The 104,193-nt window shown below is 34.1% G+C and overlaps 5 protein-coding genes across 5 annotated transcripts; 3 read left to right on the top strand and 2 right to left on the bottom strand.

Moving 5' to 3' along the window:
* Positions 1-257: 257 nt before the first annotated feature.
* LOC144852725 (BRISC and BRCA1-A complex member 2-like) lies at positions 258-12,706 on the top strand. Its single transcript, XM_078710684.1, has 11 exons — positions 258-451; positions 7,824-7,903; positions 8,078-8,175; positions 9,065-9,259; positions 10,047-10,121; positions 10,398-10,498; positions 10,955-11,054; positions 11,190-11,260; positions 11,429-11,511; positions 12,040-12,193; positions 12,494-12,706. Exons 1-11 carry the CDS (start codon positions 327-329, stop codon positions 12,573-12,575), a joined length of 1,164 nt encoding a protein of 387 aa, XP_078566810.1. The 5' UTR covers positions 258-326; the 3' UTR covers positions 12,576-12,706.
* A 10,564-nt stretch (positions 12,707-23,270) lies between these two features.
* LOC144851972 (GDP-D-glucose phosphorylase 1-like) lies at positions 23,271-38,972 on the bottom strand. Its single transcript, XM_078709650.1, has 11 exons — positions 38,906-38,972; positions 37,370-37,453; positions 36,857-36,973; positions 36,414-36,521; positions 29,412-29,573; positions 28,730-28,788; positions 28,060-28,162; positions 26,844-26,944; positions 25,821-25,960; positions 25,385-25,450; positions 23,271-24,608 (listed from the first exon to the last, which is right to left on the bottom strand). Exons 2-11 carry the CDS (start codon positions 37,448-37,450, stop codon positions 24,490-24,492), a joined length of 1,056 nt encoding a protein of 351 aa, XP_078565776.1. The 5' UTR covers positions 37,451-37,453; positions 38,906-38,972; the 3' UTR covers positions 23,271-24,489.
* Positions 38,973-39,474: 502 nt separating this feature from the next.
* On the top strand, positions 39,475-47,503 carry LOC144852736 (fibroblast growth factor 7-like). Its single transcript, XM_078710699.1, has 4 exons — positions 39,475-39,492; positions 44,184-44,342; positions 45,303-45,409; positions 46,293-47,503. Exons 2-4 carry the CDS (start codon positions 44,240-44,242, stop codon positions 46,524-46,526), a joined length of 444 nt encoding a protein of 147 aa, XP_078566825.1. The 5' UTR covers positions 39,475-39,492; positions 44,184-44,239; the 3' UTR covers positions 46,527-47,503.
* A 1,359-nt stretch (positions 47,504-48,862) lies between these two features.
* LOC144852954 (uncharacterized) lies at positions 48,863-53,366 on the bottom strand. The gene is made up of 4 exons (XM_078711009.1): positions 53,295-53,366; positions 51,283-51,700; positions 49,643-50,659; positions 48,863-49,332 (listed from the first exon to the last, which is right to left on the bottom strand). The coding sequence occupies exons 1-4, from the start codon at positions 53,364-53,366 to the stop codon at positions 48,863-48,865; spliced, it is 1,977 nt and encodes a 658-aa protein (XP_078567135.1).
* An 18,979-nt stretch (positions 53,367-72,345) lies between these two features.
* Positions 72,346-78,819, top strand: LOC144852955 (uncharacterized). Its single transcript, XM_078711010.1, has 3 exons — positions 72,346-73,794; positions 75,513-76,059; positions 76,216-78,819. The coding sequence occupies exons 1-3, from the start codon at positions 72,346-72,348 to the stop codon at positions 78,195-78,197; spliced, it is 3,978 nt and encodes a 1,325-aa protein (XP_078567136.1). The 3' UTR covers positions 78,198-78,819.
* The last annotated feature ends 25,374 nt before the right edge of the window (positions 78,820-104,193 follow it).

Below are 104,193 nucleotides of genomic sequence, written 5' to 3' on the forward strand. Positions count from 1 at the left end.
CACAAAGAAACCGTTTCGGTGCTGTTTTAGTATGGTACGCCTTTAATGCATTCTGCATAAATAGTGGCATATCTAAGAAATGGTAATATTTACTAATATAAATTTATTAAATGCACACATTAGTCATATTATTTTTATTTTGTTTATCGAATTCGACATATTTTTTCGCGTGGGTACTGTAAATCGGTTATTTTGTAACTAAACTCTGATCAGGGTACCAAAAACGTCCTTCATCCATAGTCTACTAGATGACGGAGAGTAGGAAGAAGGTGTTGCCGCCAAACCTACTATCTAGCTACATGTCTGTAGGCCTAACATAAATCAAGATGTCGACAGATGTCTCAGCACGACTTAATCCCAATTTTCTCCGATACATAGAGGCTATTTTAACAAATGGACACCACCTTGGTGTGATAGGAGGTCCCGTCCGATTTGGAGAACCTTCATCTGGGTAAGATAAGGTTAGCCCCCCTATCTATATAGGCTAGCCTAGGCCTAGGCTAGGCTATTTTTAGGGCCTAGGCCTAATAATAATTAGGCCTAGCTAGGCCTACTAGCCTGTAGGCCTAAGCCTAATGATAAAAAGTATAAAGAAGACGCTCACTCCAGACCATGTGCTCACTCAATATAATTTAATTATCGGCTTATCCGTATACACAGTAGCCTAGGCCTAGGCTAATTAAGCTAGCTAGCCTTAGCCCCTAGGCCTCACTTTGGCCTAGGGCCTAGGCCTAGCTAGTTGTTGTTCAGAGAGCTAGGTCGAGTAGTAGTAGTAGTAGAGAGCCACCTACTAGTACTACCTAGCTAGGGCCTAGTCTGGATCTAGTCTAGTCTTCTTACCCTTATTATGCCCAGTTTTAGGTGCGAAACTGCAGTAGTCGAGGTCTCTAGGCCTAGCCAGCCTATCAAGCAGGTTGCTTAGATAGAGGTACAGTAAGACTAGGCCTATAATAAATATATGTTATTAACGGTCATGCTAATTTTTTGCCAGGTAGGGCCTGGTATCGCTAGGTAGGGGCCGTATCGCTAGGTAGGGTTTTGATTATGATATAAAATTATGTCAAGTACATGTTATTAGATGCTTTAGTTGTAAATTTAACATATATAAATTGTTTTCTACAGAAAAACGTTAAAATCAGTTAAAATGTTATTAATTCAGTATCACAATAACATTAAATATTATGTTACAGTAGCATGTACTTGATAACATTTTATATCATAAAAACATACCAGGTAAAGATTAGCATGACCCGAATGTTATATAATTAGAACTGTTAATATCTATTTATGCAGACTCTCCTAACTTAACTAGGAGGCTAGGCCTAGTTATTGTTAATATTATTTGTTTCGGAGTCTCAAAACAAACGTAGGCCCCAACTTTAATAAACTGAATTGACTGGTCGACAAACACATAATAAATTAAACGCATCACCACAATAGTTGTTTGGTGTCGCCGAAGCTTCCATTTATTTGTATTGGCTACACCCAGCACGAAGCTCAATTGCCGACTGCCCCGCACAACAACCTGTGCAATGTTTTTATATAGCTAATTTGCATAAAGGTGTAACAAAGAACAATACAGTATGCTCTATTGCACACTGATGTTTTCACCTTCTGAACATTCTCCCCTTCATTGAGGTAACCCCTCAATCTTTTTCATATTATTTTTAATTTTATCTTAATAACTTAATACAATTACTTCTTCAAATACTTAATACAATACTACATACATAAATAACACCACAATACAATGCCCAATTCATCGTCATTGTTTTTTTTTTGTTTTTGTTTTTTTGTTTTTTTTACAATAATTCTTATTTCTCATTAATCTACAATAACATTTCCAATTAATTTTATATACAATTTATTTAATGGCATCTTTTTATTATTTCAATTTAATTTAACATTTAGTTATTTAATTTCTATGGAATTGCGCTTTAACATTTAAACATAACATGCAACATACTATTTTGATAACATACTCCGATATAACAAGCTTAATTAACTTGGTAGCATTTCTAAATGACAAATCTTTGTAATATTTCTTAAGAATGTACCATTTTCAGTTTTAATTTTAACAACCCGAACATGTTTGTCCGATCCGGGATAAACTTCAAGCACTCTACCTAACGGCCATTGTCCTCTTACATTAAATCGATCTTTTACAATGACAATATCATTAACTTTAAAGTCATGTTTACAGTATTTCCATTTTTTCCTTTGATTCAATGTAGGTAGCCATTCTTTTACCCATCTATTCCAAAAATGTTTCATAAGTTCTTGTACTCTACGCCATCGCTTTCTAAGATTAAATTTACTATTGTCTATTACCTCTTCACAAGCAAATCTCCCACCCATTTGACCATGTAAGAAGTGATTTGGCGTCAAAGAAACAGCGTCGTTTACTGAGGCTGTTTGGTACGTCAAAGGTCTAGAATTAAGTATACCTTCTGCGCCAACGATAGCGGTAATTAACTCCTCATCCGAAATATCAGCCTTGCTTAATATTGCATACATTGCTTTTTTTGCGGATTTAATTAAGCTTTCATGTGCGCCTCCAAAATGCGGAGTTAAAGGTGGATTGAAACGCCATTCAATTCTTTCACGAGTCATTTGGCTATTAATTTTACTTGTATCCAACAATTTTATTACTTCACGTAATTCCCTTTCTCCCCCAACAAAATTAGTTCCGTTATCTGACAGTACAATTTTTGGCTGACCCCTTCTACTACAAAATCTATAAAACGCATTTAAAAATGTATCGGTGTCCAACCCAAAAGCCATTTCCAAATGTACGGCACGTGTAGCTAAACACGTAAAAAGACATAAGTATCGTTTAGTCTGTGCTTTTCCCCTACCCTGTTTTGTTAAAAACGGACCACCGTAATCCACCGCTACATTTTCAAACGCTCTTAAGCTGCCAATTTTAGTCCTAATTACCGGCAATGGTGCCATAATCTGGCTTGCAGTTTTTGCCTTTTTACGTTTACATACTAGACATCTATTTTCGCAATCTCTAATTTCCTCTCTACCTGCTATAACCCAATATTTTTCGGATAGTTTTGTTAGTGTATGATTTACACCTGCTACGTGGTTTCCCTGCATATGATATTTATCAACAATTAATCTAGTGATTACATGTTTTCTAGGTAAAATCACGGGATACCTAACATCATAAGGAAGAGACTCATTTAATTCAAGTCTACCTGTCGCTCTAATAACGCCCTCTTCGTCAATTTTTGGACTTAGAGAACTTATACTACTGTTGTGATGAACCGATTCGTTTTTATTTAATTGTTTAATTTCAGGTTTAAATGCATCATTTTGTGCTTGTTTAATTAGTGCCCACTCTGCCTTAAAAACTTCAGTGACACTTAAACATCCCTTCATTCTATCCCCCTTCTTAGTCATAGAATTTGTAATAAACCTAGTAACGTATGCAAGGACATTAACTAGTTTATGCCATTTAGAATATCTAGTAGGATTTAATCTCCAATCACTGTCATGAATTGTCGGCAATGTCATAAAACATGCTACACTTTTTCGATGTTCAGTGTTTTCTACTGTTTCTATCTTATTCTCTGGCCATCTATTTTCAGTTAACTTTAAAAACTCTGGCCCTTCCCACCATACTCTATTGTTACTTAAACTAGCTGCAGAACACCCCCTAGAAGCAATATCTGCCGGGTTTACTTGTGTTGGTATATATCTCCACTGATCTGGATTAGTTGCGCCCTGAATTTCGCCTATCCGATTGGCTACGAACGACTTAAAGTTTCTACTTCGTCCTCTAACCCACCATAGAACATTCATGCTATCCGACCAAAATGTTACTTTTCTTAGGTCAATATCTAATACCCTTGCTACAGATTTTACCAACTTAAGTCCTAAAATAGCACCCAATAGCTCTAGTCTCGGTATACTTATAGCTTTTAAAGGTGATACTTTAGTTTTTGATGCTACAAACCTAACGATTTTTTTATCGCTGTCTACAGTGGTTAAATAAATTACAGCAGCATAAGCCTCAACAGAAGCGTCACAAAATACATGCAAGTTAAGTTCTCCATTTCCACTTGGCCATAAACACCTATCAATTTTAATCTGGTTCAGATACTGTAAGTTTAAAATCCATTCTCGAATTTTCAACCCCAACTCCCCTTCAATAGGCTCATCCCATGTCATACCCGTTTCCCAAATTCGTTGCATGAGGACTTTTGCCAATATTATAACTGGTGATACAAACCCAAGGGGATCGAATACTGATGAGAGCTTACTTAACACATTACGCTTAGTTAAGGATTCCACTGTATGTTTCTCGGGAACTTCAAAGTGAAATTTATCTACCTCAGCATTCCAGTTCAAACCTAGTGTTTTTGTTGACGGTAGTTTATTTAATGCCATATCTACTGATTTGGCTCTTTGTTCTATGGGAATACATTCCAAAACCCTCTTTGAATTTGATATCCATTTTCTGGGCACCATACCCGCTTGATTCCAAAGTTTAACTAACTGCTTGTACAATTCCACCCCTGTCTTTTCATCCTTAACAGAATCTAACGAATCATCCATATAAGTAGAATTTAACACAGCGTCGGCCGCTAATGGGAACTTAACTTGATTCATTCGAGCATTTTGCTTAGCTACGGTTAAAGCAATAAATGGAGAGGCATTAATTCCAAAAACCACCCTTTGGTATTCGTAAACCGTGGGCTCTATAGATACATCTAAATCCCTCCAAAGAAACCTATGCATCGGCTTATCCTCCGCATACAATTCTATCTGTAGATACATTTCCGATATATCACACATTACAGCTATTCTATTCAGTCTAAACCGCATCAAAACATCAAATATATCTTTTAGAATCTTTGGCCCAGGGCTTATTGCGTCATTTAAACTAAAACCCTTGAATTTAGCTGCAGCATCGTATACTATACGAACTTTGGTAGTTTCCCTGTCCATTTTTACGACAGGAAAATGTGGTAAAAACCATTGTTGTGTAGGTGTTTGCTCATTATAGTCTACGGTCCTTATATATCCTTTGTCTAGATGTGCGTCAATAACTTTCTTGTATGCCTGCCCTAGCTCATGGTTATTTAAAAGTTTCTTCTCTACATTTTCGAGTCTCTGTTTTGCAGACCTAAAATTATTTAAAGGCAATTGACATTTATTCTCGTTCCAGGGAATTCTAACTTTATACCTAGTATTCTCAATGTTTTTGGTCATAGACTCGTTCACTATATTATTAACCCTATGTTCTTCTTTAGTGTACAAGGGCACATTTTGGATTCCAACTATTTCCATTTCCCAAAACTTCCTTAATATACTATTGGTGTTCTCATTACAACCATGAAAAGAATGATATGTATGAACATGAAACGAAGTATTCTTATTGTGCCTATGTGCTTTAGTTGTTAACCCTACGCATGTCCAACCTAATGGTGTAAGTCTAGCAATGGGCTCCCCCGGTCTTCCCCATCTTTCTTCTAATACTCTATGAAAGTCTACGTTATCAGTCCCTATCAACATATCAACATGATTTCTATTTCTGTCAACTTCTGGAAATTCAATATCTTTTAAATGTTCCCAATCCTTTCCAATTCTATTCCAGGGTTTTGGCTTTAAATTACCAGTCACATTATCAGTCATCAATGCATTAAGTTTATATTTAATACCTTTATTATTTATTGGCGATATTTCAAACTTAACATTTTGTGTACTAAACGTTGTCGTTTTCCCATTTAAGGTTCCCACCGTTACCTCTTCAATAGGGCCACTTAGTCCCAGTTCATTACATACCTCACTATTTATGTATGTTTGGGAACTCCCATCATCTAATAAAACATTTATCTGTAACTGTTTTTTACCATTTTTTGCCACTACTGGCACCATTCTAAGAGACACATTGTTGTCTTGAATCATATAATTATCCTCTAATTTTGATCTAACTTTTGGATTATCTGTGCTACCAGCACTCTCATCTACCTTATCTTTACCAAATAAAGATCCACCTTTATTGGAGTTATCCCTATTACTGCTACTTGACCCACCTTCCCTGGGGTTATCCCTATCATTGCTTTCAAATACTGTATACATACTTTTAGTTTTGTGTAGCAATCTATTATGGTCACTTTTACAACCTTCTATATTGCATACCATTTGTCTATTACAATCTTTTGCCATATGATTTCCCAGGCATTTAAAACATAACCTACACCTTTTTGCCAGTTCCCAACGTTCCTTAACTAGGAGACCCTTAAATTTCTGACACTTCCATAACCTATGTGCCTCATTACAACAAGCACAGCTTTTAACAGTTTCATCATAACTAACGTTAGACTTAGATTGTGCCTCCGGGGCATTACAATGATACGTTTTGTGCCTGCCGCCTTGGACACCCCTAGAATTTTCATATTCAAGATGTCTACCAAACATGGTGCTTGCTATTTTTGTCTGCTGTTCTACAAATTTAAGGAGATCATTAAACGTTGGCTCGTTCTTTTCTAATATCTCATGCGCCTTATTCACCCATTTAATTTGCAATGGTTTGGGAAGTAATGATTGGACCTTTAAAATATTAGAGGTACTGTTAAGATCACATGTATACCCAATCTGATTTAACGTCAACTCGCATTGTTTCATATCCCCGACTAAACGCCACAAACTATCCGTGTCGCCTACACGTATTTGTTTCCTTCCCGTAAGTTTATTCATAAGGGAATTCAATACCAAATGCGATTGACCAAATTGAGTTTTTAATATCTCTAAGGCCTGATCATACCCCTTGTCCCCCAACAATGTACAAGCTTCAATAGATGCCCTAGCTTCGCCAGTGCAAAACTGTACGAGATACTGTAACTTAGTTGCATTATCACTAAGTTTGGATGCTATATTAGTTTCAAAATTAGAAATGAAATACCAATACTCTCCAGAATCACCCCCAAACTCTGGTATTGTAGATTTAGGCAATTCAAACGATAATTTAAGTTCACTAATAGCATTAATACTAGATTTGTCAAAGTTAATTTTAGTGTCCATATTACCCTTAACATCTAAGCGGTCTGGTTTCTTGTCCACGGTTTCGGCATTTTCATTCTTCGTCAGTTCCAACTTCCGTCGGGCACTCTTCACTACTTGCAACAACTCCACCTGACAATCCTCCATCCATTTTTCGGCGTCCGCAAATTCTTCGTCACTTTCTATTAATGCTACAAATGCTTCATGAATGTCCTCCAGTTCTGCCACCTGTGTCTCGGATTTCTTAAGCAGCTTTGTTATTTCTTCAATGTCTAGATTGTCATCTTCTTGCGTCAGCACCTTAATGATATTTAATGTTCTCGTCAAATGACCTTTTTTGTTTCTGCGACTAAGTTTTACTGCAGCCTTCCTTTCCTCCATTACGATGCGTTTTCAAACAGTCTCCGGGTATAACACAAATTCCAATAACCAAATTCCACTTGTTTTGTTTTATAAACCTCGCTCTGCTACCATATTTGTTTCGGAGTCTCAAAACAAACGTAGGCCCCAACTTTAATAAACTGAATTGACTGGTCGACAAACACATAATAAATTAAACGCATCACCACAATAGTTGTTTGGTGTCGCCGAAGCTTCCATTTATTTGTATTGGCTACACCCAGCACGAAGCTCAATTGCCGACTGCCCCGCACAACAACCTGTGCAATGTTTTTATATAGCTAATTTGCATAAAGGTGTAACAAAGAACAATACAGTATGCTCTATTGCACACTGATGTTTTCACCTTCTGAACATTATTTATAAACTGTTTTAATTAATATTAAATTAAATATATCTTTTTTTAGGTGTATATCGAGCAGGCAGAGAGAAAATAATTGTGATCGATTCAAAATTTACATTCCATATGCTGGAACAAATATTTCATGTAAGGCAAATTATTCGTTTAATATTAATGTTATCCAGGAAATTAAAAAGTTCTGGGTTAAAAACAATGCTCATTTACCAAGAAAATTGTTAAAAAGCTGTAAACTAATGATTGCTATTCAAAATGTCCGTCCAAGTCTTTGTAATTTTATTCTATAAACTCATTTTTTTACAGGGCAAATTATCTTCAATAGTCAAGATGTTTCTGAACCACCCGATTTTATTTTTGGACAAGAGGATGAGGGATTTGAACCAGAGCTAGAAGATATTAAGGTACCATACAGTTCTGTCAGATACATGTTCCCTGATTGATTTTTTCATGTTCATTTGTATGTTCAGAAATGTCAAATTCAGTATCTGAAGTTAAAAAAAATGGAAGGTGGTGGTGGTTTTACAGTAATTATGTACGTGAGGGCGTGTGGCGCAGCGTGTTGGACGTTCGACTACTGATCGTGAGATCGAGGTTCGAATCCAACTCTCACCGCATTGCTTGTATCATTAGGCAAGATACTTTACTTACGTTTGCCTCTCTCCACCCAGGTGTATAAAATGGGTACCCGGTTAGATCAAGACACAACTTTGCGGTGATTACTAGCTGCATTCCGGGAGTATGTTTCCTAGCGTGTTTGATCCAAAAAAATGACTGGGGTAATAATGTTCAGCGCATTGAGAGCTTGCTTATATGCGCTATATAAGAATGAACTATTATTATTATTATTAATTATACCAGGTGAGGTAAATGAATGCAGGGTGTGATGTGACAAGCAGTAATGTGTGGTGGTTATGTAATCCTCTTTCCGTTTCAAAGATGGTCGTATAATTGATATAATATTATAAATTCATTTTTGTGTGAGCTTTTTTGTTAAATTTTAATACAGAAAAAAACAACACATATACATCAAATGTCAGTTTTCCAAATGTGGGAAAATGGGATCACGATTTTAGGCCAGAAGACGAGTCTACCATACAGAAATCTCCCAGCCAAAACAGGAGTGTTGGCATGTATGTTATATTATTCTTGTAGGAATGTGTTCATGTCGGGTCTATCTAGCTTTTCAGCATAGAAAAAAATTTGGCACGGTTAAACATGCTAATACTAGTTACATTTTTCTGAACAAGTTACAAGTTTTATTAATTGCAATTTTAAAATTGTTCTCCCCAGAGTCTTGTGAACTGGAATGCAGCCGATGAAAATTCTCTGTTGTATGTTCTGCGAGAAATGATATGTTTGTATCGAGAGCATCAAGAAACATTAATAGTGGAAGTGAATGAGAGATTTATGTTTGAATACACCTCATTAGTGGATACCAAAATATACGCTGACTTTGAGGTACATCGTGGTAGGAAATTACCAGGGGTGAGTAATGATAATAATAATAATACGAATTTGTAATGCGCCAATTCCAGCAGTAAGTGATCAAAGGCGTGATGTATGAGAGAGTTCAATTTGAAGGAAAAAGATGAGTTTTCAAGACAGATTTAAAGGCGATAGTAGAAGAACATGATCTAATAGAGGCGGGTAGGTCATTCCATAAGCGAGAGGCTATCTGTATATAATTCTTTACGTCAAACCATTCACGAATACTTACATCGCAGGATAGATACCGATTCTATGTGGGACAAGCTATGCGGTCTGTGTAAATTGGCCTTAAAGGCCCATTTTTACTAGGGCTATAACGATCGACGATAAATATGCATTTTTCATACTTGATGAAACAAAGGAAATTTTAAAAGTTTTCATCCTAGAACTATAGGATAACCATCTATGCTGTCTTTGATGAAAATGATATTTCCACGTCCAATTAAATGACGCCATGATTAGTAAGAGTAATAATATCGTGACAATACAACGATTTATTGTTTGATTGGATTAAAAAAACATCATTTTTATCAAAGACAGCATTAATGATTATCTTATAGTTCTAGAACAAAAACTTTTCTAATTTCTTGGTTTTATGCAATAAAAATGTATGTTTATCTGTCGATCGTTATCGTTCTAGTGTAAATGGGCCTTTAGACTGCAATTAAAATGTAGCTTTAGCTTGGAACAACATTGATAATAATACAAATTGAATGGCCAATAATCATGTGTGAGTCCACTTTTGGTTTAAGCCAAAATTTTTAATGCCTTCTTTCCATTTTAGGCTAGAGATGTACCTGTAAATTTTTTGATACGACTACCAATAAATTTTCAAGATTTACCCGAGTTTATTATGAAGGTAAGTATTATCTTACTTAACTTAATTAAACAGAGTAAATGCATTGTTTAATGATTGCTTGCCTAGCCTGAAGTTTTTTTTTTTTTCTGTCTTATCCTATACCGACCCTAAAGTTTATCTTAAGGCATTTCAACCAGCAACCACATTAAAAGATATGGGTAACAAAGAATTCAATTGCCTCCCACCTTTACCAATTTTCAGCTTTCTAATATTTGTATTGTTTTGGGAGATGTTTTTCCATAAAATATTTTTTAATAATGTTGAATGTGTTTAAAGGAAAATGCTGGTGAGGATACTGCTATACTGCTAGTCAGTTACCAAAACAAAGAAGCAACCAAGATATTTCCACAACTTTACCTATCACCAAGAATTGAAGAGTGAGTACTTTTCCAATAAAAAAAAATAATATGACAATGATATAAACTGTTCGAGTTGGAACATGATGATATTGCTTTTCATGTTGGGGACCCCTTTGGAAACAAGCCTCTGGGCTTAAAGGGCCATCCCCTGCTTTCCATGCTTATTTTCTAGTTTAGTCTTGTATTATTATATTTAATGTTTTCTCTTTTTATTTCATTTACATTATACTGTTTTATAAATTTGTACTGTTTTTGGAAAGCAATAAATATTACTTACTTACTTACTTATGATGTCATAATATCATTTATGATGTCATAATATCACTTATGATGTCATAATATATCATTTATGATGCCATATTATCATTTATGATGCCATAGCTCATCAATCAAAGGGCCATTTTTTATTATGAATGATGGAATGACTTCTTAAAATAATTATTATTAAACATTCAACTTTGAAATCTTTTATAGTGCTCTCGGTGGATCATCCTCATTACGGATTCCTTCATTTCCAGCAGGTTCCTGCTTGCTAGACTACGTCCCACATGTTTGTGAATTACTACAGAATATGGTAATTATTTCTCAATATGCTAAATGCCATATCTTGTATGTTGAGTATTGTTCAGGATAAATACATTTTTCGTCAATGTTAATAATGTTTGTATAAAAAGTATTTTAAACAATTTATTTTGTTTGTTCTTCATAGGTGGATCAAATAAGTAAAGGATATCAACGACGAAAAGAATATATTGCGGCCTTCTTAAGTCATTTTGGAAAGTAAGTTTTGCCATCTAATAAAGAATATATTTCAACAAGACGACAATCAATCTATCGAGTGTTGTCTTAAAGAATTTGTTTTTTTTTGCCAGCAGGACCAGCAGGTTTCAAAAACCCAATCGATGGCAAGAACTTAAAACGGTTTTCATTTCTAATTTTATTTTTCAGAGCTGTTCTTGAATATGACATGATCACATTCCACAGAATATCATTTTTATTTGAACATTTTGACTTCTTTTGTACAGTACACAGTAAGTTACAAAATGATAGTTTGCATGTTGAATACGTATATGTATGTTTGCAGTAAAACAATCAATTTTATAAGCAATATAAATTGTATTTCAGGAGTGAAAATTAGAAAAACACCACATATTTCTATATAATCTCTATATAAATTATGCTTAATACTGAGATAGGCGGACCCAATGCAAAAACTTTGGATCTTTCACAATACCAAGATTTGATAACATTACAGCAGAACACTGGTTCCATGTTTGTCTCTTAGCACGACAAAATGAAGGCAATCTTTCAATACAAATTCACTTTGTAGTCACTTCCAAATTAACATTTAAATATTAAATAAATAACACTACTTGTGTACAATAGTATTTAAACCTATATAGCTCCGAGAGTGCATACCTCCACCTACTGTAAAATTCTCTAACATGAAAATTCTGTCCTATCTTTTAACACTAGCAGGTCTGAAAATAATACTAAAGTGATCCAGAATTGGGCCGATGTACTACTTACCCTTTTTTGTATATATTTGTTTTCTTTAGTTCATTTGCCGACATATTTTCCCAAGGATCAGCCAATATTTCACTTTCAATCAATCTATCATTTTGATGCATATAACAAGCCATACACATCCATAGTCAACGATTATCCATACAGCCCTCGATGGACTGGCAACGAAATGGCGCAAAGAGCCGAGTAAGTTATACTATGTTTATCGTGCTAATTTATTATTTATATATGGGATTTGTATTTGTACCTGATCTCCTGGGAGCATATACAAGTAACCACCTTATATGCACGTTAAAGCTTGGTTCCCACTATGACGCAATGCCAAGCTGCAACTCATGCGAATTGACAAAGCAATGGATTCTTCAAACTGTCAAGTGCTCGACCCCAGCTTACGTCCTTGTATACATTTTTTACATATACAGTATATATCTGTTTATTTCATTTCTGATAAGGTACTAGCGTTTTTACATGTATTTATATTTTCAGGATGTTTCTGACGGGTCACATACAAGAGTTTAAAACAGCATCAGTACGAAATGGTAAAAGGAATATTGACCCGCTAAGTTGAATCTGGGGTGAAACAAACGATCAATCTACCGTTCATCAAATTAATTAAATATTCTAGTTGTATATATCTTATATATATCTTTCGTTATTTTGTACAACAGTATCTGTAAAAACAATTTAGTTTATCCTACTGGTCAGTGTATACCAGATGACCAAGTCATTTATGTCATGCATTCCTGGCATGTCAACATGATGTTCACTTCAATCGAAGCGTTCATATACAGTACATGTGGACGAGTATTGATCGACAGCACATGTGAAATGAATGTATTCTAAATTCCATTTTTATTATTTATTTGTTTATTACAGTATAAAGAACACAATAATACAGAGGCTATTGTATATAATATACTATAAATAAAAATTGAAATAAAACAAAAGGATTGAAAGGATTGGAAGAATTTTTATTTTTGAAAAATATATTTTAATTCATCTTCTATACATAATATTCTGAATATTTACATTAGGTCAAATATATACAGTTATACAATTATAATTTTAAAAAAAACCCTAAAAAAAAACCCTAAATAAATGAAATATGTCTTAAGCTATAAATGAAAAATCTAGGAATAAAAAGGCAAATTTATATTTTACAACTTGCATATACAAATTTAAAACTAATTCGTCACAAACAAATAACATGCGGCATATTTCATAATTATACTATTTCTTACGCAAGCTGGTGTTAAGCTTTGATTAGTTTCTTTTAACCAAATCTTATCACCTTTTGTCAATGATGATGATATTGCATAGGCATAACATCAGATAGAGGACAGTAATTATATTCAAGCCTGAAAAGAAAAGAATGATGAGGAATCTGTGTGGACAATGGATTTACAGTCTGTTCCATTATGTCCTTGGACAAATGCTAGTATCACCATGTACTATATAAAACAAAATTACAAGTTCACCATTTCACCCTCTATGACCTAAACAAGAAAGAGGGATATTGCTATGTGTGGGAAGAACATGAAGAGGATTTAAGTAGTGATGTGTTTGCATCAATGCAATATACTCACTTTAACCAAGTAATGGCAGATCAGATTCAAACTATCATTCAGCACTGAAATGGGAAGTCCTATCCACAAAGAATTAAAATCCCAAATCAGCTCTTTGGATGGATGGGTACAACTGTATAGTGGTCCTAAACCCATAACTCTGTACAATGACTTACAGTCCATGAAAAATGTATTGCTGCATCTAAACGACCTAACCAAGAAAGAGGGATTGCTATGTGTGGGAAGACATGAAGGGGATTTAAGTAGCGATGTGTTTGCATCAATGAAATATACTCACTTTAACAAAGTAACCAAGGGGAAAACCCACTGATTAAAGAGATAATTATCTGAAGCGACGGTTGTGGATACCAAAAACTGTCGCTAACGCATCTGCAGTTGGCAATGCCAAAAAAGATAAAAATTACACAAAAATATCTTGTTGCAGGACAAATGGAAGTTGACAGCATGCATGCAACTATTGAGAGGAAAATTGTAAGACAAGTTTTACTTCTAATTTTGATCCCTAAGATGGTCTTATATTAATTGTTGATTATTGTTTATTGAAATATTGTTTGTTATATATTGTTTGTAATGACCATCTTAAATAAATGTTTATTGAAACTGAAACTGAAACGTTTTTACCCCACAGGATTAAATTGTAATGGAGAATTCTCGAAAAAGACCAACACCATACTAGGTTATTCAAGTAAATCATGCAGAGCTTAGAAAACACCAATGGCCAGATCAGATTCAAATTATCTTTCAACACCGAAACACAATGGGAAGTCCTACCACAAAGAATTAAAATCCCAAATCAGCTCCATGGATGGGTTCAACAGTATAGTGGTCCTAAACCCATAACTCTGCACAAGTACAATGTATTGTTACACTATACATACAACTATGTTCATAGTTTACCCCATGTGGAAGTGTGAATATTTCACTATTATTTGGGGGTGTGGCAGGGGTGTGGGGGAAGGATTTGGGGAGGGGTGTTGTATAATTTGTAGTTTTTGATTATATTGTGTACCATGTTGTTTAATGTAAAACAACCTATTATGCACACTACATTCACAATATTTTTGCCTAAGTCAGTTTAATAATTGTGTTACATAATAGTTATGTTGGGTCACTTCCATTGATATTTTGTAGAAAAAATAATGAAAAAATATTTGTTTTTAAAGAATTTGTGATGTTTTTTGTCTTTTTCCCAAAACTACAAAAAAATGACTTGTGCATTTTTGTTATTGAGGGTTTTAATGAAATAAAACCATACCAACCACAAAGATCAAACGTGTGCGCTCTTTCATTTATGGTACAAATAATGCCATGAGTGACATTATTTGTACCATTCCATGAATATTTAATATTCATTATTTGTTTTATAATAACACCTAAAATAAAATCCTCTCATTTAGGACAACGGGCTTGGTGTGTTCTGGCGCAACACGGTTGCTTGGGGAGATTGGCTTAGATTACTCCGTCCCACTTTCAGACTGGTTTAAGCAAGAGGAAATGCTGTCTCCTGATGCAAGATTTTTCCGCCCAGGACCACCTGGCGATCTGTCTGCATCTGAGGGGCAGCCGGGAAGAGGCTGTGCAGATCTACTACCAGAACTGCCTGATCATCCTGCACAACTTTTTGTCAATAGTGCTGATGGCTGTGTTTTTCCCCTTACCTATTTCGGCTTCACACTTGCGGCAGAAAACTTCAACACAGAGCAGAAGGAAGGAGGCGTGTCGGCACATATACACACAGATTATTGCTGCCTGCTAATAGAATCTGACACGCCTTAATTCACTCCAGCAGGTCAAAGAGTGGGCACGTCACATTTTGTGTACTCGACCACAGAGATAGTTGGAGGGATCGTAGGCCAGGAGGCCAAGCTAGTCTTGACCCGGAAGAACAGCTGGGATTTCTTTCTAATGTCCTTAGCATCTATTCCAAATCATGAGGTCCAACACGTAGCTCAAGAGAAGTCTTTTCTTTCAGAAATTGAACCAGAAATTGAACCAGAGACCAATCCTACATTTGAATCAGAAACGGATGTATTTCGCAGAAACCCCAGACAGACCAGACGTAGGCCTAAATGATTTTATACTAATGATAGTCATGTGTATTTTTGTTCAACAGATCCTGACCGTAGATCCGACGGTAAACCGGCTGCAGCACCGGCGGAAAAGAAAGGGCATCCGTGTGAAGTCTGTAAGGGGGTATTCAAGACGGCTGAGAAGCTGCACAGCCACTTGAAATGATAGGTTCAAGAGACGAGAGCCTGAACCCCAGGCCCTGCAGGGTGATGTGGATGTATTGACGCTCTCTCCAGGGTCACAGTCTCTAGTAGACTCGTTCCTGAGTGACCCCCCCGCAGCCTAAAGTGAAGGTGAGGAGCCTTAGTGGTGGAAAGCCGTCATACCTTAGAGCAGAGGAAGCAGTTGACAGAGCCAATTGACACAGAGTCTTCTGATCAAGGGTCAGCCTTGAATCCAGGGTTGATGAGCAGAGTGAGACGATTAAACACTTCATGGAAGATGGTCGAGTAACAAAGTTGGAGACAATCAAGAGGACTTATCAGTTTTAGTTCCTTAAAGACATTACATCTAGCTACATTTCATTACATTTGTATTTTATTTTAGTTTGTTTAACTTTGTTCCTTTGGATTTGACTTCACAAGATTCAAGGGACGAATCTTTCTAAGGTGGGGGTAATGTGATGAAAATGCGCCCTCTATCCATGTATAAAGTGTAGTAAGTTCAACAGTTAGAACAGCGGTTGCTAAAATGTGATTGGCTGGCTCCTTTCTTGGAGGGGGGATGGGTTGACATGATTTAAGAAGTGTACCTCTGTGGAAGCAGGGAGAGAACCGAGGGTAGTAATACGGGTTGGACGTGCTATTTATTCTGTTGTAACTGTGGTACTGGATTATTCCTTCTTACGTGATGAAGGGTGAGTGTCAAATAAAAACTATTGGAAACGGATTTATTGTGTTAGTCTTTTATTGATTAGTTTTGACGTGTAGACCAACTAGATAAGTCAGTGGGACACACCTGCTGCCCAACCCGGAGGTTATTAACGTGACCTGATATAAAAACGTTACAATACATAGGCCTAATATGCCTTTGTGTTTTTTTCCTCTTCGAAATTGTTTTACTTTTTCACATTTTTGTAATGGAACTTTACAACTCTATGCAAGGTCCAAGCTGATTGTGGCTAAATAATTGTGAACTTTAAAGACTCTGCAAACCTCATCAACCAGGCAGAACGAGTTATAATATCAATCAATCAACCACAGAGCCTTAAAAGAAATCTGCACTACTGCCGGTCATTGAGTCATTACCTACAGAGATGGGTACTGTAAAAGAAGTCATACTCCAGGGTCCACAGATGGCAGATTAGTTCCATTTACAAATTGTCCTTGTATTTAATCAAGCAATTTATGCCAAAATACAAGACATTGGATGGGCAAATAAAAGTTTTCAGGAGAGATTGGTCGTAAAAATGGGGGAATTTCACACGGCAGTGTCATTTATATCTGTAATTGGAAAGTGCTTTGGAGAGGCAGGCTTAAGAGATGTAGCAATCAAATCTGGAGTTGTTACCCAAGGATTAATCAACGATGTTTTAGTGGTCATCATTACAACCACAGTATGCATACTTAAAAAGTTATGTTCAAAGCTTTTCAAAGACTGAGATTTGGTTGCTTTTTAGACATGTTAAGTCTTCTTGCGTCTCCTTGTGATTGGACAGAAAAGAAATATTAAGCTACCAGAAGTGTTTAAAATACTTCCTTGGTGATGTATCATTTCCATTGTCTAATTTCAAAGAAACAGAGTTGGCATTTACTGAAAGCATTGGAATACAAATGCAAAGATGTTATCATTAAGGATTCGCCTGAAGAATCAGCTTTACTAGATTTGCTTAAAACCAGATTAAAGCTTAAGAAGAAAATTAAGAAAAAGAATAGGCAAATAATGTGTTTGCGAGTATTGAAGTGATGGAACGGTGACTATGTGAACACAGTGACGCAACACAGTTAAGCCCCTTCTTCATAAGTTTAATCCAATGCATGTAATAACAAATGCAATGGTAAAAACAACAGTATGCACACCAGGTGATGTTGCCAATAAAGAATTATTAACAGAAGCATTGCAAGATATTTGTAAGTACTGTATATACTTTATTCAACAAATATGTGCTAAACACAAAATACAGACGCGGATCCATTACATATTTGGATTCACAAAGGGCTTATCAAGACAGCATCAGGAAACAACGATGGATTAATTACAGCATATGATAAGGTTGGCCTCATCACGAAGTAAGTGAAAGCTGTTCGTAACAACCCGGAAGATGGATTTCCATGCCAAAGGTGCAAGCTCCACCATAGCTGAAGTCTTAAGGGAAGTACTTTCTAAACAATGCATCATTGGGAGAAAAACACTTCCGATTAAATGTTGAGGCTGATAGTGTTACGTGTGACGATAGTCAGGTGTCAGAGTATTGACTATTATTTCACTAGGAAATAGATTGTTAAACCAGATTTCTACAAATATTTGTCTTAATAGTCAAATGAAGTATCATCAAGTAGTGCCATGGAAAAAGAAGGGCTTATCAGAAGTGTAGACAGTTTTAAGAAAGAAAATGTAAAGATTGATGTACTAGTGCCGCTATGAAAGCAGTGTATCTTTTGCCACATAATCTTGCAAAGATGAGTGATGATATTGAAGACCTAATCAAGACTTTTTATGCGGATGACCTACACTCTACTTGATACAAGCAAGAAGCACGATTGTGGCGACATATTGGGAGTCAGCAGAGGTGACAACCTCCACTTTAAAACACATAACATAAAAGAGCCAACAAATTCTGCTCTGAGGTTTGTTAAGAATACCTACCGATCAACGTTAAGGGAAAAGCGCTTTAACGCCCTTTTTGTACACGCAGATATTTCACTTGATTATAGTAAGATTATAGATATGTATGCCATCCAAGAAGAATGTTATTTGCACACCTCTTGTTAGAATACAGTGCACGCCACTAACTAAAGGAGGCCAATCAGGGTTGTAACAACACACAACAACTGATGAAGTCTAGCCGACAGCCAGACAAAGTTGTCTTGTAATGCAAGTTCAAATTACTGGTTTATAATCAATAAACTAATCAATTTACTAATCGAAATCAGAGGAAAATAACCTTGGTTAAAATTCTATAATTGCAGAAATTGATCAAATACAAGGAAAAAAATAGGTGTTTTATATAAACTAAAATATTAATCTATTATTACTATTTATAACTCTTTTATTGTACTGTTATTAATGTATGGTATAGAAGTCTGGGGAAACACTCATTTAACATATTTGAATCAAATAAATTTAATTAAAAAATGTGCGTGCAGTGTCATTCATGCGTCAAGGCCTTTGAATGGACAGTAGGTTGTGTTATAAATGTGTGGGGGAACGGCGCAAGAATTAAAGAGAGAGTTGGTAGTGAGCTGAGTTGAGCTACTGGTGGGTGTGTCAATTTGCTGGCTGTATATATCAGGGCCATAGCCACCAGCATGGTTGGTAACGCAGGCCCGTTTCCAGGGGCGGGGGGGGGGGGGGTGCGTTGGGTGCAGACGCACCACCCCAGTCCCAAAAGGTCCACTATTTCCTCGGTTGTATTTTTTCTTGTCTTGTTTAACCATGGATTAAAGAATAGAAGGATATGCATCGACGGTAACATCAAACGATTTTCCAACGCGCTTGCCTATACTAAAGCACTGCTGCCAATCGAACAAACACGCTCATTGAACTCCGTGTCTCTAACCGCGGCCCTCTGTAGAACGCTGCGAATCAACTGCTACATATTTTAAGAACAAAACATAGCCATGTAGAAATCGTATGCGCAGTCTGAATGTTCTATTGACATGTTTGCGTCGATGATTAATTGACAACAATATATTGCTGAACAATTCTGTTTTAGTTTCATCACAATCGGACTACGAAAAGTTCACTTTCTTACGACTGTTAATTTTAAGTAGTTGGTAATATTGATAAAATATGCAATTTTTATATTTGATATTACCTTATGAGCCTGCCATCTCCTGTCATTAAAAATTGCTTTCATCTATAGAATATTAATTTATGCATTTGACCATGTATGTTGTTAGCGTGTCCCGTGTCCACACATACAACAATCGTGTTTTTAATATATGGCTAAGCAGTGGTTTCTTCATAAATCTCCTTAATTATCGATGTGATTATATTTAAACTGTAGTTCCTGGTGATTGGCTAGTGGTTATGTCATCCACATCACATCCAATCACAGGGCCTAATCGAATGAAAACAGCGATCCCTGATCCGGGATTGGCTGGCTATGTATAGTTGCGATACGTTACCTAACGGTCGTTTTGAAAAGTACACGCAAGGCAAACTTAATCACGAACAAACGAAGTAGGCATACCTTGTCTATTACTATATTATTATTCACACAAGAAGTAGATAATGGTGAGTATATAAATCATGATTACACGTTGTATCTACTACTAAGATACTAAATTTACAAGATATGGTTCAAAGAATGAAATTTCATAGTATAATTTTTGTAGTTAAGTGTTTGCATAATTTAATTGATTTTGATTTATTTGAATACCTTACAATTAATTCTTGGTATCCAGAGTCCCTCACCTTTAAACACATGTGTGCTAGAACTAATGCATTTAAATACTCCCTGTTTGTTAATTTCCCTCGAATTTGGGAATGTATCCCGCATGAAGTTCGTAACAAAGTCCTGTTTAACTTTGGGGGGTTTAGAAGGGATTTTAAAAAATGTATTACTGATATCGAATTCATCTAGACTATCTCTGTGTATTTATGTCTATTGCGTTTTTCGTACTATTAGTTGGGAAAGCCACTCGACAGTGCAGTTCTTTTGAACTGATCCACTTCTGGTTACCCGCAGGTGCTGATAGTACTTTTGTTATGTTTTGTTGAATGATGCCGTACCTTGTTTATGATTTTTGTATGTTACCTGGAAATTGAATAAAAAAAAAAAAAAAAATACACTTAAATAAGATTAGCCTAGGCATATACCTAAGCAGTATCAATGTTGGCAAATCATAGGGTTCACTAGCCAATCACCTGGGCTTAGGCTAGTATTCTTGCTGATTTTGTAATTTTACAACAAATGAGACAACAAATAGTTATTGTCTCAGATGTAGGGCTACTACAGGTCATAAAATGCTACTTTAAGGTCATAAAAAACATTAGCGTAGATCAATCGCGGCAGAAACCTATACTAATTACAATGATAGCATCTACAAACATCATGCCACCAAAGAACGCGCGAAAGAAGCGTAGCCAACAAGGTTAAATGTCGTTGCACATGTGCAGTAAACAATATATTAGGCACGCAACCGTTTCGTTGTTACCATGCGGTTAATTAAACTGTAACATTGTGGGCGGTCCGCGCTCTGCCGGCTAGAGTCATGGAACCCTTGATCTCAAACTGATGCATATCCTTCTATTCTTTAATCCATGGTTTAACTAAAGACACTATCATTATATATATACAAAATTTACATTATCAATGGTATACAAACAAAAATATGTTAATATAAAATGAAAAAATACCGGTAATTAAATTACGGAATCTGAACTGACTACAAACTTGATGTGAAACATGCGCAGTCGATCATGTGACGACAAGCAATAGCTTAGTGCTTCATGTACGCGGTACGCGGTAAAGTGTTTGCTGGAAATACAGACACAACCGGCGGTAAAGACGTGTCTGGAAATACAGACACTATCGCCTAGGCGCCTAAACATGGGAAGGAAGGAGCAGGAAGCTAGAAAGCGGAAAGCTGCTGGAAAATCATGCCAAAAGTTGGATGACTGGATAAAAAAATCGCTTGAAAAAGATAAAGAACAAGACCAAGAGGCTCTGACCGCCTTATTTTCCCAAACATATATGCGTTGTTAAAGATTTGTTGCACAATTCCATCTACGAGCTGGGAGTGTGAGAGAAGTGCGAGTGCTTTAAAAAAACTGCATACATACACAGAGCAAGCATGACACAAGAGAGGTTATCATCGCTAGCACTCATGCATATACACTACTCAAAAGACGTCGACTTGGATCAGGTCGTGGATTTATTTGCAAAAAAACATCCAAGGAGGCTAGAGCTTCATACGCTATTACATGATCGTCATTCTACTTAAACAGTAATGAATCATTTAAAATAAATCATTGTCAATTACGAACACAATTTAATTAAGAATTTGTCATTTTGTTGTCTTCTATTTAAAAAATCACGGTATGAGGCCCATTTTCTTGTTGAAATTAATTTTCTGCAGTCAGAGTCAGAGTGTTTCACTGTTTGTTAAGGCCAACTCAGAGAGCGTCGTACCACGCTGTCTGAGTTGGCCTTTAAACATCATGAAAGCGTTAAGTTCTGGTGTCCATCGTTCAACTAGCCCAAGCCACAACAAAGAGTCTTAAATCAGTCTTTAGAACGTCAAATAACGCAAATTTTGCCGGGGCCTTCAGCCACTGGACCCTAACCGGGGGCCCTTGGTGGCCCCCTGGCCCCCAGCCATTGTTGCTCGCTTCGCTCACACCCCCATTATAAATGCTGCATACGGCCTTGTAAGGTTACAACCTCACCACTTTTTCCACAGAGGCCTTTGACAACCCAGTGGCTTGAACATAGATTGTTCCCTTTTCTTGCAAAAACCAGATCAATTTATTTCTTGTGGCTACATCACTGTATATGCACAAGCGGAGATAATGAACCTGTAAAATAGATATAAAATTGATTGATTGACACTTCAGCTTATCAATTGGTATTCAATAATTGTTTTTGAAAATTGAGATCTAGGATCAAATAATGGAACGTTGGCTGTTGAGAGCTGTTACCTGTTGTGGAATGTGGCTTGACCGACGTATGGACAGGACATTTGGAAAAACAAGGCAAGAATATTGTGAGTGCAAGACAACAAGTGTAAATTTTGCTTACCGTCAGGGAATCTAAATCGACGATGAGTCTTTGCCATTCAAAATCACAAATTAGTGTGTTGTGAGCTACTAAAAAACATTGATAAAGGTACTACTGAATCAGAAGAAGAAGTACCACCACGATGATGAAGATGTTCCAGGTACATCTGATGATACTACCAGTAGCACCACCTCCACACCAAAATGAAAAATCTGATGTGAATGCCTGCATTAGTAATTATATAGAATAACCAAAAATTCCTAAAAAAGACTCACTGGGTCAAATTTTTGACGCAACTTGTCAAGCCGTTAGGGCTTTCCTTTCCCAAAAACAAAACAAATTCAAGTAATTAAAGGCAATGATAACGTCAGTGCTGATGAACCTTAGTAGAAATTAATGAAATTGCTTAACTAATGTGTATGATTAGATTATAAAAGTTTGGAAAGCATACTGCTATGGCCAGTCAAATGTAATTTTAGAGCGGTACCAATTCCATACAACAAATCAACAGGAAGGGGAAGATTTTCAAAGTGTTTTGATTCGCTTACACAAGCAAGCGTGTGTGTTTGGAAATCTTAAAGATGAGACTATACGCGATTGAATAGTTTGTAGAATACGTGACAAGGATACCCGGAAGGAGCTGTTGCAGGAGCCAAAACTCACTTGGAGTCATGCATAAACTTATGAACTTTCTGATAAATGTAATGTCAAATACTGATAATATTAATGCTATTGATAACGATAATGACAAGTCTACCAGTAGGTCTGCTAACTGGCGATTTAGTGCTTAAATCGGACCAGGTCGTGGTACCGAAAGCTATGTGTCAAAGTATTCGCAAGGAACTAGATAGTGCACACTCGGGTCTAGCTTGCACTTTGCGAAGAGCGTGGGAGTGTATGTTCTGGCCAGGAATGAATACAGAGCTTAAAGATTATCTGTGAGAGGGTCTTGTCGAGAACACTAATTTAATCTACAACCCAAGGAGGCATACGACCTCATCACCTACAACATGACATCGTCACCAAGCAGTAAGGTGATAAAGATCTCTGATAGAGATCAAACGTTCTGACTAAATACTCTAAACTTATTCAAACATTTTATAGTGTAACATTATTGCTGTAATAGTCTACAGAAACGACAGCAATACTTTTCTTTATGTTAATACATCACAAAACATTGCACAATAGAAATATAATTACATGTATGAAAACATGAAATACACAAATAAATAATTATAATTACCGTACTGACACGGGTATAAGCCCATACTCGGGTATAAGCCCACCCCCGACTTTTGACTAATTTTCATGAAAAATGAGGCACTCGGGTATAAGCCCACCCATTAATTCGAAGATCTACGGTGTGAGCCGTAATACATTATTTTGTATTTGGCGACGTCCATACAATGCATACACCTATTTTTGATCATAACCAAGCTAGGCTAATATACGCTAGGCCATATGAGGCTTAGCGGTCCTGTTTTGTTTACACTCCATCGCGGTCGAAGATCGCTTCACACACGACGCTCACAAGTCGCCATAAACAAGCTTATTAAATTTCTTTGGTACATTTCTATAACGAACACTGTATACTTGCTTTTCTGCTTGATAAATTCTTGTTGAATAAGATATTCTACGCTAAATTACACGAACTATAAGCTTAATTTTCCGACACTCTACACCTCGTGTATTTAGGCTCGTGAGGGCGCTCGCATGGTGGTTTCAGAGGAGGAATGTCCATGATGGAATACACAGTACATGTGCTGTTTTTGACTATCTGCATTTTTGGATCCTCGGGTATAAGCCCACCCCCCAAACTTGAAGTGATTTTATGTTTAAGGGGGGGGGGGGGGGGTCAGTACGGTACTAATTTTGCAATAAAATGTACAATTAAGAAACAATTATATAAAACAAAATATGGTTGCAATTTGTAATACCATCTACTTGAATAAGTCTTGTATATTTGTCTTGATGTCCTCAAACTGTTTATCAGGTAAAGCCACCTCTTTTAGAATTTCTATAACTGTTTCTTCTGTCAATTTATTGTAGTCTTCTTCACCTGAAAAATTGAAAATTTAAATGAATTAATTATTATAATTGGTTTGCCCACAAGTAGTTATTTTAATGCTATTCCTATTCATTCATACAATACCATTAAAAAATACTGAAGCATTTTTACCCACTTCCCCTTGTCTGTCAAATTAACGATTCCTTATTTTAATATGTACTGTATTTGCCCAATTACATGGTCAATACGGACATATTATTACCATTTTTACATCCAATATTGAGTTTTAAAGAAATGTCTTAGGCTGTGTTTTACAACACCTTTCTTACTTCACATGCTTACTATATATAGAACTGAGCCGTTCATACATGAATGTTAGCTGCTGTGTTGTGAACAGGAAGGTCAGTTACAGCCAAACATCTGCTGCTATGTTCACATCTTCTCATAAGATTTGACCGGTCCTCAGGTAGCCTTTCCAGGTGGTTTAGTAAATACACGGAATCCATGTATGTTTATACAACACACCACATAGAACCGTATTGAGTTAGTATGTTGTATAAACAGGCCTTTAAGCTCTGTCTACACTATCAAACTAGTTTGACAAAGTGTGATGTGTCCAAATATGGTAGTGATATGCCCCAATATGGTAGTGACACAGTATAACATCATCATGGCCATATATAGGCACACATTTTTTTGTCACATAAAGTTTGATAATGTAGACAGAACTTTAGACTTGGGTAAGCTTACCTAAGCACTGTCAATCAGATGGATAATATAAGTATTATTAGTTTGTGTGGAGTTTAATTTAAAACAAAACAACTTACATTTAACTAGAATATGTCCTGAAAGTTCACACACTGCTGGATTAAAAGCCATAAAGTTCTTAGCACCTGAAATTTGAATAATTATGTAAGTAATATTGTGTGCCCCCTAAAAAACCTATGGCAAGTTTCGTGATGAGTGTTTTCCCAGTGTACTGGTTCAAATTCAGTTACTTCTGCGAATGTCAGAGCAGTTATAGATGGTCTGTGTAGAAAGGAGAAATATAACATGGTTGTGTTTTATATTTAGTTAATCGGACGATTGACCAAAAGGACAACTTTTGATGAGTAACCAATGAAGACCTTTTGTCATAAATGGTGCAATGTATTATTTATACAGAATCCAATTTAATTATGGTATTTTAGAGGATATCCAGCATAAACAGGCACATTATAGCAAAATAATTGGTGTAATGAAAGTCATGCTTCATCGACTTACCATAGAATGATTGTCTAGGATATATATAAACTCTTATTGTCCTTCCATCTGGTCTCCTCTCCAGACAATCTCCTCTTGTTAAGAATACATTGTGAGCAGTGTTGTTTGCATGCAAATATGAAGTTACTTTGTATATATCTCTAGAAGAAATGCTGAATGTTCATGAAAACTATACATACATTTCAGTTGAACAACTTATTTTGGATTTTGTACTAGATATGCTTTACTGGTATTTGAAGCATCAGTTTTAAGTTGTTTATTTTATTGTGTATATTTCTGTAATTCCGTAAGTGTGAATATTCAATTCAATTCAATTCAATTCAAAATTCTTTAATCATCCCACACGGGGCAATTCAAATAAAAAGGTCTGGATTAAAATGATCTTACAAAATATACAAAAAATACACAGTACAAAAAAAAAAGAGTCAAGGTTCAAGAATTTAAGAGTCGAATAGCCACTGGCAAAAACGAATTCCTTTTCCGGTTTGTTCTACATGCCGGGCATCGAAAGCGACGCCCATGAGGCATGGTTAATATTTTTTAGAATTTATTTATGTAGGTATTTTCAGAGGTCCCAACTTGAGAAAGACCTGAAAATAATTTAGGACACTATAAGCTAAAATTAAGTTTTACAAAAAATATTGAGTGTACATCAGCTGGGATATCCAATACCTACCACCTGCCTATTTTCAGTAATAAACAATGGGTAATGAGACTTTTCAAGCATGGTATAGCCTAGCCACATAAGCCTACAATAATTTTGTTAATAAATAGACCTTTTCACTTACATTTGCAGTCCTTTTTTACCTTCGGTTAACTTGGGACCTCTGTTTTTTTTTATTTTTCCTGTGTGTGTGTGTTTATTGTAAACACTTTACAACAATGTTCAGGCTTTTCATTTGTTATATCTTAATTAAGTGAAATTTTATTGAATTTGTATGTATGAAATGTTGCAAATTTGTGATCTGTATCATCTTCGTAAGCATTCTACATCCATTAGTAATTTTTATAAATTAAACTCACTTGGTTAAGCTTTGTAAATCTGACCCACTAAGTTGAAGAACAAATGATCTCACTGGCCAATCAGTGGTCTCAAACAAAGTACCTTCAACCTGTTGACATTCCTATAAGTACAATTAATACACCAGATTTCAGAAAGAAAGGAAAAAAATGTAATCACAATTCAGAAATAATTTACCAGTCAAAGTAAATACAATACCAAAGAACTTTATTGTACATCCCCTTACACAGAATCCCTATATACAGACTTGATAAATACTGAATTGTAGACACGACACAATGTATGTATTCAATATACAACACTACCAACACAGAATTGGATTTAGTTTGGCAGTGTAAAAAGGGTATTAAGTATGATTTAAATTTTGCAACACCTGGTTATAGCTGATCTACAATAAGTAGATAAATACGCACTTTTCTTACTGAAAACAAAATAAACAAGAAATATTTCTTACAAAAAACGCTGCTCGGCATTTTAAAATTAATCATTGTTCTTTCTTCAGATATATTTATGATAAATTATTAAAAAGATGTCCTTTAATCGAAAAAATACACACAAATGAAAGATAGTTCTTTAATTATGATTCACATGCCCACTTAAAAATGGTCAATTTTGAACTTTAATGTGCTGTGTGTGTGTGTGACCTCAACCTGTTGGCATGCAACTGAATACCCTCTAGAGACAACGTGACTTCACAGTGGTACAAGTGAGAAAATTCTTCCCAGTCTGATGATTCGCGTCAACCAATCAAAGGGCGAGAATCCAAAATTGTTCAACCGTGAGCCCTCATAGACTCTCTTTTCGCAGACGTTTTTTTGGGTCCAGCAGCTGGGATCTATAAATTATAGTCAAGTTTACAAAGTCGCAAAACTGTTGGCCTTAGATAATAACTGCTGCTTGCTTTAGCTTCTGAATGAGTAGTCCTCATGGGACGTAGCTGGCTAGAGCAGCAGGGTGAAAAGTTTTCACCCTAGAACTATAAGATAACTATTTATGCTACAGTATCTTTGATGAAAAGAATATTGTTTTTTAGTATAAATGAGCCTTTATCCAAATTAATTTAGAATTGTTCGATAGTCAAATCAGTAACTGTCAGTCTTATAATGTATGTTGTCATTAATGTAATAAATTAATAGGGTGATTTTATCTAGCTTCATTTAAAGTAACCCTAAATTAAAATTCAATTTTTATTTATGAAAGCTATTAAGGGATACTTACAGCAATTTCAGTATAGAGGTCTCTATCCAAGTAATATGCATGGAAATGTAAATGGTTGACAGATGCAAAAGCACACAGGCTATTCCAGGCAAGTCGTAAACTCCTGCAATAAAAATAAAATATTATAAAAAAAAATCAAATATCAGAAAAATGCATCCAAAGCTAAAAATTTCCATAATACTTAGAATAGATATTTACTGTAGGCTAAACTTTGTAAATAATACTAACTTTTTCGCAGATATATACACAGATACGGAATAAATAAAGTGTAGGTCAGAGTGAACAACAATTTTGTTTTAGGTTTAGAACTAGATATTTTGACTGTAGTTGAAAAATGCTAGTTAATTTTAGAGTTTCTTATGATGCACAAATTAAAAATTGAGGTAAATAAAATATTATGGTATTTCTCTCTGTAAGGAAAGAACAAATTTTAATCGGTTACCTGCGATTTATGTATGTTAGGCTGTATAGTACACGATAGAAACATGCTTTATTGTGCCGTGTCAATTGTTTTTCTTTTTGTATTTTTAGTTTATCGGAGAGACAGATGGGTAAAGAATTAAAGTGAGTGATTCTTCTGTTATTTTTCCGCGTATAAACAGGGGTTGCATACAGAACACAGACATAAACCTATTATATAGGTAGAGGGAAATACTTTGAATGACCTTACTTTTTTGAACTCAGAAGCATCATCTCCAGAGCTAGCTTTATGCTTATTTGATTGAGAATCTACAAACATCAAGAGAATAAATTTAAAAGAACAATAATATAGCATAATATTTGTAGGTGAGAACGTTAACACTCCTAATTTAAATATTATAAGTGGCAGGTGTTAAGTCAAGATATGCAGATACTAAATCATAGTATAGCACATAGTACAGTACATAATTCCATGCTTGAGTGATTATAATAGTATTAATTAAATATTATAAATATATTAATAATAATTAACAATTCATAAAGCAAATCACAGGTAAATGATTGCACCCTAGTTAATAAACCCAATGACAATAAGAGTTCTTCACGCTCGAATTCCATAGGCTTTAATTATTTTTTTATATCCCTCTTAAACATTTCCTACATATATTTATATCATTCTGTATTATGAAATTGACATTTTTATCTATAATAATATAATAATGTTTAACATGTCAACAGTAGCTATGAGCGCTCACTGGCTAAACCCACGGGCCCCAGAGCTTACAGGGGCCCCCAATTAGGGCCCAAAGGAAACAACAGGCATTAAAATAATTGTGTTGAAAAAGGCTAAAATGCCTAAAGTCTCCAGCATTGGAAGGCCACTTAGGAAGAAAAGAAGAAAGTGAAATAACTGAAAGAAGTTTTGAATTTACTTGTGGAAAACAGCTGTTGATATGTGGCACCAATAGAACGTTGCAATATTCTAAAGGACTAATGTTGATTATAACTAGATGCGGATTGTGTTCTTTCTCTGCAGTAATGTTGTTCTGCTGAACATCCAATCTATTCCCAACAGGTTTCATCTCAAACAGTATCTGAAAAGTTATTATTATATTATTATTAAAGATGTATTGTCCCTTGAAACACAAAAAAATGAAGGTCAAAATATTCTAAATTTAAATTGGCCATATCAAAGTAATATTAAAGTTATTCACTTTAAGTCGAAAATTCGAGCCAAAAGCAACAAGTTTACGTAATTAACAGGAAAATTAGTTACATTTCGTCTGGAAAATCGTCGCGAGCGAAAGTAAACAAAGATTTCAAACCACGAGTATGCATTATGCATATGCCAGAATTCAGATTGTTTACAACTCGTCACGGTTGAGAAGGTATTTTCACACAGATCGTGAGGAAGTTTTATGATTATGCATACAGAGTAGCCAAACAAGCGCGTTTTATTATGGGGTATGTTTTGATCGAAAACTTTGACTGGAAGTCAGAGTTATTTTTTTTAACAAAAAAATGTCTGTATTTCAGTTAAATGATTTTTTTTTCGACAAATTTTTGGTGATAGTTAATAACTATTATGATACTTCAAAATGACCCACCTTTTTTCAAAATCTGTTATTTTTTATTTTTTTGGAATTAGTCAAAGGGACAATACATCTTTAAGAAAAAAGTGAAATCAAATCAACTGGACTCATTATTATATTATTATTAAGAAAAAAATGAAATCAAATCAACTGGACTCGAGTAATTATTAGCATCATTCCATATCACTCTAAACATATTGCGCACCCGTTCATGATAGACCAAGTCCACCACAGGTAATTCACATCCAACCATCCTCCCTGCCCTCCACCAATCTGTCTATTCTATCCCTATCTCCTCTACAACAATGAGGATTTTTTTAGGTTAACCACTGAATCTAGAACCAGAGGACACTTTTTGAAAATTAGTAAACCTCGTACTCACTTAAGGATACGGCAGAAATTTTTTACAAACTCTATTATCGACACATGGAACAACTTGCCTCAGGATGTAATAGAAGCTGCAAATGTTAATCAATTTAAAAACCGACTAGAGAAGTTTTGGAAACACCACCCACTAAAGTTTTCCCCATATGATAGAACATGTAATAGAATATACCAGAGGGACACACAAGCATTGCTTTAGATGTCCAAGATCAAGGTAAATCAAGGTAAACATTCCCACCCCAACCCAACAGACAATATCCCCAAACAGAACTAATCACTGAAAAATAAAACATACGAAGGATGTCGCTATCGACATTAAATGAGCATCTTTTTATTCAGTATTATTTCCTATCAATTGTATTTCGTTCTGGTAGTTACGTAATTGCTTTTGATGTGTAGGACTAATTTGAATATTGAATTGGTTTTAGTTAAATTGATTGGTCGATAGTTGTTGCTATTGTAGTCAATGGATATATAAAAGTGGCATGTACGAACTCCTCTCATTCACTTGGAAAAACTGCTAAACATACATTGTATTGTTATAATACAACAAAATGCAGAGCAGAGGCAAGAAGTCTGTTAATTTGTATATTGTACAGCCATTCGAGTCTCGCACAATTGGAAAGGGTCCAACAGCTCGACAGTTCATAAAAGGATATGTGATTTTAAAAGATCACAATAAAATTGTCGAGTGCTATATAAATGAAAGTATGGCCCTAACGGGAAGCATAATAAATAAGATTCTGGCGTTAGAAAGAGGAAAATATATAACGGTTAAAAATTGTTCGGTCGATACCCTGAAAGTGTAGTTAAAGACTACCGAAATCCAGCAAAGGTTGCTTTAAATCAAATCAAAACTTTGCCGATGAAAAGAAGACTGTCGGCTGAGGGAAACGTGTCTTATATTGGCGAAGTGAGAACAGTTGGCGAAAATAAACGTCTACGTACAATCCATATAAGCGATGGGCCGGATACCATTGAGGTGAACTTGTTGGGTGACCACACAGATGTTGCCTTCACTCTAAATGAAAGGGTGGAGGCAACTGGTTTAATCGTCACTAAATACAAAGACGTAAAAAAACTGGAATCAACGTCATCGTTGGTAATTAAAAATATGGTACAAAAAAAAGACATGCTTGGAGACATAATTGCTGTGTCGGATGACGAGTAAGTATTTTGTTCTTAAAATGTTTTCATAACCATGTTACATTTATTGTTCCAGTGCTTTGTCGGTCATGGTTCCTAAATTAAATAATTTGTTCGTCTACTGCATCCTTATATATTGCATAATTTATATAAATTTGGCTTCAGTGTGTGAATATTTTATTCATTTTATCTCTCCTTAACATCTTTCAATTTTACATTGTAGGTTTCAACGGCCTTATGTAATAATATTTACTTTGGGGCGATGACACACGTCATTCTGATTACTGAAAACTCCGAGATGAATGGTGACCTCTCTACTCTTCCAATTTCGGCACATGTCATAACAATTGACAGCGGTTCATGTAGACCTATCGATTCGGTAATCATTTCGTCTCTGCGCCCCTTCCATTTAAAGTTTCTCACAATAGTGACATCAACTTTTCATTGGAAAATAGCAAGGCATGAACAAAATTAATTTTAAATTTGTTTAAAAAAACTATATTTAATATGCCAATAATGAAGACGTATAGATTTGATAGTAAATCATAATATAATATGATTTATATATTTTAAGAAAGTAAAACAAGTGTTATCCGCTCAACGCGGGTGACTAAATAATATAATATGATTCGATCTACTATTTCCAGTATAACTGTATTGTTGTCGTAATCAACTTTTATTTAAGTAGAAATAAATTTACATCGTACAATAACTCTAAAATGTAAATTGTAATGTAAGATATATTATTTTGATCCAAGAAAATGTTAGTTTGTGACTGTTAAAAAAATTACATTTATAATGAATGCGTAAGACACTTTTTCTCTAAATGTCACTATAAATCATACGTATGATATACACCAAGAAATCAAATTAAACATACGATGCGCATAGCCAAAAAAAAAATTATTTTGTTAAATAGATTTCGTTCCCATGATGAGACTCCATCTCGATACCTCAAACGCTGTACACATGATAACTGACCATTGAGCCATATACAGTATCTTGAACACATATTCCTCGGTATATTTGCCATGTCGTAACGCAAATACAATAGCCAGTATCACTGAACATCGAGCCATATACAAAACAATATAAAACAATCGGATTAAAGATCCCTCCGCGTATACTGTCATAAACCACATTTGTTACACAGTAATAAAGACATTACTTACTTTTTATCTAGATTTGATAATAAATCATGTGTATATTCTATATAATACACTAAGAAATAAAATTGAACAATACGGATAATAAAAAAAAACTTATTTCGTTTCGTTTCCCAAGGCAAGACTCGATCTCGGTACCTTGAATGCCATAGACACGAGCACAGACCACCTAGCCATTCACAACTGACTAAAAGTTGTAGAAAGATTCTTCCGTGTATTTACTATGCAGTAACCACTTTGGTGAAGATAGATTATTACATACCGCAATGAATTATAATTTTTTACTATGATGACATCTTTAAAAATTTTAAAAAATGATGCACTGTCAAACTATATAGTTTTTAACTTTAATATATGAACATTTTAAGGAAGAAAGTTAATGTTAAGTTTGTTATTTCGACCTAAGAAAAAGTCATAATTTGTTTGATTGTCGAAATTAATTTTTTTTAAATTTAATATGCAATTAATGCTGACTTAATCAACTTTTGTTCTCTTTTAATTTCATAATAAATCATACATATGATAGATACACTTCAAGAAAATGAAATAAAAAATAGGTGTTCCCGAGCATTCTGACGATCTATATTAATTTTAAAATATAGAATATTTTCACCCTTTTGTTTACTTACACGTGGGTAGCCTGTCACCTTTGACATGCTCATATAATGCAATTTCGCGTTGAAAAGTGAATAAAATATGATGATATTATTAAAGAATGGTTGAACAGAAATCGGACAAAAAAAGTGTGCATTAACGTTTAACGTGCAAAAATCAGCGCACTCATGGTAATTTTGTAAACGCTTAAAATTGCCTGAGACGTACTCCAATTTCACCAAAAATAAATTTTGACAACTTTGAAAATTTTCAAAATGGTTGAACAGAAATCGGACAAAAAAAGTGTGCATTAACGTTTAACGTGCAAAAATCAGCGCACTCATGGTAATTTTGTAAACGCTTAAAATTGCCTGAGACGTACTCCAATTTCACCAAAAATAAATTTTGACAACTTTGAAAATTTTAGGCGCGCGTATGCATGCGTTATATGCGTTATGCACGTAATTGTATTGCCATATGATGAAATATGACCTGAAATTTATGAGTACCAAATTTTGTTTAATTATGATTCATGCTTGTGAAGATATGATTACAAACGTGATTTCGTTAAATCGCGCGTAGACCGCGTAATTTTTGATTGCGCATTGTGTGAGCAGCTACTGCTAGGAGAATAAAAGCGAAGCTACTAGTGCTAAAATTACGCTCTTCAACGAAGCTCTAAGTATTTAGAGATTCTAGCCCGTAAATCTGTGGTGATTTTCGGGCTGTTGTTAACACAACACCGTCTACTAGCCAAGATTCCCGGTGCTGGGTTTCCTTGGTGGTTTGTTGTGGGCTCTGTGTGCTTAGTCGCCATGCCCAAAATGACTTGTGTTAGCTACGGGGGCCCCGTGCCACAATCAAATGGGATAACACACAAAGTGTTTAACCTGTAGTGTAGGGATTGCAGCCAAGCTGAACATTGTGAAGTGTGTGTTAGGTGGCCTCCGGCATGGTTCACCTCCCTTCCAGAACGCGCTGATAAGACGGCAAAGCCTTCCTCGCCTAGACCCGAGTCTCCCGCGGAGACTCTGCCGTTGCCACCAATTCCGGTTATTACTCCACTGTTGCCTCCGATTCCGGTTATTACTCCGCCAAATGTTAATCAAGTGTGGTAGGAAATGGTTTTTATAAAGCCTATGTGAAATTTGTTGTCTTTCATTCTACCAATCAATACATTCACGACCATTTGTGACAGTTTACCAAATTTCAGAGTGCTCTGCAAATTCTAGTCTGGGCTCCAGACGGAGTTTTGTCTTAATTATTATTAGTAAAAATATAAATATTTTTGCACATATGGCGTTTCATACGTGTATTACTTGAGTTTGGATACTCCGTCTGGGGAAACACGCACAAGTCACATGGTTTGACACCAAGAATTCTTGGTGCATAAATTATCCAGTTGACTACTTTCAGCCGCATGCCATTGGCTACTCACTCGTACGCAGTTTTAATATTCATATTTCAGAATTTCAAAGACTCAACATCTAAGACGATGCGCATGCGTACGTTTAGACGTGTACATTGGTTGGGTACATTGATGAAAGTTTCTGAAGGTTAGAAATGATTTTATATGCCTAGTAGTCTGGTAAACATTTGATGGGATTTTTCCCAAGAACATGAAAACTTGTCTTGATATGATAGGCTAGCTTCTCCGCAAATCAAACATTAAATGGATCATTTATTATGCGGAGATAATTTGATTTAATTCCCACCCAGACACTGTCCTGTTCATAGCCCTGTTATGTGCCGGTCGGTGGTGGTATGTACCTTATTGGCGTTTTATTTGGCAGGTCATACGTACGAGTTGAGTAGCCCTACGAAGGAGGCCTAGGCCAGGACTAAACAATTAATAAACAAAACAACTTGGCAACACGATTTTATATTATTATTATTATTAAAACAGTTGTTCAGTCTCGATCGTACATTCAGCACTGTACGTACTCGATCTTTTTCATTTTGAAACAAAATGATCATTGGTTGATTCGAAATCCATATTTACATACCACCCGTCCCATATAGCCAAATACGGTATGATAACTTACGTCATTCTTATCGGATGTTTGCGGTCTGCAAATCGATTTCTATACGTGTTTCACAAGTCTGTATTTTCAGACAAAAATCGCGGTCGAAATAAAAACAAATAAATAAAAAAAAAGACAATAAATACAGACTTGGGGCAAGTCTATGCAAATTCAGGTAATATTGGATTGTGGCTACTGCCTCAACACTAAAGAATTGTGTGCGTCTGCATGGCCTCACCTTCCTTCTCCAACATGTCGAGGAAAGAGACTCACTTTCAGGAGTCTCCTGTCTCCAAACCCACCTTATATCAAATTGCTTGGTGGTGTCAAAGACAAAAACAGTGCACTCCTGCAGCCTTTACATAAGGCCTTTAAAGTAGGTCAGCTTAGAAACGTCAATATGAGTCACAGGCTATTAACAATCGGTCATACGAGTGGTTAGGATCTTCAAATTTATTCACCGCCGTCTGTGTACACCCCATTTATGGACTTAACTCAGGCAATTGCATAGATTATATTTTGCACAGAGGTACTCATACATGCTGTATTCTACTCTCTGTATGTAGGGTTAGTTACATATTTGGTGTTGCACATCAAGAATGACCCACTATAAGTCCATCGACTGGTTTTCAGTAAACTGGGATATCCCCTACTCTTGTTGAAGAATGTACGGCTCTCATTGTGTAAGACTGTGTGCTACCTCCATACAGTAATCCACCTTGCAGGCGGAACACTCGGAGAGCAAAAATGTCATTTGAACCGTGGTGAACCAAAGGAAGAGTCATTCACGATTCAGCACACAACACAGTGACCACCAGTATAGCCAACCAATATGATGTTACATTACAGTCAAGTGTACACAGCCTGACCCGTCTTAGTACAGTATTCGAACCTCGCCCCAGTGGTAGAGACTCTTTCATTCAGTTGGCTTACTTGCCCACCTCCGACTAGTTGCCTAGTCCGGTGCTACTCTGGCCAATGTCGGTTTATTCGCTACCCCAACGAAATTGAACATTTTTAGAACCTACCTCATGCTTCTTTACTTTAGTGAAATTAAATCGTTCATGATTGAATGGCTGATCTATACTAGATATCTGTTCAGGCTTCCTCCTCTCAGTGGCTCGTTTAGTATTCAACTATTGAAAAGGAAAAACAATAGTGAAGACAACACTATTTGTTTTAAAATAGTAATGAAGACAGTATCAGTACATCACCATTTGTTTCACAATAGAAATTCTTGCATGAATAATGGGATCAATTTGGAATAAATTCGCACGTTCCTATTAGAGGATGAATAGACAATGGATGCTGAACTGCCAAGGGAATAACATGACCCCCTTAGAGCATGTGACCCTGTTAGAGCATGACGTGATCTTGACATGTTTCTTTTTGAAATTTGCAAAATTCCACAAAATATGAAGGCTTAATAAAAGTTATAGTTTCTATACATTGGCATCATACTGTTAGTTACCTGTAATACAAATTTGTATTTGTCAGAAATAAGCTTTGTCTGTAAGTCATCAAGTTTGTAGCGGAAGATTCCTGCTTCCATGGCAGCATCCCACTCAGAACAAAGCTTTTCATCAAACTGATAACAGGAAACATCAAATTATTCAATATTAAGAACATCGAAAGAATTCCGTAGTTCAATAAAAGTTTGTAACAATGTTTGGATTGATGAAGACCTTGTTTTGATATCAGATGACATTAAGTATGTACTGGACAAGTAAAATAGTGTCAGAGATGTCTTTAAAAGGTTTTTCTGAGAGTGTGCTAAAAGTATGGAAAATTAATTTAATATTTTTAATTACTATCAATTTTATAGCATTTATAAATATTTTCTTATACTTGGAATATGTTTGGGTTTTGCTTGTTTGTAGATGAGGAGATATCACAAGGTGTTCATGATTAAGTAGTTATAATTACAATATGCTCTTCTATGAAGGAGTAGATACAGCCACTGTCAATAGTAAACCATGGATACCTTGCTATGAATATTCTCATCCCTTTCTGTCCATCTTGTAGGGGCAGATGCTAAGCCTTCAACGGCATATGTAAATTCCATATTCTGGAAAACAAAAACAACATTATACATAATATATACCTAATATGGCTGTAGTGTTTATAAACATATCAAAAAATTGTTTATTTTACAGGAAATATGCCATTGATAGGAGGGCCAGTCTTCATGAATAGGTAGTCTAAGCATGTTACTGTGCACAGTTTATTTAAACCAAAAGCGACATTTCAGTATATAACTAGGCCAACTGGGTGTGTAGAAAGCGACGACCTCGAATTGGACGACCCCAACGACCCGGGCGACCTCGAATTGGACGACCTAGAATTGGACGACCCATAACACGAAACCGACGACCCCTACAGCCTAGCCTAGCCTAAGTGTGGTATAACATCCCGAAGCCGAACATAGCCAAAGATCTTTAAACCATACCTTATATAATAATCGCAAGCAAGCAATTGATTGAAAAAATACAGAAATATCGCCATCTGATACTGAATGTGTCGACACGAACAAACGAACAGATATATGGAACGCCAACGCCGCCGCTGAAAAAGGGGCCGTTTTGACCTGGTTTGCCATGTTTATGATATTTCGTGTGCTAATCGAGTCGAATGCAGTTTTAATGATGCACTCTTGGCGTTCCATACCTGTTCGTTTGTTCGTATCGACACATTCAGTATCAAATGGCGATATTTCTGTATTTTTTCAATCAATTGTTTGCTTGCGAGTATTATATAAGGTATGGTTTAAAGATCTTTGGCTATGTTTGGCTTCGGGATGTTATACCACACTTGGGCCTAGGCTAGGCTATAAGGGTCGTCGGTTTCGTGTTATGGGTCGTCCAATTCTAGGTCGTCCAATTCGAGGTCGCCCGGGTCGTTGGAGTCGTCCAATTCGAGGTCGTCGCTTTCTACACACCCTAGGCCAACTAGCCTAGGCCCAGACCAATTAACTAGTAGAGCATGGTTGCTCAATTTAAATGGCTGGGTTCTGGGAAATGGGAAAGAAGTTCCCAGAGAGTATTACTTGTGTACTTCTACAAATAGTGTAAATACAATAACATGTTAAGCCCTCTTTTGGCCGCTTGGCGAATGCACGAAATAAACAATAAACAAAGTTTATAAATATAAAATTACGTTTTTTTAGTAATTTGTTTGATATATTATATCAACATTGCCAATATCAATAAAATACGGATTGTTAAACACCTTGATAAATACAAAAAAAAAATGTATATGAATTTGGTCTAAAGTGAGACGTTTCGGCCCACAAAGTGGGACGTTTCGCCCCAGAAGTTGGCCGAATCGTCCCGGATTCGATACCAGTCATCACACACTCAGCCAGAAGCCAAAAAAAGCACGTGTCCATGACGCCCTGTGAGTGTGGCCCCTGGAAATTAATAACAGTTAATGGACAACTCGCCCATTGACAACACCGCAAAACTATTTGATATGAATAGGCCTAGCTTATGTTAGGTTTAATGTTAACTGCCAAACAAACCCTCTTGGCCAGCGTCTTTTTGCCGTCTGACGAGCTAAGGAGGATTAGGCCTACGTGTTTGTGGGGTGATTCAACACCACCACCGAGAACGTCACAAAACTCGTAAACCGCTTCCAAATTGACGCTTCGTACCCGTGTGGGGGCGCAAGGCAAACTGCTGTACCACAATTAAATTCTATTCTATAATTATATTTAGGTATAGGCCCTACATTACATTATCGGTAATATTTTTAATTCATTATTTTTTTCATTTCATAACATTTATTTACAAACACTGACTAAAAAGGAAAAGAAAAATACAATACATAAAAAATGATAATAGGTCAGAGAATGAAATCTTGTGGTGGGCGAGCCTTAAAAAATAAGTAAAATAAAGAGATACGGTAAAAGAGATAAAAGGATAGCAGAGATGATTTGACAGGAGGGTTAATGGAGGAGAAGATAACATTACTTTGTTGGATGAGATTAATGTCATTGAGTATTTCATAAGATTCAAGAAAAAATGTGATGAGTGGGACGTACGTCAGTGGGGTGGTGCTCCAGATATAATCCTGTTCTTTTGTAGAGTATGAAGCTTTTTTTAAAAGGTTGGTAAGGCATGTGTTGCACCAGACAATGTTACAGTAACTCAGATAGGGAAGAATCAGGAAGCAATGAAGACTCCGTAAAATAGGCCTACATTTGGGTGAATAAGATGATAATCTAAAAATAATACCAAGGCTTTTAGAGATTCTGTTTTCAATCTCATTTATGTGTGATTTCCAGGTGAGACCGCTGTTTAAATTGACACCAAGAAATTTAGCAGATTGGACCGCTGGAATGTCAACATTGTCCAGGGGGTCAATGTCTTTTAACTTCTGAGGGATTCCAAACAGGATAGAATTACGATTATTGTGATTAATAGAGAGTTTGTTGGCAGAGCAAATAAAAGTATAAAGATAACATGTTAAGTGGGCATTGGTAGTATTAAAATGTATGTTTGAATATTGGGGTGCGAGTAAACGGCGGTTGTTTCATCGGCATACATGAAGAATTAAAGGGAAAGAAAGGTAGTATCCTTAATACATAAAATGAATAGAGGGGTATGGAAGGCAATCGCCGCCAAAAATACAAAAGTAAAACAAACAACGTACTTTTACAAACGAACAACGTACTTTCACAAACGAACAACCTACTTTCACAAACGAACGATCTAAATTAAAACAAAGAACGTACTTTCACCAACGAACAACCTACTTTCACAAACGAACGAACTAATGTAAAACAAACAACGTACTTTAAAAAACGAACAACCTACTTTTACGCGAACAACGTATGTTTTACAAACGGACAACGTACATTGATAAACGAACAACCTGCTTTACCAAACGATGTAGATTGCCGAATGAACTAGGGACTCGTCCATTTTTTAAGTCGGGTAATTGCATAAGTTCCGATAAGAGGATATGCCTTAGAGGGATCTCAAAGCGAGCAGCCTGTATCTTGCGCGCGTAAGCAAAACTCATCCTGACAAATGGAGGAAAAGTGACCCTCATGAAAACGGTTTCTGGAAGATGTTGAATTCTAGATACGAATTCATGTAAAAATGTTGCGTATCGGATGTTGATGTGACATCATTTTATGGCCAGTTGAATTATAAAAGTCGTATTTTTATCTTTTGCGTCATAGTTCATTTAAAATAGCGCGCATCTATATTCTACGCATCCAAATTCTTCAATTCTACACGTTAATATGTTGTTGCTCAGATAAATTCCTTCCAAAATTTCTATCTTCGAGTTAATTTTGATGACGTCATCATGATAACAATTGAAATAAAAGGCGGGTCCCATAATTTTACCTTTGCTACACTGTATGTAGTTATGTAGTGTATACTCTACAAAATAGAGAGCTCACTATTAACAACATTTTATTTTCCTCAGGTCATGTGGTGTTTTTATACCCGACTTAAAAAATGGGCGAGTCCTTAGTTCATTCGGCAATCTACATCGTTTGGTAAAGCAGGTTGTTCGTTTATCAATGTACGTTGTCCGTTTGTAAAAAATACGTTGTTCGCGTAAAAGTAGGTTGTTCGTTTTTTAAAGTACGTTGTTTGTTTTACATTAGTTCGTTCGTTTGTGAAAGTAGATTGTTCGTTTGTAAAAGTAGGTTGTTCGTTTGTGAAAGTAGGCTGTTCGTTTGTGAAAGTACGTTCTTTGTTTTAGTTTAGATCGTTCGTTTGTAAAAGTACGTTGTTCGTTTGTGAAAGTACGTTGTTTGTTTTACTTTTGTATTTTTGGCGGCGATTGCCTTCCATAGAGGGGACCAAGTAATTAAAGAGCCCTGTGGGACGCCACAGTTAACATAAGTGAAATTGGAGATAGAATTGTGGAATTTCCGAGTACACTGGACACGATTGAGGGTCGGTAACTTTTGGAAAGATTTAAAGCAGGTCCACGAATACCATAATGTGATAATTTGAATAAGAGTTGGGTTCAATCTGTCGAAAGCCTTGGAAAGAGATCGATAACAATTCCTAATGAAAATGGCGATTTTCAAAAGCATCAACAATTTTATTAGTAACGTCAATAAGAGCAGAAGGTATTGTGTCATTTTCTGAATCCGATTTTTCTATTGTACAGTATGTTATATTTATTATGAATGAGGATGTACGATCATAAATCACTCTCTCCAAGGCCTTCGAAAAAATTGAAAGAATTGAGATGAGGCAGTAATTGGAGAGATCGGATTTATTACCGTACTTAGATAGGGGTAAACGGCTTTACACCTGTTCCGGCACGATTCTGGTCCGGTGAATTGAACGGCAATGTTTCGTTTTAACGACGCTCCACGCGGCTATGCGCCAATCGATATGCGCGTAGCCGCGTAAAAACGAAACATTGACGCTCAATTGAATTTTCCGGCGCCGGGGCGGAACAGGTGTGAAAGACCCTAAACGCGAGTAAACTTCGTCCTGTCTGGGAACACACCATTAGTTTGAACAAGATTTAAAATATGGGAATATGGAAAGGAGATAATATCGGCCACGTATTTTCAAAACCAATTTAAAAATTGGTTTTGATTTAAATTCGCCGACACCGGGGATTTGTTTGTTTTGAAAGAGGTAATAATGTTGGTAACTTCAGCCTCGTCAACAGGACAACTATAGTTATCGGTGGGCGTTGGCATATTAAGTTTTCAAATGATTTGTTTGCATGAGGAATTTTGTTACCAAGACCCCTATTTTCAACAAAGTATTTGTTGAATGCGTTAGCTTACACTTTTATCTAATCGCTGTTAGAGTTTTTAAGCAATAGATTGATGGTTTTCCAGGTTGCCTTGATATTGTTTTTATGTTTAAGATATGTGTTCTTAGTGTGTTTTTTGGCCACTTTGACGAGAGTATTTAATCTGTTACGAAATTGTTTGTAGGCCTTTTCGTTTGTAGCAGTAGGACAATGGATACATTTGTAATAAAGTTTGTTTTTGTGTTTGATTGAATTCAGTACACTTGACATCCATGATTTGAGTTGTTTTGATTTTTGTTTTGATGTTTGGAGTATAAAATGTTTGTCATGATTTTAATTTAGCTTCAAAATATAAGCTGTATTAGGATCATTATAGCTATAGTGAATTTGAATTTTACGGGTTGTTTTCATTGATCAACTTCATACATTGTTTAGTTTCTAATTTTTTAATAACTACCATATCAAAATGTATCCGTCGTATACACCAAGAACTTTTTTCATTTTTGGGGATCAGATATGAACCAACTACAGTACTGAAAAAAGTCTGACTGGTTTTATAGAAGAAATTTGCCAAATTCTCTATTTGACCGCTTGTTAAGAGAAATTTTTACTGTTCGTCGTGATTTTTGTTACACATTTAACTTAATTTACATTTAACCAATTATATCTGGAATTCATACCTATGTTATACCGGTAGCTGAATATAGCTGAGCTTATGCAAAATGCAGCGAACGGTGGCCTATACGTTAGACAGTATATTTTAAAAGTGATAACATTTAATTGTTTTGCACAAAATAGTACAAAAACATAAATTTTGTGCCCAGTTCACGGAAGTAGGCCTATGAAAAATACTGGTAGGCCTGCGTAGTTACTGTACTTAAAGTCATTTGCGTAACATAAAGTATTCGGGAGCCTTTTTTCCCGTTTCACATTAATGAAATGCGACTTAGATTAATTATATATTGACTATTTTAAAAAGAGTAATAAAACATTCCGATAGATAAAAAGCCAATTATCCGTAATAAACAAATATTGCTTATAACGAATTGATATTTTTACGACGACAAGTCACGCACTACCTCAATTTGGTTCAGAAAAGAAGGTCGGTTCACATAATCATAATGTGACCATGTAGAGTTTCATTTCCCAGTGCCTTTTGTAGAGATCTTCAAACATTCTGAACACACTCCTAATTATTATACATGGGAACAAGTTTACCGTGACCAAATTTAACTAAAAACAAGTAACTTTCTCTCTGGTTAAATTCAAGGTCTGAATGCCTCAGTAAAAAAAATAATAACCATTAATTGTGTATGTTTTAAACCTATAGGCCTAGTTATTTGTTTATCGAAAAATACAATTAAAGGTATATGTTAAGAAATATGGATGAGATAAGCAAGATTTAACATCCTGTCAATGTAGTTCAATTCAATTCAATTCAAGAAACATTTATTGACCATATTTTAGCATAACATTAACAATGGTTAGCATATAATATATATAGTTATTACACTTTATTCATAGAGGGTGATCCTAATCAGCGTATGCTGATAATCAAGGGGCCCTCTTGATGAGTGACAGTGGCTGTTTGTACAAGTTTGTGAACGCATGTCACACAAACCCCAAAGATTGGTTTCTACATAGAGGAATTTCATATATGAGTTTGACCATCCTTATTCAGTCTTATTGCTATCCGAATCTGAGTATAATTTTAGTTTTACCGTATGTGCTGTAGCAATTAATACATAATATTTATCTTTATTGTACAACCTACCCGTCAATATTCTGAACACATTAAGTTTTATTATAAACAAATACCTATATACAGAATAACATAAACGAATGTTTGCCAGAAAATTTGTATTCACATGACAGGTCACTAACATATTGACAAATAATGTTTTTGGGACTATACTTGTTGCTGTCAGTTTTTCATTGTTCAATGTCGTTGGCAAACGATACACTGGCAAACAATAATATTGTTGAACTTTCAAGCGGTAATAATAAACAATCCTATTTCGATTATATTAACGACGAAGCAAAATTTTCGACAGATAAGAAGTTTGACTCTTCTAATACAGTCATCATTCGACAAGAGAAATATAATAATATGTATAATGTTGTTCGAAAAATTATCTCGAGAACCGGATATTTTCTTCGAATTGGACGCAATGGACGTGTTCGTGGTACTGTCAATTGTAAAGACAAATACGGTAAGTACAGTAGGCCAACCCTCTATTATCATCGAGGAACTTGTTAACATATTCTGTCTCATGTAAGGAGGCTATGCTGTTGGAGATCCTCTCCTTTTATTGAAATAGGTTTCTTTTGAGCGATTTTCCATGGCCCCTGGCAAGGTCATTTCTTCAAGTTCAGCAGTTGGTTGTGAAGATTTTCCAGTGATTGGTATCTTGAAAGAAGCTGAATCTTTTTTAAAAACATCTTTGTAGCGTAATATTGATCGTCGGTCGATTATGAATATGTGTTTGATGATAGGAGATAACATCCTCTTTTATCTATCAATTTAGCAGGTCGACTATCGTAATAGTGAAATGCATTGGGCATTGATGCTTATTCAATGATGATTATTCAATAAAGTAATTAACCCGCCAGACTGCATATATCTATATCTTTTATATGTTTTCTATATATATTAATGTTCTATAAATGTATTGTCTTCTTGCTTGAGTGAGTGAGTGGAAATGGAATGAATTTTCCACCATTAACAAACTGTTCCATATTGACACGCCCAAATCAGAGGTAGGAGATCGGAGTGCATCCTCCGCATTACCAACATTATTATTTGTTATCATTCATTCATTTATTTATTTGACCAACAAACCATATATAAAATAATATACAGAATCTATTTAATTCTGAATGTTAAATGTTGTTAATAGTATAAATCAATATCGGTGTTTTTGTAGCCTTATATATTTTACATTTATCAATAATATTATTATTATTTGGCAGGTTTGGTGCAACACAATGTCAGTGCCTTCCCAATGTGGAAACGTATAAATCTTAAATATTGTAAAATAATATACCACGCCAACTTATAGGCCCAATATCTATGTAAAAGATACTGGTAGTCTCCGCATGTAAACACAATCTCTATTTTAAAGATATTTTAACGTAAAACATAATCTCCGTCATGTTATTTTCTTCTTTAGTGCAAGTAATCACATTTGCTGTAGGGCCTAGCTTGCTTATCATCAAAGGAAGCGAAAGTGGTTTATACTTATCCATGGATAAAAATGGAAGAATTTCCGCTAGAAATGTGAGTATACGATATAGAAAGATTTAGAATGATTCCAAACATAGGATTAGCAGTAGGCCTATAATAATCATGTGTTTCAACAAATCTTAGGGAAGTGAAAGTAATCGTTAATGTTATATATATCTGCATTTCAATCAAACTAAAGGTCGAAAATTTCAGTTCAATTTATTTCTCAAGATATAACTCAATACAGGTAACGTTTTGCATGGTTTAATAAAAGTCGTTCCTATACCGGAGAAGCAAACAAATTCCACCAAACTTGAATTTCTGTTCAGTTCGGTACTTCAAGCTTCACGAAAAAACAAAGATTGTTTCTTCCCCGAGACCATAATACACATGAACATTTTATTAGATAACTGAATTTCTTCTTAAAAGAGTAACAACCAGAACCAACTTAGCACTGAATGTCTTTATTGTATCTCAAATTATATGACTTTAAAGTAAATAAGTATTAGAACAAGGCCAACAGCCATAAGTCGCGTGCTAAAACGCATAGTGATACCAGGCGACCGACCGACATATTGAACTATAGAATATGGCAGTTTTTAGTCGCGTGGACGCGACTAAAAACTGCCATATTTTAAATTTTTTTTTTGATAATGGATTAAACTTTATTATGTACCTACATAAAACTACAGTTTTGTTTTAAATACTGGATTAACAGTAACATAATTACTGGAATTACATCTAAAATTTAAGTTTAAAAAATAAATATTTTTTGTTTTGTTAATTTGAATCGTATACTGTAGGTTAATTTTTAAGATGATTTTTTTTTCTTTTATGTCTAAAATATAAAATATAATATTAAACGACAATTAATTTGTATGGGCCACATATAGTAGTCATAATTACAATTCAAAGTAATTACTGTATTGTTTTTCAGAACACCCAGCCCAGGCTTGTCTGTCAAAACAATTTCGATATTCTTTGGATCGGAAAACATCAATCTGAATCGTGTTTTGAGTCACTTCAGTCACTGATACAATTCAAACTAAACACTGCTCAAGAAGGAAAACGAAAGAAACCATCACGATTTCTGAGCATTACTAGTAATGGTCGTGCCACAACATCAACTAGCGATGCCAAGTTCAGAAGTAATTTCTACTTGATGCCATGATAAATAATTGTTATATTATAAGCAAGGTTGTACAACCGATTTTCGTGCGGTATGCCAAATAAAAGTCCTGCAGTATTGTGTCTACTGACAGAAACCTGCTACAGCAACTAAATCCTCAACATAATCTCACATTCAACCGGCCGAAGAAAGTGTTAACATAATGTTTCTGAGGAAGAGGCCTGTACTGTATAATTTAGAGTCTGGAGACGCTAGTATTCAATACTAATGGGATCAAAAAAGGTTGCTGTCAGAAAACGCGATTGTGGTATATATAAGTGGTTGTTGGCGCAAATGGAATATGCCTTATTAATTAATTCGCTTTCATCTTGCTTTCATCATTTGTAAAGTCAAAAACTGAATTATTTGACATAAAAAACTAAACTGTAAATAAGTTGCTTTCAACTTTAAAATGCGCGGTGACTATTATTTTTAGCATATAGGTAAAGTCGAACTTTAGTTACAGATTACCGGTACAAAACAAGACGTTTCAACGTCTTTTTCATGTATCTACTACTACTGTATTTACTCCGATCTTCCATGCTCTTATGTATTTATGCTTGTGTATATAAAAAACAGTACAAGATTAAATTGCGTCTTATAACGGCACAGTACAGTATCCTAGAGGCAGTCTTCTCTAGCATCCAATTATATGCTGGGTCCGACTGTTGAGGGGCTTCCTTGACTGGGTTAGTTTCTTAGCTTGACTAAGATCGCACTGAAGAAAATTGCTTAATTTAATCCAGGGGTCATGATAGTATGGTTTTCGGGCTTGTGCAAAGAGCAACAAGTTGTAAAAAACAAACCACAAGTTGATCTAAAATGCAAAATGCAAGCACAAAGTTGATTAATATTTGTGAAATTATCTGCCGACGAAAAAAAAACCGATTACAACATCACTATTATTAGGTAAAAAAAGTTTTGATTTTGTTAAATCTTTCAGTTCAAAACGGCTACTGGCGTTTTTTTTTCCTGTAAATATTCAGCTACCGTCGGAAATTAACGTCTATATACAGTAGTCAATTATACAATTCTATGTTGTCGTGCTCTTTCATCTGATAAATGTAGTTTTAAAACATCTATCGGCAAATTTCCAGCATGTAATACAAATATTGTTATATTGTTTAATGAGTTTGTTTTATTCTGTACTCAAGAAATACAACAAAAATACCAGGATGACCCATAAAGCTGAAACAGCCTAATTTCAATGGGGTCCTTTAAACAAGCAAGTTGAAGGCAATGTTTTTTTAAAAGTTAATTAACTGTTTATTGTTATAAATAAATACAAATTATTGTTTTAATAACTTTAATAAAACTATAAGATGGATTTTCAATGTTTTATTGTATTATTCTTTATTTTTTGTTGTGACTTTTAAACCCATAACTTGCGGAAACTCATGTGTTATGGCACATTGTTGCTGTCGCAATCCCTTGACCGACTGTGTCGAATAAATAAATGAATGAATGAAAAAAAGAAAACGGTACAGTACTGTAAATATGTAAAACGTAATTATCCTTAATAGTATCGTTTATGCGACTATTGTACTGGTATTGAATTTGGAAGAGCAGGAGAATCCTCATTAAAATCATTTAAACAGTTTGGCTATTGAAGTACACGGTAACCGAAACCAATATGTTTATAGAAAGCTGATACGATGAAGAAAGTACACAACTTCAAAGAAAATTACATCTGGAAGGAACACATATCATAAATTGTCCTGGTTATTGCCGTCATCGTCGTAACAAGTAGAGGCCTACTAGTTGAACTCTTGTTTGTTTTCAGTTTGTCTAAGCTTTATTTGAGCCTTCGTCTCCAAAAGTTGGAAATATCTGTCTGTCTGATCAGAAACGATATATTAATAATACAACTATATACATCATTTTATTAGTAAACCAACATATATTGACTCTATAATCAATATTAAACATAAAACAAAGTAGTCGAAGGCTGATTTTAAGTATTCTAAATAAACTCCTTGAACTTAGGCTAGTCTAGTATCTTTGTTTAAAAGTACAGTATACTTTTCTTTATATTGATTATATCTTTATTTATAACCACCTACGGTATAACCACCTACGGTATATAAGTAACGAATTAGATTGTAGTTGATTATTCAGTTTATTCACTATACATCTAAAATCGTGTGTTTCTCTCTCAACTCAGTTTTTTTAACACAGAATTACCTGCAAATAATCCGGATTACTTAAACTTTAAAAAATGGCAACTGAAAATATGTTTGTTTCTTCTTCTTAAGAATATGAATTACACACATTTATATACAAGGCCTAGTATTAGCGAGGAAAATATAGAAGGAAACTCAAATGTTCATTACTATGAATCATAACGGCGCCACAGCATTAGTAGCCTGTATAACAAGTCCCGTTAGTTTGCAATTATTCATGTGAAGACGTTTCAGATTAGCAAACTTACTTAGGAAAGTACCCAGTAGGGTACCATGAATTTTACTGAAATCATTATTGGAAATATTAAGTATTTGTAATCGAAATTCATCTCCTACAAACACTTTCATCATTGCATTCATCACGTCACCTGATAGTTTGCAATCTATTATTCCAAGTCCAGTCAGGTTAGTAAACCTACTTAGGAAAGTACCCAGTAGCGTACCATGAATGTTACTGAAATCATTATTTGAAATATCAAGCACTTGTATTTGTGACTCATCTCCTACATACCCTGTCATCATTGCATTCATTACGTTACCTGATAGCTTGCAACTGGACATGTCAAGTTCAAGCAACTTAAGAGACTTACTCAAGAAAGTTCCCATTAAAGTTCCATCAACGTCAACTAAATAATTACCCGACATATACAATTTCTCTACCGCACACGTATATACTTTGATAGTTTCATTAATTATACGTCCTGGTAGTTTACAATCACTTAAAGTTAAGTACACCCAGCTTATTGGCCTTTCTCAAGAAAATACCCAGTGAAGTACCGTCAATGTCACTAATATCATTACCATGAATGAAAAATTGCTGTAATTGTAACTCATCTCCTTCATACGTTTTAATCATTCTTTTCACTATGTCACCTGATAGTTGGCACGTGGTTAGCTCAAGTAGCATAAGCTAAGGAGACTTATTCAAGAACTTACCCAGTAGAGTACCATCAATATCAGTGAAATCATTGTTCCCTAAACAAAGCTCATGTAATTGAAACTCATCTCCTTCATACACTCTGAACATTTGATTAATTATATGCCCTGATAGTTTGCAATCATGCATGACAAGTTTCCTCAGTTTAGGTGACTTACTCAAGAAATTACCAAGTAGAGTACCATCAATATTACTGAAATCATTAAACCCAATATAGAGGGCCTGAAGTTCTGACTGTATATAGACGCCTGTATACATTCTGATAAAATTATTCAATACGTCACCTGATAGTTTGCAATTATTCATCTCAAGTTTACTCAGTTTAGGAGACTTAGTGAGGAAAGTACAGAGTAAAATACCATCAATGTTACGGATGTCATTATTCATAATAAAAACAGCTTGTAACTCTACTGCACCCGTATACGCTCTTACCATTTCATTCATCACGTCACCTGATAGTTTGCAATCATTTATTTGAAGTTCATTCAGCTTACTAAACCTACTTATGAAAGTACCCAGTAGCGTACCATGAATGTTACTGAAATCATTATTTGAAATATCAAGTATTTGTAATCGAAATTCATCTCCTACATACCCTGTCATCATTGCATTCATTACGTCACCTGATAGTTTGCAATCTTTTATTGCAAGTGCTGTCAGCTTAGTAAACCTACTTAGGAAAGTACCCAGTAGGGTACCAATAATGTTACTGAAATCATTATTTGAAATATTAAGCACTTGTATTTGTAACTCATCTCCTACATACCCTGTCATCATTGCATTCATTACGTCACCTGATAGTTTACAATTATTCATGTTCAGTTTAAGTAGATTAGGAGCCTTACTCAAGAAAGTACCTAGTAAAATACCACCAATTTCACTAACATCATTATTACCAATATTTAACTCTAGTAAATCTAAATCTCTTCCTTCATACATTTGCAGCAATCCCTTTACTTGACCACCACATTGTAGATTGCAATCATTTATGTTAAGTTTAAGGCGATCATCCTCACCTGGAGAAAAAGAATTGAGATTAAACAGATCTATATTCAAGGTGATGACGATCTTAATAAATACCAAACATTATTAAAAAATCGACACCTACTTGGATCGTTCCTTAAAAGCAATAAAATAATGCAAATGTTCAATATTCACTTTCAACGTAAATATCTACCGTAGTTAAGAGCTCAATCATCATGATCTTAACCCTCAAAATTATCCAGAAAACAGTTTAAACATTTAAATCACAAACATGGATTATTTTTATATCGATATGAGGACTAAAAAAATCAAGAAAAAAAAATTTCCTACTCATTTTTTCCCCATTTAATTGAAAAAAGAGCTTTTTGTAACTCTTGTATTTAACTCAATATCTGGGAAATAACAACTTAATTAATATCAGTAGGCTTACTCTACAAAACAATAATATTGATAGTATCAGTGTAGGCTAGCATTTTAAAAGGATTATTACAAATAATTATATATTTGCCAGTGTTTGGGAGGGAAAATTACATACATTAAAATTAATAAAATCATAACAATATCACAAAACACTGTGCTGTTTCTTGACCAAATGCCTAATATGTTTCCAGAGATATATTAAGCAATTATTACAATAACCAGATAAAATACATACCGGTACTTAAAATCTCTTTCTGTGCGAGTATCCCAAGAAGTGTTGCAAACCGTTTTATGTCTGTTGGTAAAATTTGGTTGGTCTCTAAGTTGAATACTACATCAAAAAGTTTGGTATATAGAAAATGTTCTAGTCGATACACATGAGTAACCCTCTTTAACGCACCTGCCTCAGCTTGGTTCACAGCCCTAAACAGTTGTTTGCGAAATGGCGACAACGTATTCTCATCAGTAGGTCTATTCTGGATATTGTTATCTTCTATATACTGAAGTACAAGACGTTCGGCATCCTTTGGACCCGTTAGTCTTGTAATCTCCAACAGCAGATTGACATCGCTAGATGTTATGTATCCATTGCCACCAGTGCTATCAAGTTCATTGAATAAAGTGTGTCCTATGAGCCCCTCGTCGTCAAAGGTCTAAACCCGTGATATTGAAAGATCATTCGATTTAGGCAGGGATGGATTTAGTCAATCAAACGTGAGTACAACTTCAATAACAGAAGTATGTTCAATTTAATTTTGCTATTATTTCGGATTCACGTCGATAGTTACAAAATCAATTGCAGCATACATGAAGAAGAAAAATACAATGGTCGCCTTAAGTTCAACTGGCGTATATTGAATATTAATACAACTCTGACTGTGACATGATCGTTTTCAACCAATTAATAAGCAATATAAGGTTGGCTATATAGAATGCCTCAATAAAAATATAATTATTACTTTCATCCCCGCCCCTATTATTATCTCTTAGCGCCTAACTGTACATTTACCATAAAGGGGTAGGCCTATACTTAAATAACAGTGACGTGGCCTATAATAATGATTATACATAGGCTGTACTTAGGATCAATGACACCAAATCAGTGGGATTACACACCTATCAAATCCTGTGTAAATATAGACGTATACGACGCTTAAATTATTTACATATAATAATAGAATAACTTGTAATAATAATTTATTAATATAATATTAGCCTCTCTACCCGAACATGAACAAGATTTTATAAGTACGTTTTTAATGACAGTTCATAGACTTTTATTACCATGTTTTATCTTTATATTTTAATTAACATCTTTTAAAATTGTAAATGAAAGCATGGTTATTATATTGAAATCAATCATCCTTTTATGTAAATATGCCTACTTTTTAACTACTTTTAACTTGTAACAATCTTAGTAATATACAATAGAAAGAGAAATATTCATACAAATAATTATTTGTTACAATGTACCTTTATTTTATAAATAATATATATACATATAAATCTGAGAATTATAATAAAAGTGGGAAGATCCCACACAAGACAAAAAAAATATATAATATTAGCAAACCCAAATATGTCATCCATTTTCAATAACAATGGAAGCAGGACATTTTTTTTTTGCCTCTTTATTTTTCGATCCACAAGAGAGTCTGAACCTATGTGTTGGGAATTTACTAATTTACGCGTTAATTTTTACGTTTTGAGTTGCGACGCTACATATTTTGAAACATATTTATTTAAAATAATAATTTACGAATTAAGAACACATTTAGTTTATTCTACTACAGTCTCACTGTCGTCATTGGAGCAACAAAGCTTGGATTGTCTCAGTCCATACCTACATAAGATTAGCTTTTAAGCACGAATTCAATTTAAATCATTAAAATAAAAGAAACGGTTCTGATACAATACGATTCCTAATACCACTGCTATAGGCCTATGGTTTGTCTATTGCCTAGATCCTTTGTAATGTCGCCATAGACTAGGCCTACTGCTCTGATTTTGAGGTCGTGTCAATTTAGAGAGGATAAATTACTACCATTACTACCAACTACTGGAGAGGTCATAATGCAGCGAGTTGAATTGTCTATATATAAAAAAATTACTCAACAAACACAAGAGATTGAGCATCGAGAATGTAGTTTATCTTGTGTATAACATTTTATTTTCAAATCATTTCATATTAATTCAGACGTTTAAAAATTATGCAATCATGTGTCTTGAAAATATTATTTTGCTCACGTAGTGCCCATACAGGTTTCCTTTCATTCGGATTACCAATGCTTGTGAATGGTCGCTTTCACCAACTGTCATCATGCGAGGAACTCTTTTGAAGTTAGACTATGTTTCATTACAGTATGAACAAATTTAGTTGGAACGAAACTTGGCTATGGGTTTTCACCACGTTCTCGGAATCCATACATCTTGAGAGTAACTTTCTATCAATTAAATTTAAATCATTGAAACAGTTTCTAATTCATCCTATACCACTGTATGGTTTGTCTATTGCCTAGATCCTTTGTAATTTCTACGTAAACTGCTGCTCTGATTTTGAGGTCGTGTCATGTCTGGTGGTCTTGGTGCTACTTTTGGGGGTTTTGCCATTGCCAATTTTCCTGTGGCATTTATTGATGGTAATGTCAAACTAGTAGTATGTTCGTCGTCACTTGGAAGACGAGTTGCAATCAGCCGTGGTGGGCTCAGTTGTGGCCTGTTCATTAGTCGTCCATTCGGTGGTTGCTTCCTCGAAGCTTTCTTGTCTATTGCCGTTTGTCGACCAGTGTTATTCGAGGAACGTCTTCCAAAAGCAGCATTATCAAGCGATGGCCTGCTTCCTGACTGGATGGTTGAAAATGAGGTAGCAGTACGTCCGACGCTTCCATCTGAAAGTTTTTTTCTTGTATCAGAAGTGTAGTGGTTGCCCATCTTTTGACAGCTTGCAGTCGTTGGGCTAGAGTTGCCTCTATGGAGTCTTTTAAATAGAGGACTAGATTTACCAGCAAGGTCAACCATATCCACAAGACTTCTCTCGTGCTGCTTCTTTCTTTGAGGCTTTCTTGTACCCTTCATTAAATCTACAAAGTAAAAATATAAATAGGTCTTTTTTCAGTTCAACACATTTAACCTAGAGCATGGTAGACTGGTTTGACTCCATCTGATACCCATTAGTGGTAGCCTACATGATTCTTAATTGGGAGACATGTGTTTTACCTTCGTGGCGGGAGAATCCTATTTTAGATGACATCAAGTCACACCCAGAAGCCACATCTTTAGGATGCACATTAAAGATCTGAAAATCTGTGTTTGATCTATATCTACGATCGTCAGATAATCTATATAAGAAAACATGGATTTATAAACAATAATATTGTTCTAAATGATTTCGGTACAAATACGGTTATGTATGTATGCCTATATTATATTGGCGTGTGTACCTAGGCCTAGGCTAAAAAAACATTGATAGAAAACATCGTTAAAAAAATGTTTCAATACACAAATCTTTTATCTATTTATTATACATGCTATTGAAATTTCATTTAGACTATAATTTAGTAACTTACCGTTTGTTTTTTCGTGAATCCATTAGTAAATTCTGCTGAAATATTTTCGGAGAAATTGTAAGACAGTGTAAGCTTGTTCGCTTTTAGAGGTTTGTATGCTGTAGTTACTATACTAACGCGATACGTATACAATGGCAACAATCACGCGCTGCGCGCGTTACCATGGCTGGAAGTTGGAGCATGCGCATTAATGCACTATAATCTGCAGCTGTGATGTGTGGCAAACAATTATGACATGAACTTACATTGTTATAAATAAACAAGACCAGACCGACCGACCGATCGACATACTGAGCTATAGAGTCGCGTTTGCACGTGATCAAATTAAATAAATAATTAAATTAAAAACCTTTATATTTACCTCCAAGTATTAATATCAACTGTCAAAATAGCGAAAAAATATGAATATGAGTTAGTTTGCTGAAAATGTTTAAAAATGTTGAACAAATGTTAAAAACATTTATATTTACCTCCAAGTATTAATATCTAGTGTCAAAATAACGAAAATATGAATATGTGTTTGTGTTTACACAGACCGACTGATCGACATAGTGAGCTACTAAAAAAACGAAAGAAATATGAATACGTGTTCACCGACCGACTAACAGACCGAAATTGCTGAACATGTTAAAAAATGTTGAAAAATGTTAAGAAACATGTATATTTGCCTCCAAGTATTAATATCCAGCGTCAAATTAAAGAAAAAATATGAAGATGAGTTAGTGTTTACCGACCGACCGACCAACCTACCGAAATTGCTGAAAATGTTAAAAAATGTTGAAAAATGTTAAGAAACATGTATATTGCCTCCAAGTATTAATATCCACTGTCAAAATAATAGGGAAAAAATATGAATATGAGTTAGTGTTTAATTACAATTAAATAAATAACCGATTAGCAAACGATACTATAACAGTACGGTAGTATGTTGCTATGAGTATAATTATCATACCGACTAACTGTTATTTATTTGATATTAAATACAGCTTCCATCGATCAATATCTAATGTAATGATCGTGTATGCTTGCTTTTTTACACTATCATAACAATGAAGTGTGAGAATTTTGTTACATTAAAACAAATTAAAAAATTTATAAAATAGAATTAAATTTAGAGAGGATAAATTAGTTTGAAAGTATAAAATACTGGTTTCATTTCAAGATACAAAATCTACCTAGGCCTAGTTTCGATGTAAATGTTGTATGACTTATGAATTCTATCGGAATAAGATCGAATGAAAATCAATATAAAATAAATAGTTACCGTTTGTTTTTTCGTGATTCCATTGTATATTTTGTTAGAATTAATTCCGAGAAACTATAGTATAATTGCCTATGATTATAATGCAGTTTGTATAGTATGTTGTTGCTAACGCTATTTACGTATACAAACGCGCGCTACGTGCGTTGCTAAAGAGATATTTGATCATGCGCATTAATACATTGTGTTCTCAAATATACCTACCGTTTTCACTTATTTTCTTAATATTCATTCGAATAAACTCCCAGGGGCGTGTATTGCTAAGGAGGGTTTTTAGAGGGTAGGGCTATTCGAGGGAGGCGTTTTATTCGGGGAAGGCGTTTATTTTTTTTGGTGTAATATGTACAATCAAATAAATACCCCCTAAATATAAATAAGTACAACACAATTAATATCGAGAAGTTATAAAATACAGTAAAAACTGGGGTTATTCGAAGGGAGGGGAGGTAGGCGTTTATTCAACATGATGTTCTACGGGGGTGAAATCTCAAAATACTCAATAACAATTTTTTTTTTCACAAATTTCTTGATTTTAAACAAAAGCGCAAACAAAATACACAAGTATTTAAGGCCGTCTGAACATTAATTTTAGAATCGAAATTCGTAAATTGGTTGTCGCATGGCAATATTTCAAAATGCATAAATTCTTTTATAATTCAAAACAGGCTATATTAATGTGTAAAATCTATTTAAATCAGGGATGAAATTTCACTCTTCCCTGATTTAAATATATTAACCTATCGATCTATCATTCATACAATGTTGAGTTGAATGCTTACCTCCCTGCTGCTGCTGTCATTATATTATCTGAATTCATATAATCAAAACAAATTTCTAAAAATAAATAATCGAGAATGTAGTTTATCTTGTGTGTAACATTTTATTTTCAAATAATTTCATATTAATTCAGACCTTTAAAAAATTATGCAATCATGTGTCGAAAGTATTATTTTGCTCACGTGGTGCCCATACACGTTTCCTTTCAGTCGAATCATCAAAAAGTGCCAACTATCATCATGCGAAGTTAGACTAGGCCTATGCTTAATTAGGATCACTCTACTTATGAATACATTATTTTAGTTTATTCTGTGACAGTACTCAGCTCGCTGGCATGATCATTGGAACGAAACTTGGCTATGGGTTTCACTACGCTCTCGTGTACATCTTGAGAGTAACTTTCAATCAATTACATTTAAATCATTAAAACAGTCTCTAATACTATAAATTCCTATACCACTGTTGTATGGTTTGTCTATTGCCTAGATCCTTTGTAATTTCGACGTAAACTGCTGCTCTGATTTTGTGGTCCTCTCATGTCTGGTGGTCTTGGTGCTACTTTTGAGGGTTTTGCCATTTTTCCTGTGGCATTTATTGATGGCAATGTCAAACTATCTAAGAAAACATGGATTTATAAACTATAATATTGGTCTAAATGATTTCGGTACAAATAACTAAATACGGTTATGTATGTAGGCCTATATTATATTGGCGTGTGTACCTAGGCCAAAAAAACATTGAAACAAAACATCGTTCAAAAAATGTTTCAAAACAAAAATCACCATAAGGCGTGCCACACCAGCACTCAAAGCATACAATAAAACATAAAACAATATAAATATGTAATATTAATACTATGGTTATATACACTAGAGGGTGAGCTCGCTTCGCTTGCTCCCCCTCTAGGAAGTGTAGACGATGGTTCTCGGAATGATAATGTTCTCCTTGTACGTTTTCTGTCGGTTCAAAAACTAAACTACTTTGTTTCACAGTGTTTTAGATGATTAATAACATTTTAAAGTATAGTTTTTATTGTTTGGTAGGGCCCTTTGGGGAGGCGGAGTTCATTTGAGGGAGGTGCTTATTCCTCGAGGGATATATGTTAAATTTTTTTGTTTTAATAATATGGTAACATTTATAATCAAATGAAATCCTCTAATAGATATGAAAAGTGGTAAAAAAGAATAACAAATGCTTGGTAAATTGTAGATAACAGTGCGATGAATTCTACTACAAATAGTATAATTGTGTTATTATAAATGTGGATGGACGTTTATTAGATAGTTGGGTTGGGTCGGGGGGGGGGGGGGGGGGAGGGTAGGAATTATTATTCAAAGTGATGTTTTATTGGAGAGGCGTTTATTCAAATAAATACCATCCTAATAATTATTAATACATTATTTAATTTAAACATCTTTTGAAACTAACTGCCGTGACAGAGTGGGCCCAAGAAAGAAGACATTACGGCTTGCAACATGGGCAGACATCTCGGTTTAATTCCAATTAAATAAATAACCGATTAGCAAACGATAATAATACAGTAGTATGGTAGTATGTTGCTATGATTATTATTATCATACCGACTAACTGTTATTTATTTGATATTAAATACAGACTCCATCATCGATCAATTATCTAATGTAATGATCGTGTATGCTTGCTTTTTTACACTATCATACAATGGAGTGTGTGAATTTTGTTACATTAAAACAAATTAAATAAATTATAAAATAGAATTAAATTTAGAGAGGATAATTAGTTTGAAAGTATAAAATACTGGTTTAATTTCAAGATACAAAATCTAGTTTTAATAGGATAGTGCCTAGGGACCGATTGCAATAAAGGTCTTAACCGCGGTCTTAGACTTAAGCCCAAGATGAAACCCTTAGCAACGATGGTCTTAGATTTAAGACCATTGCAATAAGAAGTCTTAGGCTTAGAATTTCAGCGCCGTGGTCTTAGATTCTAAGCCTCCTCCAGGCATGCTTACGCTAACCGCGCGACGCGAGCGCTCTTAGGCTAGCTTGTAATATCATGGCGAAATTAACCTCTTTAAATATTGATGTGAATTGATTTTATGATACTAGTGTAGAAAAAGGGTATTGAACTATAAGACATGTGTATTATTATTTTTGTCTACCAATTGTTTCAATAGATAAAATCTGTATAGGCCCACACCTACCTGACGATCAATTACTATTAGCGGTCCACAACCGCACCAACAAGCCGTACGCATATTCTCCATACGCGGCCTAGCGCTACACTATTTTGACCAAGAAAAGACTACATATAGTAGCATATTTAAAATTTATTTTTTGAAGTATTTGTTTTTAAACTTTAAGCATGTATTAAGTAACCAATATTTACTATCAAATTACATACAATTTTGTTGCTAATATTTTAAATTATTTGCTAAAATCTCCTAGTATTTACGTAATCTTAACGCTATTGAATAGGCAGTGTGTCCATTCATGCATTAAAATGGCCTCAATATGTCCTACTGAGGAGCTTGTCGCTACTCCTTATTGTTAACTTACTCTATTTGCACTTGTTGGTATAGCGCTCTCATTTGTCGGTAACTATAGGCTGGTTTGATTGTTTGAAATTCTTTACTAATAAAGTCTCAGTTAAGACCGCTATATTGCAATCGACTTTGCTGAGAGGCTTAACTAAGACTTTCGCGAGGGGCTTAGGGCTTAGATCTAAGCCTAAGACAAAGTATTTATATTGCAATCCGCCCTAGGCCTAGTTTCGATGTAAATGTTGTATGACTTATGAATTCTATCGGAATGAATGAGATCGAATGAAAATCAATATAAAATGAATACTTACCGTTTGTTTTTTCGTGATTCCATTGAATATTTTGTTAGAATTAATTCCGAGAAACTATAGTATAATTGCCTATGATTATAATGAAGTTTTTAGAGTATGTTGTTGCTAACGCTATTTACGTATACAATCGCGCGTTACGTGCGTTGCTAAAGAGATATTTGATCATGCGCATTAATACATTGTGTTCTCGAATATACCAACCGTTTTCACCTATTTTCTTAATACCGTATTCATTCGAATAAACTCCCCGGGGCGTGTATTGCCAAGGAGTAGGTAGGGATAGGGAGGGATATTCGAGGGAGGCGTTTATTCGGGGAAGGCGTTTATTTTTTTGGGTGTAATATGTACAACCTCATAAAAAAAACCATAGATATGAATAAATACAACACAATTAATATCGAAAATACAGTAAAAACAGGGTGTTATTAGAAGGGGGGGGGGGGTGGTGGGCGTTTATTCAAAATGATGTTATATGGGGGTGAAATCTCAAAATACTCAATAACAATTTTTTTTCCACAAATGTCTTGATTTACGACAAAAGCGCAAGCAAAATACACAAATATTTAAGGCCGGCTGAACATTAATTTTAGAATCGAAATCCGTAAAACAGGCTATATTAATGTGTAAAATCTATTTAAATCAGGGAAGAATGAAATTTCACTCTTTCTTGATTTAAATATATTAGCCTATCGATCTATCATTCATACAATGTTGAGTTGTATGCTTACCTCCTTGCTGTCATTATATTAATTGCTCTGAATTCATCTAAATAAATGAAAAATCAAGAATGCAGTTTATCTTGTTTATAACATTTTATTTTCAAATAATTTCATATTAATTCAGACCTTTAAAAAAGTATGCAATTATATTTCTCGAAAGTATTATATTATAAGAACTAGCTCTTCAACGCCTTCTGTTAAAATATCGGATTTTGCTAGAATTTTGCTTTAAAAAGGATATATACAGGGTGCATTACTCTCAAAGAAAGCATATGATTTTTTAGTGATTAATAGCCAGAATCAATACTTGTAAAAGATGACGACTACGATAGCCGGTTCGGATGTCCCGCCAAAAGATCATGTGACCCAAGACGCGGGTACGAAACTGGGCTACAATAAAGTGAAACCAGTGTTTATGAAGGTAGATGAAGTTAAAATGACAGGAGATTCTTTTGTAGAAGCCCAAGAGGAAATGCAATTCTGGATCTGTGTTATTCAAACATCCCCAAGGCTTATAATGCTAAAACATGTGCCCCATTGGGAAACTCTGACCACGACAACGTGATTCTAAGACCACTCTACAAGCCAATCTTAAAAAGACAGAAGCCTGTAGTCAAAGAAAGGCAGATCTGGAGCACAGAGGCAATTGATATGCTAAAGAGTTGTTTTGAATCTACGGACTGGGGTGTTTTCTCTGAATCCGAAAATTCTATCGATGTTGAAGTAAATGCTGTTTGTTCATACATAAACTATTGTGCTGATACCATTATACCTAAAAGGAAGACAAAAATGTACCCAAATTGCAAGCCATGGTTTTTACATGAAACGAAATGTCTCATAGTTAAAAAGAAAAAAAGAATATGCAGCCGGTAAGAAAGATGAAGCGAAGCGAATTAAAAAGGAGATTGATGCTAGTATCTTAAAAGCAAAACAAAAATATAAAGCTAAAATGGAAAAACATTTCAAGGATAAAGACACGCGTTCGGCCTGGAAGGCAATGCATATGCTCACTGACTACAAAGAAAAACCGAAAAAATACGTAGGTGACTGTGACAAGAAGTTTGTGGACTCCTTAAACAAATTTTTCTGCAGATTTGATGATGGTCAATATGAAACAGACATGTTGGCTACCAGTGAGAAACTTAACAATCTTAAAGATAATGAATACAATAATAATAATAATAATAATAATAACAATATTGGTAATGATGATAATAATAATGTTGTTGTTAATGAAGACGAGGTTTTAAGAGAATTTGCACGTGTAAAAGTAAATAAGGCAACTGGACCAGATGGGATTTCAAACAGAATTTTAAAAGTGTGCAATATCCAACTATGTCCAATTTTTACTTATTTATTATTTTTAATATTATTTTTAGAAATGGTACTGTTCCACGCATATGGAAAACTTCTATTATAAATCCATTGCCTAAAGTTAATAAACCTAGTGTACCAAAAGATTTTAGACCAATTGCAATTACTTCAAATATAATGAAATGCTTAGAAAGGTTGATTGTATCTAGACTTAAGGAAAATATTGGTAATGCAGATAAGAATCAATTTGCATACAAGAAAAATAGAGGGGTTGACGATGCTGTTAATTCTTATCTCCATGATACATATCATCACCTTGATTCAAAAAGAAATTATGTACGGTCTATATTTTTCGATTTCTCCAGTGCTTTTAATACTATTTTACCACATGTTTTAGTTGATAGATTATTAAGTTTTAATGTCGCACCTCGGCTCACCAAAGTTATATATAGTTTTTTGATTAATAGACCGCAGATGGTTAAGTGCAATGGTATCCTATCCAACAAAGAATCTATCAGTGTTGGAGCTCCTCAAGGATGTGTTATTTCTCCAATTTTGTTCTATTTTTATTCAAGTAGTTTTAATATTTTAAGTAAAGATTGCAATATTGTTAAATACGCTGACGATACTGTAATTAGTGGTTTTCTTTGCGATAGTAAGCATAATGTAAATGAATTTGTTAATGAAGTTGGAAGATTTGTTAATTGGTGTGAGGATATGAACTTAATACTTAATATTACTAAAACCAAAGAGATGATAATAGATTTTCGTAAAACCGCAGTTAAACATAATGTAATAACTATTAAAAAAACCGAGGTTGAAAGAGTAACCCAATACAAATACTTAGGTACTATAATTGACAACAAAATTAAACTGGGAGTCAAACTCTCTCATGATTTCCAAGAAGGCATCTAAAAGGCTCTACTTTCTCAGAAAACTCAAGCAAATTAGAGTTGATAACACTATTTTAATTCTATTTTATCAAAGTATTATTCAAAGTATTTTATCTTTTAGCATTGGATGTTTTTATGGTAACTTTACTGAAAATGATAAGAAAAATATTGAGAGACTACGTAAAATTGCACAACGTATTATTAAAGCTGATCTAACGCCTTGTTCATTTATCTATGAAAAGAGTATTTTAAAAAAAGTAAACAATATTATGAAAGACCCCACTTATCCGTTGCATTACTGTTATAACTTAAATAGATCAGGTATTAGGCTACGACCTCCAAGAACAAATCTTTGTAGAACTAGAAAATCCTTCGTTGTAAATAGCATTCATATTTTTAATTCTAATGTAAGACGATAATGCAATTTTTAAATAGTTTTACATTTTTAACTTTTTATCTTGTATTTTATCTGTTATAGTTCTGCACGTTTTTGTTGCAATATTGTTGTTTTAATCTACCAAGCAAAGTGAATTTCCATTTTTATGGAAAAATAAAATTTCTTGAATCTTGAATCTTGAAAAAGATATTTACAAGGCTATACTGAAATCAGTGAAAAGCCAAAATATTGTTGGTATAGCGTATCAAAAATCTATGGAGGATTTATATAGGAACACATCAAGATAGGGTTTGCCTAATATCAACTGGGTTAAACCTAAGAGGTAGAAACATCATTTATCATTAAATATCATTTATGATAGAAACCCATGCCATACGACACAGATGCTACTCGCATTATTGTTAAAGACCTGCCTTTATCTGTATCGGATGAAGAAATTAAAACAAGCCTTCTGCGTTTTAATTGCAAAATACTGGGATCTATACAACGGATGAAACTGAGAGTTGACGGGCAATTAACAAATTGCGTAAATGGAGACCGGGTACTATACGCTGAAACCCTTAAAACACAAGGTTTGTAAGCGTTTTAAACTTCAAGACGAGAATGTTTCACGATGGTCAAATAGATGAAAGAGTGTGTGCTCAAAATGCCATAAAAATGTTCCAATAAGCTTGTCTGTCACGCCTGTGGTTTGGAGGGTCATAAAAAGAACCAATGTGGTGCAGAAAAGTTGTTACACAATGATTCGGGTGAAATTTTCATCCAAGAAATGTGGGAACGTGTCATAGAAAAAAGGGCTCTGGACACCGATAGGCCAGCTAAAGATAAAGATGAATCAGTATCAGAGGAAAGTGGGGAGAGTGACGAAGATGACGATGAGGAAAGTGAGCCAACAAAAGAGAAACAAAAGAAACAAGGAAAGATAACAACTTTTATGAATGCTCCAGCTAGCTCCAGTGTAGGCCTTCAAGTGGTTAAAGAGAAAGAAAATAACAAGAAAGAAGAGGAACAAGCTGAGCCAGAAATCTCACCTTCGATGCCGGGAACGAAAAGAAGACGAAAAGCAAGTAAAAGTAAGAACTAGATTTGAACTCGTCACTACGGACGAGTTAGGTTATCCGCAGCGCAAACGCCACGTGCACGTCATACGTTAGAATATTGCCCACAGTATAACGATTATGCCATTGAAAAAATGTTAGTGCGCTCTCTATTTTACGTCACGTCTAAGTATATACAGTATACACTATATACTGTATACGTACTACATACAGTGCAGAATAGGTGAAAATAAGTGACCAAAGTTATTGACGCTTTTGGACATGATGACGTCATCACAATTTTAAAAACGGTATATCATGCGAAAGATAATTGATCGGCCTAGACAATATAAAAAAGTGGGGGGAAGTGGAATACGGATAAGTGGAGATGCGCTCTATTAAATGTGATGAGCTATGACGAAAGAGACAAAAATCCGCTATTTTTTTTCAAGTGGCCATACGATGACGTCACTATGTCCAGTTAGCCATATCATCGATGCATGATTCTATATCTACAACTCATCAACTTCCATAATATGTAATAAAAAATAAACTTCACCATGTAGTTTAAAATTTATGACTGTTTAAAAAAAGGCATAATTTTGACGAATTTTTGAACTTTTTCATCAAAAACGCACGTAAATTATCCAATTCCACGTGCTCGTATGACGTAATTTTAAGTCGAAATTGTTTAAAAGTTGGTAAAATTACTAGAAAAGGCTGAAAAAACATAAATCACGCGAAAAAATTATATGTTTGCGCTACATGCGCACGCGCGCGTAAAATTGTTGATTTTTCGCATTTTGAAATTTTCTGTGAAACATGCCATTTTTAATCCATAGAAAGTTTGCCCCTGATATGACTTTTAATGTTCACCAAGTGTCATTACAAAATGACTTTTGGTTTTTAGTCTATGTTAAATACGCGAAATTCATAAAATCGCGCGTAGCTTACGCTGCGCGACTCTAAAGAAAAAAAACGAATTGTCCTGCACTTCTACAGATAGAGGTAAATCTTCTGACAAAGTTATATGATGTAATGTTGATCAGAATTTTGAGATACACGTGACACAAAATTCTGGGAAAGAAAGAAGAACTAGACATGAAACTCGTCACTTTGACGAGTTAGTTATCCGCACCACAAACGCCACGTGCACTTTATACGTTGGAATATTGCACACAGAAAAAGCTTATGGCATTATGACCTGAACTGAAGAATATGATATGTTGTTATTGCTGAATTCTGTTATTTTGTGTCATATAGTATACACAGTACAATCTGTATACATATCACATACAGTGTAGAATAGATGAAATTACGGGACCCGCTATTTATTCCAATTTTTAACATGTTGACGGTTTCAAAATGAAACGCGAATGTAGCAATTTCGGAAGGAAATTATCTCAGCAAAAACATATTAACATGTAGAAGAAATTTGAATACGTGAAATATTGATGCGCGCTCTTTTAAATGTAATGAACTATGACGCAAAAGATTAAAATACGAGTCAAGTGGCCATATGATGATGTCACAACATCCGATTGGCAAAATGTTCACATAAATTTGTATCTACAATCCAATAGCTTCCAGAAAACGTTTTAATCGTGATTTTCACATTTTATTCTTACGATCTATAACAGATTAAAATTTACTGTAAAGGTGAAATTAATGACCCACGCAATTTAAATTTTTAGGCATGATGACGTCATAAAAATTAAAATATTTTTAACTCATGCGAAAGATAGTTGATTGACCTAGACAATATTAAAGTCTTGGAGAAATTTGAATACGGATAAGCGTGATGCGCTCCATTGAATGTGATGAGCAATAACGAAAGAGACAAAAATCCTATATTTTACATTCGTGTGGCCATACGATGACGTCACAACATCCGTGAGGAAAAAAGTGTGCATGAATTCATACCTACAACATATCTGCTTACACAAGTTAAAAAAATTTGGGGTAACCATTGATCCTGATGAGCTATAATAGATTCAAAATAGGCATAATTTTGACAATATTTTGTAACTTTTGCAACTAAAACGCACGCAAATGGTCTAAATCAACGTGTACGTATGATGTCATTTTCATTTGTAATGATGTCAATCTTGTTTAAAATGACTAGGAAAGGCTGTAAAATCATAATTCAAGAGAAAAACACATGATTTTCATGCTCCGTGCGCACCTTACGCGTAAAATTGTTCGCGCGCGTGGGAATTTTTGACATGCTCAAAATGTCATGATCATCAGCGTAGAAATTTGATTAAAAATTAATTTTGCGCATTTTAAAATCTTAAATGCGCGTGCGAGCGTAACTTTTTTTTCATTTTTAATCCACAAAAAGTTTGCCCTTGATATGACTTAAATTTTCACAAAGTGTCAAAAAAAAATTATGCTTTGTTTTTAATCTATGATCAATCATAAAAAATCTTAAAATCGCGCGTAAGTCGTAAGTCACGTTGCGCAACTCTGACGCCATTACGGGCTATTATTGAGAAACATATGCCCATTTTACAGTCCACAGAACGTCTCAGGACTGTTTTTCCGGAACCACCCATTATTGCATTTCGTAGACCTCCCAACCTTCGTGATATTATTATTAGTCAGATCCAAATTTAAGAGTGAAATTAACTCTCATGACAGCCAAAATTTGGGCAGTCACCTTTGCGGCAAATCTTGCCAAACTTGTTATTTGGTTGACTCTACTGAAAAATTTAAGAGTAACCAAACTGGCCGCATTTTTCGGAAAAGACAATTAATTAATTGTCTAACCAAAAACGTCATTTATCTCATATACTGTAATATTTGTGGCAAACAGTACGTCGGAGAAACAAAAAACACTCTCCGTATGAGAATGACACAACACAGATCAGCTATCAAAACATTAAAGCTTAATCAACCTGTAGCCGAACATTTTAATTCAGCTGGTCACTCGATTGCAAATTTCAGAGTTATTGCAATAGACCACGATGTCAAATGGAGCGACAAAACTCGCAAAGACAAAGAAAACCACTGGGAATTACAACTTAAAACCACAAAAACCTTTTGGACTTAACATTAGCAACATACTCCCAGATCGGTAAAATTATTCCATTGACTTGGAGGCAAATATAAATGTTTTTAAGCATTGTTCAACATTTTTAATCACGTGACTCTATAGCTCACTATGTCGATCGGTCTGTATGTCGGTCGGTCTGAAACTAACTCAAATTTGCGAACGCGACTGCAGCCATGTATATGGCCTTGTTTATTTATAACAATGTCAGTTCATGTCCTAATTGTTTGCCACACATCACAGCTGTAGATTACAGTGCATTAATGCGCATGCTCCAATTCCAGCCATGGTAACGCGCGCAGCGCGTGATTGTTGCCATTGTATACGTATCGCGTTAGTATAGTAACTACAGCATACAAACGTCTAAAAGCAAACAAGCTTACACTGTCTTACAATTTCTCCGAAAGTATTTCAGCAGAATTTACTAATGGATTCACGAAAAAACAAACGGTAAGTTACTAAATTATAGTCTAAATGAAATTTCAATAGCATGTATAATAAATAGATAAAAGATTTGTGTATTGAAACAAACGATGTTTTGTATCAATGTTTTATATTTATACCTAGATACACCACACGCCAATATAATATAAGGCCTACATACATAACCATATTAGTTATTTGTAAAGAAATAATTTATCATATCATTGTTTTATAAATACATATATCTTATATAGATTATCTGACGATCATAGATCAAACACATATTTTAAGATCTTTGATGTGCATCCTGCAGACGTCGCTTCTGGGTCTGACTTGATGTCATCTAAAATAGGATTCTCTAACCATGAAGGTAAAACACATGTTTCTCAATTAAAAATCATGTAGGCTACCACTAATGGGTATCAGATGGAGTCAAACCAGTTTACCATGCTCTAGGTTAAATGCGTTGAAATGAAAGTGTAACAAAATATTTTTTCTTTGAAAGAAGCAGCACGAGAGAAGTCTTCTGGATATGGTTGAACTTGCTGGTAAATCTAGTCCTCTATTTAAAAGACTACATAGAGGCAACTCTAGCCCAACGACTGCAAGCTGTCAAAAGATGGGCAACCACTGCAGTTCTGATACAAGAAAAAAACTTTCAGATGGAATCGTCGGACGTACTGCTACCTCATTTTCAACCATCCAGTCAGGAAGCAGGCCATCGCTTGATAATGCCGCTATTGGAAGACGTTCCTCGAATAACATTGGTCGACAGACGGCAATAGACAAGAAAGCTGCGAGGAAGCAACCACCAAATGGGCGACTAACGAACAGGCCACAACTGAGCCCACCACGGCTGATTGCAACTCGTCTTCCCTGTGACGACGAACATACTAGTTTGACATTACCTTCAATAAATGCTACAGGAAAATTGGCAATGGCAAAACGCCCAAAAGTAGCACCAAGACCACCAGACATGACACGACCTCAAAATCAGAGCAGCAGTTTACGTCGAAATTACAAAGGATCCAGGCGCGGCAAAACCATATAACAGTGGTATAGGAATTGATTGAATTAGAAACTGTTTTAATGATTTAAATTTAATTGATAGAAAGTTACTCTCAATATGTATGGATTCCGAGAACGTGGTGAAACCCAGAGCCAAGTTTCGTTCTAATGATCATGGCAGCGAGTATACTGTCACATAATAATAAATAAATTTGTTCATACTGTAATGAAACATTGTCTAACTTCAACAGAGTTCCTCGCATGATGACAGTTGGTGAAAGCGACCAATCACAAGCTTTGATGATCCGAATGAAAGGAAACGTGTACGGGCACCACGTGATCAAAATAACACTTTCAAGACACATAATTGCAGAATTGTTTAAACCTCTGAATTAACATGAAATAGTTTGAAAATAAAATGTTATACACAAGATAAACTACATTCTCGATGGTCAATCTCTTGTGTTTGTTGAGTTTTATAGACAATACTCACTGGCATGCATTATAACCTCTCCAGTAGTTGGTAGTAATTTATCCTCTCTAAATTTACCTCAAAATCAGAGCAGTAGACCTAGTCTATGGCGATATTACAAAGGATCTAGGCAATAGACAAACCATAGGCCTACAGCAGTGGTATAGGAATCCTATTGTATCAGAACCGTTCAGAATGATTTAAATTGAATTCATGCTTAAAAGCTAATCTCATGGATGTATGGACTGATTGAGACAACCGTCGTGGTAAACTCCCATATAGAGCCAAGCTTTGTTTGCTCCAATGACGACAGTGAGACTAGTGTGACAGAATAAACTAAATGTGTTTATTAAAGAAAAATGTCCTGCTTCCATTGTCATTAAAAATGGATGATATAGTTGTGTTTGAGGACACTGCAACTTTACTACAACTATATTAATAAATTATTATTGCAAGTTATTCTATCATTATAAGTAAATAGTTTAAGCGTTGTGTATGTCTACATTTACACAGGATTTGATAGGTGTGTTACTTGTTACTTGTTTGCATAGCTATCCCCATTATTTGGGACATTTCGCCGTCATTGACGACATTATGTTGACATAGCACAACAATGAGAGACATTAATTTTGATGAGAAGGTCATGGAACACTAATTACTAAAAACCTGGGACCTGTAACCCTAGGTAGAGACCCTGACGGGTACTCTCCCACTGATTTGGTGTCATTGATCCTAAGTACAGCCTATGTATAATTATTATTATTATATAGGCCACGCCACACTTAATTATACCCCTTTAGGGGTTAAAATACAGTTACATGCTAAGAGATAATAATAGGGAAAAATGAAGGCACAGCCCGAGGTTATAACAGAATAATATCATAGCCTCTCAATAAACTGCTATCGCCATTGAATTTGGCTACAGAGTATTATATTAGGCCTATATTTGATTATTCAGGCATTCCATATAGCCAACCTTATATTGCTTACTTATTGGTTGAAAACGATCATGCCACAGTCAGAGTTGTATTATTATTCAATATAAGCCAGTTGAACTTAAGGCGACCATTGTATTTATTTCTTCATGTATGCTGTAATCGATTGTGTAACTATTGACGTGAATCCGAAATAAAAGCAAAATTGAATTGAACATACTTTTGTTATTGAAATTGCACTCAGGTTTGATTGGCTAAATCCATCCCTGCCTAAATCGAATGATCTTTCAATATCACGGGTTTAGAATCATTTCAGATAGGCCTACTGAGACGGAAGTCAACATCAGGGAGAGTGGATTTCACTTTTCCCTGGTAAAACTACAAAGTATACACGACTATACTGTGTCACCAAAAGAGGTATATGTCTTTTGAAGAATACGGTAAGTAACCTCAAATTCTGCTAAACAATCTATCTAACGGCGGTCTATGCATGTCTATGTAATGACGATGCGGACCTACATTCACTGGTAGCATACTGCAGATTATTTTGACCAAAAAAAAAAACTAAATTACTCAGAAATAGTAATATAGTAACTTAATATTATATAATATATTATTTCAGGTGAAACGCTTGGCGATAAAAGGACAAAAATTGTAGTTTCTCGATGTCCTCGCGCGTATTCTTTTTTCCGGCCACGCCCTTTTCCCCAAAATGCGAAATCCATAAACTTACGTTAGTCAAAATGGATCTGCAAATCACTAATCACTGAATTTTGGTTATATGTATTTATTAATATTAGTTTATGTAATACAACGATAGTCATAGATCCTATGCCAAAAGCGAGATACAGCTTATTACAGTATATGCGTTTGACGTCATCGTGTGTATAAATTATTATTACTGTTTACTTATGCATTATGTATTTAGATGTTGTTGTAAATTAAGTATTTTAATTTTTAAATGTGTGAACATTTTTCCTTAGATCATTGCTATTTTAAATTAAAGGAATAGATTATAGCTTGGAAACTTTACAGTTTACAATATCTAAATTAGGCCTACTTATCATTGGATTACGGTTGCACTCGTAAGGTGAAATTTTACACCATGCAATTTTCAACCGCACCCAAATACTTGCTGAAAATATCTATTGAGTAATTATTTAGAAAACACTATTTAGCTATAATTGTGAACGTGTGAACAACATATGTTAGAGATTCGCACAATTATTCTCAATTATAGTAAACTTTTTTATTAAAAAAAATATACTGTATCACTATTAAGACCTGTATTTTAATTTAAAGTGTTATTATTTAGTATTGATGTATATCAACCAGGAAACGTATACTTTCTTCCCTTGTATAACATTTTTTTCAGTTGCAAACAGCTATTATTCTGTTGGCTTTCTTAAAAATCTGCTTTTCTGTATAGATTTGGGTGCATTCGTATTATTGAGGCACTATTAAATAATAATAATAATTAATTATATATAATTAATTAATAACATAATAATAATATGTATTGTTCTTGATATTGCAAGTTAGTAAACCATAAGTCTGGATATTATTGTATAAGCACAATATTAGTTTATATCATAAGGTACCTTGCGTGAGAGTTTAATATGCATGGTTTAAGATGTATTATTGTATACAAAACTTCAGAAAGTCTATTGTTCCCATACTATACAACTTTATAATATAATATAAATACTTGAACTCTAGCTATATTAGAAGTTATTTTATCTCGGGTCAATAAACTAAGCTATTGCATGTATATACACACTCATAACAATATATTTATTTACTTATTTTGCACAGCAATTTGACATGACGTCACGCTTTATTGCTTGTCAGATCCGAAGGTCATTGTTTGACTACAAAACATTGACCTAGACGAAGTTTACCTCAACGGCTTTCGCTCTGCAAATTATTGCAAGCCAAAATTGTACACTGCGTAGTCATGAACAGTAAAGTTTCTACATAAAGAAAGTTTTAAAATTTTACTTAAAACCTAAATTATAACTTACCAAAATAATACAAAATGAAATATTACGACTGTCGAGTGCCCTCGTATTTAAGGTGTCTAGAAAACTGAGATCTTGATGTGCATAGTACGAATACTTGTATGTAGTTGTAGTAGTAATTTATAATTCAAGATTACAAGTTGAATAACATTGAAAGCATTGTTACAGTATATATACGAACAAAAATGAAAACAAATTTAATTTAAGTTTTAGAATAATTTACAATTAAAATAAGTTCTACACATTTGTTTCAGAACAATATCCTAGAAAATGGCTGAATTAAAGATTCCTCAGTTGAAGGTGAAAAAAACAGATATGATTCAACTTCATGGAATTCATGAATTTGAATGTAATAAACTACCTGTAACCAGCATCGTTGGCAATGGGTCTTTTGGGCAGGTGGTGTATACAAGCACGTATCAACTCCCAGGAATGGCAGAACCTGAATGTGTAATCATAAAAAAAATGCCGCAAATGCTTGACACAGAAGACAAAAAGATGTTTTTTAAAGAGGTGGCTCTACTGCATGAGCTCAAGCATGATAATATTGTAAAGCTCAAAGCATTGTCCAAACAACCTTATGCAATCATGTTAGAATACATTTACTTTGACTTTAAGTCATTTGGTGAAGATTTCCAGATAAGCAACCTTTCCAGTCTTTTACTGAAACTAGACATGTATGGCTGCAACAGTTTTCATCATTTAGTATGTTACGCAGGAAAGGAGATAATTAACGGTATTGCTTACATGCACTCACAGGGCATTGCACACCGGGACCTGAAGCCAGAAAACATTCTGGTGAGTAATCAACACTACGCTAACTTACCTTCCTCTGAACTTTCTGAACAGTTTCAGACTAAACCAATAATTTGCAAGCTGACTGATTTTGGGGAAGGTAGATCAAAATTTATACAGACACAGTCAATGCTATCCTCAATGTCTAAATGTCTTGATCGTGGTACTGTTCCATACATGGCCCCTGAAATTCTTGTTAACGATGAATTATTGAAGAATGCCTCAATAGAAGACCTAATGCTCATAGATATGTGGGCACTAGGGATGATTTTCTTTTGTCTTACCAATCCCTCGTTAAAATGTCCATGGATTTTAGAGGCAAGGGCATCTGGATGCAATACCCAATCGCAAATGAAGTCACTTGTCAAATCCAAGCTTGAAAAAAAAGAGTTGCCAATGGAAGACACAAAATATGAGGTTGAAAGAGCTACATGCTGGATTGGCTTAGAAAACATATATAGAGGTTGTTCTGTTGCAAAAAGGAGTCGTCTGACTCTGGAAGAAATAAATCATATTCTTAATCAAGATGGCATGGGTGACATTGATGTCGTTAACCTTAATGTTAGTCAAGCTTCTTCACTAAAACAGCTTGATGAGCATGTTGATACACAAACAGCCAACCTTACAGATACAAATCAGGTAAATTCTGCAATCAATCTGAATGAAGCAACAAATTCATGTGCTTTTATTGCAGTTAAAATTGCTGACAAGATATTAAATGAACGCGACACAGACGAGTACAATGTATGTTCATCCTTTAGTGACTTTTCTGAAGATGCAATCCTTAATCTGCCTTCTAAAATAAATGAACACAGAGATATTGAGAAACTGTATGATGCAAAGGGAGCCTACCACATTTTACATCAACGAAATCTATTATCGTCATCATATGACTTTTCAGAAGAGCTTCCATATGCAGATACTGTGTTCTCAAAACAAGGAAGATCAAAACTTCACACAAAGCTTTGTGAATTATCTGCCCAAAACTTTGCGGCGATTTATGTTAGCAACCCTTTAGCCATTACTATAGGATGTTTCAATAGGTATCCGTATATCATTGATACACATCCTGTTTTTGTGGCTCCTGGAAAAGGCAATGGTCTGATATTGGTAGGAAGAAGTAATTCTACTGAAGTTTGGAAGAATCTATGCACTTATGTATGGAGACGGTTTAGTCATGGAGGCGTGAAGGCAGATGAATCGCAATCTTTGGCAGTTATGACACCAAAGAAAAAAAGAAAGGTAATTACTGAACTTTTTTTTTAAATGGTAATGAATTAGTCATGGGGGAATATTCCTCTTTAATTGCTGTGTGCCTGTTAAATGCATCCAGCACACTGTTGTAGTAAGCATTGGCAACAGTAGAAGCTGTAATAGCCCACTTATCCATTTTAATCACAATGGTTTTTGTTTTTCCCGCTTAAAGCTCAGGTACAGCCATGAATTTTAAATATAATATCCGGTTAATTGTACATAAATCAAATATTTGTAACAGAAATCAAGACGAAAAAACATGAATTTCCCTTAATATGGTCAAATACAAAATTTGGCAAAATTGTGCCATAAAAACCAGGAAGACTTTTTTTTAGTAGTAGTCTAGTAGTTTAACCTAATGTAAAAACATGTCTGGTGACTCCCTAGAAGGTGAAAAAAGATGGTGGATATACGGTGGATAATTTTTGCTATAGCATGAAAATAAAAATCTAAAGTTGAATAAAAAATACCAGAAATAAAAAATTCAAGTTATATTACCTATATTTAGTCATCTGATTACATTTTATACCACACCGTTTATTTTTCCTAGTTTTTTAAAATGCCTCTCTATTTACAAAATGTGTGTACAAAAGAATAGAGATTTTACTGTGTAATTTGAACTATCCCCCACTGATAAGAAAGTGCTTATTTTCAACAAGCTCGTGTAACACAAATAAAATTTAAAAAAATATGAAACATATGGGAAACTATAGATCGATAATTATTGAAATGTATGATCAATATAATTTTTTTGCCCGTACCTAGCCTTTAAAGGTAAAATATAACATTTGAGATTCTCTATGTGAAGTATATTTTTCTCGCAGATTATATTTTCTGAAAGTGTATTCACATGGAAATATTTGTTATAGAAATAATTACTACAAAGATATGCAAATAAAATAACTACAGTAGGTGGTTAAAAATATAATTATAATAATTATATATATAATAACACATCTGATTAGATGCCTGTTATTTTATTGGAGGATTTTCAGACACATGATATACTCTCCAATGATCTCTTACGTCATGAAGAGTGGAATTTCGTTATATGCGAGTGTCCTAAGCGTGTGTTTTAAAACAAATAATGAATATTTTATATTTGTGCAATGGAACAAATAATTTTCTTAATTGGTGAACGATAAATGTCATAAACTCACAAAAATGCATTATTGTATAACATGCTCAGAACAATTTAAGACCAAATATATCTCTATGATTGAGAAATATGAGATCCTATGGGGGTGTCTAGAAAACTCAAACAAATTTGAATTACTATTTTAGATTTACAAACTCATTCCTAAAGTACTCTTTGTTTGGTCATTTTGTATGTCCAGATATATGCTCGAAGCATTCACTTGAAATTTTCAATCAGTAGATCCCATCTTTTATGACACCTTTATCCAGGGAACACACTTATCTAGGTGACACCCCTATTAAAGAGACAATTTCTCAAAGGTGTCCCTTTAATAGGGGTTGTACTGTATCTAGCATAAATATATGGGCCAATACAGCGAAATATAGGTAGTCTTTAACATGCTATTTCATATAAATTTACTTTGTTTTGTTATTAATGGCTTCAAAGTTAAAATGATATAATAACGCATTCTTATTTATATGTGACGATACGATTATGATGCAGATGATGACAAAAATATGACATGACATAATAAGATTTAAATTTATTTGTATACATATTTTTGCAGATACAAAGTCAAGAAATTGCAGAACTTGAAAGTAAGTTTTTCGAGTTTAAAGCTGCACTCAGTAAGCACTACCAGGGTAAAAACATCAAGTTGCTGAAATTTTGCCTATTTGAAAAATTACCAATATCAACCTTTGACGACGAAGGGCTCATAGGACACACTTTATTCAATGAACTTGATAGCACTGGTGGCAATGGATACATAACATCTAGCGATGTCAATCTGCTGTTGGAGATTACAAGACTAACGGGTCCAAAGGATGCCGAACGTCTTGTACTTCAGTATATAGAAGATAACAATATCCAGAATAGACCTACTGATAAGAATACGTTGTCGCCATTTCGCAAACAACTGTTTAGGGCTGTGAACCAAGCTGAAGCAGGTGCGTTAAAGAGGGTTACCGCTGCGTATCGACTAGAACATTTCCAATATACCACACTTTGGGATGTAGTATTCAAATTAGAGACCGATCTACTTTTACCAAGAGAAATAACACAGTTTGCAACACTTCTTGGGAGACTCGCACAGAAAGAAATTTTAAGTATCGGTATGTTTTTTTTTTTGTCAATTAATGAGTGTTTGATTTGTTATGAAATCTCAATGCTGGTATCTAAGTGTTGTGGGTATATGTTTGGTACTTATAAAACGCGTTCATCACCTTAAAATATTATTCTGTTTAATCTTAATTCTTTTTTTTCTCTAGGTGAGGATGATCGCTTGCAACTTAACTTAAATGATTGCGAACTACTAGGTGACCTAGTGAAGGAAATGATGCAGATGTATGCAGGAGAAAATATAGATTTGCAAGAGCTGGATATCAGTAATAGTGATGTAAGTGACATTGGTGGTCCTTTACTAGGTACATTCTTGAGTAAGTTTCCTAAGCTACTTGAACTGAAGATGAATAATTGCAAATTATCAGGCGGAATAATGAATGAAATGATTAGAGTGTATGCAGAAAATGAGTTAGAACTACAGCAACTTTATACATGGAATAATGATTTTAGTGATATTGATGGTACCTTACTTGGTAAATTATTGAGTAAGTCTCCCAAGCTAAATAAACTTGTGATGAATGGTTGCAATCTATCAGGTGATGTAATGAATGACATGATCAGAGTGTATACAGTAGATGAGTTACAATTTCAAGAGATTTATTTTGGTAATAATGATATCGGAGATATAAATGGTACTTTACTTGGTACTTTCTTGACTAAGTCTCCTAAGCTGAGGATATTTAGCCTAGAGGATTGTAAAGTATCAGGACGTGTAATAAGTGATATTATCAGAGTATATACATGTGCGGTAGAATTACAAATGCTTTTTATTGGAAATAATAATATCAGTGACATTGACGGTACTTTACTGGGTACTTTCTTGAGTAAGTCTCCTAAGCTGAGTTTATTGAGCATGGTCAATTGCAATCTATCAGGTGACATAATGAATAAAATTATCAAAATTTATGCAGGATATGGATTAAAATTAGAGCTTAATATCAAAAATAATGATATTAGCAACGTTGATGGTAATTTACTGGGGACTTTCTTGAGCAATTGTCCTAAGTTGCTTCAAATTTTTATGGGAAATTGCAAAGTATCAGGTGACGTAATGAATGCAATGATGAGAGCCTATGTAGGAGATGAATTGGAATTAAATTCGCTTTATATTCCCGATAATGATTTCAGTAACATTCATGGTACCCTACTGGGTACTTTCCTAAATAAATGTGTTAGACTGACTAACCTTGAAGTGGGAAATTGTAAACTATCAGGTGACGTGATGAATGAAATGATGAGAGTGTATACTGGTGCAGTAGAGTTACAAAAGCTTAGAATGAATGAGAACGACATCAGTAACATTGATGGTACTTTACTAGGTACTTTCTTGAGTAAGTCTCCTAATCTTAGGGAACTTGGTATGCATGATTGCAAACTGTCAGGTCAAGTAATGAATGATATGATCAGAATATATGCAGGAGATAATTTAGAACTGCAGACCATTTATTTTGGGTATAATGATTTCAACAATATCAATGGCACTCTACTTGGCACTTTCTTAAGTAAATCTTTTAAACTGAGGAAACTTGTTGTACATGGTTGCAAATTATCAGGGCACATAATGAATGAAATAATCAGAGTGTATGCAAAAGATGAGTTAAGATTACAAGAGCTTTGTATAGGGAGAAATAATTTCAGTGGCCTTGATGGTACTTTACTGGGTAATCTCTTGAGTAAGTCTCCTAACCTGAAGATACTTGAGATGGTAGATTGCCAACTATCAGGCGACATAGTGAACAGAATGATTAGAACGTATAAGGGAGATGAGTTACAATTACAACGGTTAGATATTGGGGCTAATGATTTGAGTGACGTTGATGGTACTTTACTTGGTACTTTCTTAAGTAAGTCTCCTAAGCTGTTTTTACTTGAAATAGGTTATTGCAAACTATCGGGACAAATAATGAATCAAACGTTAAGCGTGTGTGAAAGAGGTGCGTTAGAATTGAAAAGTTTTATTATTAAGGGAAATGATTTCCATGACATTGATGATACTCTATTGGGTACTTTCTTGACTAACTCTCCTAAATTACGTCAAGTTACCATACATAATTGCAATCTGCCATTTATTACAATGATGAAATTGTTTATGGAGTATTCGCGCAGAGGAGTAAAAATGGACATATGACAATTGACAGCATATAAGACCGTGGCGTTGATAACATGATTGCTTGTGACATACATTTTAGTTGCGATAAACGTACGAATTTTAAATGTTTAAATGGTTATAAAAATTGAATAACGAAACGTAATAAATAACTATCTGTAAATAACGGTAGGCCTAATTAGGGTAAAATTAAGGTGAAATTTGTTAAAATGTAGTTACGTAAGTGGAAAATTGTATAATCATGTACTATTACAATGTATTGTAAATGTTGTACTTTACTTTCATTTAAAACATTGTAACTTTATCATTAAATATTATAAGATCTGGCGGCGCCAGTTGATGTTGCTGTAAACAAAACAAACAAACAAAATATGATTCGCAATATTTGTTGAGAACTTGCTTTAACAAAATTATTTTTCCCTACGTAAACATCACTAGCTTGTATATAGGTTGTTATAAAAAAGATATTATATTCATTATGAAGAAAATTATACTGTATTTTGAAACAAAGAAGACTACTTTAATAAAATGGTGTGGGATTTATTTAGAATAATTAAAATTAATCTGCTGTCTTGAGAAGAAGAAATAGATATATTTGCTTTATGTTTAATACAGGTTATAGAGTAAATATGCTGTATATTGATGGAACCGATAGTTTACAAATAAAATGATATACACAACAATTTTACAGTTGTATTTAATATTATATCATTTCATCGTGTTAAAGACAGACCGAAAGATATTTCAAACTACTTTGGAGCTCAAAGAAAAACCAGCAGAAGTTCAACAAGTATAACAGGTCTCCCACTGGTTTATGACGATGACGGCAACGACCCGGACGATTTACGTTTGATGTTGCATTTGGTTGAATTTTTCGTCATGGAGTAAAAATTGAAACCATCACAGCGAACTGTTATTATAACGGATGGCTATGGCAAGGGCGTTGACGATGATAATGATACGCCTGATGTAGTCAAATTTTTGGTAACGAATGGCAATACAAATAAAATAATAAAACTAAACCATAATCAGTAGCAGTAATAGCAGCGACATCAACAATAGTAGCAGCAGTTTTAGTATCTTATGAAGTAGTGGTGGTGGTGGGGCTGGTGGCGGTGGCGGCGGAAGCGGGCTGTGGTGGTGGTGGTGTTGGCAGCGGTGGTGGCAGCAGTAGTAGCCGCAGCGATAGTAGTGTAACCCCAGAAGTTCACGCTATAGAGGTCGTTCATAGAGAGAACCTCGTGGTTAAGAAGAGGGAGGTGAAATACATCATGGCGATGTAAGGTTTATAATAACCCAAATAAAGGAGTACATTTAAAGAGCTAGATGTTGATATTGTTTATTGACTACTTTTATACTACTGTTGTGTTTATATATAATAAAAATACTGAAAGATGAGGGCGTATCAATTTGATCTCTGTTGCGCGTGCGTACAACTGAGGACTAGTGCTGTTCCGCCGTAACACGCCGAGAATGTTAAAGAGTCGCTATCCAATCGAGTTTGAACAATACCATGAAAGCCCCAGTGGTCTATGGTTAGGACAACTGCATATCAAGCAGACGGTCCGAGTTCGAGTCTCAGTTGGGCGGCTTTTTCTCATTCTCACAGATTTCCTCATCTTTATCGTTTCAAATTAATTAATTAAATTTCAGTATATCACCGGGCGGTTTAGAATTAATGTTCTTTGCCTGCTGTGTTTATATATATAAAAGTATCTCTTCGGAGATCCCGCCTCGTGAATAAAAATACTGAAAGATGAGGGCGTATCAATTTGATCTCTGTTGCGCGTGCGTACAACTGAGGACTAGTGCTGTTCCGCCGTACCACGCCGAGAATGTTAAAGAGTCGCTATCCAATCGAGTTTGAACAATACCATGAAAGCCCCAGTGGTCTAATGGTTAGGGCAACTGCATATCAAGCAGACGGTCCGAGGTCGAGTCTCGGTTGGGGCGGCTTTTTCTCATTCTCACAGATTTCCTCATCTTTATCGTTTCAAATTAATTAATTAAATTTCAGTATATCACCGGGCGGTTTAGAATAATGTTCTTTGCCTGCTGTGTTTATATATATATATATATATATATATATATATATATTCAGGTTGAAATTATCAGACCGTTAGGATAGAGTGCTCAATACCAAGGTAGAGCATAAATAAATAAAATAACAGCAGAAAACCTGGTTACTTCATTGTTTTAATCGCAATGAAGTAACCAGGTTTTCTGCTGTTATTTTATTTATATATATATATATATATATATATATATATATATATATATATATATATATATATGTATATCCATATATAAATAAATAAATAAATAAATAAATAAATAAATAAATAAATATTTATTTATTTATTTATTTATTTATTTATTTATTTATTTATTTATTTATTTATTTATTTATTTATTTATTTATTTATTTATTTATTTATTTATTTATTTATTTATTTATTTATTTATTTATTTATTTATTTATTTATTTATTTATTTATTTATTTATTTATTTATTTATTTATTTATTTATGCTCTACCTTGGTATTGAGCACTCTATCCTAACGGTCTGATAACTTCAACCTGAATATATCCATATATATATATATATCAGCACTATAATCACCACCTACACTTGATGTTGTTAAATATAAACAGAACCGAAATCCTTTTTAAATACAAATATGATTTATACATTTAACGTCACATATTTGCAAAATTGTGATTGGTTTTTTATTTGCACATTTGGAAATATATTATAGTCAGTTGCGTTAGTTCAGCCTCCTTCTCTGTCTGTCCAGTGTTTTAGTATTTCACTTATTCGCTCCTTCCACGCATTTAATAATTATATTGCATTATCTACTGGACGAAGTAGGCCTACATTCAAATTGAAGACCGAATACTCTACCGTCGGCACAAATAAAAAACCTTTATAAAAAGATGTCGCCATGAAATATTTAATGTAAACAATAAATGAAACTACTGCTTGTTTTTTAGACGGTAGGTTTAGATATCTAATTTTAACCAGAGTGTTTATGCTTGGTGGAATAAATAAGATGCACACGGTTCTGGCACTAATTTGCATACGTATCCGATAACTTTCAGATAGCACAACGCACATTATTATTTGTATTTGTGCACTAATTTTCCTAAAAGTAAAATATGCGTGTCAACCAAAGGTAATCATATTTACTTTTAATATAGTTGTGCTACATAGAACTAATCGGACGTAAATAATTCTGTACTGTACAGACATAATTAACAAATATCGATATACTGTATTAATTTATTATGCGTCGACAGAATCGATAGATTTGATTCTTTAAAAAAATGGTAATAAAATGTGTGATCACATTTCATTTTAGGTCTAATAGAATAAATTCCCAAAGTGGAGAGGAGCAAGAACAACAAAGCATAAACATGTTCAAGGGAGAAAGACAGAAAGCTAAATAAACTTGTGGTGGTTTCTAATAACTACTACACAGTAATATGTCAATTGAAATGTAGGGCAGCAACATACAGTATAACTTTACTACAGTAGAATATTGATAGTACATAGGAAAATGTCTAGCTTTATTAAGATATTTGTTTTTCATTCTTTATAAATAAACTTTATAACACACCTGCTTGTATTTTTGCCATTTGATTGGTTAATTATAAATAATGATGTACACCATTTAAACGTTCGGCTTTTTTGTAAAATTAGTCCTTTTCAAGTATGTACAAGGAAACATGAACTCTTTCAGTACTGTCAATTATGAATTAAGAAACTATTAAGACAAATGCTAAAAAACAACAATTACAGTTGATGAACAGATTGATATTAAATATAAATAGTAGTTTCTTAAATAATTTTAGTTTAATCAAAAGCGGGCTTTTAGCTATCTTCTTGAGATACAGTAGAGTTTGCTGTCTTTATGAAATACAAATATATGTAAAATAAATAAAAACTCGCAGATTGTAATAATTTTAAGTCATCCATAATTCTACTTATTCATACTGTATTATATAAATCCAATTGATCAAGAAAAAGCACACAATCTGAACGTTACTCTACTTAACTAGGTCAACAATTTGAATGGACTGACATTAAAACAACAAATTGTATGTACAAGACGGATATTCTTGATACGGACTAAAGTGAAGCACTAGATTTGAACTCGTCACTATGATGGACGAGTTAGCTTATCCGCCGCGCAAACGCCACGTGCAAGTCATACGTTAGAATATTGCGCACAGCAATATCTTATATCATATATATGTCAATGTAATTTGCATGTATTTGTTCAATATATATATTTTTCTATATTTGCAATATTTTATACGGTAAATACAAATTGTAAGTAGTACTAAGATGACATCGGGTATGAAGAGTCTCACATACGCACAGTGGAAAATGAGTCAAACAAAGTGGCGTTGAGTCAAACAAATTGCAACAGTTTGTTTTATTGTTGAAATATGTTCAAAATATATAAGAGAATGCTATATTCAAAATCTATCCTGATCTGCCCAGTATAAGTGGCCTAATTTGCATAAAATCAAAATTGCTGCCATTTGACAACTTTCATCCCAATTATCTTTTAAACCATAAAGTATAAGTATGTATTAAACACGAATATAAACATGACCCCAAAGATTCAGAATAATGTATTTGATTTGTCTTTTGGGTCAAGGTCAAAGGTCATTCCAATACGCCATTAAAAATATGCTAATATCTCTTAATCCAATAGGTATTTTGAATAAGAATGTACAAGTACAAATATAAACATATAACCCTTAAGATTCAGAATAGCACATTTGATTTTTCATCTTACCCTGGGGTACTGAATCTTTGGGGTCATGTTTATATTTGTGTTAAATACAAAATACTTTAATGGTTTACGAGATAATTTGGGTCAAAATTTCAAATGGCAGCCATTTTTAATTTATGCAAATTAAGTAATTTATAATGGGAAGATCAGGGTAGATTTTGGATATAATATCTACATATAGTTGAGTATGTTTCAGCAAAAAAACAAACTGTTGCAATTTGTTTGACTGAAAAGTCTATTTCCACTCATCTTGGACTTGCACAGTGTATGGACTCTAACCTTGCGGTTTTCATTAAATATATCATTTCGTGCTATCATTCTAAATATCTAACTTTCAAACTTTTGCATTCCTCTTTTTTCATTTCATCCTTTTTGTCTTGGTGAAAAGGGAGGATACTACATTTTCTTACCTTGAGTTTATATAGCCTCTCTACTCGAACACAAATAAGAACACAGATAAGATAGTTTAACAAGAAAAATACGACTTTTATAATTTAACTGGCCATATGATGATGTCACAACATCCGATGCGAAAATGTGTACATGAATTCATATTTACAATTCAACAGCTTCCAGAAAATGTTTTAATCATGAGTATCACTTTTTATTCTGAGGAGCTATAACGTATTGAAATTTACTGTAATGATGAAAATAAGTGACCCAAGTGTTTCACGCTTTTGATCATAATGACGTCATTAAAAATGTTAAATATTGCTTGACCTATAGAGACAACATCAACATATGGGAGGAAATGGAATACGGATAAGTGAAGATGCGCTCTATTAAATGTGATGAGCTATGACAAGAGGCAAAAATCCTATATTTTATATTCGAGTGTCCATACGATGACGTCACAATGTCCAGTTAGCTATATTGATGCATGATCCGATATCTACAGCTCATCTATTTCCAGAATATGTAATAAAAATAAACTTGACATGTAGTTTAGAAACTATGACTGTTTAAAAAAAGGCATAATTTTGACGAATTGTTTAACTTTTTCATCGAAGTCCAATTTTTTTGGCAAAATTACTAAAAAAAGATTTTTTTTTTTGGCGCTACATGCCAAGTCTCACAAAATTGTTCTATTATTTGTCTGCGGCATTCTTGTAATCCTTCAACTTTCCTCATGCCTGATAGGAGTAGTTGAACCCTTGTATTGTCGTTTTTACCAACCTTTTCATTCCACCTTTTAAGAACTTGTCTTTTCCCCTCACAGACATCACCTCTGTGATCATACATTGTGTTAGTTATTTCATAATCTGTTAGCATAAGGTGCTGAAAAAAATCTTTCAGTTTAGATCCATCTAGAGGTAACACATTAGCAACATGAATTTCAAACTCAAAATATGCTATACCATCTGAAAACAAAAAGTTACAATTAATTAATTATAAATTAAATATTATAGTTTTAAATTTCTTTACCTAAGTTCATTCAATTGGTTCAATTAATTTATATCAGGAGCTCACCATTAACAGATTGCAATCCAGAAGTGCGATCCAGAAACGGCCACCATTTAAGACTAGTTATCCAGATCGGGAACGATTGTTAGAAAATGTTTCATCATTTCAATTTAAACAATTTTCATTTCAACATTTTTAAATAGAGCAAAATGGATTATTCCATGTCACATCTTTAAAACTCCCCACGTGACCGTCTCAGATTTCAACAAAACGTATGATCTAATAATGTGAAAATCCAACTGACACCAAAATAGCCTAGATATTTTCCGAGATAGTAGCGTTGTAAAAAATGGGGTGTGGTTCTTAAAAACGGATTTTGGAGCTTAGGATTGGTAATAGCTATCAAGTTCAAGTTTTAATTCTTACTTATTACAGGCCATATATGGCCATATAAGAAATGTGGCATCAAACGGTATTCCTATAATCATGAATTAGCATACCTTTAAGAACAGAACTTGAACAATCATCTGTGAAAAACAAATTCAACAGTATTATGGCGTTTACACTGTTTTGTTTTAACACCGTCAATATGTGAAAGCATTGTAACTCTGTAACATTATACAAGGAGAAAAAAATACAATAGTTTGTTACATTTTGAATCATGCTGTACGTATGAATTGTGTATTCAGAAACGTACCTGTTTCTTCCTTGACACTTTCCTTTTCTCTTCCATCATTAGCTGGTGGATTTTCTGTTGAACGTGGTAAGTCATCTGTTTAATAAGGAATAGACAAACAAAATCATCATCTTAGTATTCAAAATTCAAACCCATATTATATTCTGATTTGTTATCAACCAACAAAAAAAACAACTAAACATATTTTTTTCATGAATGAATGATATCTGCTATTAGTTACCACGCTTACATAAAATCTAAATGAGATAAGACAGATTTAATTAGGTGTATAAGAGTCTAAAAACACATTTTTTACCCAAAACAAACACCTATTCATAATGCAATTAATTCAACTTTGCATTTAGTTTGTGAAGTGAAATTAGCAATATAATTTGTTTTTTTTAAACTCACGGCTTTCTGGTTTTGATTTTTCTTTCTGAACCTCAACTGTAAGTTTCTCTAATTGCAAAGTCTTAATAACAGTACTTATTGAATCTAATGACAAGTCCTTTGTTGTATCTGATAAAAGATAAAAACATTACATCAAGAGAACAATCATAGTCTAAGTGCAGGTAAAAACTATATTCTTTATCATTTACTTATTTAGGACACTCGCACAAAATATTTATGGAAGAACTTTTGAATTTGAAATTTATTAAGGCATTCAAAAATAATAATTATCAGGTAAAAATAAAGAATACAGATTGTTATCCAATTAGCATCATAATGATAAGGAAAATAAGAGTTTAACAAGGACAAAGCTTTGATACCGATTTATGTCACAATCAAATTAAATTTAATGCTTTTGTTCAGAACCTGAAGTCTCCTTTGTCATTTCAGTCTCAATTATTTGAAATTAAAGGTCCACTTTAAAACAAACTGAGCAGTATTACATCGTTGGCATTCAGAAATTAATTCTTTTGTTTAGAACCTACAAAACTCACCTGTTTTTCCCTTGATAATTTTCTTGTCTTCTCCATCACTGACTGGCAATTCTTCTGGGGGTAATTCCTCTGTTTTGCCTATTCAATAAGGAACAAACAAACAATATCTTCATAGTATTTAAATATTGAAAACGATATAATTTATGTTTATTATTAACTACAAATATGAGGAAAAATAAAATTTAACAAGGGAGAAAGGTTTGGTACTTTGAATGGCTCCTTTGTCAATTCTGTCTCAATGTTTTCAAAGGTTGCATCCAAATAAAGTCCACTTCTAAACAAACATGAAATATACGTGGTATTGGTATTTAGAATTGTCTAATTAATTTTGTTTTGTTCAGAAACTTACCTGTTTCTTCATTGACACTTTCCTCATCTTTTCCATCAGTCGGTGTCGGTGGATTTTCTTTTGAAAGTGGCAATTGCTCTGTTTAATAAGGAATAGACAAACAAAATCATCTTAGTATCCAAAAGACTAACAAACAAGCCTAATATATTTATTCTACAATTATTTTTTTCCAAAAATGTACTTTGATTACATCTTGCGTCTTTTTCTTGTCTGCTTCCTAGGAAAATATGTAAAATTGGCAGGGAATGTCTAAAAAGTCACATAACTGTAGTAGCAATTCACAAAATTGACAGCATTCATTTCGAAAACAAGCATCCTCTTCAATTTGCAAAAGTAATCTAAAAAAAGCCCATCTCCAAAGAAGCCCTCTAAGAGTCTTAAAAAAGAAGCCTCTGGGCATCTTTTCGAGGTATTAAATGAAAATTCATTGAGGCATTCAGAAAACATAGATAAAATATAAAAAAGACAAACTGTTATTTAATTAGCATCATAATCATAAGAAAAATAAGTTTAACAAGGGAGGAAGTTTGGTATCAAATAATGAATATTTCCTCTGTCATTTCAGTCACAATGATAATACAAAGTAGTCTAATGCTTTTGTTCAGAACTTTAGACCCACCTATTTCTGCTTTGACAATTGTGTCCTCTTCTCTATTGCTGGTCAGTGATTCTTCTGCTGATGAAAGAGATAATTCATCTGTTTCACATTTTTAATAAAAAATGGACAAAGAATATCATTTTAGTATCAAAATAATTACGAGTAACGGAGTTTCATCAAACCGATGAACAATAGAATTCAATTGACAAATTCCTTCTCATTTCCATCACTGATCCTCTTTTGCGCCTTATTAAACAAAAGTCTGAGTCTTCTTTGAGCCTGTTCACTCTTATGGCATAAGCCACTATGCAGTGGTGTTATTAACGCAACTCACTACGCAACGGTCTATGGCGTTGTTAACAACAGCTACATACCCCATCTTAACTAACGCCACGTCATTCTTATGCCGTACGTGTGAACGTACCCTTTGTCATTTCAGGTTCAATGATTTCAAATTAAAGATTTTATCCAAACTGATAATCAAAATCAAAAATGAAATGTATGTGGCATTGGTATTCAGAAATTGATTACCTAATTAATTTTGTTTACTTTCTGTTTAATTTCTAACCACGTTTTTTCATGAATGAATGATATCTGCTATTACCAAGCTTACATAAAATATAAATGACATAAGACAGATTTAATTAGGTGTATAAGAGTCTAAAAACACATTTTTTACTTAAAACAAACACCTATTCATAATGCAATTAATTCAAAGTGATTTAGATCATCGCTTTGCACAGTGTAGTTTGCGGCACAGTTTTCATTTAGCTTGTGAAGTGAAATCAGCAATATCATTTATTTTTTTCAAATTCACGGCTTTCTGGTTTTGATTTTTTTAAATGAGAGACAGACAAAAAATCATTTTAGTATTCAAATTTGAAAACCAAATAATATATTTTCATTATTGGAACGGAGTGTTGTACAAATATGAGGAAAAATAGAATTTAACAAGGGAGGAAATGTTAGTCTCCTTTTTCATTTTAATCTCAATTTTTTTCAATTTAAAGGTCCACTTTAAAACAAAATGAGCAGTACTACATCGTTGGCATTCAGAAATTAATTCTCTTGTTTAGAACCTGCAAAACTCACCTGTTTCTCCCTTGATAATTTTCTTCCCTTCTCTACCACTGATCTGCAATTCTTCTGGGGGTAATTCCTCTGTTTTGCCTATTCAATAAGGAACAAACATACAATATCTTCTTAGTATTTAAATATTGAAAAGCATATAATTTATTTTATATATAAAACGGAGTGTTGTACAAATATGAGGAAAAATAGAGTTAAACAAGGACGAAAGGTTTGGTACTTTGAATGTCTCCTTTGTTATTTTAGTCCATATTATTATTTTAAAGGTTGTATTCAAATAAAGTCAACTTTAAAACAAACATGAAATGTACATGAAAAATAAAACAATCAAAATTATCTTAGTATCCAAAAGACAAACAAAACCATCTTAGTATCCAAAGTCAAAACCATGTTATATTTTAATTTGTTAAAAAAAACAAATAAACATGAATGAAATAAAAATTGACCTTTTTATGGTAAATTATGCTAAAACTGGTTTATATTATTTTCCATTTGTATTCTTGTACTTTATTTCCTTGCTTGTAACTTTATCAACAAGAGGAAACTATGGGCTCCACTTAGACTAGCCTAGTGTGTGACGATTTTTCCCCTTTTGTGGAAAAACAACTTTCTAACTTACGAAATATATCCAATTCATGATCCTCGAGGATGTTGGCCAAATCAATTGTTTCACCCGATTCCTCTATAAAAAGAATAACAAATAATAAAAATGCTTAAAAGGAACAAATGATAAATATTTTTCTCTTTATTAATCTGCACAACTGATAATAACATGTGAAAATCTAAGTGCGATAAGACAGATTTAAATGTGTGTCTATTCAGTATTAAAAGTCTTAATAACTCATTTTAACACCTATCATACACCAATGACATCATGTCATAATGCAATTAATTTGAAGAGATTTGAATTATTTTTTGTACAGTATAGATTACAAATTTGCATTTAGTTTGTGATGTGAAACAACAGAAATATAATTTTATTTTTGTTATATATTGTTTGGAAGAGTTTCATTATATGTATCATAAAGCATACTCAATTAATTAATTTCAATTTTTTTAATTAGCAACTCGCCAAATCATTATTCGAAATGGCTTCGGTAGTTTATCAATACCCAGTTATAATGAAAATTACAAGACCTATTTCTCACCTTCAAGCCTACGAAGTGATTTTTCAAACTCATGTTTATCAATGTGTGTCGTCCATTCTTTAAGAAATTCTTGTCGATGTTCCTCTGCAACTAATATTTCTGCTAGATCTTCAAGAAGTTTACAGCTTAGATGCAGTCTCAAAAGATTCACAGGGGCATATGGATCAAGAATAGATAAACAAAATAGTACGCTTCCTTTCCCTAATCTGTTCAGTTCCAAAGCATGCTGACGACAGTAATGCTCACACTTGCAATATCTGGTCTGCCTATCATTTAACACTTCAGATCCAACATGTTGGTCTACTCCATTCATTTCAATACCATTATATGATGGCAATGATTTTTGTATTTCTTTCGTAGAACTTTGACAAGGTGACGTAATGTCCTCTGGACATCTTCTTGCAGATGGACCAGTGTCAGTATGAGTCTTCATTTTTTTAGATGTTTCATCATCTGCATCTGAAGTATCCCTTTTACGCTTCCATTTTAATGTTAGTATTAATTGAATACCTATAAAGATTAAGTGTGAATCTTTGGTTAAAACAATTATTTTACCTAATTGTAAGTCATACTCTTATGCTTTTTAAGTACACTAAAAATTATAATAAAAAAAATAATTAATTACCTTTAAGAAGTGTTTTAGGTATGTTTAGTTGTTGCAAAGTTTGAATAAACTCTTCAAGTTTTTCACTTTCATTACAAATAATTTCTCTCCTTTCTAGAACCATTATCAGATGCCAGTTATCTTCATATACTTTTGGAGGCTTATTGTATTCCTTATTAATTTTGTCCAAATCATCTTGTACCAATTGACCTCCTAGATTTAGAATCTTTAGTCTATACTGAGTGAATTTTGATATTGTTGTTGTTTTGACAGGAAAATATATTGCACCAAACTGTTCGGTTGCCTTTATGGTATCATGAAGTATTTTTAGATTTATTTTACTTAGGTGACCAGAACACTTTAATTTATTCAGCAATGTCTTTGTTTTATTTGCTTTATCCAAGTCATATGGTGCAATATAATCTTGATACAAAAATTTTAGCATCCGTATGATAGATCTTATATCATACCACGTTGAGATGGCTGATACAGTTTCTTGAAAAGCTTCATCAGACATTTCTATACAAAAAAAGTGAATAAGAAGAAGAAAATGTTTTAAAAGGGAAATTATGTATACTATACAGGGTCGACGGAACAAGTGGCTTGTAGAAGATAGAAAAACAATATTAGAAAAGGTGGAGGGGTAGAGTGGGCGGATTTATGTTCCTCTTGCCTTACATCTTTTCCTGACCAGAAAATTAAGAAAGGTAGCCTATAGTTCATTCATTACTGTTATTTAGTTTTAATTTAAAATTAATATGGACCATTATTTACATATCATATATTTAACCATTTGAAATACAGTAGGCCTAAATTATATACAAGTGTGATTTATGTCATCCAAAAAAGCTTGTTAAATTTCCTATTCAGTGATATCAAACTTATTGTTATAACATTTTATTTAGAATGACATTTTTACAGAAAAAAGAGTGACAATTAATCCGTTCCTGTTGCTTCTGGATGATCTACATTCCATTTTTTCATTTGGCATTTGTGTTGTCATGGTTATTTAGGCTAATTTTAAGAGCCTATATAAAAAGTGTCCGTATTTAGATTTCACACTTGTTTTTAAAAATGTTATACGCGTGATACAACTTACAGAGATCTTTTTTTTTTCATTTAAATATGTTGCTATACTGTATAATGTTTATTATCTATAATATTTGCCTTTTATCTAAATGTATGAATAAATACAATAAGATATTATTTGCCTTTTTAGTCATTCTGTATAGTATTTTAAACTTTTACATTTTCCCCATTGTTACAGTATTGCTGTTTTAATTATTTGGCAGATTAAAATATATTCATAATAGACAATAATAGTATCAGTATCGGTATATTTAGTGTGGTGGTGAAGCGACAGTATTATGTAAAGAAATATGTAAAACGTAAATTAAATATTTCATTAACCAATAAACAAAAAAATCCTGCCGCAACGTATCGTATTGACGCAACAAAAAAGAAAACACTCTTCTATCTATTTTGCATCCCCTCTTACGATCGATAATCAATGACGAACGTACTGTAAAGCAGAAACGGTGTTGAACACGTCTACGGCACCGTGGTACCACATGCACTAATTAGATAGGAAGAATTAAACAGGCTATTGAAAGTGCGGCCGTTAATGGAGGTGGCCGCTTTACGGGAGGTGACCACTCACGGAGGTTCAACTGTACTCAACAACCTCCAACCTCCCCTCCGCTTCAATCACACCCAGCACTCGGTTAATGTTTAAAATAAAGTCTAAATCCTTCTTCCAAACAGTGTTCTCCCTAGGCCTTTGAAGCGTCACGGTAGCGTGACGCTTGGGTTCTCTACCGTGACGCTTTACGGTTGGCCGTATCACACTGAATTAATCGACTCTATCGCTGGGATTACTCTTTCATCGGTAACATAGGCACATCATCAAATGACAAATAAAAAGGCGTGATTGATTTTCTAGGCGCAATTTTATTTCATCGGGACTTGCCCCCAATGTTTGTAATTGAACGCAAAAAAAATGTTTTTTATCGCATATGTTTACCCGCCGGCGGAAAAAAAAGTATGCTACGATCGTTTTACTGTTTGCTAGTGCGCTATAAAGTTTCGTTTCCAGCCAACTAGAGTTAGTCCTACTGATGAGTAGGCTTAGGCCTATTTTATTTTATTGAGGACTTCCCCCTGACGTTCGTAATGAACGCAAAAAATGTTTCTTCGCGTATGTTTACCGGCGGAAAAGTAGGCTACTATCGTTTTGCTGTTTGCTAGCGCGCTATAAGTGTTATATCCGGCTAAACTAGAGGTGTCATTCAACATAAATGTTATGTGCGAGAGTACCATTTCCGGCCATCTAGGGTGTAAATTACCAAAAATCGTTTCCCCACAGCCCCAACCATGGTGGGGCTGTGACTCAAGTACTTTGTGTGGAGAATTTAGAAGCCCATTTCATTAAGAATTGCAAAAAATATCGTGCATAGCCATATTACTTTATTTTGGACCTCTATCGGCAGAACATAGAAGCGGTCACCTCCACTTATTGTACGGCCTCTGGGGTGATGAGGTATCAAAATGATCAAAATTGTACTGGGAAGGCTTTAAACTACATTTGAAATCCACAATGGGGCGGTATAATTGCTACAGCAGTTTGAGGTACCTGTACAGTAGTATGATTTCTACTGACATTTGAGGCTAAGGATAGGACTCTTTGCTGGTGGAAAATGTAAAATGAAAATGTCAATTTAAGGAAACAACCTTACTGAACGTAACATTAAAGCGGTCGTTTATGAGAAGCTGCTTGTTTACGAAAGGTGGTCGTTTATGAGAAATGGTCGCTTTGGGGAGGTAGTCACTAATGAGAAATGATCGCTTTTTGGAGGTGGTCTCTTATGAGAGTTAGGCTACAAATTTAGAGAAGGGTTTTGTAAAATATATAATAATTCTACATTTGCTGTGAGTGCGAGGCAATTTTCATTACTACAAAAGCTGTGCTGTTGATATACAGTAATTCACTGTATGATATACAGTAATTCACTGTATGATATACAGTAATTCACTGTATGACACACCCTGACCAATGAATTTCACTGTGCAAGGCAAGATGGTAGAGTACAATATACTACGCGCCATGATAACTAAGACATCTTGGAATCATACAGTAACACACACAAAAAACAAATGTTGAGAGAGATTTTTCAGCAATCCACTTTACAAAATTAATAAATTTGAAATAAATACATACCAAGGCCCAGTAGAATACACTTTGCCTTTTCTCCAAGACATTTAGCAAATGTTTCTATTTTGTCTGGATCTGCTTCTAATATTTTTTCAGACTCAAGTTTAAAAACAACATCCCAAATATTCTGTGAGTTGAAGGAAACATCATTATAGTAGTCAGTAATATCTATAACCGCATCTGTTTCAACTTGTACAAGGGCCTCATACAGACAACAATTTTCCTTCAGTATCAGTATTTTTCAAATGATTATCTTCCAAATACTGTGAAATAAGAATTACAGCATCTCTATTCTTGGATATGTTTGAAACCTCTAACAAAAGGTTGACATCGCGAGGTTGAATATTTAGTTTGTTGAATAATCCATGTGCACGCAAATCTGGAGAGCTAAGACATCCTAAAGGTACTTCATCAAATAGGAGGAATTTTAACTGACGGTAACTTTCACCAACATAGTGTTTACTAATTTCCCTTTTTAAGTTCCTGAAGTTAGCTTTAAGATCAGCCATCTCACTGAATTAATTTGTTTCCTGCAAAAACAAAATAGTAATACAGTATACAGATATATTTATGAATGGTTGAGTTGAATGGGGAAAATATTTTCATTGATTAAACATGCTTTCAAGGAATTGAATTATTTAATACTAAATTATAATTAGCATAAAATCCACGAATAATTAAAATTGTAACTTTATTGATGGAAAAACGTTTGATAACAATGTATTAAATTCATTTGGTATCTATATTAATGTAATAATAATAATGATGGTAATAGTAGTAATGGCAATGATAATAATAATAACTAGAGGGTACTCAGAAAGTACAAACCTCCGCCTACTGTAAAATTCCCCTGCATAAAATGTCCCCGGAAAATATTTATATATTTTTTTACATTTTTTTTTTATTAGTTCTAAGTGTAGGCCTACATAGGCTAACTACACACTACAAAGTTGTGGATGAGAGGTTGGTGTAATGGTTATGTATCCAGCCTCTCACAGTTGAGATTGCTGGTTCAAGTCCTGCCGAGATTTTTTTTTTTATTATTTTTTTATTTCTTTTTTTTTCGTGGACCTTGATCTTTGACCCTGGCCCTTCAAATTTAACCACAAGTATATGATGATGTCATTGATCATTGTGGCTAAGTTTGGTGAGAATCGGATAAAAACTGTGGTCTCTAGGCAGTAAAATAGTCTTTTGTTAGTTGTGACCTTGACCTATGACCTTTTCCCCTCAAAGTCGAACTCGTCCGAGCTTTTGGGGCATAGATCATTGTGGCCAAATTTGGCCAGATTCGGATGAAAACTGTGGCCTCCAGGCTGTTCACAGACAGACAGACACACACACAAACATACAGGGGTGAAAATTTAACCTCCTTGGCGGAGGTAATAATAATTATAATTAAATGTCTAGGGTAATTATTGTATTAATATTTGTACTTTTTAATATTTCTCGTTGTTATTTTGTATTTCTTTGTTGGATGATTATGTTTTGCTTTGGAGACCAACTTGATAGTTTGATTTAGTTCGCTTTTGGGAATCCTGTCTCTCTCTATTGTTTGTTTTTTTATATTATCTGAGACAAAATAAATGAAATCTTTTCCTTGAATTAGATACTCAGATAGGGTTGTACATTAGTAGAGTGCACTAGCGCTTCGAAGGTCGGGATTGCACATTTTGACTGTACTTGAATTGAAGAAAAATTATAACCCTGAGTTGAATATAAACTTAGAATTCAGAAATACTTACAATTAATCAATGTAAAATCTTGTACCATTGAGGTTACAATTCATGTAAAATAGGCTGCTCAGGTATCTTTATTTATATCATATACAGTCTTGATTCTTATGCTTAAATTAAGATGATTTGTATCTTAAAACTAGTTGTACTTTCTACCTGTGAGCCATCCCTTACTGAATGCTAAACAACTGCTGATCAACCTAATATTCAAAGCGTCACTGGTGAATTACTCTATTGTTCATATTCCAATTATGTTTCATGGCTGAATGCACACTTTCATTCCTATAGCAATAGCAATAACTGGTTTTTACTAGTTTGAAAATAATATGTATTCAGTTATACTACTAATGATACAGACATATAATTTACCTTTATTATTTACCTTTGGAACGGTAGTACTTACAAACTGTGCTCATGTGAAACCATCATGGTTTACAGTAAAATGCAATGCACAAACAAAAACAAGCAATGAAGTAAACAAAACAACTACATTACGTGTACAGCTCCTCAGGAAATCTTGACCACTTTTTGATCATGCCCTACTGATGAGGGTGTTTGTTTAAGAAACTTAATATAGGCAATTAATCTCTAAATCAAATTAAGGGCCCAGGATTGTTTGGTCGTTTGTGAACATAATTAACACTAAAGTAGGTGTGTTTATAAAATCATCGGGCTTTTATCGGGCTTTCCTAAAATTTGTATCATCGTCTCCAAGCCCATATTGAACCTGACGCATATAAATATATTTCCTGTTTTGGATTTGTTTGATGGCGTTTTTGGCAGCCGCATACTGGTTTTGGATGGCTACTGGACTTCTATAGTCCGACATAAAAAGAATGAAATTTTATATTAAATGAAATGGTAAGTAAATTCCATTTGACATGTCACCATAAACATATACTACCGAAACATTATGCTTGCTACACAAAGGCCGACACCGTGGTATACCAATAAGGAACCAAACGGTATAGCATTAAAACAAATTCGCCAACCTAAATGTACATTAATAAATAAAAGAAACCCCAAATTATATTTAGAATGAGCTCAAAATTTGTCGGAAAAATATCCCGAAAGAAAATTACAGGCGCAATGTCTGAAAATTACAAGTACTGCTTGAGACATGAGCTAAAAGCAAGGTAGGGGTAAGGAAGGCGGAAAGTAAAGTAGCAGCAAGTTTCGATTGTTAGTAGGCAAAGATGACATGTCCATTTATCATAGCCGTATTCCATAGCACAAATAGTAAAGTATACTTAGCTAACGATTTAAGATCTCCTTTAGGGTACATTTGTATTTAACGTTATATTAGGTGTGGGGTTATTGTGTTCCATCCAGGACGAGGCATTTACGTCTTAACACGAGCACTATACACTTTCGCTGAACACATAAAGTAAACCTCAAAAGGTAGGGTTAAAACCTTAAATGTAGCTCATCGAGTATTAAACAGTGGTGGCGCCAGCGGGGGTGGGAGGGGGGGGGAGGAGATGGGTGAGGGGAGGGTATGGGGGGTTGACAGGGTCCCCCCGTCGCGGAAAGCTCGATCTAGGGGGTGAATAGGGTGGCTAGCCACCCACCTTAATTCTAAAGGGGAAAAAAAGATGCACCAAACCCACAACCGTCGCTAGGCGCGGATTCGACGCGCTTGACTCTTTTAATTAAGAAGAGTAGGCTAGAGCTATAATTGTGTAAATAGGCCTACATAGTGAAAGAGCTAAGAGTTTAATTACTATTTATGAATTCAAGAGTTTAAAAAGAAAACGCGATTTAAAATCTTCGGAAAATACCCACAACTGAGTTATTTACATGCACTCCCACTACCAGCATCACGTTGTCTTAGCTCGCTCCTCGTGTGAATGCTGACTTCATCACTCTCCATAGTGGCCAAATCTGGCATAATTATGCAGTCTGGCATAATTTTGACCCATCTGGCATCTGGCATTTATGCTAGGCATAATTTTAGAAAATCTGGCATAATCTTGCATAATTTGAAAAACGGAAATCTACAGCATATTCACCACGATTTAGCTTATTATCTGGCATAATTGCGAAAAAATCTGGCATAATTTGTACACAATCTAGCATAATTTGACTGAAAACCCTTAGACTTTTTTTTTTTGCTTCCCACCTTTGTGGTAGATACAACATACACATACACCGCCCTCCTATACACTGTCACTCTCCAAAAATACACCATTTTCCGCCCTGGTCCGGGTGCAAGCGTTAGCGTGGACCTGTATATTTACACCCCTTGTACAGAGTAGAGTGTAATATCGTGAACTTTTTTCTCGCGTATGAAGGTTTTTTTATATAATGGTATGCAGTATAAACGATAAAAAAACGAGAAACATGATGGTCTTTTATTATTATTTCATAGGCATAACATAAACATGAAAGGTCTTGTTCTATGTACACGGCCGAAAAAACGTGTGTGGCGTATTTGGCCTCTTGCGCGCGTACAGCACTCGCTGTCTTGGAAAGCATATCTTTATAAATAAATTCAGTTACACCCTTGCCTTAAAGGTTTTGTTCCGTATATGAGGGCGTTCCGCATACTTATATATGAATCGTTTCGTTCCCAAATCGTTTTTGGAAACGGTCGACTGTGCTCAAATGTACGCCATCCCCTCCCACGTGAGTGAATTCCGCTTTGAGACCATGGTGTCTCCAAAAAATAACTTTAGGATGGTCGGTGAAACATGTTGCCAAGTTATTATTCACCTTCTTAACTATGAACATACGTATAGCGTTCTTTGGTAGTCTACGGATGAGTTCACCTACGATCACTAATTTTACGTCTGCCCCTCAGCAATAGGAAGTCTATGAAAGACCGATAGTGTCTCATGATGTTCGCTATACTATGCGTCCCTATGTCATTTTCTCCTATCTGAATACTATTTGTCACCATAGGCCTACTGTATTATTAGCAAATGTCATCCTCATCATAAATAAACCTGCGTAACTGAAACAAATTATTATTTTAATCGTCATTAGTCATCGTCGATCATTATAACAATCGTATATTTTATGAATTGACATTAATATTCTGGTTTGATTTTGAACCAAAGAAATTAGAAATACGTCAGAAGTATATCATCGCCATGTTCATCATCGTTGAAGTTCTCATCATAACCATTACTCCGATCGTATGTTATTACTTCACAGGCTGAGAAAACAATATTTTGTCGGTTTGTCTATATGATTTTCTTCATGAAAACAGAGAGAATGTCTTTCTATGTGTACGTCGGCTTTCAACAAAAACGACAATACAATTAAATACAACTGTGAAAACATTTGTTTAATTTCTATTTTTAAACCATTGGTAATAAAACAAAAACATTAGCCGTATAACATTAAACATAACGAACTAGTCATCACAATTTCCCTTCTTAACTAAACATAAAATTGAGTTAATGATTATCGACAAAAAGATTGTGATACATATTTTTATGTGAAAGTGTACAATCTAAAAGTGTATAGTATTAAAGACTCAACAATATTATAATGTAATAATACCCACAACCATATACAGTATTATTAATAAAGCTAAGATATTCTTACTCCTAACCACCTACAGTATAATAACCTACACGGTAGTAGATGAACTGTAACATATTATTATGTCCTTACTCCTACCAGCTCCTACGACACATAATATAGTCTACAGTACACATACTATAATGAAAGTGATACGCAAGTTAATATTATTAGTACTCTGTATAATTATTCTTTTTTTTTTTTTTAAATAAGAAAGAGCACCGACAGGCTTTAAGTTCGTTGCCGAAGATTACAGCTTTAGTACGTAATGTTGGTGCAGTCCCATAAAATATCTTAAGCCTTAAGTAAAAGTATCAGTACTACCGGTATATGAAAGTATAACTGTTCAACCATTGCTTAGATACTATAACTGTATGGAATTCAGTGTTTATTATATTTCAATTTAAGTATAAATCACATAACATCTTGAAAATCTCAATTAAAAAAAAAAAAATTAATAGTGGTTTGCTATTAAATCAAATTAAATGAAAATACCACAAATACCTGCTATAGTGCTTTTATTTATATATAAAAAATACAAATGAATAATTAAAACAGTCTTTTAATACAAATGTGAATTATTACAATGATATTAAATGTAATTGCTTAAACAACATTACAATGCTGTAAATAAAATAATAGCTCTAATAAGAAATAGTGTACAGTACATTGTATTTATTTTATATATTTGTATTCCTTTGATATACTGTGTATACAAATTTAAGTAACGGCTTTGAGATGTAACTGTAAATATTTTACCTAACAGAAACACTTTTATTCTGTTCCACTTATTTGTCATTACAGTATTTAAAATAAATATATTTAGTGGTTCTAACTGTGATTCCTTCATAAAGTTTGGCTCCCACTTCGACGCAACTTAATGACAAATCTGCCGAAACATTTTAAAGTCGTTTTTATACTAGTAATACAGTATAACCATGGACCAAACGAGAAATACATAAAAGAATGCCCAAACGTCAATCATGAATCATCATCATCATCCAAAATCGTCTAATCACTATGTTGTCAAATATCATATTCTCAATCCTTATTCTCTATTATAGAGAGATAAAACAGTTATTACATCATTGGGCAGATTGCAATTCTGCATATGAAGTGTATGCAGCTTAGGAACCTGACTCAAGAAAGAACCCAGTAAAGTACTATCAATATCGCTTATATCATTGTTTCCAATATTAAGCTCTTGTAATTGTAACGTAAATCCTGTACAAACTCTCATCATTTTATTCATTACATCTCCCGATAGTTTGCAACCGTTCATGGCAAGCACACTCAGCTTAGGACACTTAGTCACGAAAGTACCCAGTTGAGTACCATCAATGTTACTGATCTCAATATTTCCAATATTAAACTCTTGTAATTCTAACTCACCTCCTGCTGCATACATTTTGATAATTTCCTTCACTACGTCACCTGACACTTTAAAGTCAGCTACGTCAATTTTAAGTAGCTTAGGAGACCTACTCAAGAAAGCACATAGTAAAGTACCATCAATGTCAATAATGTCATTACCATAAATGTAAAGCTCTTGTAATTGTAACTCACCACCTGCTGCATACACTTTGATCATGTCATTCATTACGCCACCTGATAGTTTGCAATCACTGATGTCTATTTTAAGTAGCTTAGGAGACCTACTCAAGAAAGTACCCAGTAAAGTACCATCAATGTCAATAATGTCATTACCATAAATGTAAAGCTCTTGTAATTGTAACTCACCACCTGCTGCATACACTTTGATCATGTCATTCATTACGCCACCTGACAATTTGCAGTCACTTATGTCAAGTTTAAGCAGCTTAGGAGACTTACTCAAGAAAGTACCCAGTAAAGTTCCATCAATTTTACTGATATCATTACCAGCAATGTAAAGCTCTTGCAATTCTATCTCACCTCTTGCTTCATAAACACTGATAATTTCATTCACTACCTCACCTGATAGTTTGCAATTATTCATGACAATTTTAAGAAGAGGAGACTTACTAAAAAATTTACCCAGTAGAGTTCCATTAATTTTACTGATATCATTACCACCAATGTAAAGCTCTTGCAATTCTATCTCACGTTTTGCTTCATACACTCTGATCACTTCATTCACTACCTCACCCGATAGTTTGCAATCGTTTATGCCAAACCTAAGAATAGGAGACTTTTTTAAGAAATTACCAAGTAGAATACCATCAATGTTACTGAAATCATTATTACCAATATTAAGCTCTTGTAATTCTAACTCATCTCTTGCATACACTTTGAAGATTTGATTCATTATTTCACCTGATATTTTGCAACTATACATGTTAACTATACGCAACTTAATGGACTTGCTAAAAAAAATACCAAGTGAAGTTCCATCAATTTTACTAATATCATTACCACCAATATAAAGCTCTTGTAATTCTAAATCACATCCTGATGTATACCTTATTACTTCATTTACTACGTCACCTGATAGTGTGCAATCGGTTATGTTAAGTATAAGCAGCTTTGGAGACTTGCTCAAAAAACTACCCAGTAAAGTACCATCAATTTTACTGATATCATTAGCACCAATATAAAGCTCTTGTAATTCTAACTTTTCTTTTCCTGCATACACGCCGATCATTTTATTCATTGCGTCACCTGATAGTTTGCAGCTGTACATGTTAAGTTTAACAAGCTTAGGAGATTTACTCAATAAAGTACCCAGTAGAACTCCATCAACTTTACTGATATCGTTACCGCCAATATAAATATCTTGTAATTCTAACTCATCTTCTGCATAAACTCTGATCATGTCATTAAATACGTCACCTGAAAGTTTACAATCATGCATGAGAAGTACCCTCAGCTTAGGAGATTTACTCAAGAAATAACCAAGTTGAGTACCATCAATTTGACTGATATCATTATTTCCAATATTAAGTTCTTGTAATTCTAGCGCACCTCCTGATGCGTACACTTTTATCATTTCATTCATTACGCCACCCGATATTTTACAATTATACATGTTAAGTTTATTCAAATGGGGGGACTTATTCAAAAACGTACCCAACAAAGTGGCATCAATGTCACTGAAGTCATTTTTCAGAATTTCAAACTCTTCTAAGTCTAACTTACGTTTTACCTCTCTAGTTATTTTATTCAAAACGTCACCAGATAGTTTCCATTTATTTATTCCAAATTTCATCATTTGTTTAAGATACGTACTTAATGTACCATTATTGTCACTGCAGATGTTATTCCCTATTGCAAGCTCCTGTAAGTGTAACTCTTCTCCAATACACGCTTTCATCATTTCATTCATTACGTCACCTGATAATTTACAGTAGCACATGTCAAGTTTAATTAGCTTAGGAGACTTATTCAAGAAACTACCCAGTAAAGTACCATCAATGTCACTGATATCATTCTTCCCAATAAAAATTCTTTCTATTTTTAACTCATCTCCTGCATACATTTCGTTTAGTATTTGTCCTGACAATTTGCAATCACACAAGTTAATTATACTCAGCTTAGGGAACTTCCTTAAGAAAGTACCCAGTAGAGTACCATCAATGTCACTTATATCATTATTCCTAATATTAAGCTCATGTAATTGCAACTGATCTCCTTCATACACTCTAAACATTTGATTCATTATGCGTCCAGATAGTTTGCAACCATGCATGTCAAGTATGAATAGATTGGGGAAATTACTTAAGAAAGTAGAAAGTGTGATACCATCAATTTCACTGACATTATTTTCAGCAATATTTAGATAAAATATTTGTACCATCATGCATTCTTTGTTACACCACTTACTGATATCATTCATTACTTTAGCGGATAAATTGCAATTACTCATATCAAATGTAAAATAAAAAGGAGACATTATCATTAAAGCATACAGTAATTTTCCATTAATATTGATGAGATTATTATTGCTAATATTGAGGTGTTGTAAAATGAGCTCACCACCAATTTCACACCACTCACTAATCATACAATTCATTACATCGCCAGACAAATTACAATTGTGCATATCAAGTTTCCAACTGAAAAGGTATGTAATATGCGCAAGAATTTTTCCTTTGCAATAAGATGGTAATGATTTGCAAAAAGTTCTCAATTCAGGCTCATCAAGATTCATACTACTGAGTTGCCATATAAGATGTATAAAATTTTCACCCACAACTAAATTTGGATAAAAATGGGTAATGAACATTTTTAATGAGTTCGATATAGCTGGAGGTTGGTTTAATTGTCTGCTGCTGGCCATGTGATGTATTAAGGTCTTTTCCACATTATTATGATGTTGATCTTTAACACATTTGAAGTAATTATGTATTAAAGGACGATATGTTGATAAATTGTCTGTAAGCCAATGCTTTAAGAATTTGCCTGCATCACCACCAAGAAATCCAACTGCAAAACTATTTGCCATAGTTAAATACGGACATTTTGTTATTACCCCCCATTCAATCGCATCATATTTTCTTACATCTACTGTGCTTTCATCCTCAATAGGTCTATCGTCTATTACACAAAGTTTATTCAAATAAAATCCTACTAATGATTCTAGTATTAATTTGTGCGTAGGCATGTAAATCTTACATTCAGAATCAGATCGTAACATTGATGCTTTTTCATAAACAAACCCTAATTTAAGGGCCATGTCAAGTAGGTCTGTATCTGCGCTAGCTTTTAAATCGTCTTTTTTAATAGAAAGTTGATTTTCTTTCAAGCTACTATACATACACTTCCCTAAAAAGACCATAGCCTTTACGTAATTTGCTGGAATCTTTTCAAATTCTTTAACCGTTTGCAATTTGTCATGCTTTGCAATGTAATGATTTAAATTACATCGAAATATTTCTTTAAACAGGTCAATATTATTAGAAGGAAGACTTCGTTTGTCTTTCATCGGCATATCTTCCCAAATAATACAAATTGATAGAAGGAACATAGGATTTTGGCACAATTCATATGCTTCTGGATATCTACGTTCAAATTCAATACCCTTCTCAAGCTCTAATTCCCGTCTAAGGTCATTCCCTAGTTCAGGTTTTTCAAAATACTGAAAATGGTTCTCAATATACTTCCCAATACTTGCTTGATTAAATCCTTGCACTCTCACATGTACATCGCACTTTTTCATGAATTCATTTATGTTTTCTGATCTTGATGTAAGTAGCACAACACTCTTTCTTAATGTTTTCTTTTTAAAAAGATTTACCAAGCTATCACAATTCTTGAAACGTAATTCATCTAACCCATCTAACAACAAGACAATTTTATTATCATGTTTCTTAATGAATTTTTTAATCAACGTTGGATCTTCTGGGAGACCTGTATCTAATTTGAAATCTTCCATATCCAGTTGTTTCTCAATCAGATCAAGGATGCCTTTTCCTTCTTCTAAATCTCTTATATACAATAAAAATACAATTTTACCTTCGAATGCAATTGGCTTCTCAACAGTTGTGCTGTATGCTAAATACCTTAACAAAGTTGTTTTACCAATACCAGCTTCACCATCTATAAGAACTTTACATCCGCCATGTGCAGACTTAACCATATCTAACAATGCTTGTAATGTTATTTGCTGGCTATCTCTCGTCTTGTTATTTTCTTTGAGCAAGTCTAAATCGGTGAAGATTTTAATGTCGACAGTGTCCCTGCTATTCATAATTGATGGTGTAAATTTCTCATTTTCACTCTGGCACAAGATCTTTTGTCTTTCAAGCAGGTATTCTTCTATAACTTCTATAATATAAACAAATCCTTTTATTGCCATATGTATATATAGATATATTCCCTCGATTATTTAAAGTAAGAAGGCTACAATTCTATAAACAGTTAAGAGGAAAATTATTGTGTAATTGTTTACAAATACTTGTAGCAAATAATAATTGTATTTGTGTAGATGTAGCAATGACT

This window comes from Antedon bifida, chromosome 9, assembly GCF_963402885.1.
Source record: "Antedon bifida chromosome 9, ecAntBifi1.1, whole genome shotgun sequence".
NCBI classification, from domain to species: Eukaryota; Metazoa; Echinodermata; class Crinoidea; order Comatulida; family Antedonidae; genus Antedon; species Antedon bifida.

Excerpts from the sequence above, each read along its gene's own strand:
- LOC144851972 (XM_078709650.1), bottom strand. The coding sequence starts at position 37,450 with ATGGAATTTACATATGCCGTTGAAGGCTTAGCATCTGCCCCTACAAGA. Across the intron at positions 25,451-25,820 it reads TCCTAGACAATCATTCTATG|GTGCTAAGAACTTTATGGCT; the intron begins GTAAGTCGATGA and ends TTCAAATTTCAG. Across the intron at positions 24,609-25,384 it reads AGGACATATTCTAGTTAAAT|GTGAAGAAGACTACAATAAA; the intron begins GTAAGTTGTTTT and ends TCAATTTTTCAG.
- LOC144852954 (XM_078711009.1), bottom strand. The coding sequence starts at position 53,366 with ATGACAGTTGGTGAAAGCGACCATTCACAAGCATTGGTAATCCGAATG. Across the intron at positions 50,660-51,282 it reads GAAAGAGATTTTAAGTACCG|GTGAGGATGATCGCCTTAAA; the intron begins GTATGTATTTTA and ends CTTTTTCTCCAG. Across the intron at positions 49,333-49,642 it reads TATTGATGGTACTCTACTGG|TTGACGTTGATGGAACTTTA; the intron begins GTAAGTTCTTGA and ends GTAATTATTTAG.
- LOC144852725 (XM_078710684.1), top strand. The coding sequence starts at position 327 with ATGTCGACAGATGTCTCAGCACGACTTAATCCCAATTTTCTCCGATAC. Across the intron at positions 10,499-10,954 it reads CTATCACCAAGAATTGAAGA|TGCTCTCGGTGGATCATCCT; the intron begins GTGAGTACTTTT and ends AATCTTTTATAG. Across the intron at positions 12,194-12,493 it reads GAAATGGCGCAAAGAGCCGA|GATGTTTCTGACGGGTCACA; the intron begins GTAAGTTATACT and ends TTATATTTTCAG.
- LOC144852955 (XM_078711010.1), top strand. The coding sequence starts at position 72,346 with ATGTTAGAATACATTTACTTTGACTTTAAGTCATTTGGTGAAGATTTC. Across the intron at positions 73,795-75,512 it reads CACCAAAGAAAAAAAGAAAG|ATACAAAGTCAAGAAATTGC; the intron begins GTAATTACTGAA and ends ATATTTTTGCAG. Across the intron at positions 76,060-76,215 it reads GAAAGAAATTTTAAGTATCG|GTGAGGATGATCGCTTGCAA; the intron begins GTATGTTTTTTT and ends TTTTTTCTCTAG.
- LOC144852736 (XM_078710699.1), top strand. The coding sequence starts at position 44,240 with ATGTATAATGTTGTTCGAAAAATTATCTCGAGAACCGGATATTTTCTT. Across the intron at positions 44,343-45,302 it reads CAATTGTAAAGACAAATACG|TGCAAGTAATCACATTTGCT; the intron begins GTAAGTACAGTA and ends TTTCTTCTTTAG. Across the intron at positions 45,410-46,292 it reads GAAGAATTTCCGCTAGAAAT|AACACCCAGCCCAGGCTTGT; the intron begins GTGAGTATACGA and ends ATTGTTTTTCAG.